Raw genomic sequence first — 113,432 nt, 5'->3', positions numbered from 1 at the left:
AGCTCAAGTATTGTACACAATAATTAATTCTTTCTTTATTTTTATGTATTAAGTGGTACTGCTTTTCCAGACCCTTTATATGTATTACACAATAACATGGTTTGTATAAACTAATACCAATATTAAAGATTTGCAACTTTCAGATAAAATACATAGGGTAGCAGATTAATATAAAAAAAAACCTGAATTCATATTTTACTTTACTTTAAGCCTGGCTATTTCCGCTTTAAACCTGTGAAACTGGCAGCAGTTTTACGATTTCAACCTCTAAAAGATACTGCTCGTTTTTTCCTTTTTCTTAGAAAATGGTTATATAAAAAACCCACAAATTAATGTTATGTAAGCGTCGTCTACGTTAGATAACCCGAAGCAGGTACTTGACCTAACGTAGTGATTTAATCTTTTTTCGTTGCGTAACCCGTAGTTTGCAGATTTGCATACACTTCTTTATAAATATTTTTGGGGCTGGTCTCGAATTCTATCACAACGCACATTATTTGGGTTATGGTTCGAGTAAGCGTATGAGTTTGGGTGGGTTACGTAATGTGAAAATAGTAATGCTTGGCCAACAAACCCAGACGCTAACCCACACCCTAACCCAAATATCGTGTGTTGATTTAATAATTGTTTTAGGAACGCTGTGGTACGCCAAATTTGTAAGTAAATTAAATAGGGTTAACGAAGTAATGTCCTTTACCACTTTACTTTATTAAAGTAACCTAAACTTTTGACTACGTGATAATATCGTTGTTGTGATTGTAAAGAATTAAACAAAGAATGTGGTGCGACTCTTAACGGATATAAAAGGAGAAACAATAAGCCGCTAAAATATTCCATTTTTTGTTTTAGTTTCAGGGACTGGCATAATAGCACGAATTGCATGTCAACCCGCTTGTCTATTGAATGCCACCCGTGTCAACTTCTTTCTAACTAGGTTTCTCATCCCTGGGTTTAGGGATTATAAACGTATAAATAAATAAACTCTGTTTAAGCCCTAATCAGCTTGCTTCGTCCGTACACCATTGTGCATACTAATTAAAACAAATGAATCGAGATTTTCATTCGTTTTAAGCTAAATAACATTTCAAGCTGAGAAAGCAGCACGTACCGTATATCCATATGGCTTGCGTGACATTTTATTGATTAGTTTGTAATATCAGTCGTTATTTGCATATTGAAAAATAGGTCATTGTGTACACGCCATGGATCAGGTTTGGATTGGCTTATACAATCATTACGTTAGCTGATTTTGCGTCAGATTTTAGAAACGTTGCTATTGTGAATGACTTCGTTCCAACCGTCGTTGTACGAAATGTACGTGACAAAAAAAGAAACGTACGAAAATCTTTGCGCTGCACAACACACAATTAAAACATATCGAGAGATAGTACAAGTGGTTTGTGTCAGCCTCGTAACTGTCAGTCGTGTCATCAAGTTGAAAAAAAAATCATGAATGGTTTCTTCCAAACTAAGAGGAATTTGTGGTCGTAAAACAAAAGCCACGACAAGAGACGATGTCCACTTACTCCGCCGAAGTAAAAAAATACCCTCGCAAGACAAGCAACTCATTATTAGTATGTAGAATTTTAATCAAAAAGGAATCCGAATCAGTCTTGAACCGTTCGTAGACGGCTTCGTGCAGTTGAGTTGAAGCCAGTTGACCAATAGAAGAACAACTTCTAAGTAATGGCGGCCAAACGGAAGAGCCTATAAGTTGGCAAATAAATACAAGAATTGTATGATAGAACAGTGGAGAAAAGTCATGTTCAGTGTCGAGAGTCATTTATTCGTCCAAAGACAGCGAAGGCTAAGCAACCCAGTAGCTGGGCTAGACTGATACATGTTTGTTGATATTACCAATGTCAAACAAAATGTCTAGTACCTACCAAGACCTAATTTCGGCCCCTTTTTTCATTTTATATTTTTCTTATTTTTCTTAACAATCACTCTGTTAAAAGGCAGTTTATTAGCAGATGCGTTATAAACAACTCTGGATTACGTTAGAATCATTAACACCCGAATAATGCCGGAGCCTTGAATAACGGAACGCATACAAATTTGTTTAAAGTTGTTCAACCATGAAACATTCCTAAGCAAATAGTACCGGTATGCCCAGTTTTTTCAGACAACATAACATCACACAACGAATCTTTATAGTCTAGGAGTTAGCCAATGCTATTCCAATAAAAAAGTTACTAAACAAATAAAAAGACCAAGTTTAACTATTTACGTCAAAGATTACGAAAGAGGTATACAATACCTAATACAACTATATTGCTGTTTAATAGCGGCTTCATTTAGTATTAAAAGTGGTTTCAATCAATGACGAACAATCAAACTTAAATCAGCCCTTCCCAAACTATATAGGTTCCATAGGTAGGCTATATACAATAAACATGTATAAGGATTATCGTGGTAATTAAAGGCCAAAGCAAAAATTCTGCACAAATTTTACACGATAAGAAATAGGCTACATACGGTATTTTACAATACATAGCAAAAGAATGAAGCAAGGCTTCATACAAATTTCGCCTTTCTGCCTGTACAACAACATAAGATATTAAAAAAAGTTAATATTGTTAATATGGAATGGATATTTGTGTTTTTAAAAAGAAGACCATACAACAGAGGTTGAAGTATTTAACATCCTAAACAGACTTGTGGTAGGACTCAGGCAAGGTATCGTTAATATCCGGCTGGCCGTAGGACTGCATTTTAATGGGCCCCGGACCATGAAGAGAGTCGTACGGAATACTACGGTCCTGTGGGCCCCATTTTGCAGAAGGAAGAATCAGCTGTACAAAAAAAACAGAGTTAGGTTTACCTGGCAGCATTTTAATCCATCTTAAGCAGGGGTCCTTAAACCGGGGTCCATGGACCTCTTGGGGCTACGTTGACTAGTTATAGGGGTCCATAAAGGCCTAATTAAACTATGTGTATCTTTAGGCAATCTAGGCTATTTTTCAAAGAAAAGAGTGGGAGGCTATAGTTAAAAATAAAACGTATTGCACTGAATATACTTAGACTTCATTTCACATTTTTTGACCGGAAAAAGCAAATTTCTGAAGTCTGTTTGCATTATGACGTACCGTAAAAAAAAATCTCTGAAAATTTGTTGCCTACACTGGTCCATGCGATGCCAAAATTTTTTTCAGGGGTCTCTTAGTCAAAACAAAGAAGTTGAGTAAAAACTCTTTGGTTGGAACGACTTGTATGGAATTTTAACAGTCTGAGAAGCGTATATGCTACGCTAAACAGCATAACAAATTAGCACACACATATTTGTCATTCACTTCTTTATTAGAATAATTTGCGTTTTAATTTAGTTTGGTTGTGAATAATTGAAATAAATTTGAGTTCAAATTCTAGTTCAATTTCGTTTTTTGAAAAATTGGGTAATTTTACTTCTAATCTAATTTGTGAATTGCTTGTGTGCTCTAATTCTAGTTGTAATCCAAATCGGATTTTACTAAAATTTCTACTTTGTCCAAATTAAAAAACTCTTTGGTTGGAACGATTTGTATGTAATTTTTCACAGTCTGAAAAACATGCTACGCTAAAGGCATAACAAATTTAGTTTGATTGAGAATAATTAAATGTAATTCTAGTTCAAAATCGATTTTTTAGAATTCGGTAATTCTAATTCTAATCTTATTTGACAAAACTAAATTGATATAACTCTAATTCTAATCTAATTTTAAAAATCCAAAATAAAACAAGTTTTACAAGGCTTGCTCCAACGTCCGACCGATTCTCTGCAAAACAAAGCAAGCTCTGGACTCTGGACTCGGCACTTTTAATAACCGCTGATCAGGCGCGGATCTTAGATTTTTGTTTGTGGTGTGGTTGGGCGTGAATTTGCATTTTCAGAGATAACATCACAACGTTATGCAACGCCGTTAAGTTACAAAGCGACGTCAAACTCAACGCCACAAGGAAGTAACCTTCGAACACCACACACTTCGTTTTTTCACGATAGAGAGGTATAGTTTTAAAGAAAAAGCTATATAAGAAGTTATCCATCTGCGAAAGGCAAAAAAAATACCACTTTATACAGTTTGATTTAAAAACTGATCATTTTGCAGGGTGCGATGAGACGTACAATGCCTTTTGGGCTTAAACGATTTTATAAAAATGCGCTTAGACATACTAGAAACACAACTAAGAAAAAAAATGAACTTACGTAGTCAAAATAGGCAAAATATACAGTTTAGGGGGTTGGGGGTGTGAATGCTTCCCTGACACTGATCGTGTTATTGGAGTCTGTCAAGTAAATCGACTTTAACTGGCAAATACTTACTTTTCGCAAATCCTCTCCGTTTCTCCAAGCAATTATGGCGCGGTAGATCATGTAAAAAGGCACCACAACGACTACTGTAACACTCATACAAATGCCCAGGTCGTCAGCCCACTTTGGATAGGCCACGCCATCCAAGGTTATCGGGGAGTAGTTCACGGCAGAGTAGATAGTGACAAACTGCGCGGAGAAGAAACGAGTCAAGCCTATACTGTAGACATTTTTCCATGGGGAAATTATTGCATTATCATCACGTACCATTTATGTAAGACAGTGTTCTTTTCAATTGTTTTTATTTTCAATTTGTTTTTGATTCGTTTGAACATATCTCATTGTAAGTCGCACAATAAAACTTGCATTAAAAGTGGGAAACTGAGAAGGCTGGGAAGCATTGCTGTAGACTATGCGTCGAGCGTTACAAATTTTGCTGTTCCAGTGCTTCTCAACCGACCCAAATATTAAGCGTAAGTATATGACAACTAAGCTTTGGCGACCCAATTGTTTTTCTTGTAAGCGAAATAAAAACTAACTTCTTGTATGCGAACAAAAAATAGACATTAGCATTAGCATAAATAATTTCAAATTTTACTAATTATTCTAAGACATTATTTGCATTGCTTCCTTAATTTCCTCTAAGTAAAAAAATTCAATTTGAACCAATCTCAATCAGTGTAAACATGTGGCTACTGACCAAATCAAACAGCGACCCAATTTTTGGTCGCGACCCATAGGTTGAGAAGCACAGGCGGCCGGTGTAAGCAATAAAAAACGCGACTTTGTCAAGTATGCAGAAAAACTTTTTGTAAATTTTGAGAATCAGTTATTTGCATTAAAAATAGGTATACACGCAAACATTTTAGACTTAAATACGCATTTATTAAAAATTTATAATATCGAGAAATTTACTAATAGTTTGTTGTGTGTTAGGGAGATTGTAAAATTGTTCTATTGTTGTTCTGTTAAAAGTGTGCCACGAAATATTTAAGCTTTTTTTAGTGTGCTACAGGCTAAAAAAAGTATGTAAATCACTCGTGTAACGTGTCCATTAACACATTAAACACCTGAATCGATCAATTGTTATAGCCAAATCTCTGAGTTAATGCACACGTTATAGTCGGTTTTCGTCTACTTGTAACAACTGTGCTTGACAGTCCGTAAAGAAAGCTTGTACGGACAGCTGCTTTGCGGCTTAAATAAGTTAGAATCATATTAAAACGTTTTCTGTTCCTACCAATTTTGAATATTTGAAATCTAATTAATTTAGAACAAACTTATACTTTCGTTTGTTAACAGTTTTCGAAAATCACTGAAATTAATCTTTTTCTTGAGTAAATTGAGGTTTTAGTTGGACGTAGTATTAGGAATATCAAAGCACACTTTGAAAATGTTAGCCATTTCTATAAGGGCGTTAATATATTTTATTAAACTTGTACTCAAATTAAAAAAAAAAATCATATTTTAAAATAAGTGGAAATAAGCAGATGTTGGTTACCGCCTACTCAAATAATACCTGAGGCCAATAAACGCTATACAGCTCAAATATACAAAATATAATAATTAGAAAAAGGAAAAGCTTACCAGCAACATCGCCGGTGTAATGAAGTACCAATTGGCAATGAAATACCAGTTTGGCTTAAATCCAATCATCAACTTGATGTCGCTAAGGAGTCGCCATTTGTAGGTAAAGAACATTCCTATAGAGATAAGGAAAAAACGAGAGATAATTTATTTGAGGCTAGGCCTAATAGAAGACGACACAGTAACACTTTGACAGTTTTCCGGGCCAGAAAGGCTTCTCTGTTTTGTTGTATGTATATAGATCTCTTTTTTAAGCAAATGAAGGGATTAATTCCAATCCGTATTTTGCATACCATGTCATTATTTTAAAGCAACGCTTTTTTTCGGTGGTTCCGTGCACTTTTCTAGAATACTTCAAAGTTTGGTTTGCCTCAGTTTTGTAAGATTTAGTTTTTTTTTTAATTTTTGTGTCATTTGTTGTTTGCAACACCCGAAATAAAATCCCCAGCTGAGGCAAAAACGTTTAGTAAAGTTAACCACCGTTGTTAAAAAGTTACCAAGCACTGCGCTATAATGCGTGTTATTTGAAAATGGAAACCCTTTAGTTGGATCGTGAAAAGCAAATTTTGTACGAAGAAACACCGCAGGGGTTGCAAAACTGCGATGTTCTGTTTTACGGCCTTACCGTATCCATGATTGACAGCAAGGCAGAGTATCAAAGAAAGTATGAGCAGTCCATAGTATGCCGAGTACCAGTTGTAGAGATGAAACCAGTAGAATCCACCCTTGGGTATAGTTAATGTTCGGTAAAATTAAACTGCTAAGAAAATTAAACAAACCTTCTGTTTCTTTAAATATCGCTAACCCAGCGCCTGAATTAGAATCTTGTGTTTTGAAGTCATTCAGAAGTATATTTTTGCTAACATTAAGTATTATGCAGTATAGTTCTAATAGTTATATATACCGACAGCCTTTCAGATTAGTATATAAAACACCAGATCATGTTATAAAACGATTTATAGTTTATCTTTGTAATTTCAGCCATATACACCAATATATTAATAATATTAGCAGCATTACACATTACAACTAACTAATGTCAATAATATACCGCGTACAATTGCTTAAACATACCGGTAAAATAGCATATAAAATAGGGTTTAAACATTTATTGTATATCTTTCGGCAACCTAACGTATAACAGCTTTTAATTTTGAGGAATATTGGCTATACTATAAACAATTAAAAATCAGCCTCGCCTCTGCAGGAATTTTCAAATTTTAATCTTATATCAATATTTTGCATTTTAACCACTATTTTTGGCATTTTATTCAGGTTTGCTTTTTGTACAGTAACTGAAGATGCCTATACATAAAGCGAAATATATATTTCTGTAAAATTTTAAGAAATTATTTTATGTTTTATACCTGTTTCATAAACAGTCTTAACATCATCTGATACGAAACCAAGTCTATATCTTTTACATTTTATTGTTTGTGGGAGATTCCTTACTTTCAAAAGTATCTCAGCTTATTAAAACGCTGTTAGATTGTCTCAAGATCCATACCTCGGTCACGATAATAAGACCCATCAGGAAGCAAATGATGCAGAAAGTAGCGGTGAAAATAAACTTGTGCTTTCGCAGGTATCTCGGGAACTCGTCACTTAAACCAGTGATAATGGTCTCCACCATGGCAAACTGCACAATAAAATAAATCGGCCTTGAAAGCTAGAACAAGAGTTTAAACACAAGGAGGCACCGGGGTGATGAACGGACTGATAGGGTCCCTCAATGCATAGGAAAATCATGTGCAAACCATCTCCAGCATAGGAAATAAATTTATAAATGCAAAAAGCCCAAAAATTACAAGCATGATTTTACAGTTGTTGTTTTTTTGGCAAAAGAGTAGACATAAAAAAAAAAAAAAATGTGATAAAAAAGCGCTAGCCTTACACCCGTAGCAACGAGTCCAGTTAATTCTGTTTTTATTCTCAGTAACAAAAAAGTGATAGAAAGTTAAACGAAAAAGTTGGCTTTTGTCATACTTTTTCACCACTTTTTACATTTTGCAAAAAAGGGTCAGTAAAAAGTAATTTGCATTTCAGTATCTTACTTATAAATCATAGTTCGTTCGACAAATTACAACTAAATTAGAAAGCGTTGCAAATAGTCTTACACAATTGGAAGCCTATAACAAAGTCAAAACCACAATTTATCACAATAAAACTCCACAAATTTCTTCTTTAAATAAAACAGTCTTAACAAAGAAACAAAGCAAGAAGATAATTTAAATATTTTCAAAACATTACTGCCCTAATAACAGCAGCGTATGGACATTGTTAGTCTGCGCATTCGCTGTTCACCTGTATTCAGTTGTAACACAGTTCGCTTAAAGCGTAAAATTTCTAACACAGGTACCAACACAGACGCTAAAAAGCCCAGAATTATCCTAACTTGAGCGCTACAAGCGTCAAAAACCAATCGAATCGGGTGGTTACTGAAGCTTGCTTCCCAAAAGCAAAATCAGTGTTTTATTTATACCTGACTGTCAAGTCCCAGGGTTATCAGCATGAAAAAGAACAGGATTGACCAGAGCTGGGGAACTGGCAGTAGTGCAACCGCTTCGGGGTAAACCACGAAGGCAAGACCGGGACCTTCAAAGAGAGAAAGGTGATAATATAATCGATGATAAAAGGCATGAACGCAATGAATGCGATATTTCAACTTAACAATATAACAAAGAATGCGTAGAAAAAGCGGCAACCAAGTGAATTAAATTCAAAGATGGAGACAAAATGATTTTGCGGATGAATTTTTACTGGATTTTGCTAGTGAATGTTTACTGTCTTGATTGTCAAATCGCTGCTGAAACGCAAGTCCGCTATATTTTGTAATCACGTTTTTATAAAAATAAAACTACTAAACATGCCCTGGAGGTATAAAAAGAGGGTCTACAGGGCAAGTTAATTTGGAACACAAACGGTTGAAATTTATATCGTTTTTTTGTCATAGCTTTCCAACATTTACAACGAAACTGGTTAAGTCACAAAAATGTGCCTTATTCAGTGTGCTAAGTTTGGCATAATATACAAGTCCACTGTACGACCAAGCCGAAACCAAAAAAATGACGCTCGACCAATAGTCATACGTATACATACATTTCCGCTAAAGGTTACTAATCATTTGAAATATCACACATAGTTTTCTTACGAAAAATAAATCACTATACTCTAAACCTATAATTCAGATATCTTAAACAACTCGGCGCGAAAAATCACCTGAAGTTGCCACATCTTTCACATCCAGCCCCAGTTTAAATGCCATATGCCCAATGACGGAGAAAACCACAAATCCAGCAAAGATGCTCGTCCCGCAATTTCCAAGCGCCACGATTATGGTGTCCCTTCAAAAAAATGCACCTTTCTGTTAAGGCAGCGTTTCTCAACCTGTGCGCTATGTAGGGCTGCTAGGTGCGCCGCGAACGGAAAGAACATGTCGAAAGAAGTCGAAAATTAATCGGAATAGGACTTTAATGTACAAAATAACGTTTGTAGTCTCAAAGGCTGGAAGTACCTTTAAAGATATGCAGCCATAAAACCCCTATAACAAACAAATACAGGCAATTTAAGAGAAATGTCGGTACAGCTAAAAATTGTCGCGTTCGCTTCGCTCGTAAGGTGCGCCGCCACGTTTTTATACGTCTCTAGCTGCGCCCCCAAATAAAAAAAGGTTAAGAAACACTGTGTTAAGGAGTGTTTCAACAAACTATTACGTTTCAGCTTTTATCGTCCCATTGAACAAAACCAGACAGTATATTTGAAAACAATATTGCCTCTTAACCTACAGAGCGTCTTAATTTAAAACTAAAAGAAAAGCGAGGTAATTTAGAGAAATAGGACATTTATATTTTTAGTGCAAAATGATCGCTTCTGTTTCAGAGTTAAGATTTCTAGGTATTTTCTCAGCAAGATTTCGCTGTCAACGTTCCACTGTGACCACGATGTAGGATATAGTCGTAGGTGTCTAATATTTTATGTCTTTTCCAAAGAAATAGCAACGTGAAATACGCACGCTGCAACTATGGTTCAAGAGAAACTTACTTGATTCGTTAGGTATAGACCTGTCTATGTCGGTAGAAAAACGAACAACCAACTATGCGAAATATATAAACAAGACACATCTAATTCATTAATTGTAAATGTTTTAGTTCGTTTAGTGTGCAAATGTTTCACACAGGCTTTAACGTTTTTGCAATTTAGGGTAATCCCCGAACAAAGTTTGTATACAACGCTAAACTTCGCTGACAATAAATCTGCAGAATTTCGCAAACTGATGGTTACTAAACCTTCTGGTAAAACATACGCTCATTTCTGGCTTAAAAAATGCAGATTACTCAACCTTCTGGTAACACATGAAAAACGGGAGCGTACCTGTGAATATTGTTGTCGAACTTGTTGTACGAGGCAAAGGTCAACAGGCCTCCGAAGGAAATTCCCAACGAGTAGAATATTTGGGTGGCGGCGGCAGACCAGACCTGTCAAAAACACGACACCTTGAAGCCTATACACGGAGACAAATATCAAGTAAACGAACATGACAATGTTTGAAACTAGATATTTGAAAATTACTAAGGTTCCATGCCGTCACGTTTTTGCAAAATAAGTTTAGTCCAAGTCTTTGACTTAAGACTTAAGTCGTTACAAGACTATAAGATCTATACGATTTGAAAACAAAAACTAAACAAAAAAAAAAAAAAAAGTATAAAGCCATGTGTACGGCCTTTAATTGGATTAGGCAAGTTAAAGCCATAACATACTAAAAAACATGATAATGGCCCTATGCTGAGTTAATCATGTATAAAGGAAATTGAGAGTGCCACTATAAAAGGCCAAATAAGCATAATGCGATGTTATCGACTAACCTACAGACAATCATCACTTAGCTTATTGTTTATCCAGCGCTTACTGAATTAACGTTCCTTTATAGTGTGTTTATTATCTTTAATAGTCCCATAAAAACGGGACTATTTAATGTCTTTACAATATAAAAACACAGCATTCAAGTAAGAACTTGAATCTCAACATATTTATTCATAGCTTTTGCCCAAGGCGGATATTCGTGCTGTTCAATATTTAGTTTGGCTGGTGGATCTGTCGACAATTCAGGAGAAGGAATTGTCATTCATCAAATTCAAATCACAACGTGAGGTTAATAAAAGGCGGAGTCAAGCACACACCCAATGCAACTGAATTGCGGTTTTGTAAATTCGTGACAACGGGGAAAAAAAGACAACGGGGAAATAACACGTGTCTGGAAATAGAACTCTATATAGCGTTGATGACACGTTCAATATTTGATCGATATCAACAAACGAAAATATTGCCTTTGGAGCAGATACCTAACTCTGTCAGGGACGCCGGAGCGATTTTAGGGGTGGGGGGGGGGGGGGGCTTTTTGGTAAGTGGAACAGACCGCAGGCGAGCGTAGCGATCCGAAATATTGTGGGGTCCGGGGGTTCTCCCCCGTAAAAATTTTTGCGGCCACGCCCTCTAGATTGGCTTAAAATGGTACCAAAAATGTTTTTGCTCCCCCCCCCTTGGCCCCTTAGCAAAGGGAAGGAGGAGCGCTTGCCCCCCCCTCTCTGGCGTCCCTGAACTCTGTTACATGTTTGGGACTTCATGTATACTTTGCGCAAACAAAACAATTTGATTGTTATACGTGTCGATTTTGACATATTTTAGTTAAAGTATTGGTCATAGTCGGACAAATTTTTCACTTAACGTTTTATTTGATGACAGGAACTTGACATGAAGTTGACGTTGTTACAATTTAGAGCACTGTTACGTCACACTCACGTCCGTAAAATGTGTGTTACGGTAAAACTTAAAGTTTTAAAAACCGGAGTAAAACCAGGATCAGACATATTTTTTAAAGGAATATATATTTCGCCTCTACTAGCATCTTCAGTTCCTTGTTCAAATATAATAGAATTTAAAATAAAATTCAAATAGAATAAGGAACTAACAGTGCCAATATAGGTGGAATATATATTTCTTTGAAAAAAAATTTTAACCGTGTTTACTCGTTGTTTGTAACTTTTATTTTTATTTTTAATAAACGCGTAAGCGGAACAGTAATCGACAAGCAGAAACCTGCTGCCAATCAATTGGACATAAAAGTCATAACAAATACCTTTGAGTCGGCCAGCTTGTCCCACTGGGGTCTGACGTAAAACAGAATGCCATCTCCAGCGCCCTCAAGTGTACAGCCGAGGATGAGCAGGATAATAAGGATAATGTACGGGAAGGTAGCGGTAAAGTAGACAACCTGCAAAGTAGAATGAAGAAAGATAACAGTTACATCTTTCAAGAGGTCTAAAAAAGACACGCTCAACCTTAGAAGTTATTAGTACTTTCAAAACAATATCGCCTTTAGGATTTTTTGCCGTCATTAAATAGGGCTATGTTCATTAAGACTATTTAATTCCTCGTAATTGTATCTGTTTGTCATCTATTATTTTTTACTGGCGTTTTATTGTTGTTTTGTGGGTAAATGGAAAACAGCTTTTTTTTATTTTTTTTAAATAATGCAAAAAACAAACAGATCAGGCATTTACGAATCAGTGGCCTAATATTTTTAAGCTAGAAACTGCGTTTTACCGGATTGATGATGTTAGGAAGTGCGTTATAACAGATTGAGGAAATATATATATAATATATTACTTTAACCAAAAAATTGTGCATAAGTATATGCCTGCCTACGAAAGACGCCCAATATAGCTCATCATTCAGGCAGGTAATGAACACCGGTTACTTTCAATTACGAAAACCAAAACGTCTCACTGCAATGCTCTATACGTTCGCTTACCTTTCCCGACGACTTGACACCCTTCATGAGGCAAAAGAAGACGACCAGCCAGGAGAGAAGCAAGCACAAGCACAGATCCCAAAGCACCGGGCCGGGATCGTCAATTCCTGAGCTCTTGTTAATACGCAGCACCCGGTTTCTAGAGGGGCGTGGTAAAGCAATTTTAGTGCCCTTAAGTCACTGTTTTCAACTGACTTGACTTGACTGAAGTCTTTTCAGACAAATGACTTCACTTGGACTTAAGTCATTGGGTCAAATGACTTGAGTTGAAATTAAGGGTTTTCCATTATCATTTTATTACAAAATTTAGCTATTTATCGCAAGTTTTGCAAATTAAATTTGCTACATGTTGTTTTTTTGTTTTTTTTAGTTAAAATTTTGCTTATAATCAGACGAGTTTTCTTACTGTAATGGTTTATCGTTTAATAATTATATTAGTGGTTTGACTTAGAGACGACTTGCTGTAAAAATGACATGACTGTGACTTGACTTGCTATTTTTTGAAACGACCTGACTTGGACTTAAGTTATTTCACAAATGACTTGACTGGAACTTAAGTAATTTCAAAATGACTTGTTTACAACACTGGTGCTTTATTTTTTTCGGGCAACGAAGCATTATTATCGTTAGCTAAAATGCTGATTTGTGTGTTGCAACTGTCTCGAAGAACAACTTCCAGTTTGAGATAGAGTTTTTCTATATTCGACCAGTTTGTTTGCCCGAAACATGTTTGTTTTACCATAAAACTGCAACTAAACTTTGTACGGTAAAGAAGGTTAAGTACCACTTGCGAAAGTTATAGAATGGCGTTTTTATATTATTATATTAAATTTTTCGCAAAATATTTGTAGCCTACACTACCTATGAATAAATAAAGCTGTTTGTTCCAATGTTGTCAAAAGTGGATTTGAATACATCTCTATAGGCAGTTTAAGAGCAGTATAAATGCCATGGTTATAGGACAAACTTTCTGTTGCGTTAAAATAAAAGATAAATTCACATTAAATATTGCTGAAAGATTAATACAGTAGCATTATGATTCAATAACGGTTTTCTGACCCAATGTTGCCCAAGTGGACTGGAATATATCTCTAGGCAATATAAGACCAGTTCAAATGCAATAGCTACAGGATACCATTTCCGTTTTTTTCAATTAAAAGATAAAGCCGTTGTCCTTACACTCTTTAAAATAAGTATTACAAGAGCAACCTACTTCCAATATTCCTCGCTAGGACTGACTCGTTTCGGTAATGCCACAGTGGTTTGATTGCTCGTCATCATCTGTTTGCAACAACAGCAAGTTAAAACGTTACCTCAGCCAAATATTAATATATATATCGAAGTATACTGTACACCAAATTTCAAATTAATTTCTTTAGTGCAAATGTTTTCTTTTTATTATTAATTCCACAATTGTTCAACTTGTCTTTCTTTTTTTATATATTTATGAAAGAAATATATTGGACCATAAAGGCCGTGAATTATAGTTTTCAAACAGAAACGTGTAGTTTACCGCAGAGTAAACATTAAAGTCAGCTTATTTTAAACTTTTCTCTCAAATAATAATTCGGTTTTAACACTAGCCTGCCTCTGTGGGTGGTCTTGATATTCATTCTCCGTATAAAAAATAATTATTGTCTTTTTAAACACTTATCCTCTCCCGAGTATAAACAAAAGTTTTTAGTAGCACTTATAGAATATTAATTTAAACATACGGTAGTTGTTTGTTGTGTAGTCACGTTGGCTGCCGCTGGAGTCTGCAAATATAAATTAAAACATACCACATTAAAAAAAATAAATAAAAAAATAAAAAATAAAAAATTAAATGTTAAACTATCTATCAAAATTGGTAAACTTGTTCGATTATGAACTATAACCCAACTAAGAAAAAAAAACGTTTGTTTAATGTGTAAAATTTAGATAAGTAACCCAATTTTTTAAAACAAGTTCTCAATGAAAACACTTTTTTTTAACACAAGTCATTTGTGCAAAAGACCTCATAGTCAAGTCGAGTAGTTTTGTACAAAAGACTTATAAGTCAAGTCAAGCCACTTGAAAACAGTGACTTGATTGTCCAACAGTCATTTCACTGACTTAAGTCACTACAAGACTGACTGACCACGTTCGGAATTGCATGTGGTGAATTTTTTCCAACCATGTGTTGTGGGTGAATGAACCATATGACACCCTTATAAGTCGATTGACGAATATCCAGCGTATTCAGTTACGTAAATTGGCGGAATACAAGCTGCAGAGCCGGAGCCGGACTAGGGACTCGACGAAATCGCATATTTGACCGAAGTCGAACTCGGGTTATTTTCAACTGACTCTACGGCCCTACTTTAAACATATCGGTGTCGGAATAAAGTGTAAATACATATTCACTCACAGTGAGGCTGCAATCGGCCGCCTCGTTCCAGTACTGATCGCAGAGTGTCCAGGGCAGGACGGATGTGAAGGAGGCGAACATGTAGAAGAAGGCGTAGGCGATGATCACGTTGTAGTAAATCACCACAAAGAAGGACACCAGCATCATGCCGTAGCCGATACCTGGAAAGAGGCAATTGCGCATAATGTTGTTTTTTACAGACGTACAGTAGTTTTCCTTTGTATGTTTTCCATTTATTGTACGAGCGTTCAGCGTCATTCACCCTGACGAAGGCAACTTGCATAGGTTTCCGAAAGAATTACAATTACCAGAGGGAAGCTGTTTTTAATTCATATTTGTATAGTTTGTTGGTTTAAAACTATAAAAGGGTGTTTATGGAGTTTATCTTTATGGAACCCTAAACCACTGGCAGCGGGTTTCTGCTTGTCGATCACTGTTCCGCTGACGCGTATATTAACAATAAAACCCGAAATTGAAAAACCCGAGTCAAACTAGAATCAAACATTTTTTAAGGAATATATATTTCGCCTATACTGGCTTTGTTAGTTCCTTATTGAAATAAAATTTATGCTTTACTCGTGCTTTTAAATTTTGAGTTTTATTTATTATTATTTTTTTTTTATTATTATTTTTACGCAAATAAATTACACAGCGGAAAAAATCAGACGATAATGGTACTCGTCCGATACTATAGGATCGGTACAAATCCGATACCGAATTGCTAAACATTTTGGCCCAATAAATGGGAAATATCGCTCTAAACGTTTTAATTTTGTTTAGATTCAGTATCGGAACAGATTGCGGTACTTCTTGTACAAAATATCGCGTATCGGTAACGTAAAAAAGTAAAAAAATGGGAAATCCCTAGTTATCGACCTAATTTTAACTAACAAAAATGATTAAATCTTTAAAATTACTACTAATGGCGTATGCAACCAGCATATACGAAAAACTCTTTCAGATATTTAAAAGACAAGACCTCCTTTGTGCGAAAATTGAGGTTGCAGCAACCAGCAGCGCATGACGTAACACAAATAGCCGGGTGCAATGAAGCGGTAAACAGCAGTAGGACGGGTGGTTATCGAGGTTTTTTCGTAGAGTTTAGTAAGCGTTAATCATTGTTACCGTGCACCCGATGTGGGACTAAATAATACACGTCGACCGGAAAGTTTAGACTGAATCCTTTTTGTCAAAACAAACGAAGCTTATTACAAATTTGGAAGATCGCCATTTGAGGGGAGCTAGACTATTTAAGGTGCAAATACACAGTGTACGGCCTCCTTAATAGTGTACACAAACTCATTTGTTATTACTTGCCGTTACAACTGCCAAGGTAAATCATATTATACATTGTCCCCTGGGGAGGGGGGGGTTAATGGTTTTTAATGGTTTCGTTTGGGTTGAGCACCACTTCTATAGCTTTAAAAACTCTGTTTTTGCCAACTTTAATTTTAAAACTGTAAAAAAATTTCGTGATCCGCGCGAATCTTTTATTTTCTACTTTTGTTGACTTTTTGGTAGCACAAAGTCTCTGTACAGCGCGCCCCTCCCAGACAACCCATTGCGAACCCCAGGTTCGAAACCACTGATTTAGGTAAAATATGTTTTATGTTCGAAAAACAAGCACCGTGATCAGGCTTAGCCACAAAAACGTAAACAGAAACGTTGAAAAATACACATAACTCATAGGAAAAGCTGCGCATACCTTTAAAGAGAGGGCTTGCACGCCATGCGGTCGCGGCTCCGTAACCCGAAAATTGACCCAACGCCAGTTCGACCATGAAGAGTGGAATGCCGCAGAAGGTGAGCATGATCAGGTATGGAATAAGGAAGGCGCCTGTGTGAAGAAATTGTACATGGTAAACCAAAAAATGTTGTAGGACTACTGTAGCACACGGCTATTTACCGACTAAGAGATTTTGTGTTTATTGTGCAATTTACGCTGTAACGGCTTATGCCCCAGGTTTATTGTCTACTCGCACCAAAGTGTAAATGCTAAATGTGCTGTTCCGCGATTATCTCGGCGGTCAGCAGTTCGATGGTCTGTGGCAAATCTTTCTAAAAGAGGACATATAGTAGGCCCATATTCAAGTCATTACCTAAATTAAACGACAGGTTATTGCCTTGGAAGTAAAAGTCTAAAATTTATCAAGAGATTTATCATTTCGAATTTAAAATAAAACGGTCGCCACATTTTACCAACTCATAGATTTTCTTGTGTACCACGAATATAGGTAATAGACACATTATCTTTTTTAGAAGGTCTGAATCGCAAACCAAGCAATCAAAGTTATTAGTTATGTATACAAGTATAATGAATCACAGGAGGTTTGGTACTTAAACCACTTAAATCGCCCTCTGTTTTTTAATTACTGTTGGTTAAGTTTCTTAAAAGTTAAAAAAAAAAACAGTAAAACCCAGCGCGGAATCAGAAGTGGAACAACGCGATAATTGTGCTGTTTCGCCAGGAGCACGATTCGTTTCTGTTTTTCGCGTTGCTTTGAATTTTGCTCTCCGGCTTGGTACGTGAGCCGTTTAATGTTTTGGTAACGTGAGAATGATCGACTGCGAAAAAACAAATAGGCTTGTGGCTTTGCCATTCCTGCTGAGTCATTAGATTGAGAGGGACCTTTAACCCTTCAAAAATTGTCCAATCATCCCGATTTCTTGAATGACTTTTAACTATATTTGTTTTATAAATGGGTGTTAATATCACATTACGTTTTAAAGTATTTTTCGTTTTGAAGAAAAGTGACCCCTTTTCGTTTATAATATATACCTATGGTTTTATGTGTTCCTGCTTATAAACTGCACCTATTCTTTGCCATTCTTACTTATATTGCAAAAAAATGCTCTCTTGAGTTTCTATACATCTAAATTTGTTGCATTTCAGAAGTTATTTTTTTTTAAGTTTTAGGCTTTCAGGGTCATAGAGTTTACCTAAAACATAACATTGCTTACTTTGTAGATAATTAGTTTTTCGTGCTTAACACAGAATAACTGGTGGATTTAAAATTTACAGGATCACAAGGAACGCAAGTTACACAAAGAACACAAGGAGCTTGCAATCCTCGTGTAACTTATGATCCTGTATATTTTAAATGCACCCGAAAGTACCTCCTCCGTTGCTGTAAGCCAGGTAGGGAAAGCGCCAGACGTTTCCCAAACCCACGCAGTAACCGATGCAGGATAGAAGGAACTCTGCCTTGCTTCCCCACATACCGCGACTACCGCGGTCATCCTCAACTTTTCGGTCGATGGCTTGCTGTTTGCTCTGCAATGCACAAAAACGGGTAACAGGGGAGTGTTAAGTTAGTTTTCACCAGAGTTGGATCAATTGTAATTTGTAATTGCAATTGATGTAATTAATTACAGGTTTTAATGTAATTGTAATTGTAATGTAGTTAAGGCCTTTTCATTCTGTGTAATTCTAATTGTAGTTGTAATTTTTTTTTGCTTAATGCATTGATATTGAGAGTATTGAAGTTTCTGCTGAAAATTGGAATTGATGTAATTAATTACAGTTTTCAATGATGGTGTGATTGTAATGTATTTGAAACATTTCAGGGAGTAATTGTAATTGCAATTGAACTGAACTAATTTAATTGATCCAACCCTGCTTTGCACTATAGTGTTTTCGGATAAAAACCGATACGTTGTGGTGAACCTGTATTGGTATTCATCCATTTGCATCGAAGCGTGCAGAATGCCTTTTTCATATTGTGCTGATGTATAGGCCTATTATTAATCGCGCGTGCTTATCGCGCTAACCCAGTGTTTCTCAACCTATTTTGGCTATAGCGGCCCGCCTCAGAAATAACAAATAAATTGCGGAACCCTACAAGATTTTTCCGTAGGTAATTAACTAGAATGTCACAATAAGCGGAACTGGAACAACACACATCAACTCTACACAACGTAGGAAGTTATATTAGATTTATTCCAATCTAATCTTTACAAAAAAAGTTGCGAGAGTTGAAAAATTCTAAAAGATTCTCAAATATCTCTCGGCACTCTTGAGCTTTAGAAATAGCACCCCAGGGAGGCGGGGCACCCCAGTGGGCAATCACTGCGTTAACCCTTTACTGTTTTTTTATTTATTTATTTATTTTTTCCTTTACTGTTTATTCCAGGTGCGCCGAATCGAAAAAAAAACGCACAACAAGTGGCGATCACAAGGCACAAAAAAATAAGTAAAAGGCAAACATAACGCTTTGATAAATCCGGCTCGGTGTAGTGTCGCTACATAATCAACACTAAATTAAGCAAAAAGCACCTCCGCTAAATTACAAATGATGACGCCGAAATGACGTCACAACGTGGTATAAGCGATTTGGTCTAACAAACGTTTTTGTTACTCTCGGTATAGTTTTTAATCTGACAAATTTTGAGTAGGAATTTTAAAGTTTAAAGCCCAACACTGATGACGCAATATGAATTGTTGGTTTTTCTGGGGATGTTTTCTTGGCATTTTTACAACTTTTCCGTATTGAATCAACAAACAACCGTCCGTTGTAATTTTTTTGACATTTTTTACTCTGTTTGCTGGCCAATTGGCGTTTTAAAAACGAACTGTTTTAATCCGCAAAACATGGGCAAATTTAATCTACATAAAAAAGCTACAATCAACGTGATTTGCACAACTGCAAAATAATTTATACCGTTGCTCTGTGACTCAAAATATGTTGCATCGGGTGATTTACCACACCGAAATTACGACGGAGCCAAGATTAAATCTGGACAAGTCAATGTTGACTTTCTATATTACTGTAAAAAAATACTTCGATGTTGTTGTGCTCCGTGACAACTTAAGGGTGCAAAATTGATTCCCCGTGGAAATTAACTGGAATTGGACCGCGCGAATTACCTGGAATTTGGACCGCGCGTGCAGGTCTCATGTAACCAATGCTGCAAATACAGGTGCTAAGTTTCGAGATACAAAATCTCTAAAGTCACGTCCTGGCTTTTGAAATAGCGGGAGAAATCGCACGAACGAGTCACGATTCTTTTAAGTTGAACAAAACCTTCCGTTGACAGACACGTAACTGAAGGCGAAGAAAGAAACGACCTCGTCGTGAACTGCCGACTATCAAAACACGCAAAGAAAAGCAGCCGCGCAGAACCAAATTGTTTATCCCAAAGTTCCATTGTCAAGTTTGGAGTTCGGAGCCATTGAAAAAGACTCGAAGCAATAAAAACAGAAGGCACAACGGCTTAAAATCGATTCGCTGTAGAGCAGGAATTCTTAAACTTTTATTACCGGGGACCCCTGAAAAATAGTTTTGCTTCGCGTGGACCAGTATGGCAAGGAACTTTATAGATGACGTCATAAATCGATGTCGCAAAACAAATAGACTTCAAATATCTGCTGTTTCCAGTCCAAAAATGTAAAGGTGCAATTGGTCTAAATACACATTCAGTGAAAAATCGTTTTATTTTTAATTCAACACTTTTCTTTGAAAAAATGATCACTTTGCCAATTCAAACTGACATTTCAATTAGCCCTTCATTGACCCCCTAAAATTAGTTCACGGACCCTAAAGGGTCCATGGACCCCAGTTTAAGAATCCCTGCTGTAGAGCGAGGAATTTTGATTTTATAATTTCGCCAGCTCCTGTTTCAAAACAAACAACTGATAGCGGTGGGGCGGAAAATTTGGGGTCTTCGTCGTCACAGTAGGAGTTGAACAAAGTTTAATCTCACAAAACAAGAAGCACACTAATAGTACAAGTGACATCATAAAAGGCATTCGTTATAAGCCTAGACCAGGCCTACTAAAAGGAGTATTTCGAGAAATAAATACTGTGAGAAATAGAAGAAGTGGACTTTTAATGGCCTTAAAGTCTGATAAGCCAAGGCAAAACCCTACAAATCCAAACTTAAATAAAAGCAATCTCCGCGGCGTTTCACTCCTGACTAAACCCCAAAAACTCCAACTGGTAATGAAGTAAGGGCTTCGACTCGATGAAAAGCAGACAATTCTTGTTGACGACCTTTCTGATTGTAGGCATTTAACCTAGTGGTTCTCAATCGTTTTGAGGTTGCGGCACAATTCAAAAATCACAAATAAGATTGCGGCACGCTTTTCCAATCCGGTACATTTGTAACTTAATAATCACCCATGATACACGGTCAAACTATAATTTATTATGATAATAGCACCAGTTATCTGATTTCGCGGCATTTTGCAGCAACCACACCTGTGCACCGCGACACACATTTTAAGAAGCTTGTTTAACTCAATATGTTTTGGATGTACGTTAAATCACCGTTCGTTCTAAAATGATCAAAGCGAAACATTCTATAAAGTACAATCCAAAGCAAGCGTGTGGCCGTAGTTGTTGCGTAGTAATTTAAACACAAAACATTAAACCACGCGTAAATTCTTGGCGGTAAAAAAAATAAAATCAATGTTGAACTTTAAAGGCACCCGACGTGGCAGCGACTAAATAGAACATTACGTCACGATTTTCGGCTTGAATTAGTGCAGCGTGTCGGCGTGGAGATCGAGCGGTGGTGCCCATAACAAGCTCTTGCACGAATAGGTGTGCATGGAAAGCTACAGGCAGCTTTCCGTTGAACATTCGGCTACAAACTGACCAGGAAATTCAGTGGAGCGTGGGGGAAAAATTTGCACCGGCCGGCGCAGTTAAAATTCTAAACTAAAGGGTTCACTGCGTGGGTCAAAAGGGCATGAATGCAGGAGGTTTGAATTGAAAACTGGCAACTCGCACGATTTTGGCCAGGGTTTCCCAAACTATATTTATAATAAAATAAATAAACAAATACAGTTGAAAGATAGTCGGATGCAATTCAAAACTAATTTTGATGAAATTTGAAACTGAACGATATTTCCATAAAACTATAACTACAGCATTTTTTAAAAAAATTATTCATATTTCCTACCTTTACTTTGCAATAAATGTAATGGAGTTCGGCGCAAAATTTTGCATCGGGCCCGCAAATGTACACTCCCGCAGGTATGCGGCCTTAAAAGCTATATATGGCAACATTTAGTTAGCCCTTATTTTGAGGGCCAAACTGTAAAAAATGGTAAACTCTAAAAAATTCGTGTTAAAAACGAAACAAAAAAAATATCAAACCGTTATTAACTCAGTAGGTGACTTTTTTATTGAATGCTGCATAATTTATTAGTTCGCGGCTTAAATCCTTCCCGAGTTTTTTTAAGAGCCACATAAAGGAAAAAAATGTAAAGCGAATATTAAAGGTAAAAGTTTCAGCGGCCACATCTAATTAGGGTTTTTTAAGGTTTGGTTTGGGTGACCGCTAAGTAGTTTTAAGAGACCGCAAGTGTTTCATTTAAATACCAAAAAGTTGCAAGTCCAAAATTTGGGAAACCGCTGGAGAAATTTGGGGGCCGTTTCGGTCCCCCAAAACACCTTTAAAAAAACACTGATTAGGTGTGGCCGCTGAAACTTTTACCTTTAATTTTCGCTTTACATTTTTTACAACAGCATAGCTTTTTATATTAAAATGCTAACCGAACATGCATATTTCTACAGTCAATAGCAATAAAATTTTGATGTGAAAGTTATTTGCTTTTCGCTAAAAACACATAGTCCTCCGTTGTTAGTTGAAGTATGTGAGCACAATGCAAATTTAAATAGGTCTGTGAAAAGTCCGCGGCTCATATGAGGGACTCAGGTCGAAGTCGTTTAAATCGTTTGTGATGCTAAATTTACTTGACTGCTGCTTACTCGACTGCTGCTGTTAAGCACATCACGGTTTTACAAACTGTTGCATATTGGAATCAACGTCCTTTACAGGCCGTCATTTGACATAACGCCTTATTCAGTAGCTGCATTAAATTGTTAGGTACGGCTCGTCATTTAAAATGTAGTTGCTTAATATGCATTAAATGCATATTTCTGTGTCCAGACGAAAATCAAGTCACCGTTGGAAAAAAGGAAATAACCAAGTATAATACCGATGCCCCAAAACCGTACGTATTGTGCACAAACAACATATTTCTTTAAAAAGGGACTTTTTAAAAGACAAGGGCGGCTTAGACAAGGGTTTAGCATTTAGCTAAAAGGTCAAACCGCAAGATGAAATCCCCGTTTAACCACACGGGGAAAAACACCAACTCAGAAATAATATAGCATTTTGAAAAGCTCACGAGCTCAATTACCTGCGCAAGACATCAAAATAAATCTCCTTGACAAGCCACTAATCACCAAGAATTGGCAAATCCAAACAAACGAACAAAAATTTATAATTTATAATCTATAGTACTTTTATTTTTATACTTTTTGGTATATAAAGCTGGCCAACGCACTCTCGTTTTAATTAGTAACCTTGATTAGGTCAACTGGTATCTGCATGCCGAAAAGTCGTTTATACTTCGTTTACACCGAAAGAGCAATTTCTGTTTATTGATATGAATATTTATAGCAGGCGGCACAACGTGCGAGATATACTTCCACCCGTTTTACGTATGTTCAGGTTATTAAACTATTGAAACAAATGTAGATTTAGCAATTTTTCGTTGATTCCGATTTTTTGATTTTTGTGCAAAAATAAAAATAAAGGCTTGGGTCATGTCAATCTATCCAAACGGGCCACTTTTTAAATCTGGACATTTCTTCTGGTTTTAAATAACAATATTACAATTGCCTAAATTTAAATGGATTAAACCTATAAATATGGACCTTTGCGAAGAAAATACAGTTGAATAGATAATAATCTTTCGCCATTCGTCTTCCCGAAATTCAAGCCGATTTATTTCCGCCTACTTGAGTTTAATCCCGATGACCGTCGCCAATACGCGTTTCTTGTTTTGACAACACGCCTTGGCAGCCGTCAGGTAACGCCTTGTCTTCGACGATAGAAGAGACCTTTCTGTGGGATGTTTACGGCAAATCTTTCAAGCAATGAAACGCGCAAATCTTTTTAAGCAATGATTATGCTTGCTACCACGGGTATACCGTGTATTGGCAGGAGCTCAAGTTTCCGTAACTCGGTCTTAAACGTGATGCTTTGTTTCACTGGCAAACTACAAAAGCGTTACTGAATTTGTCATGTTTTGTTTGATTTTTCTAGGGATGTCCGACACTGCGTTATATTCCACTACTGACAACCGACGTTTTGGGCAAAAATACGGTCATACAATTACAGCGTCATTATGGTCAAATAAGAAAAATTATTTCGGAACGATGTTTACGGCAAATGATTCAAGCAATGAACCCTTAAGTTTGCCACAGGTATGCCGTGTATTGGAATTGGATTTATATCCATAACTCGGCCTTCGGAGTTTGTCATGTTTTGTTTAGTTTTTCTACCGATACTTGACTCTGCGTTTTATTCCAGTACAGATATCCGATGTTTTGGGCAATATATCAAATAGCGTCATTATGGCCAAATAAGAAAAAATGATTAAAATTTGAAAGCACGGTCATAATGCTTTCCTGGTTAGATGGAGATTTGCTTTTGCTTTAGGGGGCTGATTTTTTGCTCTTATATATAATCTTTAGTGAACATTTTACCCTTTAGGTGAAAAACTATAGTTTAGGTCGCAAAGGGTAAAACGCAGAAATTACACGTAGAGATACCGATACTACCACTTTGCATCAAGTGTCGGCTCCGATCCGATATTATCGGATATATCTTAGTTTTAAATATCAAACTGTTTAAAAACTTTAAATCTCTCACAAATTTTTTGTACGATTTTTCAGCAAAAAAAAAGTTTAAGCAGAAGTTAAAAATCCCTGAAAGGGCGTACCATGTTCGATAAGTTATCTTTCTCTCAATCTCCAGTTAAGGTTAAAATTATTCAAACGAATTTGAATAATCTGATTTCAAAAACGTTTTTAAACATCGCCCAAATACATCACCTAACCGCATGGACGCATCGCGGCTCTCTTGATGTTTAAGTACGGCCCACCACTCATTCACTCTTTAAATAGTCTTTAGAAAAACTATAGGGCTTTGCAGCAATACGCACACTTGTGCTAATTTTGTTTTTGCTGAAACGAAGAGTGTTTTTCAAGAAACTTTTAAAATAGGATTCACAATTAACGGATGATTATTTTTCAGATTTTGTAGTTTTGCATGCTTATATTTTGCAGTTTTGCATGTTTAGATTTTGTAGTTTTTCATATGTAATTGCCATTTTGTTTATCACGGCGTCAAACAATTCAAAGCGAAGTAGAACAAAAAACCTCAAGAAAACCTAATAACCAGACTTTGGCCCCAATAAACTATAGGTTTTGCTAACTTTTTTATGTGAATAAAAAAAGTTCGTCTCACATGAAAAGTATGTTGTCTAAGATGCCTGTGGCGGTTTCAAGGAAACATTTCAGCCCGAATGTGCCAAATATTTTCGAGCTTCATGCGATTACCCTATGATTTTCTGTATAATTCATATACCCACAATACATGGTTGGAAAATATCCACCATATATGCTATCCCACCTTTACAGTTTGCGGTTGTATCACTTTCAAACTTCAATACTGCGCATGCGCACGTCGGACTCGGGACTCGCTGTAGTTTTGGGTTTACTCGAGTCCCGAGTTGGACTCCGTAGCACTGGTTTGTATGCAAACTTCAACTCACCAATAAAACAACTTTTCAAACGTATTTTTACATAAAATAATATTTCGTGACTTTCTAATAACTAAAAAAGCTAAATTTACATGAGGGATTTCTTGAAATTCATATTTGCTCGGCAGCCTCTATCCCTTAACCAAACATACAAAATTCATTATCCAATTATAAAAAATGCAAAAAGCTGTGAGATGTTTCGCTTGGCTGCAGAATTTCCCCATAAGCATGGTGTAATTTATTTGCAGTAAGGCCGACGGAGCGTTGAAAAGTTAATTTTTGGGGATCTTACAACAAACAAAGACTTGCCCTCAGCCGCTCCTGCGGTAAGACAGCACTCTTTACATAAGAGGATTTATCACTTGAAGGAAGCAGAATTCCTTGAGGCGTGGCCATGCGTTAAAAAATTTGCACGACTTTTCTGCTCTTGCGCCGCGTATTTAATATAGTATTTTAGAAACAGCGCCGTTCCATTTGGGGTAAACGTCATCACAGAGGTTAGAGTTGGTAATTCGCTGATTGGCCGAGCTTTTTTCATTTGACTATTTCGGTTGGCTTTTATTATGATTTGGTTGCGGAAGTATAATATACAAATAAATTAATTTAAGTCCACGGCGGTTTAGACCTCTGGTTTAAAAAACGCCTCACTAAAAATGTTGTTTATTAATTATTAAGTTTTGAAAATGAGTTCCCGTTTTGTAGATTCAGCTAAAGAAACCTGAATGAGACACGATACTTATCATGCAAACTGTGTAGCGGTGTTATTATTGTACATTTTCAGGGGCAGGACCAGGCGCAAATCTAGGAATTTTGTTTGGGGCATGATATTTTTTCAGAGATACAATTATAAATACAATTACATTCTACCATCACGATGTTTCGCTAAAAAAATGACGTTATGAAAAGTATCGTTATGAATACCACACAGTTCGTTTATTTGGGTAAAGTTTTTATATTAGACAGGTTTTACTTTCAATACAAAATCTATAACGATCTATAACGACGGTGTAAGCGCAAAACTCCTTCATATCGTTTAAGTTGCCCAAACCTTTATTTTCGATGCTGCGATATACGACGTTGGGGTAAAACAAATATATCGAAGTGAGCTGATACATTCTAGCAATATAGGCTAACTAGATTCGCGTGAAGCGGGGAAAAAGGCAGTTCCAATTCAAAATAGGCCGAAAATAAAGTTTATTGGGTGGGTGTGATTACGTGAATAAGATATTGTAGAAATATAAATAGATTTGCGAGCGCATTTTTTTTAATTTACTTAGTTTACATAGGCCAAAACTACAGTTTTTTCCCCAAAATTTAACAGTATTTGGAATTACCTGCATTCTGCTCTATTTAATTGAATTATGAAACTACAACTATATATCTGTATAAGTATGTACGAAACCTTTAAAGAAAGCGTCATTGTATAAGTGGAACTCAAGACGTGCAAAACGCATTCCAGCTAGGGTTAGAAGTGGTTGCCTACACTTTAAAGTTAACGGGCCAGTGCACTCCAAATTGTGTAAATGCCCTAATTATTGGGGATGTGGAAGTCTTGAAATTCCAGACAGCATCGATTTTGGTCGGGGTCTTGGCTTATCAGGGTTAATACATTCTTACCCGCCTCCCAAACCTAAACATATGCTGCAACTAAATGCTGCACAAAATTTGTCGCCGTACTTATTTATATTCAAATAAGTGGATTGTTACGTCACCACTAGGAGCGGTTTGCATTTTTAAAATCTGTTTTGTGAAGCTAAATACCCTGAGAATTTGAATTTGAAATGCCAAGCAGTAGACCTACGATATATAAGGTTTGAAGTTACTTTTAAACAATATAAATATGCTTTTGTAACCAGCCATAGTATACTAAAAGTAGGCTTTTATCTTTTTATTTTATCAACCTTTTGGCTATTTACTGTTGGTGAAAATAAATAAGAAATTTCCGAAAGAGTTTTCAGCAATATTCTGGCCGCACTTATGCTTTACACATCACGCTGATTTTTTCTGCTTTTATCGCTAATCGGCAGCGTCCGTGCTTGAAATTTAAACATATTCAAATTGTGATCATTTTACAGCATATCAAAGAAGCCCTTCCCATCTATTGTGATATATGTGGGTCACACATGACCAGTTACCTTGAAACCCATATACGTACCTCGAGCAGGCCACAAGAATACGCATTGTGTTGCACTTGGGACACGTTTGGCGAATTGAAGAAACAGCTTCGAAACAGAAAGCATTCACTACTTCACAATTGTCTAAATCTCCTCGAGTGACCTATTTGACTTTTTCACTCATTGTTGGCAAACTGCCCCGGTATTTCCCATGACACGACACTACCCCTGACCCTCGGATAAGTCCGAAGGCGTGATTCAGAGTCAAGAAGGCCACAGAAAAACGACCACAGCACTTGTTTTCGCCTGCCAGCTAAGCGCAGAAAAACAAAAATGTGTCGCAAAACATTTGACCGGCATTGAACGTAAAGTGTTAACCTTTCTTTAAAAAGGAAAAAAATTAATAATGCACAATAGCTAGCAAAACATCGGCAAATCCATTTTTACCTCACGAATAATAAACTAGACAATTCGTAAAGTAGTATATAGGGGAGTTTGTTCGGATGTAGTGCCCCTGAGTTTTGATTTTTTCAAACATTTAATTTTTAAATTTTAAAACAGCTACGACAAAAGTAAAGTATTTGTCACCATCGTCATTCAGTATTAATAAAGCAGTGTAACTGTCCGAGCTAAATAAATCTAAATCCCAAATAAAGTCGATAAAAATAATACATACAAAAATCCGTTATTTTTTGTTTAATTTAAAAAATTGTGCTGTTTTAAACTTCGAATATGTCATTTTACGGGCTATAATTATTCTTAGAAGACAATAAACATAACAATAGAAACTAACACAAGCCAAACAAATAAGAGCAAACTTACGTCGTTTTCCATAGCGCTCGCCGTCACAGTTTTTCACTGAAGTGTCCGGATTTGCGTTGTGAAATGCTTTAAAGCCACGAAGACTCCCGTTCGAGTTTGTATGCTTTTGTAAGGGCCTTTTACCTACGATTTTACTGCCAGACAATCGAACAACAACAGTGCTCCAATCTAAAAAAATGAGTTTGATGCTTTCCAGAACCTTTGTAAGTCCAGCAATTACGTTTTTACAAATCAAACTTCACCTTTAGGCTGTAAAATAATCCATAATCCTGCTGCCTTTTGTATAGTGATATTCGATTAGGCAGATACGACCTACATCACTTACGAAAAGCATTTTGTATAAATAAGAACGTTTTAGGAATTTTTTGCAAAAATAAGAACGTATTTTGCATAGATTAAAAAAAATATTTTTCTTTACAAGATTTGTTTTGAAGCTCGTGATTAGTCAATGCATGCGAAAAGTTTTAACAGCCATGGGCTTCAAAGATGGCAATTCAAAATCTTTATAGTGGCTTTATTCAGGATGATCAGACACTTTTGAAAAAAGGAACGTAATACTGGGACCACCGTACAGTTCTTACTAAAAATGCCAATATTTAATATTTGTAGTTTGACACATTGATACAAAACAGACACATTCACGGAAGATTCGAGATATTTCTATCCGTAATAAGCATGGATAGTGGAAACCGAGCAAAGGTAGCCTACATAATTCACAATAACAGTTAAATTGTAAATTCTGTAAAACCTAAAACGCAATTATAATTACTTGTTTCGTTAGAAGCCCAGTCGGTTTTGTTAGACTTTGACGGGGATGCCCAGCACAAAATTTGTAGACTACACAAATAAATTTGTCATTTTTTTGCAGAAAGCAGCCTACGTCTTCAAATGCTCTTTCTAATATGGTTTACAATATTTGCGAATCGATTTCCTGACATAATTTTTTACCATACAAATCCCTTAAATTAGCCTATATCTCAGAGGATTTCAAACCTTATTTAGTTGCGCACCCTAAAAGCACGTGTGAACTAAAATAATAAAATCAAAATACCAAACACCGGTTTTCAGGGTTTGAAGGCATTACTTTGGTCTATCTGCAATAAGTAGGCTATAAATGTTAGTTAAAAGACCTTTGAGGCCATTTTGGGGCGTGCGCTTGAGTAGATAAACTTAAATTCATCACAATTATTTGAGTTTCGTCCATTACCGTTGCAAGGCAATGTAAAAGTTTTTTTCATTTTTTTACGAAACAGACAATAATGATTTCCAGGACGAGACACAGTAGCAGTAAAATTAACTTGCTTGCCTTGCTTTGCCCTGATTTTTCTCTCCCAGGTTTAACAAACCCTGGTCTATATTTATAATTTGCATAATAAAGCATAACTAAAGACTAAGATTGGTGAAAAACAATGTTTACAACACAGACTAATACTAATGTTTAAAAACATTCGCTAAAGACTATGTTGAAAAACATAAAGACTAATTCAATTATTATTGCGGACCCTCTGAAACTGCTGTAAGGACCCCAGTTGGGGAACCGCTGATTTAAACACTTTGGATGCCACACAAAGAAGTATATTTTAGGCACGAAGCACATTTCATTTTTGACATCCTACAGCTTTAAATGAGCTTTGATACTCCTACCAAAACTATATATATTTTAAATATATAGGCTACAAACCTCGGCACGGAGGTATGATAAAAAACGATTGGACAATGACCTATTGTTGCATAATGACGCAAGTGAAATAGTGCAATCGTCGGGAAATGTGTCAATGAAGCAGATCCAGATCAAAACAGACTTTTTAAAGAGAGTATTCATTCGGCAATATTTTTTTGAGTGTTATCGGCAACACTGTGGAGTCGATTAAAAAACAACCCGAGTATGACTCCGACGAAAGTAAATGTGCCGAATAAGGCGCCTCCGGATTCGACTCTACAGCCTGTATTAGACACATAACCGTAAGTTAAATGGAGTGGATACTCAGCAATCCTCGCATAGGGGGGTAATATAGCCAAACTCATCCATCTACAATACGTACGTGAAAAATATTCTACCATATGGTGTTTCACCTTTACCACTTACAGTGTGTTGCTCAGCGGTTCTGAATTCCCGAATTTTGTTCTACGCATCCACTTTAGAGTCCTAGTAGTCAGACATTGACTTACTGGAGTCCCGATTCCGAGGTCAGTAAAATAATACGACTCCGTCGAGAACCGAGTCTCAATCTGACTACGCAGCTTTAGTATTCGTCACTTTAAATGTGTTCAACCAATCGCAGGGTAAGCGATACGTCTAACTACTTTTCCTACTAAAACGTTTTTTACTTAGTGAAGCTCCTGATTCTTCCAAAGGTGTGTTAAAAAAGGATTAACATTCAGCAAAATTAGTTGAACAGTAGTGTTTAAGCTTCAAAATAAACAATGTTTCCGCTTCGGGTACACACGAAAAAAAAATTGTAACAAATTTGTAAAACTTGTGAAGTTGGATTATTTTTCAAATGATGAAGAAACCAGGCTATAACTTAAAGCAACTTTTTAAGTAAACAATCTGTTATTTTTGCAATGCGAAATAATTGGTTACACCTTTAAAAAAATAAAGGCTAACCCCTTTAAAAACTTAATTACAGAGCATTCCTAAACGAAGGGTTCGATGACTTTAATGACCCTTTGTCTCCTCTAGCCGTTTTTCTTGAGGTTGACATGTAGAGCAGATTAAAAAATCTTGTATAGGACATTTGCTGCCCTAAATATGCATACAACACTATTGCAGGCATTTTTGTTGGTCATATTGCACAGCGTATTGTTGCATCCCATGGTTGAAACAAAATACTAACACAGACGTGTACATTAATCAACAAATGTATAATATTCGCGTTTTACAATAGGTACATGAAGCCATCTGCATATGAAACGCTTAAAAACCGCTATACAAGCAGTCTGTGTATTGTCCGCGTGTGATCAACTAAACTCAATGGACGTCTGCACCATACAGTGAAGAAGGTTTAAAAAAAGTTTCAGTGAAACTCGTTTCCTTAAAATTTTTTCAGGGCCAGTTTTATCCCATTGATTCCGTAGCCCGTCGACACTTAATCTGTATAACGCAGACCTGGGTAAAATACGTTCGCGAGATAAACCCGGAACGGCAAGCAATTTAATCCGGCCAACGCCCTAATTTCCATAAAACGATTTTGATTAAATATGGGTCACGTTTTTTAAAAGATTTTTGAATAAATTACACTTGCAAGGCTTATTAACCTCTCTTCACTTACCAGCTTGCCAAGACAAGGTTATTTATAGCTTTCTTTGAAATGCAATGTCACTTTGTTTTGAGTATATTTCAGATACCCATTTGACCAGGCCCGGCAAGAAATTTTCTGTTTCTTACGCGACCCCCAGTCAAAATCATTGTCCATCCTTATATAGAGGTACCATTCAAAATAAACTCATAAAATAACCCAATAAAAACTATACTCGTTTACCCCTTTTCATTTCACTTTTTAGCTAGCCATCCACAGCCTAATTCCCGAAAACCGAGCAACTACTGTCAGCTTTGTTGCGGGTAGTAACAAAAGACTTTGATAAAGGTCTGCCCGACCTCGGAGACCAGACAAGTGCCGTTGTAGGTTGCCACGATGTCGTGTGGTCTCCACAGCTTGTTGTCGCGCTTGTTAAGCGTGGCCGTCCTGAACGTGCCTTCGTTGGTAAACTGCAGCACCCGGTTATTGCCAACGTCACAAACGAGTATGTTGTCGTCACAATCGACCGCAACGCCGGCGGGATATTTGAATTCGTACCCTGAGTTGACCAGCGGCCTCAGGTGGTGTATGGGAGTGCCGTAAGGGTCGAACACCAGCACCGAATTGTTGAGGTGGTTTGGCACCACCAAGTGGCCGCTGCTGTTGGCGCAGATCCGCAAGAGGTCGCCCTTGACACCATGGTCGAAGCTGCCGATTTTGTTTCCGTCGACTGAGAAAGTTGAGATTATCATCTTGCGTCTGAGGGTTTAAAACAGGAGTTATTAAACTATAGGGTTTGCAAAAAGTGACTTGACTTGGGCAACCGGTCACTTGGACTTAAACTTTCATATTATTTGCAAAATACCTGACTGGGATTTAAGTTATTTCGCAAATGACTTGGCTACAACACTGCTATTAAATAAAAACTAGCAAGCAAATTTTTTTATCATGCCACAATAGACCAGCGAACTAGTTTTAGGGGTTCCATAAATGCCTAATTAAAATATTAGTGTAGGCTATATTTAAGAAGTAATCAATTTTTCAAAAAAAAGTTAAAAAAAAAACGTTTCATCACTGAACATATTTCGACTTCATTTTACTTTTTGAAAAGTCTGAAGATTTCTGAAGTTTATGGGCATTTTTACGTCAATTTATGACGTCATCTCTAAAAATGTATTAGCGTGGTACACGCAAAGCAAAAAAATAGGGGTCCGCGGTGAAAAAAACTGTAAGAACCCCTGGTTTAAAAAGATGGTTATCTCTTGGAACATGGTAATCTTCAAAAAAAAAACTGTTTTCATTCTTTTTCAAAGGGCTAGAGCGAGCTCCTCTAATTGGGTTTTCGAGGGTAATCGGTAAATGACCTAAAGGTGCATTGATTTTGCGAAATTACTTTATCTTTAAACTATAATAAGTTTTGATATGCAAATATAATTTATTATATAGACGTATTTTATGCAAATTTATTTTTAAAACTTACCTGTCAATTATGGTTATCCGGTCCATGTTGTCTACTGTCATTGCTGAGCTGTAGCCGATTAAGCCCGGGCCAAAACTGTGAATTCTTCGGCCTTCTTGGTCGAATATTCCGATGCGTGAGGTGCCATCAAAACCAACGCAGTTCACGCAAAGATTACCGTTCCTCAAAACCTGGATTCCTTGCGCTTGGTAATTGAACCCGGTCATTGTGGTAGGAAACGAATGCCTGTAAATGATGTAGAATTAAGAAATAGCGGTTTGTTAACGACCGTCTGTCTGATCAAGTTTTAGTAGTACGCTTATTCTCGTATTAGACTGCTTAGTTTAACTCAAGTGTTTTATAATTGCCTGCGATGAGGTTTCAAACTTACGCCACCCGGCCATACCGGGACCAACAACCCAACTACACACAGGCTTAAAGTGGGGTACGTCAAAAATCCATTGTCCGTGCATCCTGTTGGTACATACAACCACAATTGAAGGGGTCAACGGCTCGTATATTCAGCAACTAAAACGTTCATCTACAGCAACACAACGTGTATTCTTAAATCTAGCACTTCTGATGTCGTATTGGCCAACGATAGCGACGCCCATTCAGCCTTTTCCGAAGCATTGTGTAGTGTGTGATGAGTGCCGTTATCGTTTTGTGTATATCTCCTTCAGTTGAATATGCGGACCGTTGATCCCTTCAATTAAGGTTGTATTTACCAAAAGAATGCACAGACAATGGTGCAATGATTGTTTCTTGACGTGCTCCACTCTGAGCCTGTGTAGTTTAGTTGTTAGAGCGACGGTCCCGGTATAGTTGTTAAATGCACATATTTCATTTTGCTTGGACACTGATTCCTAAACTAACACCTCACATCGGTAGGGATTCGGATCCAAAATTATCAGACAGCCCTATATACGATTACAAACTAATCTTTAATCGTAAATGTAACGGCAGTGATTGAAGTAAAACGCTATAATTTTATTTGAAATGCCAATAAATGAGATAATGTTGTCAGCACCTGGCTGAATAATCGGTAAACCAAATATTTTTACATTCGTTAATATGATTTATGTTGCTAAACACGTAACAAAGGTAAACAGCTAACATCAACAGCTAACATCAACAGCTAAACGCAGTTGGATGTAAATAATAGGAAGCGCTTTGCCTACACGAAATCCAACACAGCGTACCGCACAGCACACCAACGCGGATATTCAACGTAATACGGGATCTTTACGTATACTAGAGCATTAACTCGAATGGCGCAGTTAGAAATGCATAAAAGAGCCCCGAATGATTTTCACGGGTTGGTTGCAAGACAAAAAAGGAAATATTCGACGTACAACGTAACATCAGACGTAAAGCTTTATTATCATAAAATTATCATAGAACAGTGGCGATATAATTAATTAAATTTCCCAAAAAAGAATGTTTTTTGTAAAGATGAATAAACTAGATTCGAAGATTTAAGGACGATAACATATGGGAATGGGATGGTTATAGCATTTTTACTTGTCATTAAAAATGGATAAACGTACGGTAAATGTTGTCGTTCAATAGTCCTACTTAACTAAGGCATCAAAATAATTCGATCAAAAACAATAGGACGTAGTAATATAACTTACAGAGGCTTCCTTTTCGGAAGGTCGAAGACTTGAATCCTCTTGTTAAAGCCGTCACAAACATAGAGGGTTTTATCGTCACGGCCTGTCGTAAAGTGTTGAACCCAGCCGCCGAATTGTCCAGGTGCCTTGCCCTTGCGTCCAATCTAAGATACAGGAATCACTGTTGTAATGACTTAAGTAAGTGACTTGACTTAAGTCACTGTTTTCAAATGGCTTGACTCGGCTTTCTGAACAAATAGTTCTAAACAATTAACTTGACTTAAGTCTTTTAGACAAATGACTAAGGTGAAAAAAAAATCGCTATACTATACTTATAAAAGTAAAGGTATATAGTTATGAAAAATTATATATTGTTGTAAGGGTCAGTCTTAATTTTTTTGACGGTTCGTAAACTAAATAATGTTTAAAAGGGGGTCTGTGACTATAAAAAGGTTGGCAACCACGTCTTAGTAGTAACTGCGTGGAAATTAATGAATGTTATCAACTTATATCCCTTTTTATTGGTAAAATATTATTTGGTACTTGTTTTAGATTCTGTTCTAAAAATGTAAACTGGTAATCTTCGTTAAACATAATATCCGCAAAAAAACACCATGTTTAACAATTTGCTAGTACATACGGAAGGTGATGAGGCGTAGCTGCAGTAATTTGTTTATCTATAAAGTTAATTTAAATCCTCTTAAACCTATTCGTTTTGGTTAGATCCTAAAATGGTATCTTGACGACATATTACAAAAATTTAACATTGATAGGCTATTATTCCTAATTTAGCTAAAATATGTGGTCGTCATATTTAGGCCTGCATTGAACTGAATATGCAACTAATAAAAAGCTTGCGTTATTACCTCATATTGGTAGTCTGGATACCCGAGAATCGACACAGGCTTGTTTACACCACCAACAACCGAATAAGGGTCGTCGTCTGTGACGTCACGAGGAACCCTTGAGTAATAAGGCGATCCTGACGTCATAGCCAGGTAATTTTATTTTTCAAATGCCTGTAAAAATTAGGTTATTCAGGGTTTTGAAGCAGAAATAAAGTTACAGATGATGGCTTATTCCCGTATTTTTCTTGTCAACAAATTAACTCAACAAAAATCATTAAAAGCGTAAAAAAATCTGGTGTTTTTTGTCAGCTTAGTGCAAACTTTAAGACAGTTGTTCCCAACTGTTTTGGCTCGCGGCATATTAAAAATCTTAACCATTTCGCAGCACACTTTTAACAGAACAACAATGGAGCAATTTTAACAATCGCCCTTACAAACTATAAGCCAGGGGTGGGCAAATGTACTCAATGGAAGAGCCATTTGCAGAAAATACAAGCACTAAAGAGCCTCAAAATTATTTCAATACAAAACGGTAAACAATGCAAGACCAGCCGTAATAATAACAGAATTGTAATATAACAAAACGGTATTAATCAACACAATAATAACGGTAATAGCAAAATAACACGCACAGTATTTATTAATGCCAGTCTTTTGTTAACTCTTCGGACTCGGACAAAGTCTAGTGTTACGTTATAAACTACTGGCCTATATAAAAAAATAAAAATACATGCCTTTATCAAAAAAAAGAAAAAGAGAGAAACTTTTATAAACGGTACTTTTGGTAACCTTTGCAATTTTTTTGAAATTTTACGATTCTACTAGAAGAGCCCCAAAAATATGCCGGAGAGCCGCAGTTTTCCCACCCCTGCTATATGCCAATGTCTCAACATCATTTATTCGTAGTGAATAGTGCGTATTTAAGTCTAAAATGCTTTCGTGTATGCCTCTTGGTAATACAAGTACTCTTTTTTCTGAAATTACAAAAAGTTTCGCGGCACACTTGACAATCTCTCGAGGCATACCAGTGTGCACACAGTTTGGGAATCACTGCTCTGAATCAACGCACCATGATTCAACGCAACGTTTATATGCAGCTCAATTTTTGAATCGGTAAACAAAACAATCAATAGTTTGGTTGTTGGGCAATAATGCCATCAATAGAGTGTCACAATCGACTGCAACTTAAATCACAACAAACTTCCAGCCATTCAGAGCAATTAATCAAACGCAGTTTACTATGCGCTTTAAACGTCCACATACCTGCTTCATTCAAACGCTGCCAAAAATCTAGCAATAACCTCCAACAATCAATATTAATACTAATTAATAGTTCTTTATCTCTAATTTAATTTTTTGTTTCAAAACACTCTACAGTGTATAATTCAAAACGCTTTCAAACCTTAGAGGTCAAATAAGTTTTCCTTTTGACGATTAAATTATTATGTTATTCCTGTAGCGACTGATCAACATAACGCAATGGTAACAACGGTTCTAACATGCGCTTAATACAGGCGTGCTTATATAAATGACTAACTGTGTTGTTGCTATCTCACCTATAGACCGGAAACAATTGTGCTCAGTGTGCAGTCTTTGCATCATGTGACCCCGCGTTTTTAGAACTGTGGTGAGTCAGCGTGGTTGCTTGAAAGAATTGGACCACACACAAAAAATAGGAGTTGCTTCGCCTGGCATCGACCAATCACAATGTGACACTAATTTTCCCTGTTTCAGCAGCATACGTAACAATAAAACAATGTTAATACATTTTAATATACGTTATGCAAATGTGAACTGCGAACGTAGATTTTTTACAAGTTTCTTTTATAAGCTCATACAACTGCCCCGCAAAAAACAGAGTCAAAGTCATTGCAAGCTTAATTCACAGTTCTTCGTATTACCAGTACTACGAGAACCGCTTTAGTAGGGGAACAGCACCAAAAACATAAAACAACAGGGCAAAATAAGTTTTTTAGGGAGTAAGGCAGTGTTTAAGCATGAAAACGTTTAGATAATGTTGCTTTGTAGGTCTAATTGTGTTTCTACTTGAAAGGCTTGTGGAATCAATGAGCTAAGCCAAATAGGAAAGTAAAAAATATATATTTTGTATAATAAGACCTACAATTTTTTCTTTTTGCTCGCGGCGCACCTGGCAGCCTTCCATGGCGCACCAGTGCACCGCGGCGCACCGGTTGAGAAACGCTGGGGTAATGGATGCCCGTTATTGATTTTATTTTGTTCTGATACGCAATATTTGCGGCAAAATGTTGCGCAGCCAATGCCCAATGACGTCATCAGCATGGTGAAATAAAAAAAAATTGATCACAATTATAAGTACAATGATAATTAAAGATTTAGAGTATTACGCTAAACTTTGCTTTTGTGTTAGGAAGCCCAAAATGTATTTTTTTCTCAGCATGGAAGAAATGCACAAAGTAATTTGGTATCGGATCGGCACCGATACCACCGGACTATCGGACAAATACCGATAACGGTAAATGGTGGACCAACGAGAGTTTAAGCATCGCGTTCAAAAACTGAACTCGTATAGGAAAGTAAGGGTTTGCCATGGGTATTTTTTGGTAAATATGTTATGTCGCTTTCTACAAAAGGTTAGCTTACGCTTATCAAAACATTAGTTTTGAAGTGGTTGTTAGTGGGCTGTATACTAAACACACCACAACAATCCATTGCAAAAATACTCAAACGCTGACAACGAAGTTAAACACGAACATAAATGCGAGTGTTTTTTCTTCTGTCGCAATTTTAATTGACATAATTGTTTTTTGTTTTGTTTTTTAACTGTATGATGAGTTACATGTTGTTGTGTACGCTTAATAGCAAGTGCGCATTACGCACGTGTTTTAAAAAATAGGTTGCCTTATAGCCTACATCAGGGTGGTCCAAACCCAGGCCCGCAGGCCACATGTGGCAAATCATTTTTCGTGGCCCGCGAGCACTGTTGAATTGTTGCAATGCGTATACCGTTGACTGTTTACTCAAAGAAACCTAAGTGACAAACGAACAGTAAGAATACTGCAATTGTTTGGTCATGATTACATTTTTCCAGTTATACCATGAAATAAAATTTCAGCTAAATTGATCTGGTTAAAACCTTTTTGCGCAAAACGAAAACGTCTTAGTATTTGGCGATTGTGTAATATTCAGCTAAATTGATCTGGTTAAAACCTTTTTGCGCAAAACGAAAACGTCTTCGTATTTGGCGATTGTGTAATATGCGACATCTCTCTTATTTTTTTTTGTTCCGTGAACATTGTACGCTTATAAAATGCTGTCTTCTAACTGAAAAGTATTGTCAAATACGCAAAAATTTTTGCAGTCTCATAACCTACGATTTTATTGCGCATTAGTTCGACTATAATAGCAAGTTTGTGAAGCTTATATGTCTTGGACGATTATTTGTGACGTGGATTTTAAAAAAATTGACGCCCTTGTACGGATGTAGCCTAATATATGTGGCCCGCAAAGAATATGCAAGAAATATTGTGGCCCACGATGCTGTCAACCTTGGACCACCCTGGCCTACATCATTACACCACATTGTGTTTTTAACCAACAAAAAATGCCCCTATTAGGCAATTTTGTCTTTTTACATTTTTTTAAGCAAAGATGTTTTCTTCTCGCCTTGATGTCCACCTGTTAGTAAGCGCTATTTACGACAGACGGATGTGACGGTTAGGCTCGCAACTGGTTAATCATTGATACATTTTACCACCTATTAATACGTAGAGTAGAACCGGCTAATACATTGTCAAAGCCCTATACGCTGTATTCAGCTATAGACTGTGAAGTAATATAGGCCTAGTAAATTAAGGAAAGCTGCTTTGTGGAGCTGTTGTTTTTTTATTTTTAAACCAAGGTTTTGTATATAAAATCCAATTTTTGTTTACCAATGCAACAGTGCAGCTGTGTATGAAGGTGGTGGTGGAAAAATTCTATTCTTGCGTTAATCCGCACGAGACTAATAACTAGAAAAATCATTTAAAAAGTAATAGAAAACAAGTCTCACTTTATTTAGATGAGTATACCTATAAAACTATAAAAAACAGATTAATTAGAGAAACCTTTGAAAACCGACGGCGAATTGGAAAAGGCGCAAACGCAAGTTTAAATTGGTATTTTTGAAGTAATTATTTTAAGAGAGCTGCTATGTGTAATCAAGAGACATTAGCAGCCGTAATAACTGTTGTGATGCCTTTTTTTTATTCCTAAATTTCGCAAGGATATCGACTTCACTTAAGCATACGCCTACTTTTTACCCATGTTATTGTTTTCTGATATATTGAAATGTGTCTCTCTATTTTTAGAAAAAACAAGTGGGCAGCTGAAAATCTATAATCGACCACTTTGTCAGTGGTTTAACATCCAAGGTTACACCATGCAGACTTTGCGCTAAGTCCTTGAATTTCTTAGTTATTGAATGGAATTTAGGACTCATTTGCATGTGAATTACTTGAAATAATTCTAAACCTTAAAAACAGAAAAATTTGATTAGGTAGACAGAAAGACGCGTACGGCAAGATGTCGTAAGCGTTAATCCCGTGTATGTAAAATAAATATAAAGGAGATAACCTTCGACACCCCACGATAAGGCAAGGAGGGACCTTGTCCCTTCTGGAATCTCAAAATACGATTATGATTATTGTTTATAAGTGTAATATGTATTTACTACTTCATATTTAGTAGGGAAGAAAGCGCGTCGACAAAACAGGTTTAATCTTATAAATTTTCCAAACCGACACACCTATTGCTTGAAAATTTGCAACACAGTCATTTTAAAGCAACCTTGTGTTCACCGCAAACTGCAAAAGCTTGTAAACCACAGGTAGATGCTGTGTCTAGAAAAGCGTAAGAATCAGGTATAGTGGTATGCGGAACCACTACGCGAAACTGTACTCTCGATATGCTAGAAAAGCGTAAGAATCAGGTATAGTGGTATGCGGAACCACTACGCGAAACTGTACTCTCGATATGGTATACGCCCTCGCTCACCAACCTATACGTTGGCGGGTAAAGTCACTCATTGACAACCGGCGTATTGACAGTGCAGCTTACGTTATGGTCGGCACTGTGTGAACGACTGTTAATTGAAAACTGGCTGTGACTCACTATTGCCTTGGCTATTAACAATCTGTCGTTTATTGCTGCTACGAACTTAGTGAAGATGTTTATTGTAGCTTTTATATGTCGAAAATTTGGAATCCCTATAGCAGCAATAATATAGATGTTAGCACACTTGGCGTAGAGACAGCTTTAGCAATAGACTTAGCACCGTTAAAATAATTTTTTAATGTAACAGCGTAGAAATTGCATTTTTAATGTTAACAGTCTAGAAATCACTTTTTAAACTTGCGAATGTCACTGATTTTTTACTGACATGCGCCAATGGATTCTCTTCAGGTGGTAAAGCCAGTGAGGGCTATTTAGGCAATTTGAATATAATATTGGTTTTAAAGTAAGCTAGTATTGATGAGTGTAAATGTAGTTTTGAAAAATAGTTTGTAATGGCCAGTCACGTAAAAATTCGGGGTACAGAGGTGCATTATTTTTTAATCTGTGAGTATGAAATGTTGCCAACCACTGTAGAAAAGGCTTAGGAGTTTAACAAAAACATAATATGTGCTAAAATAGTTTTGGGGTTCCTGTTTGTCAAATTTTAACTCACTGTTCAAAGCGGCAATGTGTTTTAATGTAAGTCAGTCAAGCGTCTTTAGCTAATGCCAAATACAATCGAACGTATAAAGCTGTTTTTCGTCTCTTGTTTGCACCTGGGTCGACCGTAGACGTAGGATATCTGTTTTGTCTTTCGCCTTTCCAAATTCGTTCAGGTTTATGCTTGGCAAGTGTAGCGTGCGACACGTCTGCAAATAGAATAGTTCATTCATTACACAGAAAGAATTTTACGGGGAGATGGGGGGGCAAGGGGGGAAAAAAGTGCCCTTTTCATGAAACGGGATATACCGGTATTGCTTTCACAACGTTAAATATTGTGCGACGAAATTCATAAAGCAGTGTTGTACACGCATTTTTTTATAAGAAACTTGGCTCAAGCCGCGTACTAAAAGTTTTTTGAATTTTCTATTGTTTAAAAGAACAATAGAACAAAATAATCTATTGTTCTTTTCGAGAAATCCGAGTACTCAGTTTCTTATAGAGGGTTTCTTATAAAAAATGCGTTTAGCCAAGTGGGGTCCTATACCCCTAATCCAAACGAAAAATGCAAAAAAATTCGTAAACTGACATGGTTGACATTTGTAAATTTTTGGTACCATTTTAAGCCAATCTAGAGGGCGTGTCCGCAAACATTTTTCCGGGGGAGTACAACCCCCCAATATTTCGGCTCGCTACGCTTGCCTGCGGTCTATGTTGCCCTTACCAAAAAAGTCGCCCCCCTTGTCCTGAAACTGCTCCGGCGTCCCTGAGTCCAGTGCGTGGAAGTTGGCAAACTGCGTTGCTGATAGTAGGTTTAGGAATGAACCAAAATTAAACAACACTAATTTCGCGGTCTTGGTTTAGGTTTTACCCAGAGATTCACTAAGCGGTTTCGCAGCTGATGGGGGCAGGGCAGGAGTATCGGCTATACGCACGTGTTTACTCCGCGAAGCACTAAAGCAGGGGGTACGACAAGCGTTGTGAAATTATGCGCTCTTTAGGCCTACTTGTGAAGAATGCGTAATTTACGAAACGCAACAACAAAAAGCCATTAGTAAAATGACTGAATGTTTGTGTTTTGTAAATATTGTTGAACTTGCAAGACTTTATTTAACGCATGCATTCAACGCTTAACGTATAAATACATTGAGTTTAATTTCTATGATTACAATTTTATTTACTTTTGTCGGCCATTGTAGACAGGGGATATGAGAAAATTTCAAGTGTACGAGGGCTAACAAGGTTAAGAAACACTGCCTTTGTTGAAAATTCAAGGTCCCCACCCTTTCGGATTTCGAAATACGGCCCTGAAACCATGTACTGCTTCAACATGTTTTCACAAGTTTACTTTTGTTTTAAACAGGTATAGTGTTTATACGCCGTGAAGTCGCTTGGTTTTAAAGCAAAATTATGCAAGGTAGGTTTATTTTTTATTTTGAGGCAATTTACTTGTCCGAGTGTTTCATCGATTTTTTTAGAATTCTCTTCGAATGGTAACTGGTTTTTAATTAATTATACTTTCGTAAAAATAAAAATATTTCAGATTTCAGCTAATTCCTTCACCATTTTAAAAAGAACTGATTTGGATTCTCAACGTCTTTACAAGATCGAAAAAAATCTCTTTATCGGCTGTGAACAACGTGGTTACAAAATTTAAAATTTTCTGTTGGGTGATTTAAAGTATTTGAGCGATCCGTTTTACCATTTCGCTCGATATTTTTTTGCACCCTGTCAAGACTTTTTTGTTTTAACTTATACGCGTGTCAAAACAAGTTATTTTCGAAAATGAATAAAGAGTTACTCGAAACGTTCAAAATGATACTTACTTCTGTATGACCATGTAGAAAATGAATAAAAAGTTACTAAAAACGTTTAAAATCATACTTACTTCTGTATGACTATGTTGAAAATGAATAAAGAGTTACTCAAAACGTTTAAAATGATACCTACTTCTGTAAGGGCTTTAATATTCTTATTACGCCTCACTATACAATCTCCAAGCATTATGCCCCAAATTTATTTTGATATTCTCAATCTGCGTTGGAAAAACAGTAGCCATCCGCTTCACATTTCGCTCGATATTTTTGCATTACGTCCAGACAGTTTTGTTGAACTTTCACGTCTCAAAACAAGTTATTTTCATGTTTTTAATCTGCGTTGATATAAACAGCGGCCGCCTCGAACAAGTTGTTGCGGCCGCCTCGAACAAGTTGTGTTTTTCAAATGAATAAAGAGTTATTCGAAACGTTCGAAAATATACTTACTTCTGTATAACTAGGTTGAAAATGAATAAAGAGTTATTCGAAACGTTAAGAATGCTATACTTCTGTATGGGCTCAAATATTCTTATTACGGTTTACTACAACCTCCAACCAATAGGCCTATTATCCAAAGTTATTCTCATATTTTTAATCTGCGTTGAAATAAACAGCGGCCGCCTCGACCTTCGATATGCTGCTCAACGGCGAGAACGGCGCCACCCTGCGGGAAACCACCCGCGGTGACATCACCACCGTTCAGCATGACGTCACGCGTCTGACCGGTGACGCGCTGCTCGAGCGTCTGATTGTTCTGCACGAGCTGGACTGGGGCGGTCGTCCCTGGCACAGGTTCAATTATTAAGCGAAGTTCGATAATATCGGATCGGAACCGATACTCGACGTCAAGTTCGATTCTGGACTTTGCAGGGACGGATCTCAACTTTTTAAAAGTTTCAAGCCTGTTTAAAAAACTAAAATATTTTTTTTTCTTTTTTTTCTTTTTCGTGTTCTACGCGTTTTGGGCACCTTTACAGACAAATAGCGTCCTGTGCACTGCGAAACTCTTTCCAACGAAAGTTTAACAAACTTAGCCTAATATTGATAATTTTTGCGCTTCGGTCGAAAGTATTCCGTCTTTAAAATATGAACGAAATACCGACCGTTTTCGAAACTGTGAAATATACCGATTCAGTGACGGTTCGATACCAATTTAATATTTGTACTTCAGCCATAATTTTCTTTCCAGGTTTATCAGTTTTAAAGGGTAGTTTTTGAGAAAAGACCAACTAAATTTTAACAATACGAAAAAAAAAAAAAAAACTAAGTTTTTTGCTTAACTGCCCGAAAAAAAAATTATTTGTACCATTCAATTTGACCAATTTTGTTATTTGACAAAAGTTTACTAGAGAGTATAATAGTATCGGATAGTAGTCGGTACTCTAATCAAGTACGATACGGTTATATCTGTGCCGATTCGATACCAATTAAATGTTTGCATTTCACCCATGATTTGGTATCTAAGTTCATTAGTTTAAAGCGGGGGTGGGCAATTATTTTTATCCGCGGGCCGCATGAGAAACCTAAAATATCGTGGCGGGCCGGGTCAAATATAGGATCTAAAATACATACAATATGACGTCATACTCTGACGGTGATAACAAATAATCAACCAATTTGTTAATACGTTTAAAGTTGTGCAAAAATGTGCAATTTAAGTCGGAATTAAAGAAGGCCACAAAACGCCGCGCGAAGCGCGAAAAATTTGCGACCATGTTTGTTTAAAAATGCAAACTTGAATTTAACTTTAGATGGTACGTGATGCATAGAGGACCGACTAAAAATGTACATTGCTTGATATATTAGCGTTTATTAAGTGGTGGGGCGCGTTGACCCCAAACTTAAGATTAAAATACGTGAAAATTTCGTACAAAAAACTTACCTATATGTTTTTTCTTCTTTTTTAAAACTTTAAGTTACCGATGTGTAACAAAGTTTAACAAACATTTTAAATATTAGGCTAAGTTTGTTAAACTAAAAAAAAAAAAAAAAAAAAAAAACGTTTTAGCATTTAGAACAGGCTAAAAATCGAATTTGGCGTGGTCTTGACAAGATCTGTCAAACTTGCCCTGGTTTTCGCTTAGCCTATGTATTTTATTGAAAATAAGCCGCGGGCCGGATTAAACTGCTTGGCGGGCCCGCGGGCCGTATGTTGCCCAGGTCTCGTTTAAAGGCTAGTTTTTAAGAAAACCGCATATTCCAATAACACCAACTAAAAGTTTTAGAATAAAGGAAACAAAGTTTTTTGCTTAACAGCCCGAAAAACATTATATTTGTACCATTCAATTTTACCAATTCTGTTTATTTGACAATAGCAAATACTGGGGCTGTCCGATAATATCGGATAGTAGTCGATACCCGATGTTAGTAGAAGTATCGGTACTCGTCCGATACTAGGATGTTATCAGTGCCGATTCGATACCAATTTAATACTTACATTTCAGCCATGATTTTGCTATCTAAGTTTACCAGTTTAAAGCAAGGGTGTCCAACTCAAACATGCCGATGTGCCAATTTTTACCTTATAACTTCTTCCCGTGCCAAAGTTCAGCAACTATTTTTTTTTCTAATATTAAAAGCGCTTTTATACAAAAAAAAAACAGTAGTGTTAATATATCAGAAGTAATTGTTGGTTGTCGTAATTGCTGGAATTGTTTTGTATTGTGAATAAACAATGACAAATGGCTGTATAACAATTTTAGCTTTTTTGACAATTCGCTGTACTATTTTTGGGGGGCTTGCGTGCCATTTTTTATTAGGTTGCGTGCCACATGACACCCCTGTTTTAAAGGATAATTTAAAAAAAAATATTCCATTAAAGCCAACTATAACTTTAACAATCCAAGAAACAAAGTTTTTTGCTTAACAGCCCGAAAAACATTATATTTGTACCATTCAATTTGACCAATGTTGTTTATTTGACAATAGTAAATACTAGGGATGCCGATAAATTTGGATATTAGTCGATACCCGATACCGGCCGAAGTATTAGTACTCGTCCGAACGTTTAGGGTTAAATATCTACTAAATAAGGAACAAATGCAAAAAACTGCAATTCTATTGTTAGATTCAAAAGCTTTTTATGTAAATATTAAAGAGAAAGTGATTTTAAAGATCGTAAAGTCCCTCTAAGACCATATTAAAACCTGTCGGTGACAATTTACGATATGATAAGACGTGTGTAAAAACGTCCTTAAATTAAAAAAAATCAATTTCAAACGTAAGCTTTTTTAACCCCAATGCTTACAGGCTTAAAACGTAGTACATTAAAAATCGACTATAAAAAGGGCTTAAAAACAACTACTGTACATTGCTGCAGGTTCAACGTGGGGGGAAGTCTTCTGTTCAAGGTGAGAGTGGGTTGTGACGCAAAGGACGGAAGTGACGTAGAACTGGTGGAAGTGTGCGGAAAGCGCGCGCGCAAATGGAGCAAGGACTTCCGGAGCTCGCTGCACGAGTTCGCGCCCCTGTTTGGTCAGTTCTTGGCGCAGGGGCTGGTCGATGCTTTGCGCTTCGAAGAGGTCGAACTTTTGGCGGCGGTGACGCTAACATTCGAGATCGCCAAGGTTTGGGCATTTTTTTTTATTATTTTTAGAAGCTGATCAACTTGCAACAAACAATTCGATTCAACCACGGCTGCGGATTCAGTTAATCTAAACCTTTTCTGGCCGTGCGGCTATAGACCGTAAAGTACGAATGAAGTAATTAAAGTTACCTACAATTTTTTTCCAAACATTATTCTAGATTAGTGGTCGGCAAACTGTGGGCCGGGGCCCAAATGTGGGCCCCAGAGCCATTTTTAGTGGGCCGCGAGTTACTTTTGAATAGTTTAGTGTTATCATGTAGTTGGGGGCCGCGTGATTGCCGTACAATCATTGCACTTGGTTTTAAAAGTTGGTGTGACATAGAATTTTTAATTGGCTCAGCTTGGAAAGGCCCACGTGCCCAATGTGGTCCTGACAGCCTGTCGAACTAACATATTTGCCAACTTTAACTAGATGTAATTGAAAAATTTTTCGCGCCTCGCGCGTATATTCTTCGTTTTATACTAGGTTTTACTACATTATATGGTATAGCAGTGTTTTGGGCATTGAGGCGCAGTGTAGCCTAATATTTCACCTTAAAATCAAATATCCTGAATCCACCACTGGTTGGGCCTTCCAGTGCTGTAATGACTTAAGTCATTGACTTTACTTAAGTGCACTTAAGTCACTGTTTTCAAATGACTTGACTTAAGTCCTTTGACCAAAATGACTTGACTTGACTTAAGTCTTTTGGACAAATGACTTGACTTGGACTTAAGTCATTTTGTCAAATAACTTGGGAGTAAATTAAGTGTTTTTCATTTAAATTTATCTCAAGTTTTGTACATTTAACACTCTTATTGCTGTATATTGCGTTTGTGTGTTTTTTTAGTTAAATTGTTGCTTGCTATCGGACGAGTTTACCAATTTTAATAGTTTAACAATTTACTTTTATGTCAATGACATGACTTGAAATTGACTTGCTCTCATAATGACTTGACTGGGACGTGACTTGGTTCGACCTTATTTTTGCTGAATATTCACCTTATTCAATGCAATTAGCGGAATACAGGCGGTATAGTGTCTGAGCCAGACTCGGGACTCGACAAAAAAAAAACATTTGGCCGGAGTGGGACTTTGGAGTCGGACTAGAGGGTTATTTTAAACGACTCCGCAACCCTGCCTACAACTGACCCGGTTTGTCACATTCGATATATTTACCTTAACCTTCAAGGTCAAAAAACGGCAGGATTTTTTAACGAGAAGTGAGGTGGCGAGGGCCGTCAAGGTGGCGCTAGAGGGCAACAGGCCGGAGGATTTCAAAGAACTCGCAAAAATTTTCGGCAGCGACGAAAAGGAAAAAGTTCAAGCCTTCTCTATAATTATGAGGTTAGACCGGCATATTAAGTCGTACATAATATAGGAGAATAGTGTTATACAAGCACAATGTGATGTGCTTATGCTGACAAAAGCTTTGAGCTACTTCGACGTTTATTTATGTTCTATTCACAATGGTTATCGCTTAAATAATTGCTAAAGGTTTGGTAATTTTGCATCAGTGAATTAAGCTAGAAACATAAATTTTCACTTCAAATTGGGAAGTTTTATATTTTTGGTATTTATTTTTTTGTTATTTCATTTCGGATTTGACGTGTAGCCTAATTCATTTTTATAAATACGACGAGGTTTTACATAAAGTTTGAAATAATGATAACTTTGAAATACACTTTAAAACAGTAAATTAGTAAAAAGAAAGGTTTATAGTAAGTACATTGGCCTGAAATGGCTTAACAGCGATTTCGATAATGTACTCGACTTTAGGAAGATTTTAATGTTATCCCACAGTGAATGTGATAATTTTAACGCAAATCTTTACCAGCATTTTGTTTTTTAAAGCAACAACAACAAAATAAACTACTTGGTGGAAATGTGCGAGATGAGAAAGAAAAAGAAAAAAACGACTAAAGAATCGACAACGAAGGTAACGCAGCATTTTTAGTTTCTCATGCGGCTTTTAAGTCAAACACAGCAATCTTCCCAGCCCAATTAAAATATACTGTTTTTAACGGACAAATCGTTGTACGTAAAATGCTTGGCTTCTGTAAAATTTAACAGTTTTTTTTTGAGAAATTGCGGAAAACTACCAAAGATTATTTTCAACTAAGACATGTGAATAAACTGTTTTCTATAGGCATGCTGAAGTGCAACAACCCAACGATTACGGCATAAAATATTTATATATACACTTTTTTTTCAATTCACAAATTTCGTAAATATCTGTGAAACACCCTATTATCTCCATCGCAAATCCGAGTTTAAATGTGTAACTGCAGATATCAAAGCAGTGTACATTCACCCATCCCAGGGGTCAGCAAACTTTAACTGAAAGGATTGTCCATCGTTAGACGGAAAGTTGTAAAGGGTAAACAACGCGGACTGGATATAAAATGTTGTATAGACCTTAATAGACTTAAATGAACAAAGGAAACATAACACAAATGTTTATCATAATACATGAAATTGTCATTCAGCTCAAAAACAATTTCATTCGAATTTGGCTTGGGTATGCAACGGACAAACATTCATGTTAACACTTTTAATAACCCTGTTTTATGAAATAACTAAGGGCGGAAGAATTTAACCGGCGGGTCGGATCTGGCCCCTAATCTACATCAGTAATTTAAAAAAATGGTGCCTAGAGGCACTCACAAGTGTTAATAAGTGGAAAACAACCTATTCGCATTAAAAATAGGCATGCAGAGAATCATACGACACTTGAATGTACAATATCGATTTGCTAGCTGATAATATTATAATTGAAATTTCCTAAGGACTTTTGTGTTATGTTATTATAATATTTTTTTGTAAAATGATACGACGATTTTTAAGAGTTGTTTAGTGTGGCGCAAATTTAAAACTTTGGGAACCATCGATCTTTCTATTTGCTAGGCTAAAATGGTGACAAGCCCAACACAATCAGGACCGGGAAACTCAACAACGCAGCAACCTCGCCCGGAAAAAAAGTCGCCGACAAGGAAGAAGCCTTTAAATCCGACGACTAGCGTGGACAGCGGCACTTCGACCATAAAGGATTGGTTGAATACCGGCCAGCCAGATACGTCGCCACTGACAAGCAACAACGAAGCGTTGGAAGCTTTCACGAAGCTCATGAAAGAGGCTCAAGACGTAAGCACGTCACAGATCGCGCAAAGCGATCATCAAGCTATGACGTCACAGATGGAAAGCGAGGTTACAAGTTTTTGGGACCGATTAGCGTTTAGCGTTGGCGGAGAGCAAGAAGCGAACGTGGCCAAACTCCCGCGGAAGCAAACTGCCAGATCCATTTCGGACCAAGACAATCGGCCTGTTCAGAAAACTCCACAGAAATGGATCAGTCCTTCCTTGAAAAAAGTAAGTGTTGGTAGCATTAAACGAAAAATCAGCGGGGATAACGCGCCAAACAAAAAACACAAAGGCCAGAGTGAGGTTTCTTCTGGCCAAGCGCAAGACAAATTGAACGAAGCTAAAATGCAAGAGTTTATAGCAATGGCGACAAGTCAGGCAATCGCGACACAAAGCCATAACTGGTCTAAAGAAAGTCACTCATCTTCGAGTGAAAGTTTCCATTTATCAAGTCAACTAACCTCTTCTGATCAAGGACTCGGTTCAGAAAAAACAAATTTGCCATCTGCTCAGCTGACAAAACCTGTTTATAGAGCAGCTAGCAAATCACCAAATATAAACCAAGAAGCGAACCAATTTTTCCCACCACAGGATACAAGCCTGAGTCCATTTGCAAGAAATGAAAAACAGCAGAGGCAGAAGCTGATTAACGCTGAAGAGGAAAAAAAGAGAAACAAGCTTTTTGGCAGCAATTCAAAGCCCAAAAAAACTTTAAAAAGCAACAAGGTGAGCATAATTCAATCGAGGCCAAATGTGACAAACACTAGGCCACAAGTACAACAAGATCTTTCCGCAAGTACATCATCTTCAAGCAACCGTGATGAACTAGCTGAGATTCAACAAGCACAGCAACCTTGGTTGGAACACTTATTTGCAGCCGTGCAAGATATGACCAAAAATTTTTACCAAAAAAAGGCATAACGACTATTTCTCTAGTTGGCTAACATTTATGTAACAGATTATGTTTTACAGGTTTTTTTATTGTTCTGTTGTAATGTTTGATTTGTGCAATCAACAGGTAAATTCTGATTGTGCCTAATGCAAATATAATTATTTCCTTACTTTGATTTACTTATGACAAAAAGGTTGTACAACGCAATTGAAAACATATAAAAACCAAAAACTTGTATAAAATCTGATATAGCCCACAGTAAATGTGCTGTTCCGCTATGATTGCTACATAAAAACATATGGTCGTAATAGTTAAAATATATTGGACAAACAGCATTGTGTATAAATAACAAGTGGCATTTAACTTACGAATTAGCAGGTCGCAATGTAGAATATTTTGAAACTGTCTAATCTTGACTTTTTTTTGTATGTAAATTTAGGATGCTTGGCTAGATAAATGTTAGATTTTATAAGCGTATTATTAATAATTTGTTTGTCTTTTGTTAATAAGAAAACAAGTAAATGAATACTGTCATCTTTTATATAAAAAGAAATATCTTTTAAGTTGATTATATAAAAATGTGTAAAAATGAAGACATTTTTTTTGTTAAAACATAAACAACTATTTTAGATTTTAGAAAAATCTGTCCGAATAACTTTTTGAATAAATTGAATAAAATTAAAAGCATAAATTCTTTATTAACTTTAAATTTAAGAACAACAATAACAATTGCATATTCTTTACTATTTTGGGTACTTATCAACTTTTAGTCTGCAGAGGGATTCTAATAAGTTTTCTAATTTCACTGGAAACTTTTTTAGGGCTATAATATATAAATAAACTTCAGCAAATATACACAAATAACATAAATATTCAACAAATCTAAAATCAGCCAATAAATTGATCGAAAAATAATGCAAAATAGATATAAATAATGTTATCAACTATAAAATTTTACCAAAACTAGTTAGTGAAGTAAAATTTAAGCATCACTGACAACTTACAAACATCTTAAAAAATAAATAAATATATAACATAATAGGCCTACATTGAGTGATTTTATTGCATTTTAATTTATAGTCTAAAATTTATTAAACCAAAATTAGGCCACTGCTAGACAAGCCTACTACTTTTTTTTAACAGTGACGAAATGAGTTGCAAAATTAAAATATGACTGTGGTAGAATTTTAGACCAGCGACTGTCCAGAAATAATGATAAACAACCTTAAAACTAACAAAATGCAGGTGTACCTCAGTTAATAGTCGTGATCATGTTGTTATAATTTTGAAACTTTTGAGTTAACCATTCTACAGATAAATGGTGGAATCCATTATAAAACAGCTGTAAGTGGCGCCTGGCGGCTTCCATTTATGAGTGCAATTTTCGATGCTTTTAATTCCGTTTAAGGATAAGTCTGTACTAGGGTTCCTCTTTTTCCCGGATTTTTTCACTCCCGGGAAACGGGATTACAAAATAAAAATTCCCGGGAATCCCGGGAATCTTGACGTAATTTTCGTGTCCTAATTACGTCTTATGATGTTTAAAATTACTTTATATTAGCTCCAAATATTTACTTAAGCTCATTTATGTTCTGTAGTATTGCTTCTGCAATCTTACAAGAGCTTTTCGTATTACAGGCTGGACCCTTACTTGCTTTTATTTAGAAAACGCGCATGCAGGGGCATTTTTATCGGTAAAATAAATTTAATTAGGATTTTTCCGCTGGTAAGCCACCCCATCCGTCAGAAATCAGTGCAGTTCTAAGCAAAAAGGTCTACGACAATCAGTGCATCCAAAGGATCAAAAAGTCCGACTTTTAGACTTTGAGGTCTTGGACAATGCACTAATTTGCATTAACAAATGTGCATAAGAAGATTAAGTTTAACAATACTTGACCCAACCAAACCCAAACGCTAACCAGCGCCCTAACCCAAATAATGTGCGATAATTTAATATTTATAACGCTTCAGGCCCCAATACCTCAATTTGTGACGTAATAATCTTAAAGGCAATGGACGAGAAACCATCTTATGCCCATCCGAGTTTGGGCTTTTTTCCCCAGCATTTAAAGAAATATTAAAATAACGCACATTATTTGGGTTAGGATTCGGGTTAGCGTTAGGGTTTAGGTGAGTCAAGTGTTATTAATCCTATCTCATATTTTTTGTTATCTTTTCTGAACTTTTAATGAATATTTTTAATTTATCTACGCCGGGAGTTTACCTAAAGGTCTAAATCAGTGCATTGCCAGGACCTCAAGGTCTAAAAGTCTAGACTTTTCTGCCATTGGATGCCCTGATTGTCGTAGACCTTTTTGCTTAGAAATGCACTGATTTCTAACGGATCGGGTGGGTAAGCGCAAATAAAGCAACTCAGGCAACAACTTTAATAGGTTTGGTAATATTATTTTTCTTTATATTAGTCAAAAATGACAATTTTTTTAAGTTTTGCTATGTTGCCGAATACCCGGGATTGTAAAAAAAATTTCCTTGGATTCGGGATCGTAATTTTGCGGGAAATCCCGGGAATTTCCCGTCGAAACATTCCCGGAGATGAACCCTAGTCTGTACGTCAATCTAGTACCATATTATTTCATTATTTGGCGCAGGTCTAGAATCCAACCAAAGAAACAGTCCTACATTTTTTCGCTGCATCTAAACTTAAAGGCTGGTTCACACTAGACGCGTCTAGAGTTAACGTCAAACGTTTTCAAAAAACGCTTTTGGTTGCGGAAAAGTTAAAATATTTTAACTTTGACGCTTTCGGTCGTTATGTGTGAACTGGACGACGTTAGCCGTTAGACGCCAGACGCGTCTAGTGTGACTGTGAACCAGCCTTAATAGAGTTACCCTTAATACAGAATTAAATGGGATCACATATAAACGCGAATAAGTTTTCATTTTCAGGTATTCCCGCCGTTTGTTTTGATTCAGGGTCATTCGCGCATAACTAAACAGTTTTTATTTTTATTTCACAATAATTATTTTAAATGATTTGCAAACAAGCACGATATAGAGCCTCAAAATTTATTTTTCAAATAAAGTTACATCGTTTTTTTTTTACGTAACAAGTAAAAAATATGTTTTAATTATGATACGTGCTGTTGCGCAATGTATACATTGAGAATCACTCAAGCATTAATGCGAATTTGGGCCTGGTAAGCTTCTTATTGGAAATATTTCACATAACTTAGTTAATCCTTTGCCCCGAATGACCTCGGTCTCACGTGCTTTTTATTTGTTTCTGTAGGTAAAAATGGGTGAAACCTAGTGTAATTTGGATGTGAAAATATTCTGACTTTCTTACTGCAAGGGCAACATGATTAGTCGTGTTAAGAATGCATTTAATGACTTGTTAGTGAGAAATCAAAACCTAACACAGGTAAATTAAAGTATGCTAGATTAACTTTTGCATTTTTACAGTAAATCTACAAATATTAGTTATTTTTATTTGTAACCTTAATTTGTTATGTATCTTTAACAAATAAATGTAAAAAGGATACTATTTATCAGCCTATATAAAACTAAATCCCGAAATTACATAAATTTACCCACACCTTTTATGACTAAGTATCAGCTAACCCATATGTAATCAAATATACAGACTATGTTCACCTATCCCATGAATAACATAGTTTAATACAATCTGATATTCAATTAATATGTGAATTTATGCCGTTGCTAGTTTGGTTGTTTAAGTAAGGTTTTACAAGAAAAAAAATATTGTAACAAAGTCACCTGGCGAGTTTTTAACCAGGAATAAACATTGTTTTATTCTCAGGGAAAGTCTGTCGGTTCAAATCATAATGGCGGCCAATATGGCAGATTAACATCGAAAATTGAGTACACACGCCCCCTGTTTTTGACTCTAAGTGATGAAGATATAGCCACAAATACATCTAGGAACAGAAAACCCATATCACCAAAGTGTGTTTCTTGCCTGCCATTTGCATCAGGATATTGCGAGTAAGAAAAGTCTTGACAATTATTTATGACAGATTTTACGAATTACTTTTTATTCAATAATACCATATCAGTGTTAATGATCCCTAAGACTATAATTGCTGTTAAATATCATTTTTTGTCATTTGAATCGTGGTATTACCTATTATGATTGTTTTTAGGATTATCAATGCAGGAAAATCCAGCTTAAATGAGGATTGCTCCATGGCACTTACCATTACACTAACATCCAGTGAAAATTCAATTGGTAATAGACTAATAGTAGAGTAGTTGTATGAATTTTTTCTGAGTGATTAAAATATGGTATTAAATTAAATTTGTAAGATAACATTATCCACAAATATATACAAAATTTTATATAATGTATATATATAACTTTATTAACCCTTATGAATTAGCCTGTATTTAATTCTTTTGCTTAGCTTAATTTAGAATTATATAAAACTTTTGCAGATGGTGTTTGTCAGGATGTAAGTAATGACCAACAAAAATCTGAGAACTCTTCAGATAAAAGTACACAACTTTTGATAGACAAAGAAAGTACTTCAATAGTTGGTACGGATGAAGCAATAAAAGATTTGGGTGTAGACTGTTCTGATGAAAATATTACTACTTCTAAAGAACCACATGAAAATGGGGTATCAGAAATAAAGAAGGTGAACCTAAATGTTATAGGCGTATCATCATTAGTTGTAAACTGTGTAATGTAGCTTTCGTACGATCATATCATTTATTTCATCAGACAATTGCTTTGCTTTATTCCATCTACCCATTATTTTTTTTGTTTTCCATAAAAACTTTTGATACGTGGGCCCCTTTAAACTTCTCCATAGATACCAGGTGTTCAGCTGGTTCAGACAATACAAGAAACTTGGTGGCGACGAAAAACTACTTATTAATCAATCCTCTCCTTTCTAGAAACAAGAAGGTATTTCTGAAAAAGACGAAGAAGGCAAAAACTTACGCTTTGACTACTTTGCCATTTTTGACGGTCATGCTGGCCCTGGAGCAGCATTGTATGCAGCTAATATGGTTCACCAACTGTTGACAGAACGTTTTAAAAGGGTGCTTCACCTACTTACAAACAAGAAGTCGGACATTCCTCCATACTTGTCAGGTATAAATATTACATTCATGATGATCGTCCTAATTTTTTTTTACTGTTGCATTTTGGTAGTTATGATGAATTTTTATTCGCAATTTATGTATTTTTTCATGTTTTCATCTACAAATGGTGAAATATATATATGTATTGTTTGTTTAATTATATTCCAAAGTACGCCCAAGCGTAATTTACACAACTTGATTGGTATTTAATGTTAAATGTATTTACAGTTTAAATTGTACCTAAAATCTGAGTGTGTAGGGCTTCAAATCAATGCAAGAAAGAAAAACACTTTTGCCTCCTTTTTCGGCCAATCAAGTTATTTTAAAGTGTTGTTCTAGAGCCGCACGTACCGCAGGGGGAATTTCAAGCCACAAAGTTACCTGTTGAATCCCTAGTGACCGGAATTATTCAGGAGGTCGTCGTTGAAATTGTAAGAATGTCAAAACACGTGTTTTAAAATGTGCTTTGCAATTAAACTTTTAGTGGGCTACATTGTACAGTTTAATTCCATTTTTCGCCTTACAATGGTGTAAATTGTGGATGGCTCTTGTTATTAAAAGTCGATCTACAGGTATCTTTTTAATGAGCAAACGAGTACCTGAGGTCCCAAAGGTTTTAGAAAAACAAAACCAAAAACTTTAGCCTTAGGCTCGCCAAAGTTTAAACACCATTAAATACGGATTATTTCATAAATTTTGTGTTATTCCGTTCCCCATTTGATTCTAATTTATATGTGTTGCTTTCTAAAAAATTATATATTTGGAACCCTTCTTCTCAAGAGGAATGGTACTAAAAAGTGTCAGTGGCATTCCTCTCAATTATAAATATATATATATATTTTTTCAATTGCAAATTGCAAGATGTTAAAAGCTTGTCTATCAAATTTAGAACTTCGCCAGTTCCGTAATTTGCAGCATTGTGACGTAACATAGAGTTAATGGTTTACTTTGGACTTCATCGTACGTTACAATGCTGCAAGTGTTTAAAACTAGGCTACACCTCGTTCAAGTCTTTAATTTTAAGACCAGTTGTATGTGAAAGCGAAGAAGACTTTTAGTTGCATACTTTTGTCGTAATTACATTTTGAGTTGATTTTGATTTTTGAAGTCATCCGATCCGCAAAATTTGTTTCGAAATTTTGCAGTCAGTAAGCTAAAAAGGTTAACCACTACTCAATAGTTTTGTTTTATGTTGTTTTAAGGACAAGCACCTGGCAGTGGACAGTAAGAACTGGGGTTTCAAGGGTGGTTGTACAGTTCTTATCGTCGTATTTGTCGTTGGCAAAATGTACGTGGCCAGCGCGGGCGACTGCCGGGCCGTTCTGTGTCGAACTGTTCCACAGACGGAGAAGCAAGACTGCCAGAAAACGTCTACCCTTTCCACGACTGCCATGTCGCAGGATTTCACGCCGCAAACTGAACGGAGAAGACTGCAGTACCTGGTAATGTGACTTCAATTGGTGGCCATATAACTACAGCGAAAGTGTAGCTCTTTGCAACAATCATTTATTTAAAATGCTTAAAAGTAAAGTGTTATGTTCATTGCCAATTTCCCAACGAAACAAAATCTAGGCTGTCAATTTTTATTGTAATTTTAAGACTTCCTGGTAAAATGACTTCAAGTGGTATATCATCACATAACTACAGCCAAAGTGTAACTCTTGGCAACAATCGTTCATTTAAAATGCTTAAAGTAAAGGCTTTTTTCCTTTGCAAATTTCCAAACGAAACGCTTTTATGCATTACCGCGACTGTCGATTTTTATTGTTTTTTTCAAGGCATCAATACCTGGTAATATGACTTCAAGTGGTCTATGGCCAAACAACTACAGCGAAAGTGTAGCTCTTGCAACCATCAGTGAACTGTGGCGTTTTCTTCTATAAAATCCTATACCAAAGACTTTTGCAAATTTCCCAAGAAAGAAGTTTAATACAATACCTAGGCTGTCGATTTTTACTATTTTTGAAGGCTCTAATACCTGGTAATACGACTTCAAGTGGTCTATTACCACATAAATTTGAAGTTTAGCTCCAGAATCCATTAGTGAACTGTAGCGTATTCTGTGAAAATCCCATTTAAAATGCTTAAAAGTAAAGTGTTATTTACTTTGCAAATTTTCCAACGAAACCGTACAAACCTAGGCTATCGATTTTTATTGCTTTTTCAAGGCAGCAAAACCTGGCAATATGACTTCAAGTAGTTTATGACGACATAACTGCACAGCGAAAATTAAGTGTAGCTCTTGCAACCATTAGTAAACTGTATCGAATTCTATGATCAAATCTCATTTAAAATGCCTTCGGCTTAAAGTAAAATGGTAATCCGTTAGTTTATCACTACATCAAAAATGTAATCCACCGTTACTTATTGTTTTACAAAGCTATTTCCCCAACGAACGAGTTTTATACAAAGGCTATGATTTTAAGTTACTTACTGTTGTCTTTCGTATGACACTATCAAATCATTAAGATTCAATCGTTGGTGTTTATAATGATCAAGTTTTTACTTAAGACTTAAATATTGTTAAATATTTTGTTTGGAGAACAATGGCTGGAGGTTGTCGTAAGACGTAATAAGAATATCAAAGCCCATATAGCAGTAGGTGTAATTTAAAACTTTTCGAGTAACTCTTTATTCATTTTCAAAATCAAAATGAAAACATCAAATAAAAATGATGTTATAAATGAATAAAAAGTTATTCGAAACTTCCAAATATACTTCATAAATTTGCTGATTCTGGTCCAAAAATGCGAAAGTGAAATGGAGTCTAAATACATACAGTGCAAAACCGCTTTATTTTTGATTAAATTGTTTTATTTAACGATCTGATTACTTCTTAAATATACCTATACACTAATATTTCAATTAGATCTTCATGGACCCCCTAAAACTAGTTCACGGACCCCCAAGGGGTCCATGGACCCCAGTTTATGAACCCCTGCTCTAAACTAATAAACTTAAATAGCAAATCATGGCTGAAATGCAATATTACAATTTTGGAGCATAATGGTTGGAGGTTGTAGTAAGACGTAATAAGAATATCAAAGCCCATACAGAAGTAGGTATCATTTTGGACGTTTCGAATAACTCTTTATTCATTTTCAACATCGTGTTGAAAAATGAATAAGGATGTTGAAAATGAATAAAGAGTTATTCGTAACGTCCAAAATGATACCTACTTCTGTATGGGCTTTGATATTCTTACTACGACATATATTTGTGTTGTGTAGAGTATAAATTTTTAATTGTCCGACCTTCCTCTGAAGGCCTACATCCAACCATCACTACTGAGCACCTTCTTTACGAGACTCGAGTTTGTGAAGCGGATTATTCCCAACGATGTCGGCAAACAAGTTTTGTATAGGGACTACCACATGACCGGCTGGTAAATATGTAACATGTTTAAGCTAACTTTCTTATGCTTTGTGTTTTTTGTTGGACTTAGGTTTAAGCTTCGGCATTGTAACAGTGTTCTGTGAATCATGCTTAAAGTGTGAACTGATTAGTAAAGCATGTGATTTGATAACCGGCTGATGGCTGTGTTTGTATTTGTGACATTCCGGTATAATAATATTATAGAACACGTGTGTGATGATTTAACGTACCCAAAGCCATAAGAACACGTGTGTGATGATTTAACGTACCCAAGCCATAGCACTGAAATTGGAATACAACCATGTTTTGAATAACACCTGCACGTCTTAAACCGCCAGAATAAGATTTAAAGAACCTCTTACATAGCCCATACCCCATCCCTAACTTTATCACCAATTCCACAAAAACTCAATTCTTACCATAACTTCTAGGTTCTAACCTCACCCATAACGCCAAACAGTGGCAAACAGTCCGGTGCCCCCATACGGCGATGTCAATAAGCTGAGAACAACCGTCTTAAACCCTACTTTTTGCGGTTTTAAATCTCATTTAGGCGATTTAGCACCTATCCATGTTTATGGGTTTAGGGCTTATTTCTATGCGTTTAGGAATCGCATGGTTAGGACGTATTGAGGCTCTATCGCAGGTTTTATTGCTCATTTAATTTTATTACATCCTTGCTTCAAAACCATGGTATTATAATTGACTCCGCTTTCGATATTGTCGCTTTTAGGTCTTATTGTGTGATATGTACAGCCTAATTAAACTGAGATTTAAATTGAGGCATGTGTTATGCTTATTAGAAGGTGTCCTTACTTGGTCGGAATCATATTGCATTACCAAGTGCACGAGCCTGGTGATTTACACGTCATCTTGTGATACTACGCAGTGTTTCTAAGTTCATTCCTTTTCCGGCTGTTTTCAACGAAATGCTCTAATGCTACAAAACAGTCAAATATCAGTTGCTTGTAGTTAATTGAATTCGGTCGGGCTTTTCAATTACCTCATCCGCTGTTGGCTTTGGAATCATATTTCACTATACAAATTTCTTAGTAAGAGCCAGAAAATGTTTGGAATTTGCAAACTGAATATGTAAAAAAGAAGATATCTCCTCGCCCTAAAGCACGTTAATGACGACATTCATTCGAATTAAGAGACTGATGATGCCGTGATTGGCGAAATATATTTCTCTTGTATAAACTAGAACCTATAGTGACTGATTTTGACTCAGACAAGAAAGTCTAAAGTATAATGTTTGGAATTTGTAACGTTTTGGTGTAAAAATACACAACTAACTTTCTGATGAATTGCACCTAATTCAATAACCGATGGTAGGTAGCTGTTTCCAATAGGAATCGCAACATAGCATATTTTAATGTGTAGTTAACAGAATAAAGCCTAGTTGGGCAAAAGGCCTTGTCCCCCAAAAATTGATGGACACCTGTAGCTTTTACCTTATTTTTTAAACCAACCAGTGGTTGTCAAACTTTGTAGCTTGCGGCACACCAATAAAATCCTAAATTTTTCGCGGCACACTTATAACAGAACAACAATTTAAAACTTTACAATTGCCCTTTACACGCGACGAGCTATATGTAAATGTCCTAACGCATGCCTATTTGTATTACAAAAACTTATTTTCAAAAATAACAAATCGTTTCACGGCACGCTTAACAATCTTTCATTGCATTTTAAGAATTACTGCCCTATGTCTTCAATAGATTTTCCTATATCTAACCACTGATCAACTTGTTGATATGGCGTAGACAGGTATTGCCTGTTCTGTTGTAGTAATGTCAAATTTTGCATTTCCTGTTGAGGCATTTCCTGGCACCAACACGGTTACATCGCGGCTATTTGTTGTCATGCATGTTTTTACAGTTGACTTGTTATACGCCTGTGTGTCACTTACAGGTATGTTTTTGGCGACGGACAGAACATTATGTTAAAGTGTCTCCCTTTTCAGGTAGCAATTTTGCAATTTTCCTGTCTAAAACACGTTTTCAAATCTTCATCAAAGTAATGCTTTTACTTTATCAAACCATATAAATTATGTATGTATTTTTAATTCCCATCATCTATCATAAACTCTTTAGGCTTCACTTGATCTGTATGCACTAAAAAGTATTTACACTAGTAGCACTACTTCCCAAGATTTCGTGCTTAAGTTCAGTTTAAACTAGGCCTAGGGCATCCAAGCTTCGATACCGAAACGGCCGATGCTAGACAGGTCAGGTGCACCTCAATCGCCCCATACCGTCTCTCTATGGGCGTTATTTTGTCAGTTTAAGCCTTATTACGATGAATTTAGGTCTTACTTCGCCATGTTTGATTTTACATTCTGTCGTGGATAATACTGAGTATTTTAATTTTGTCGTCGGTTTTAAATAAAATAGGTCATTCACCCTTCGATATTCTTCATTTATATAGGTCTTGTTGTGTATTTCTGTGTTCTTCAAGGGTAATTTGATTAGTGGGATATGCTGACGGTTGTATTTATATTTTCCTCTTAGTTCCGTCATTTTATAAGTTTCTACTACGACAATGTGGATTTTAGAGTACAATAATAAACGCATCTAAAAGGGCGCTAGCCCCATAGATTTATTGGTTGATTTGGGGGACAGAAAAGTCGTATAACTTACAGCAGCCTGTATAGTATTTTTTACTCTGCGTAATTTTCCTAAACTCCGAATAAAACCTGAAATATTCTTGCGAACCACCGGTAAACACCTACTGCCACACTCGGTGTTGCTTTCTATTCCAATGTATAACAACTATTACGGCCTTCAGGGCATACAAGACCATCACCGAAGCTGACCTGAAGGCGCCCATGATCCAAGGCAATGGAAAGGCGACCCGTTTGTTGGGCACCATAGGCGTTACAAGGGGATTGGGAGATTATACTGTGATTGCGTTAAACATGCTGGAGGACGTGCCTATCAAACCCTTCATGTCTTCGATTCCAGAGGTAACAAAGACATTACTGAAAAAGTACTATTTTAAAACAGTGTGTAGGCCACTAATTAAGAATAAGTATAAGAGTCTTTACAACTTCTGTATGATACCTAATGCTTGCTGAGTTTTTACTGAGTTACCTAATTACTATGATAAAACAAGCAAAATAGATGAAATTAAAACATCAAGTGTTATTGCGCAGGTTATTACGCTATGTGAAAAAGTTCGTGTGAAAAGAGTATAATTACCTCAAGTTGTAACCTTTTATCATTTTTTAATAAATTTACTTTGTTGACTGTAACAAGGGTTAAAATGTATATTACTAAAGAGAACAATGAGGATTGAAAGTAATTCGTAGTCATAACTACATCAAATCAAAGTTTCAAATCGAAGCAAAATACTAGTTTTACTTGGCAAAAACAAATTTCTGTAGTTGTTACCACTGATTAGAATTAGGTATACATACAAGGTAATTTGCTTTAGGTATAGATACAAGGTGATTATGCCGGTACCGCTACTACAACTTGGCATCATTTATAGTCTCTAATCCGATAATGTCGGACACCCCTATCCCCTGTTGTCGTATTGTTAACGTGGTATCGATATTAGTAAAGCTCGCCAAGTGCACCTGCCCCCATTTTTAACCTAATCCCTTCGCTGTCAAACAGGTTCGGGTTTACAACTTGACCTCTAGCGAGCAGCACCACCATAACGACGTGCTGATTATGGGCTCCGATGGTTTATGGGATGTGGTGAGCAACGAACGGGCGAGTCAAATTGTCACCGATTGCTTGCAAAATATCGACAAAAACGATCCGTCACGGTAAGTTTTGACAGTTTATTGCTTGACCCCCCTCGCCCTGCTCATACTTAGACAACTAGGTTGGCTCATACTTAGACAACTAGGTAGGCTAGGTTTGGCTTTCTAAAATTTGATTATGATTAAATTAGTGCGTATAGGCTTTTCCAATTTGATTTGGAAATTACCAAATTCCTAAATTAAAATACAAAACAAACTTGAATTATATTTAATTGCTTCAATTTAGTTTACATCGAAATTTATTCCTATAATAATCTGAATGGCAAATATAAGGAGGGCTTTCATTGAAATGCTCTGCCCAGTTTATTGCTTGACCCTCCTCCCCCGGTTCAATATAGTCAACTAAATTTCCTTTAGCTTTCCAAAATTAGATTATAGTTAAATTAGTGCATAATACGCTTTTCCGAATTTGATTTGGAAATTACCGAATTCTTCATTACACTATAATACAAACTTAAATTATATTTAATCGATTCACAGTCGTTTTGGCTTACATCGCATTTTATTCTTGTTATTTAAATGGCAAATATGGTTAGGGCTTTGATTGAAATACCCTGCCCTACCCTACATTGCTATAGGTGATTTAAATCAACATTGCTGATTTTTTAGACATTCATTGATTTAGTAAAGATAAAGCAAAAATATTTCGGAGCTCTTTTGGACAGCGCTGTTTATCCAGAGCACACATAGCAGAAATACCTAAAGCCTATTCCATTAGGACCGTCATTCTAATGAAGCACAGCGTAGGGAATAGCTTGTTACATTACAATAATCAAGTTTTCGTAAAATAGCTATATTGTGTATCAAACGATCAGGGCGCGTTTTCGTAAATTTGGAAGAATGAAGTCGCCCTTTTTCGTGGATTTAAAATATGTACGGTAAAAGTTCTGTACTCCCAAATTTCCACAATCCAGATAATGTGGTTCCGAGAAATATTAACAATTCAGTTTTGTATCTATTTTGCACCTAATAATAACACTATTCCAAGAGAAAATGCAATACAAATTTTGTTTTAAATAACCTGCGGGCAACGAACATATGCACAATAACACTATAACTAAAGACAAATTCGATTTTCCAAATGTTGACTTGGACATATCAAACAAAAGGAAACAGAAAATAAATTATTTCAACTTAAAAACAGCATCATCCATCTAAACTTGATGCTTACCCTACACAGTTTCGCTAGTTCGATTCCCACCTCAAAATCGAATTTTACTTTGTTTTTACCTATTGTCCAGGTTCACTCAGGCGGCCGTGAAGCTGGCCGAAACGGCCAGGGGCGAACCGGCCGAGGGCCACCTTTGGCGCATGGCCGACGGGCGGCCCGGCTCCATGGATGACATCACTGTTTTTGTCATTCCGATGCAGAAAGCCGCCATGGTGCATTGTGACGTCACTTGATTCGAGGCGAGGCCGCGCTGATTTTGGTTTTATGCGTAAATTGAACGTCGTTTGTTGCTGCCCGATTTGCTATTTACCCGTGCTAGGCGCAACATGTTTGTTCGCTTGTACGAAGCGATCCATTTCTTTGGCACAAAATATTGGGACCTTAGACGAATTTTCAAGGTCTATGAGTAAAACTTTAAAGCATATACCCATTAAAAGGTTTTGGTTTGTGCTTCAACTGTTCATTTCTAATGTCATTAGTTTGGATCTGATTTTAGGTTCCAGCATAGATACTCAAGCGATACTTGATTGAGTGTTATCCCTGCTGGTACCACAATTATTTGGGTATTTAAAAAAACATTTCTAATCAAAGTAAGTTTTTCGCCTTAAACGTATTTTGGCCTAAAATAACTAAAAAAGTCACTCAACAATTATGTTACTCTAAAATAAATCATGGCCTGATAGCAGGAGTAAAATAGTACTTATACGTTGTAGTCCCATGTATTCTGTGTATTTGACCCTGTTGAATTAATATTAGATGAAACGACAGTTTTTTGTTTTTTTTTCTTATCTGATATCATTAATTTGAACCTTGTCGTTGTGGATTTAAGCCACAGTTCAGCAATCACATGTACAATTAACATAATTACAAAGGGTATCCAACAACAACCCTTGCGACCATTGGACAATACCGCTGGGACATTCAATGATTTTATAGTTAAAGTGCCAACAAAAACGTCTGAAAAAATATTTACATTTTTATGAAAAATAACCCCGAGCATGTGGGTTTAGGTTTATTGTTTGTTTGGGAAGCAGGTTCCCGGGGAGCAGCAAAGACCGTTAGGTCATCAAAGTCAGCAATAAGTAATACCCTTCGTATATTAACTCGTATCGCATAAATGTCAAAAAAGTTTAAAGCAGTTTTTAGCGAAAACAAAAGTACTTTTACGCTGAAGGTTTTTTTGGCGCTTCGTCTGCAATTTTAGTGTGTTGTGTGACTAGCCTTGATCCAGCTGTTGCTTTCGTACCCCACACATGATTTATTTTTATTTTCCCACGCATAACTTAAAAGTGAAGCGTTCTGTTTGAATTTCTAAACGTTGAAGCATTTGTAAAATGCACTGCGCGTATTTGTGTAGTGCTGTAAATCTGTTGTAAAATTGCACCGGAATTCAGGTCGCAAAGAAGTAGTCCAAGGCTAAAGCTAAAACAAAACTTCGCATCTTCCCTTGATTTTAAAACTCCGAAAGACACAAAATTCAATTTCGTTTTATCTTGACAAACTTTTCTAAACGATTCGTTTAACGTCTTTTTGAGCAGTTATATCTTTTTTTTCGTTTTTACTCGTAATTCTGGATTTTAAGAACGTAAAAAATAACGTTTGTTGCTTTTATAAGACAAGTTATTTTCGTTTTTTACCTAAAGCAAAAGAGAGTCAAATATATTTTTATTATCATTTGCAGTAACAGTAATAATTTGAAAAAACGAGTTTCATTCTATTTGTTTGGTTTTTCGTACTAAAGCGCTGTTATTATATGATACGGGTCTAAGAGACAACAATTTTCGAGCGAAATTATTTATTTTTGCATTTACTCGACCTTGTGTGTATTTATTGTACCTCATTATTTTCGTCGCACACTGTTACGTTGATTTTATGCACTGAAGCAATGATATTAGGTTTGGCTTATTTTGGTGAAGTATCTCTAGGACAGTGGTTCTTAAACTGGGGTCCTTGAGTGGTTTTCAAGTTGTTCACACATCCCTGGGGCTCCTTGAGGGGTTCCAAGGGGTTCACGCACCCCCGGGGCATTAAAGAGGTTCCAAGAGGGTCTTTATTTGTTTAATAATAATTATTTGACAGTTTGTATGAAGCGTGATATACATTGTAGCGCATTTTTTTGAATTTTTATAGTTTTAGCGATTATTGGGACCTTCTATTATTAAAAAAAGACTGCGGGCTCCTCGTCCGCCTGACAAATAAGTTTGAGAACCACCACCCCTGGATTTTGTTTTAGCTCCCTGTAGCTTTAAAATTATCGTAAAAAATAGAAGAACGTAATTAGTCTTTTTGGGGGGCCTTGTTGTAAAATTACTCTAAAACCACATTTACCTGACATCTTAAATTTTAAACACGACTGCACGATGAACTTTTACTATATAGCGTCCTTTTATTTCACATTGTTTTGCTTGTTGAAGATTACAGTTGAGTGTAACTTGCATTACTTTTCTCGAAAAAGTTTTAAACTGTTTGCTTAAAACTTTTAAGGTTAAACAAGCCGCATCTTCAACTGCCTTACATGTATTGTATACGCTTATTATTACCGAGAATATATATATTTCTATCTGACTATTTATTCACCTACCGATGTATGTCGTGTGTGCCCGTTCAAGTTTAAACGAGTTGCTTTATCGTTGTGTGCGGCATTAGCTGTATCGTGCAATTATGTTATGAAACACACCGAATTGTGTTTGTCTGTTTATACTCATTATAGCGGTAAGGGTAAATGTGTCCTATAAGAAGATACAGTTAAGCGGGCGAGCTGTAGGCTGGTGTCAACTAGAATTCAGATTTGAGAAAATAGATTGGAATCTAAGTGAAAGTTTTACATTTCTAACGTTTGTAAAGAAATAAAAAGCGATCTAAAGTGCAGAATTATATAAAAAAAAATTACAGTTAGTATAAAATTTGCAATTTGCTTCGCACAAAAATGCCAACAGCAGAGATTCGTTAGTCAAAATTGGCTGTTTTTTAATTTACCTGCATGGTTAAAAGTGTTTCGACTGAGAAACTGAAAGAGTGGCATTTATTAAATTTGAAAATACACAAGCAATTCTATAATTGGGTTACAATTAGCAGCACGTCGCTCTGGATCAGTTGTTCTCATACAGGGTTCCACACATCCCATGGAATCTGTAAGTAGGTTTTAAAGGGGCCCTCACATCCTCACAGTATCTTTGAAATACATCAACTGATAGATTAGCTGTAGCAAGCCCTACTTAGGCTACTAAGATGTAGGAAAAAAGTGAAAAAGTTTCAGAATCACTGCTTTAGATTCTTTCTCGGATAGATAGCAGTTATTGTTTTGTTTGTTTCGCCTTGACTTTGTTGTGGAAATAAAGGTAATTTCCAGTAAAATAGTACCACTTGACAAAATGTTGCTACAGGGTAAAAATAAGTGCTTATGGTAAAAAAAAACTTGGTTTATTTGGGCTGCAACTTGCAAAGTTTGGTAAAAAGTTAACCATCACACGCCAAGAGTGTGTTTCTTTTCAGTGCTAATGGAATCTTTGTAAATTATAGTTTAACCAACAAGTTATTTTAAGATCATTAAAGTCTGTGTAAAGTCATTCGCAAGCAACTCAAGTCAAAGTTAAGTCATTTCTAACGAACAGCGAGTCTAAGTCATAAGTTACCTAAGTCGTAAGTAAGATCGCTTCAAGTTAAGTGCCGTAATTCAAACAATTTGAGTCAATTAAGTCATATTTGCAAAAATCGTCAGTTTAAATTCAAGTTAGTCATTCACTGAAGTCATTGCAACACTTATAGAGTTCCTAAACTATGGTCCATGAAAGCCAAAATGAAATATTAGTGTATATTTTAGAAGTTATCAATTTTTCAAAGGAAACAGTTTAACTAAAAACAAAACGGTTTTGCACTGACTGTATTCCGACTCCATTTCACTTTCACATTTTTTGGACCGAAATCAGCCAATTTATAAAGTTTATTTGTATTGTGACGTCATTTTATGGCAGGGCTGCGGAGTCGGTTAAAAATAACCCGAGTCTGACTCCCGAGCCGACTCCGGGCTACAGCCTGTATTTCGCCAATTTACGTAACCAAAGTAACGTAGATATTCAGCAATCCACTTATAGGGTTGTCATATAATTCATTCACCCACAATACATAGTTGAAAAATGTTCCCCCGTATGCTATTCCACTTTTACAATGTCCAGTTGGCGGCCATATTACTTTAAAAATTTGGTACTGCGCATGTCGGACTCGGGACTGGGTTAGTTTTACTTGGTTTTACTTGAGTCCCAATTCCGAGTCCGATTCTGCAGCCCTAATTTATGACGTCCATTTAAAAAAAAAATTGCCTACCGTGGTGCACACAGCCCCACAGTTCCACGGTAAACAAAAAGTTTAAGAAACCCTTGACTCGTAGAAACGCACGTTGACAAAACAAACAGCGTTCCCGCGTTTATTCAAGGAATTTAAGTCCAAGAAACAGAAAAAAACGAAATACATGTACGTTCGTGCACCGAGCGAGCCCTTGCTATCCAAAGGCAATTCTACGAGTGAAAGCAATGGCTATAGTGAATTCAAGGTGTATAGGCCTATATCCGCCGCACATATCATATCATCGCCGTTGTTTGCCCGGTTCCCCTATTGGCGGTCGCACTGGGCCGCCTTTTTCACGTCGTTTTGAAACCGGCCGCTGATGCTGGCCATTTCGGCCATGAATTCCTGGAAGTTGACCGCCCCGCTTCCGTCCTTGTCGAATTCGGCGAAAATCTTGGCAAAGTCCTCCTCTGAATTCTGCCAAGGGTTTAAAGCGGTGCGTTAATAGGCAAACCTTGACTTGGAAATACCAGATTTGTAAGAAGTTTAATTTGATTTGAATTTCGATTAAAATAATTAGACATGCAAGTGAACTGCAGTACCACATTATATGTTCTCATTTCCCTCCTAGCATCATTGGACTAAAATGTAAGTCAAACCTATCCTAAAAACAAGTCCAAAAATTGAAAATATTTTTTATGTTTTTTGATCTGCACTTGATTTATAAATGCTGTTTCTTTTTTTAGAGCCACAGTATTTTTTAGATACCCTGTATACTTTTTTTTTGACCTATGCGCTCCCCCCCTCTAAACTAGAATTTTTGACAACTTAACTTATCAAATGCCGCAAAAATGACGCTTTGCGGACTAAATTTTTATTGTATATTTTTCAACATTTTAGGAATTTTTTTAAGTCCAAAGGCGCCGTGCATAGTAAGGCATGTTGTGTGGCATGAACTCTTAAACTGTACAAAGTGTAAGTTCTATCCTAATCTATCTAGGTATTATCTAAAGATATGGAAATCTTATGTACAAAAAGCGTCAATTATCCTCTTAAATGAAAAAAAAGCAATTTAAATAAATAAAGGCATATTTTTCGCTCGAAAAACCGGGTGTTTTCAGGATTAATTATTTTATGACGTCACTTCACATCAAAAGGCACAGCGTAAATTCCTCTTGCTTTACATATACGAAAAGCATTGTCAAGCTATGAATTTGTTAATTTTCAAAAAGTTTTCCAATATTATTTAGAACCGCACTGATTTAATTTAACCTATGCTTTCCATCTTAATTTTGCTAAATGCCAACTTGAAGTTTCTACCAGGCGCCATTACCTGGGCTAGCAAGTTTTTGAGTTCTTTCCTTATGAGAGACTTCATTTCGTCGCGTTCTAGTTCATCGTCCTTTCCATCACTGTTGGCGCCAGCATACCTTAACATAGAAAATAAATATGAAGCTTACGGAAGACTTGATCAGGCTAGTGTCAGTTGCAATTGAATGATCATTTCGCAACCATTTAAAGATTTACTTAAACAGCAAGAAAATATATTACCTATTATGCACTAGTTCCACTGGCCTACGGTCACATAGAAAAGGGGCATGAAAATTTCAAGAAAGCGGTTTTATCGATTATTAGTTTAAGGAAGTTCGGGTTAGAAAAACAACTAGATTGCGGTGAGGTTTGAACCCACGACTCCCGGTAATACTGGGACCGTCGCTCTACCAACTGTGCCGCTCTGAGGGGAGCAGGTCGAGAAACGACAAATGCACTGTTGCATCCTGTTCGTACAAACAATCTCATTTAAAGGGGGTGACCACCCCGTATTATTAGCATAGAAAGGTTTAGATTAGCCTACTTGTGCTTAATGCTAATAATGTCAGACAATATCGAAAAAGAGTGGCGGGATCTAAGCCGACCAACGATGTAAGTAATCCAAAACGGCGGTAAGTTATTGTCGGTATAGGGAGAGAATCGGTAAAAAAAAATTTTCGTTACGAGGCCATGTCCCAAAACTAAAATTTTTACCTATACTTCAATCACGTCTTTATAACAATTTTTTTTGGTATTTCTATTTCTTGCGAATTTCATTATCTCTACACAAATTTTATAGCATGTTTTAGCCCTTTTGAAAGAATCTTGGCAGAAAAAGGACCATGTTGCGAATAGCACTAATATTGGGTACCCCAACCGTGATTAAGGTGCGATACAAGTGTTTGTATTAAGTCTGCAGTCTAGTTATGTTTGACTTCAGACATTAATGAAATGTAATTTACTAGTTTAATTTTATTGTTAACAAAATGCTTTTTTCGGAAAATAATTTTCCATAGGCAATTAACAGTAACGTTTAAAAAATGACAAATGACGCAATGTCCGGTAACAACAGAATCACAAAATTGTAGATCATAGTCATTCAGAAAAACGCTTTTCCTGTTTATTTTTAAGGAAACAACTGCGTTTTTTATTGGCGGTTCTTTTTGATCAAGATAAAAATAACCGTAAAATGGATTTATATTTTAACACGCTATTATATATGACTAACACTAACCTTTCATGTTGCTTTTTTTAGCGTTTCCCTAAAGCATTATTTGGAGAATTTTTTTTAATTTTTTTTTTTGTATGCAAAATATTTTTTTCTAATAAACTAAAGATATAATAAACTAAATAGCTGTAAAATGCCCAATCAAAGATTCGCAAACATATGTTAACTTGCTAAACAATAAAGCTAAAATAACTCAAAAATGCCCTAAAAATACTAAAAGTAATAAACACACCCGAAAGCGTTGCAACGTTTTATTGTTGAATACCCCAAAACAAGTCACGCTTTCTATTTTTTTTATCGCCGCAATAGGAATTTTTACGTTCTTTCTGAGAAGTATTATTTTTTTACAGACGTTAACCTTGTCTCGGTTGACCCTAGTAATGACAAAGCAACGGGCCTATAGCGAATTTAATGAAATGGTCGTTCGAAAATAAAACCATATAACCGTATTTAATACGCTTAAATTTGTTCTAGGAAACAAATGATAAGATATGTCTGCAAACCGAAGATTATAAGAACGGAATGCGCATATTCTGCATTGTTATTTCCTAGGTTCGGTAAATATAAACACAATGTTTACCAGATTTTCTCAAAAAAAATGCTATACAGGTATATGAGTATTCGACCTATTAAGGGTTTTAATATGTTTGTTTTAAATTTGTTGGAAACATACATTTGACAAACGTTTTTTTTAAATTAAAAATAAATCTCGTGGTTATTGGTTTATATAGCAGGATCACTTAAGTATCATTAAAACGAGAAACAATGTGATCATATTGACCGCATAAGAACTGCCTAAGTAACCATTAACCGAGCAGTTTTGGAAAAAGCAAGTAAAAACGGCAAGATTCGACTATTTGTTTTAGCAAGCCGGGTACGACGTACTGGTATATTTATAAATATTAAACGAAATTAAATGCTAGTTTAATAACAGCTATAAAAATCCTAATTTTTTACTTACTTGTAAAAGATTTTGGCAAGGAGGATAAGAGCCTTTTCTGTTTCGGTGTAACTTGCCATTTTGGATAAAATTTAACTTTCTGTACCTCGTTTGAATTGATAAAACCTATAATGCTATGACATACAAATACAGGTTATCTTCACAGGCAAGAATGTGCTATATTTTTGCACACAAATTGAACCTTGTTGTTTTTCTGACGGCATACCATTTAAAACGACTGACACACAATTTTCCAAACCTTACTTTTCGCTTTAAAGAAACAGAAACATCGCTGAGCACATTCAGGTATAACGTGGTAACGAAAAATAAGGAAAAATATTTCCGTCGTGCGCATTCCTGCACAGCACTTAGTAGGTAACGACGTTGGCCGTCCCGAAAAAATAAAAAAAAATCTATTTTCCTTGAAAAATAAATTTTCCGCCACTCACGAAATCAATTGGTTTCTGGCGCTATTGATCGCCGACCGCCAACCCCGGCATACTTTGCGGCAAAGAACCTGTCGCAATTCGGAAATGGTGGCTATTTCAGCCTTCCCTTGCCGTATATATATAGAGACTGGCTGGGACGCGGCGCCTCAATTTAATCACCCAATCCTTTCTCTCTTTTTCGTTTCGCCTCTCCCGCTAAAGAGCTAATAACACTTAAGGCCGCCGACCCCCGGCCCCGTAAATGTATTCGTTATTAGTTGAAAGCCGTCTTTTGTTAGTTACCTCGCGTGAAATCAATATTAAAGCTCTCCATACCGACTAAGTGTGGATTCAGCAACTTTTCTGGGCCGGAGTTATATACCATCAGAATAAGACGCCGCTTACGTTGCTGAATACACAATTTACACATATTGTCATCTAACCATCCCAAAATTTGAATCAAAAACTTTGATAACTTTCTCCGTTTCGCATATTTTAGTGGAATATTCGACAAAAAATATTAAAATGTGAATGAAATAAATCACGCGAACATGCGTATTTTAAATAAAAACTTTTAAACTCATTCCCAAAAACATTTTTTTAATCTGTAAAATTGTATAAAAACTAACGGTTCAAACCAAAGAGCGTTGAACACAAAGTTTAAGTATATCTTTTTTAAAGGGTTTTAAATCGGCGCTTTGCCCACTTACCACATAGCGATACGTTATGAGGGAAATATGTTTCACTTTTGGAATCCTGGATTGATTATTTATTATATTATAAAAACGCTTTTTACGAGCATTGACGACAACATGGAGATTTAACGCTACATATGTGTTGGTTGGGTAAATTAACTGCAGGGTAAGCATACAAGCAAATATTTTTCTTACTATGATTTGCACAGGCTACATCAAAAGGGCTTTAGGCCTAATTACACTTACAAAAATTTCCAGAACTCTTCTTAAAAGACTGTTTTGTAGAATGACTTATACAATCGGCATACAGATTTTAATAGATTTTATTTGTAAGCTCTGCAAACCATTCAAAGTGGCATTTTAGCCTTAAAAATGCCATGTATAGTTAAATTATGCAGGCTATAATTGCGCGACAGTCAACACTTCTGTCGCGACGTGTCATTTCAGGATCAAAACGTGAAACCCCACTACGCTTAAATTGACTGCGAACAGAAATTACAGACATATATTCACAATGGCTTGAGTTTGCGAAATGGCTCCCTGGGATTCTTTCTGGCGATTAATTGCCTAGGATAAGTGTTTACGTTTTTATCTTGACTGGTGTAGTCGAGCGGTTGATTAATAATGTCCAGTAATCAAGTATCATTTACTATTGAAGAATCAAGATGCCCAACATTCCGCTTTGATTTGGGAAAATTTGTTTTGCTAGATTCTGTTTAACGGTAAAAACGTAACAGGTAGCTCAGTACTCGAGGTGCAAAGTACACTTGATCTATTTTTCATATTCACCCCCAAGAATAGTTGTTGTAATTGAAAATTCTGATTGATGGGCTAAAGAAATATAAAACGAAAGGTTCGCCTAGTATTTGCGACACCTCCCCCTGGCTTGTTTTTTTTGCTAAAACAAAATGATCAAGGCCCACTTTTTGCAAGATATCTATTTAAACATCACGGTGTCCTAATTTTCTGTTACAGAGTACCCTTTATGATTGAAAATTCACCTTATTTCATATAAACTTTTTTTTTTGCTCTTCGATAAGCTTCTTGATACATTTTGGTGTACGATAATACAACAAATCAGGAATGTTTTCTGCATTATTGTGTGTTGTTTAATTTAGTCTGTTATGGCATCACAGTGAACCATTTTGCGAAGGGGTGCCTCGAAACTATTTATATTTTATTACTGGTGCTGTGATCTCAAAAAGGTTGTGAACCACTGGCGTATGGACAGAACGAGCTATAGTTCGCAAGCGTACATAGCAAACCATATTGAAAGGAGGCTTAGTTATGAGCATACTTGCGGTTGTACGTTCAACGCTAAGCGAGGCAAAGGTCTCGGGTTTACCTGGATACCCTAAGCAAGGCGTATAACGAGCCCTTTCACTCTAAAGCCCGCTTGTTACGCGCACAAAAGGCGCGCAACGTGGTAACGAGGCGACAATTGTTTAGTATCGAACAATGGCACACCTGGTCGTGGCGTTCGGGACAAAATAATCGAATTAATTATTCAGGGGACCGGTGCTACGTCGCATTCAGTCGCCCAGTTACAAACATCTCAGCGTGGCCAGAGCGTGAAATGAAGAGCCATTAATATTTGATTCTGTCCAGCGACTGAATGCGACTGATTACAGTCTGTCACTGGCCGAACAAATCTCCTCAAGGCGTGTATCCAAGTGCAACAATAACGCGCAACGGCAACGAACGACGCCGTATTAGCCTAAATAGAATCATGTATAAGGTCGACAACTTGGGCGGTTACTGACTTTCACTTATGGCAACCGACCGTGTGGTTTAGCTGTATGGGTGGAACTTATTTTTAAACCCAGCCAAACGCTGGAGGGTTATATGTAACCCCAAGAAACCGAATAGTTTAGAAAACATATGTCCTGTGTTTCTTTCTATGGTTTTGTTCTCACGCTTATGTCGCCAAATAATTAAACAGACCTGTTTGGTCATTTTGTCCAAAAACTGAATGATTGATTATTGTACAGAATTAGTTCTTCATGCAACCATATTTATGCTAGATTTTTTTATGAAGCCCTATAAGGAATCTAAAATGCCCCATTTTCGATTTTTTGACGGAATATTAGGACGCATTTCACAAATGTATATCTATGATGTCATACCGGTGGGGCCTTCTATATATTCCCTGCCACGCGTCGAAGTTTTGCCAAATTAACATTAAGCGTTCGACGTCAGTTAAATGCGAAGAAGGCTACTTAAGTAGGTCGCCAAAACCTTGGAGGATTAATGTTGCACTGGATATATGACAATGGAAATCACCTTGACCACTGCAAGATACATTCAAATTAAGATATACTATAACGATACCTTTGCTGGCAAAATATACATACCTATTTTAAGATATTTAAATAGTGTCTGACCTTAATTGCTAGCTTTGCTATAGAGTATTCAGCCGTTAGAGAAGCAATATATACCAGGAGAGTTGTTTTATTACATAATGCCCGGTAGCAATAGTTTACATAAACCGTTATGGGTTATAGTGAACTGCCTAATTAAAGATTATAGTGAACTGCCTAATAAAACATTTTTGCGTATTTGTACCCGGAATTTACAGTGGCACTGTGGCCAACGAGAACAGATCCGTGTCAAAACAACGCCCAGCAATTACCTTTTTTAGCTTGCGGCACACCAAATAAAATATTCGCGTTAAACTTTGTATAAAAACAAACAAAGCAATACTATGGCAATCACCCCTTTACACGGCCAAAGCAAATTAGGTAATTACGTAAAATGTTATTATCGGTTTTCTAACAGACAGTGGGCATGTAAGTCTTCTCTGTGCTTACTTGCATGCCTATTTGTGATGCAAACCATAGGTTATTCTCGAAAGGTTGTGCATCTTATTATAACTAAAGAATCTCTTGAGAGACGCAGTTGTGCTGAGAACATGGTCAAGCTCATGTGTCACCATAGGGGATTTCTGTTTTAAATGGATAACCAGAAAGGGATTTTTTCCCTTTAATTTACTTTATTCCCTGGTCCACAAAACATTACGATACAGTTCGTGTAGGCATCGTGGCTAAAATATGAAAAAAGGGTTACTTAAAAGTAGGTTTTCACATTTAACTATTCAGTTTACACTTCGTACAATTTTTTTTTAATTTTTCAACCCAACGTATGTATAAAATTATCCGACTTTGGTAGTACTCGGTAAACTAAATTGATAAATGTAAAGTAAAAACGTAATGTTTAGATTTTTACCCACTAATGAAATGCCCACTTATTGTTTTTAAAGAAATTGCGCATTAACTGTTAGACCTTGAATGGTTTCGGTGGGATTTGTAATCGGTAACATGTAAACATACTATTTACATTATGCCAGCACCCAGTGATGAAGGGCCCACTTATTGTTTTTAAAGAAATTGCGTATTGATTGTTAGACCTTGAGGGTTCTTGGGGATTTGTAATCGCTACTCGAACTCCCCGTTATAAGATGGTTCAATTACTTAGGAAACAGCTATCGATTTAATTATTGTACCCCGTCTCCAAGGATACCACACAGCCCACAATGGAGTACCACAATCCTACTTAAGTGCCGCATTCATTCCTTTCTACCACTCATTTAGTTATATACTCCAGGAAACGTATTTAATTAACTGTCTTAATTTCGGGGTTACAGTTTTAAGATTTTAAATACACCAATACTATATTATTCCTACTTCTAATGGTTTGTCTGTATTACCAAGATTCTATGTATTACCAATAAATATTAGAAAAAACACGTTTTGTTTCCAGCGCCGTACCGACAGGTGCTAAAAGATAACCACTGAACTGGGCGTTATATTGCTTTGTATTTTGAACGTTGTTTTATCGCTTTGTAGTTTGAACGTGTCTCGCACATTTTATCTTCTTTTTTCTTTGTGTCATTTTACTTTGCTTCCTGTTGGCTATGTGTGTCAGTCCCTGACGAAGGCTTACCGTATAGTAAGCCGAAACGTTGGTTGAAGAAATATATGCCAGACGAACCTATTTTGAATATACTATGCCTGGTAGCAACAGCATATTTATAGTTTGTTCCCTTGTTTACACACATGTTTGAATTTCAATAAAAAGAAGTTACAAGAATAAAACAAAAAAAGCTTCGACTAATCAATCAGGTCACACAAAAGCACTGATCAATGTTGAAAAAGTTGCATTTCTATCCTTATTACACAAAAATTACAGTAAGAATACGCAAGTATAGATATAAGGTCAGAGCACATATTTTTGACTATAATGTCACTATTTTCTTACTTTGAATTATTCCTTGCTAAATGTAAACCTGGCCGTAAACAGTGGTAATTATGTTTGCTGTGATATTAAGGTTAACAAAATTGTTTTAAATATCAGCAAATTTAATGGTGAAAATAACGGCCCAAATAGACGTTAAAAGCGACATGCTTTATTTTCAAACGTTTCGGCAATTTCTAATGCCATCATCAGTGATATGAAGGCCACATCGGTTGCACCCGTTTCGGTTGCAATTGCCGAAACGTTTGAAAATAAAGCATGTCGCTTTTAACGTCTATTTGGGCCGTTATTTTCACCATTAAACTTATGAACAGATCCGTATATAGTGTCCCAAAGTATATCAGCAAATGCACCTTAAAATCGTGAAATACCATGGCACCTCTGTTTGTGTATTAACCAGTGTCGGGAGATTTATGAAGATATCGACTCGGTGAAGAACCGAGTATCGCGTAATTACTCCACAGTTATTGCTATATATATATAGCGATTATGTATTTTAAACAAGCATGGATTTGTTCCGACAATATTTTCATATTTAAAGAAAACTTTATTTTTTTTGACAAATCTATGAATTTGATCTATAGTTAACGTTATTTTTAAGGAAAATAACATTTTTAACTGTATAGGCCTATATAGTTTGGTTTCAACTGGGCCTAACTACAAATAAACTGGGCCTAACTACAAAGTCATTTTTCCTAAATGCCTTTGACCAAGTTCAGTTATTTGTAAACAGTGAAACCGTCAGTTTTAATCCAACTGAGGAGTCTATCCACGGCTTAGGTAATAAAGTCATATCCCGCGTAAGGCTCAAATCTGTATTTTACCCATCCACGTAATTAAAATAGGGCCGATATATAGCAATTAACTCATCGATATACCATATAAATCACCAAACCAACAATATCAGGGTAAAATTTATTACACCCTTTGCTACCCCACAATATGATTTACAATGTGTTGCATCATCGTTACCAAACTTGGTACCGGTAATGCGTATTGCGCAAGTGCACGTCGGACTACGGACAGGGGTGTTACTCGAGTCCCGAGGTTCGAGTCGGACTCCACAGCCCTGCATTGAAATGAACTATCGCTTTAAATGCAAATGCAAGGTTCGACAGGAAGTGCAATGGTTGTCGTTACCGTCAAACAATGACCTTCTCAAAGTCGAGCCCTCAAATCCTGAATGTGACCAAGACAAACAATGGCAACTAAAAGTTCATTTTTATTTATGGTGACAGCTAGGAAGAATGCATTTGTTACGAAAATATCTTCATACTATTTCTAGCCTATCAGAGACGGTGTGACTTAAAACAAAGTTTCAGTTTTAAGTGCTGCTATTTTATGCCTAAGGCACGATATACCACAGATAACAGTAAAAGTTTAAACAGAATGGTCATAGAATGCGGATAGGTGTGAAATAATAACCAAGATCATAAACCTGAAAGTTTTTAAAGTTACATTCAAACGAAGAATATATAGTTTATTTTATTGAATATTATTTAGTGCCTGGAGATTTAATTGCGGTTCTATCGTTTTCATCTCAAGCTTTTATTTGTTTATTGTTCTTTGTACCTTATACCTCCTTAAATAAACAGTTATAAGTTATTGTACAGCAAGTCGACCTGTAATGAGGCATATCCTTTAAATTTCTCTTGGCAAGGCGGAATGCTGTTTTCAGCATATATAATTGTTTTGCTGAAGTTGGTTTTATATTTAAAGACGAGTTCTTGCTGTCATTATAAACCACCTTCGGTAAAAAGTTTTGCGACAGAGAAAAAGGAAAACGGTGAGTGTTAAAAAAAACGGCCTTATTTTTGCCTGAAAACGCTTTATCGAAAATGGGCCGCGGGATTATATTGCTTTGCGGGCCCTCGGGCGGTAGAACAGGGCTGCGGAGTCGGTTTAAATAACCCAAGTCCGACTCTCGAGTCCTACTCCGGAGTGCCGAGTCCGACTCCGGTGAAATGTGCTATTTTGTCGAGTCCTGACTCCGGCCCGGACTCTACAGCCTATATTTCACCAATTTACGTAACTAAAATAACGTGGATATTCAGCAATCCACTTATAGGGGTGTCGTATAATCCATTCACTCACAATACATGGTTGGAAAATATTCCGCCATATAACATTCCACCTTATAATATTCCATTGGGTACTGCGCATGCGCATGTCTGACTCGGGACTCGGGGAGTTTTACAAGGTCTTACTCGAGTCCCGAGTCTCAAGGTCTTACTCGAGTCCCGAGTGACTCCAGCAAAAACAAACCGTCTCCTCGAGTCCCGAGTCCGACTCCGCAGCCCTACCGTAGAATAATCGCGCATTAACGAGTTAATATCCAAAACAAAATGTTGTCTTAGCAGAGTCTGCAAATGGGACAGCGCCCATTCATTTCTGCAAGCAAAACTGTTCCATTGTCAATCGCCAGGTAAGAAATGAATTCAGAGACAGCGTATTACAAAATGACTTTATCGACTGGAAAATAGGCTATGTTCAATTGTCATGAAACTAAAAATGCTTCCCGCTTTGAAAAAAACTCCTGCTATTCGCCCGGAATAATTGCTAATTACAAATTACAGGGGAAATTAAAATTAAATTTAAAATCAGAACACTTGACTAGATAACTGTTTTTCTAATGGCGAATTTTTTTGTGATTATAAAAACTTTAAAATAAAGTTTTCTTTGATTTCACACGCAAAGTAAACAGTATTGATCAAATGGCGTTTAGGAAGAAGCATATTACAAATAAGCTACAACAGATGGTTTACACATAGTTTGAATTCAAATAACGGCCAAACCGACACAAATAATTGTGAAAAACCCGGGTTTAGAATTTTATTAAGCTATTTTGCTTCTATGTCTTCAAGCTGGCCGAAGTGATCAGAAAAATAAAATTCAACCAAACTATGTCGGAAACTATTATGTAAGTACAGGCCTTATGTTTGCCCATAAGTTTTCCCGTAGTTAAAATTTTAGAAATTTTTTTTATTTAACTTGTAATAATCGCAAGTTATGGTTATATTGGATAAGTTAAACAATGTCATATATATATATATGTATATATATATATATATATATATGTGTGTGTGTGTGTGTGTGTGTGTGTGAGTTAAAACTTTACATCTAACAATTTTATAACTACTTTTTTTCGATTTTTTTAAGGGATGAAATTGTCAAAGTTGCAACTAATGAGGGCAACTTTTCTATAATTACAAATTTCGATAATTCCGCTCAAGTCAAGGTAGGTATTTCATATCATAATAAAATAATTATCCTATCATAAAATTACAAATAAATGTTTACCAAAATAACTAAGTACATAAATATACTGTTGCTACCAGGCATTGTATCAAAAATATTGTTCTTTTTTATTAATAAATGTAGGCCTACCCATGTTTCGATAACCTTTATAGGAAATCATTTTTAGAACAAAGTTTGCCCTGATTCATATATTTGCAGGAAGAAGAGATTTTAATTGAACTTAGTACATAAGTCAATTTTTAATAATAGAGCCGTAATCTTGTGATACTGATTGGGCTCTGATAGCTTATAATACATATGCTTATATGTGCTTAAAGATTATAAATCATCGTTTTGAAAAAGACTTCCCAAATCATGAGGACAAGGTTTGTGCGAAACATGTTTCAGCTACAGTACATCTCAATGTGTCTGAACGCCATTCAATGTCAGAAGTCCAAGTTGCGTTTGTAATGGTTGAGGAAAAATATACACCTCCTAACATGACAGCGGTAAAATGATAACAGAAGAATTACCTTATATTTTTGTTAGAAAAACAGTTTACGAGAAAAACTTGCTATTCGTAAAGTTTCGCTATTTGCAAAAAAGTTTGTCGTGTTAGTGTTTTTAAGACTTAATTTCTTCAAAATTCAAACAGGTTCCTTTTCAATTGGGCCTGCCGTGAGTGTTTACATAAAATAAAGTTTCGTTAGGAATTTTCAGTAGTGTTTTTCTATCATTGCTTGTTTTGCGATTTTAACAATCAACTTTGGTAAATGTTTTGTTTTAGGTATTCTTCATTAGAACCAGCACATTGCAAGAGGAAAGTGTGGTCGATCTTAAGCTTACAACGAACAACAATGTCTCGAAGACCTTTGCATCATCTCAGGGCAAATCTTTAAAGGTAAAAATTGAGATCCCAATTAACATTGCATGACTAATTCAACTTAAGCAAATGCAACGTTTTTTAAGGAATGGGCCATAGGGTGTTCAGTGCAGCGGCAGCAATTGTTGTGCAAAGCAATTCTTAAACATATGTCTTTTAACCTCCTAGAACAGTGGTTCTCAACCTTTTTGTTCCCGCGACCCCTTTTGAGTTTTCGATAACTTTCGCCACCCCCCAATTATAGTGTGTGATACATAAACCTGAGTAAATAAAAAAACACATTTAAAAATTGGTAAAATTCGAATAGGAAAAAAATCTAGACTAGGATTGCATCAAAATTTGGCTAAAATGTGCTATGCACATTGCACAACAAGCTAAATTAACGGTTTGAGCCAGCAGGGTTGTCAGATGATGGGTTAAATATTAGGACACTGTTGGTGTGAAATTCAGATATTTTAGGTCAAATAATATTAAGCATGTTCCTAGTGCGAGACTAAAAAGAATCAATGGAGGTAACTGTTCTTGGTAAGCAGCCAAAATTCCTTACAAATTTACAAAAGAACGGTTAGTCATTAACGGTAGTCCAATAATAAAGCTTTTTGTAAATTCTATTTCCTTTTGCTAAAACGACAACACCAAAATGTTATTACCGGAATTCTGTTGATGTTTTAGAAAAGGCTATGTAAAAGTTCACCGCTGACAAGTAGAAATACTTTGCCGGTCACCTACTGTAAACCTAGCACAAATTTTATTGTAAGTTGGCCTAAATTTATATTTGGTACTAAAGTGCCCACTTGACATCAGGTATCGTCTCCAATACAAAATTATCGGACTGCCCTGGCAATGGGCATTGTGCAGCGGGTTATGAGTGTGGAGATAAAAATAAAAGTGTTACGACAAATGAGAAAATTTTGAGGAAATGCATCATTACGTCGACGTCTTCGCAAATTCAGAAAACAAACTTATGTAAAGATATCACCTGACGCTTTTATGCTGCACAGAAAAATTGTCGAAATACGCCACATAATCGCGCGAAGCGAAATTTTTTTTGATTTTTCGTTGGTAAAGTTGGTATAAACAATTTTGAAGGCCTCTTGAGCCCGTGGATTTACTTCATCCCACAAAGTTTCAAATAAATTCGGCCAAATAGAACAGAAAGCTTACTGTCCTAATAATTTAAAAACCGCCGGACACAGCAGTTAAAATTAAAACAATTTATCGTTTTTGGCCCGAATTTTGTAATTGTGACGTCATAAACGCTACAGGTTCACCGCAGCAAAAGTCACACAAAAACAAATGTTAGACTGGCGTTGCTTTTCTGCATTCTATACTGCTAAACTTTTGGTTCATATTGCTTGTTTCTTTCATATTGCTTGAAGTTTTTCTTTTATCAAACACTACACCCGACCCCCCCCCAGACAACCTCTTGCGACCCCCAGGTTGAGAACCACTGTCCTAGAATGTAGTGGTCGCCAACCTTTGATTGCTGGTTGTCCCCATTACTACAAACTTGCAGCAATATGTGCACCGCTGCTTACATTTCAGAAACACACGTCAATGCCGCAAGAAATGTCTACGAAGTCAAGTGAATTCACAAATGTCAAAATAATTCCACCCTTTACATGACTGCACTGTTGTTCATGAGGATCGAGGGCCGTGGTTTAGATACTTTAATAAAAAAGATTTGTGTTTTTGTTTGAACAAAAAAGGAAAAGATTTGTGTTTTTACGTACATATAATACACAATTATAATCAGTTCCTTCTGACTATGTTGAAAATGAGTAAAGAGTTGTTCGAAACGTTAAAAATTCTCCCTACTTTTGTATGGGCCTTGTTATTCCTACTATTTGTGTATTTGTTGGGCTAAACTTGAGTGAATGTAATTGTCTACCTTTCTCCAGGAAAATTTCACGCGGATTCAATGCGTAACTTCGGAAGGAAAAGATAGATTTCATGGCGGAAATTGTCGATACGTCAAGGTTCTAGGCCAGGAAATATGCAGATGCAAATTGTCGAAGTTTGCCGGGTATTCCATGATTGTGGTACGGTTATTAAATATTAACAAAACATATGTAAAGGTACTTATAGCATTGTTTCCTTGTCGCGCAGAGCTACCAATTGCTTCCCACTGCAGTTGAACTGGGCATCGCGTCGCTGGCGGGATGCATTTTATCCATTATTGGGCTCTTTTTTACTATTCTTATCTACAATTATTTTGGGTAAGCTTGTATGCAGAATCTGAGCCGGTTTTGATGCTTTAAAGGTGTCGGTAGCCTACTGGGTATATTTTGTTTAAGTCCGACGAGCGCTTGCAATGACTTGACTTAAGTGCACTTAATTAAGTTACTGTTTTCAAATTGCTTAACTTGACGAAAGTCATTTGGGAAAAATGACTTGACTTAAGTCTTTCGGACAAATGACTTGACATAACTTAAGTTTTTTGGACAAATGACTTGACTTGGACTTAAGTCGTTTAAAAATGACTTGTTTACAACATTGGGAATATCATAGATAGGCTTTCTGGATTTTCATAGGCATGTCCAAGATTTTAATGATACGCTTTGTGTCCCTTGAAGATATTTTTTCCTTAAGTAATCCGGTTTAGTTGAAAATAGTGATTAAAACGTTCGATTGTTAATAACGCAAATCTAAATATGCATAAATAGTACATTACCAGTTTCAACGTGGGTATTATCTTAAAGATAGTTTGTCTGTTGTGTTAAAATACACAGTTGTAACGGGGTTCAGCTTTTAAATCTACGCAAAAACGCGGCAAACTTAGTTGAAAGTTAAACAATTTAACACCCGTATTATGCCCTTTTCTGTTTACAGTTGGGCATTTTGTGTTATAGACCACAAATGCGTTCAATTTTTGGTACTCCGTTCAAGTTTTAGTGTTCAATTTAGTACAGTTTAATGTGGCAATCAAAATTACATCTATAATATATTTGAAAAAAAGTTTTTTTCGTTCCGAGCCAAAAAATCCAAACCTTTTTGTTCCACGAATCGTAAAAATGTATTTTCCAGGGAACTTCGGTCACGTCAGGGAACAGTTTATGTAACGAACATTAGTCTCTGTGTTCTTGTGGTCGACATCATTTTCATTGCCGGGATTGGCCAAGTCGAAACAATTTACGTGTGTTACGTAATAACGGCATTGCTGCACTACTTCTTATTGGTCACGTGGTTTTGGATGACTGCAAACGCCTACAACATGTACCAGGCGTTTGTGAAGGTAATTGCTCACAACTTTTAGTTTGATTAAAAAACACTGCTTAACAGATAATTGTGTTCGTCAATTTTTCACGTAAAAGTGTAAATAACTTGCTGTTTTACATCGATAATATCGACAGGTCATTCTCAGTAAAATTTCAGTTTTCTAATTACGACCAACCTAACAATATGCAAAATGCTTTGAGAAGTTTAACGGCACATCTATAAGCATCTTCACTTTATTTAAATACAGTTCATATATTTCGCATGTAGGCTACAAAATAATGGTTTACGTGTACGGCACGCTTTGGCTAATAGGTCATGTATCGGGCCCTTTTGGCTTCGGTAAAAACTGCACGCCAGTCAAACGTTCAGTTCTGTGGCATTGACCTATACAAATAGTGTATTTTAAAACATGACTATATTTTATTTAGATGATGATTCCTTCCACCACGATTTGGCGGGTGTCAGCTGCAACTGCTTACACTGTACCCTTGCTGATCGTCACCACTAACGTTATCCTTGCTTTTCAAACCGATCTTAAGTTTAACACACCAGGTGAACAGCTTTCTCTCATACCGCCATAAGTGTGTAATTACTTGGTGAAATGCTCTGTAAAGATAGCAATTAACATGTGTGATTTCAGCTATTTTTTGTTTGTTCTTTCCAGTCTGGTTTTACGATTGAACACAGATTTTTTAAGGCAATTTTCATGACAATTAAGACATGAAAATCAAAGATAAATTCAATTCAAAGTATTTTATTTTGCCATACGCATTTTTTCGTATATAATATTGATCAAACTATGCGAGAAATATATACATTCAAAAAATATACAATAAATATAGGCCTACATTGCACTGCGATTTTTAGGCTAAATAAATAGACTTTCACTAACGAAAGCGATTTTCGGCCTAATTTTCTGGAAAACATTACGATTGAACTTTTTGATTAGATCAATTTTGTCTGTTTAAGAATAGCACCGATTTTCACTTAATTTTGAAGACGCTGATTGCCTTTATAAATGTTCTCAAAGCAAGCGTATCAAAACTTGGCAAAGACAATAAAAATCTCGAGAATATAAAAAAGTTACATTTCCTTCCAGACACCAACTTGTTCGAATCGGTCTACAAAGCGCATAACATGTGTTGGTTGCACGGTTATTCCCTGTACTTCGGATTTTTGACCCCAGTTGGAATTTTGTTAATCGCAAATTTGTACATGTTTGCTGTTGTTATAACCCGCATTACTTGCGGGAGAAACCACCAGGTACTTTGCAATTCATTTGACTGGATTTCTATCATTTAGGTTACTTTTTATTGTAAAATAATATAAAAAAATAAGGGCATATAAGGGCTAAGTTTCACGTGATTTGTATTTTTCGTTACAGGTGTTAACCAGAAACCAAGCTCCAGCTATCCTCAGGGATGTGAGGATAGCTTTTATGTTGATAACTAATACAGGTTTAACATGGTTATTTGGTTTTGCCATGTTAATATCGGACGACCAACTTTGGCAAACTATTCTGGGGTGGATATTCTCTTTGTCAGTAACACTGCAGGTATGATTTCGAAATGATTACACAGTTTAGCTTATAGATTCGGGCACCAGTGGATTATTAGTTGATAAATATAATGTATTAACAAATTAAGTCGTTACAATAGCGTAACAATATTGAACTCATGCTTAAGACATAGCTGCGTTGTGTTTCCATCGTTAAAACAGAGAAATAATTTTAGTTAAACAGAACGTAAATTTCCAGGACTATTTAAAAGAGTTTTTTTATAAAAGACACAAAAATGGCAATTTCGCGTAACTTTATTATTTTACCAGAACATACATTTTATTTGTTATATACAAAGGTGCCTGTTGAACGATAAAAAAACGTTTATATAAGCGTTTTAGAATGCTCTAAAAATCGGGTTTGCGGAGGACTAGAAAATAGAGTCTAGCCCCGAATCATATACTCCAGCCAAACAGATTTCACAATCATGTATTCATTTGTCCAAAAGACTTCGGTCAAGTCAGGTCGTTTTGGTTAGCAGACTTAGTCAATTCAAGTCATTTAAAACAGTTACTTGAGTCATTACAACACTGCGACAATCTACTCATAGGGGTAGAACATAACTCATTCACCCACAAGACAATGTTCACTTGTCTGAGAAAAATCTTGTGTAACCCGACTTTGTTTATTAGGGACAAAAGTTATTCCTTATGTTATATATGTATATCCTATCAATTTTTGTGCAGTAGCGGCCATTAGAAGGCTGCAGCCGGTTATCGCGTTTTCACGTTATCCACGCCTTATTTCCTTTTTCACCTCGTTTTTGCCACCTTGTGTTTTTTCGTCGTTTTCTTCACTGTATACCTTTCTGCAAGGGTACAAGGTAATACGCCTTGAAGAAGATAGAACCTGAATAGCTTATCGAAACGTCGGCACAGAATAAATAATTGTCGGAAGAACCTTCTTTATAATTTTTCTATACATATAGTTTATTTATTCAAACCTGTTGTTTATTACTCAGGGCTTCGCTATGTTTTTATTTCATTGCGTCACCCATCCAACCGCAAGAAACCTGTGGATCGGAAAGATAAGGAGTCTGTTGAGATGTCAAGGTGTTGGAAGAAGGTTAAGAAAGAAAAGCTGCTACCGTGTAAATAACTCGTCTGTGGCTGTCGACAACAGAAAAGAACAGATTGTGTCGCTGTCCATAAAGTGAAAAGCTTCTCGTTTCGTTTCTCTTGTGTGCAACCTTTTGTGATTGTATAGCATTTGCTCAAATGACTCAATCCGAACGTTACATTTTTAGTATAGGCGTACATTATGCAGGGGAAAAGGTAGAATAATTTTCTTAACGGAACAATGAAAATTTTTTTACCATGGCGCATGACTTTTAGAGATGACGTCACAAAGTTAGGTCATAACGCGACGTCTCAACGAAGTAACCTTGGGAAACCTTAGGTCAGTGGTTCTCAACCGGGGGTGCCATTTCCAATGCCCAAGGGTGCCGAGAGATATTTGAGAATCTTTAAAAACCTCATTTTTGCTCAATTGTTTTTTATGTAAGATGGAGTGAATCCAATTTAAACTTTCTACGTTGTGCAGAGTTGATGTGTGTGTTCCAGCTCCGTTTATTGTGACATTCTAGTGTTTAACCTACGGAAATATCTTATCGGGGTGTCGCAATCTATTTATTATTTCTGAGGGGTGCCACTTGCCATAAAAGGTTGAGAACCACTGCCCTAGGTTATCGTTCGACGTAGTGCACACGGATCTGCAACTGAAATATTATTTCGGTACCGCTTACTTAAAATTTATTTTTTAGGACGCCGTTCCGGACTGTTCAGGTTTACTTTTCAAATAGCCCATAGCACCCATTTTTAAAACGCAATTTTGCCCCGGCGAAGAAGAAAGGCAAAATAATTTAGAAATATTAAAAACGATTGCAGGCCTTTAAATTACTTTATTTTTTAATCATATTCACATGTCGTTTTAAATGTTGAAATGGTTCCTCGCAATATCTTTCTGTAAAGTTTTTGTGCAAAAAGTTAAAAAGTGTAATAATTTTTCGCTATAGCCTACCGGTACCTTATTGTTCCGCTATGTCTATGTTCTCATGGAATAAACTTTTTTCGCCAGTTTATATATTTTTCTCATGCGTAACGTATAACGTTGTATTTGGGCAACACATTGTGTAGGCTACTGTATATTAGTTTATAGTTGATTGCATTGTTCAGTTATGTGATGGTAATAAAACACAAATTGAAATATTAAACCCTAAACGCAAACAAACTATAGGTGTGGTTAGCAGTACTAAATCGTTGGAGTCGAACGCTTGTCCAAAACGTAGGCTACTCCATCAGTTACATCATATTGCATGTAATATCGCCGGCCAAGTAAATTTATAATAAAAGCAGGCCTATCTAGCGAATATATCGCAAAATTTTGGCGTATATATTTCGTAATAAAATTATTGATGCGAATCTTTGGCGGCCACATAATATATGGAATGCACTCGGGGAACTCACTTCAGTCGCCACATGCAGAAAAGCGTAACCTGCACCGAACGTAAAGTAAATCTTCCTTCAACGTAAAGTCATGCGCGACACATCGCTACTATGGCGCCATTGATCCTTAAAGCTTAGTTTGTTTAAAGAAGATGCTGGTTTAATCTAAGATCGGATCGAATCCGACTTCATTTGTCAAGGTTGAGTGTTTCAAAAACTTAGCCACGGCAATATATTAAACGTAGCCTATCTGTGTTTATTGAATGACATCAGAACGGCAATCAACTTACTGCAGTGGTTCTCAAAACTTTTGTTTTTGCGACGCCTTACAAAAAATGCATTTGACTTGCGATATGCACCCTTATTTTTTTTCAAAGAAATGAATGATCCATTAGTGTTATACAAGAAACTTAATCACTATGCGATGCCGTTTGGAAAATTGAAACGACGCACTGGGGCGCCGCGACGCGCAGTTTGAGAACTGACTTAGGGTCCATGGTACAGTACTAACTGTCCAGCATAATAATTTATGTCTGTTACATTATTTTAGTTGAGTGGGCCGTCCAGTTTTTGTTGGTTATTTGGCTTACCAATCCTTTTGTACACATCGCCTGGCCATAGAATCATTTAGCAGATGCGTGTTAACGGTTAACATATCCGTGTTACTTTTTTTATAGACACGGTTAAAGTTAAATGTGTTATGGTCATTGGGTTACCTCCAGTGGTGGGATTCAAATTTTTTGTCAGCCGGTTCTATCACAAAAGTCATGTATTTCAGCCGGTTCTGTTACAAAAATTATAATTTGCGGGAAATAATTAAAGTAGTTGCAAGAACAGAATGCAACCCCAGGTTCCAGCGAATGTTGCGAACTGAGAACCGACTGAATCCCATGCATCACTGCTATCAGTTGCACTAATAAAATTAACACAATGTAGGCCTATAACTGTTACGTGTGACCTTGGCCTTACACGTGAGCTACCTGGATCTCAAAAATCAATCTATGGAATAAGATGCAAAAATCCATTGACAGTAACCAGTAATGCTAACCGGTTCGCTGATCTTATAAAATTCTGCGAGACGGTTCTATAGAACCGGTGCGAACCGGCTGAATCCCACCACTGGTTACGTCATAAAATTTGGTTTTAAAATTAAAACTGAATTTCAATAATTGCAACAAATAATAAAATCTCCACTACACTAGCTTCGTTGGTCAGACGAAATGCTTATTTTTCAATATTGGTTTATTTTTCAAATATTGTGTGGCTTACTAGCCAGATAAACATCGAGCAAAGATCCTTTATTATCAATTTTGGTATTTCGCGAAATTTCTAATCATAAAGTGCTAATTATAATGCAGCCATTCGTCAGCGTTCTGTTGATAACAACAACAAGCCAAGCGTAATAAAAAAGTGAAAAACAATAAGTTATACCTGAAGACAAAAAAGACTTTTCTCCCAAAGAAACGGACGTTTACCCTTGCGTTTAAAATGTGTTAAACTTTCTAAATGATCGTACCTGTAATTAAAGTTGTGTACCGTTAGAGCACAGCCAGTGAGAGTCAGGTTTAAAATTTTAACTTTTTAGCCAGTTGAGTTTCTGTTTAAGACTTGGTTCGAGAAAATACTTTTCGTTAAAATGTGGTTAGTTACCCTAATCTTGGCTTGTAAAACAGTTGACTTGCTACATATTCGTTTTGTTATTTAGAAACAAATTAGTACTCAGAATTTGAAGAGTTCAACAATTTCAGAATTTAACATTTCATTTGAAGGCAAATGATTTGGCTTAGAGTTGCTATTTTCAAAAATTACTTAATGTGGATTTTATTTATTATACAAACGACTTAATGGAAATCCTTTGAAAAGTAATTTAGCCTTGTATCTGTAGATTTCTTAACCCTGTACAACACCCATACAAATTGTGTCCCTTAATTGCAGATAAAATTATACTTTTTTAACTTGCCATAATGTCTACGATTCGTTACAAGCGCACTAAAAATGAACGGGAAGATGAACAGACACTTGCGATGCACGAGGAATTAGCAGAAGAAGCAGAAGTTGAAATGAAAGAAATGGTAAATGATTTTAAAAATTATATTTTGCCGGATAAAAAAGTCTGATTGCTGGCTAACTTAGGCTGCTTTGAGTAATGTGTAAAAATTTGTGATCGATATCTTGTTTACTTCTGGAGATATTACGCAAAGAATGTCGAGCTGCGTACTTCCCTTTGGTTAAACATAGAGGGTTGTCTGATTTTTTTACCCTTTAAAAAATATAAATGTTATTTAGAAACACATAATTGTCATAAGAATATTTTTAATGTGTAACTTTTGTGCTGAATATCTCCCGTCGCTAAATTGCTAGATTTATTTGGCTTTATTTAATTACCTCCAGTTTGTTTTCTTTTAAAGATGTCCCTAAATTTGGTATGCTGTGTATTTCATGTTTATAAATAAAAACAAAAATAGAATTTGTAAACCACAACAGAATGATTGGCAAAAAAGTTTTTCCTTCAGTTTTTTTTACAAGCAGAATTTTGATTCTTTAGGCATTTCGCATCTAATTAACCACATCATTTGATCCTAAATTTCTCAAAGAAACTTGTCCATTATTGGACTTAACTTACACTAAACATAATGTTTATATGAAGGGAACTGTTGAATCCGGGCCATCTACCGACATACCCACATCATTTCCTTCAGGGCCTGAAATCATTTACAAATCGGACAGAAAAAGCAACTGCTATCTGGGATGGGCAGTTTTGACAACTGTTTTATTTCTTTCTATGATTGTAATTGCCATTTTGGCTCATCAGGGTCCAAGAAGTAAGATAGTGTAAAACAAATGTTTATAACAATGTATATACATTTGCTTACAGGTTATGTCATTTCAAATTGTTTAAATGTTATTTTAAAAGGTTAAAAAAAATCCTCTTATTTGTTGAAAGTTTTTGCTTGAGCTCCATTTACAAATGCAAAATAATGCTGTGTACATCGAGTATATATTGACTTTGCTTATTGTCCCAAAGTGGTTTGCGTATATACATAAAAGTGAATTTAAATTTAAGTGCTACTTTGTTTTTAGGCATTGTTTGGTGTTGCATTGGAGATGAAGAGGTACAAAAGTGTCGGAACATGTCAAATCACTTTCTTTATTGGGATTTTGAGCCCAAAGTTGACTGTAAATTGTCTGCGTCGGCAGAAGAGTGTGTAAAAATGATTGACACCGACGCAGCTGATGTTTTTACAATTGACAATGAGTTGCTTTTCGCAAACAGAGATAAGCTGAAGCCCCTTATGGCAGAGGCAACACTAGGTAATTTAAATTAAATCTAAAGAAATAAACTTCAGGGTTTGGAGCTGCACCTCAATGTACATAACTTTTTTGAGTGATGGTATCTTTACCATAACATAGTTAAACCGCTCTACTATGCCTATAACTGTGAATTAGGATTCTGGACCCTTTATTTTTTATTGGTGGAATCCACAGTTGATATTAAAAGTATACTCTTGGTATCAATGCCAGCTTTTAGTTCATCCAATATTTTACAGTGGATTTAGTAAAGGGGTTGTTTTCAATAAAATTTCAAAAAATAAACTTAATTTTGCTACAATTTTATATATGTGAGCCACCCTTTTATATCTTGTATGTGTTGCAGAATATGGCCTTGGAGAATATCTAATAGCCATTGCTGACAATAAAGACAACACATCTATCTTGAGCAAAGCGAGTTTTAAAAACAAAAAAGCCTGTGTTGGAAACTGGAACCTCTTTAAAGGCCTGCTTGGAAACTTTAGTGAGCTCAAGAGTGTTAAATTTAATAGAGTAGCGTATCTTGATTTGGGTAACACAATTTTTAAATGTGGATAATTTCGATAATAGTATGACTTATAAGTGGCTATTTTCAAAATAATTGGTAATTAAAGGTGTTTTTACACTTTCTATAATTGTTTTCATTATAATATTCATTTTGGTGGTTTAAATTTAGACCAAATTTAAATTTTTTTTTTTATTTTTAGCCGATAGAGTATACACAGCAAAAACATGCGATGCCACCCAGAAGATTGCCAACATGTTTCAAAATGCCTGTGTGCCAGATTCTCAAGCCTACATTCTTTGTGGGGGATGCAAAGGCTCAACTTGTGCTAAGGAGTGTACAACTGATAACTTTTGTGGATATATGGGAGCTTTAAGGTAAGTAAAACTTGTCATACATGTTGCACATTCAATGTTAAGGCCGTGAAAACAATGTATCTCACACCTCATATGCAAATGTGCGTTTTACAGCAACCTATCATATTAAATATCTTTAGAAACATGTTAGTTAGTAATAAATTTCCAAACTACCTAGCCATAATGACTATCAGAAATTTTACCAAAACAGCAATAATTAAATTTCAGAAAATTGTGTGTATATTTATGTTTTTAAATGACTTGACTTGACATAGGTTATTTGAGAAAAAAGGACTTAAATTGGACTAAAATCATTTAATCAGTACACTTGGGTTTATTAAATGTTTTCATTAAACTGTTTTTTCATAATTGAGTAATTTATTTCAATTTTTGCCCATAAAACAATTTGCTTAAAATGTATGTTGGTTTTGCTATCTTTTAGTTTAATGCTCGCCATCAGATAATTTTATTAGTTTAATGGTTTATTATTTTATCAATAACATGACTTGGATTAAAGTTGCAAATTGACTTGTTATATATTTTTAAGACAAGGGACTACATGGCTGGTACTTAGTATATCTGCCATTAGTTGACACGCTATCAACTTGTTTTTTTAGAAATGACAAAGATATAAATAGTAAACTAATTTCAGGTGTTTAGTTGAATCAGGTGATGAAGCTATTGCCTTTACAAGCCACGGATCCCTAAAAGAAATTAAAGACAACCCTCCATCCTGGGATAATGTGTTTAATCAAAGTGTAAGTAACTTCACTGGTAAAACAACTTTGCCATAACAAACTGTATCAAGAGCTTATGCAATAAGTTTAATATTAACCCAGTATATTGCATTTATGCCTTTCAATGACTGAACTCTCAAATCTTAAAATGCAAACTGAAAAATGATTCTGTTTTGCACTAACGTTCCTTTTTATATTGTTTTCTAAAATTTTAATTTAAAAAAGGTTACTTTTTGTTAAAATAGATACTTCGTAATTCTAAACCAGTTTCAGTCAAACCTGAATGATTTGACATTGGAAATTTTTAATTTAATACACATGGGGATTTCTAAGCGTAAAACCATTTGCGTAAACCTAATATCCTAAACAAGCAATTAAATCTAATCAATTTTTTTGCGCACAGGATTATGTTCTTCTTTGTCCTGATGGATCAAGGGCCGGTCTGGATGAGTACAAGACTTGTAACCTTGGCTGGATGCCAACAAGGTCACTGGTCGTGTCAAAAAAGATTCGCTCTGGGAATGACGTTGACATACCAACCGATGTCATCGAGTTGTTGTATGTTACACAGGTCAGACACTACGTTCTGAAACTGAATGAAAAAAACAAATGTAGGATTAAGTGGTTCTCAACCAGTTATGCATGTTACACTGGGGTACACCTTTAAACCTTCACGCAGAGTTTAGGAAAAATAATGCAGGTGGAATATTATTGCAGCTTGCGTAATTTTTATGCTCATTTTACCTCCTATGATTTAAATTCATGCGGTTACATGTTTTTAATTTACTTAGGTATACATAACTCAGTTTGAGCAAAAAGGTTTGTAGTGAAACCAGGTGGTGCTACATAGTGACAGCGAAAAGCCACTTAGGTTGAGAACCACTGGTTTAAAGACTGTGTTGTACTGATATAGAAGTGACATAAGAATTTTCGCCTACCCAAAATATTGGACTCGAAAATTTAAAATATACAAAAATATTGAAAGATTGGGTTAGCATAGTTTTAGAGTCAACTTATTGACTTATTTCACCATGGAAGTGGTGTCAATCTCTGGAATAAAATATAAAGTACCCATAGTCCCACATCACTAGTTTACCGTCAAAATACATTTTTTTGTTACTATGTAGTCGTACTTTGAGGCATTGAAATGTGATTAATTGGTCATAGTATTTCCAAGCTTATTGATATAAATATAAAATCATTAAGTGGAAGTAGAATTTACATAACAGGGAATAAAAATATTTTAATCTTAAAAATTTGATTTTTATGTTTTTATCACTATTATAAATGCAAGTGAACATATCAGTCTTATAAACATCTCAACGGTTTGACTGTATATATATTAGCACATTTTGTAAAACGCGTTTGTTTTGTTTATTTAGCTGTACTTTGGTTCCCACTCAAAGACAACCAAAGACTCCTTTAACATGTTTGAAAGCCTCAAAAAGCCAAATCAGCTCTTTCAGGATTCCACCTCACAACTCATTCCCTTGTGGGGAAACTGTTCTGCAGAGGTAGATAATATTTTTTTCATGCTATGTTCGATTTAGTTTTCAAACCAAACTCCATATACTGTATGATTTTAAGAAACGCCCTTAGACTTTCCCTATTGCCATTTTAAATATGTCATTATATTAAAATTAGTTTTCATCTTACCTATTTAATAAATGGTAAACAATTCCAACTACTGAAACATGTATATGCACAATGTATATGTTCTGTGATCAAGCCCTTCTGGCCGACGATAAAGGCACCCCTATACACAGGATGAACTCACAACCTCCGGTCATACCAGGCCTGGCACTCTTCCAAGTAAACTGCAAAGGCTTAGAAGGAAGCAAGTCGCAACCAACAACTTGCTCCCTTCTGAGCCTGCGTCGGGCCTGGAGGTCGTGAGTTCAAGCCACATCGCAGGCTAGTTGTTTTTCTTGCGTTGCTTGCACTACGATCCTGATCAATTTGAACTACATTGTTTTCCTCATTTCATATATAATAATACCAAACCTTTTTATATTATAGGCCTACCTGGGGGACAGCTACACAAACTTACTACATTCTGTTAACTGCACCAAAGTATACCACATACCAGGGACTTGTCATTTGCCACAGTTTGCCAGCACTGTGCCATAAAACTTGAAAAACGCCAAAAATAAGACTTTTATTTACTAGCTTAATTGGTAAAACAACCTTGCTGATATTTTAGTTTTAATATGAGCAGGGAAAACCCAAAGACAGCAGAACACTCACAACTTTATTTGTTGAAATTATAGCCCATAAACCATTGTAAATATGTGTTTTATTTGCACAAATAATTCTCCACCAATATTGTGTTTTTTGTTTTTACTTGAAAAATGCATGGACCAGCTGTAACTGGCACAAGTTTTTGTACTTCAATGTTTGCACATTTTCTCTGTTAAAATCGACCTATTTTTCAGAACCCATGTACACTTGCCTATTTTCCATAATTTAATAAAGTCAATATGTTTAGGTTTTAAATGCAAAGAAATTGTGTATGTTATTTTATAAAACAACTAGTATTTTCTTATTCTTTCATATATTTCATGCCATGTCTTTCTGTGTGCTTTTCATATTGCAGCATTTATTGCAAATATTGATGTATATTGCAACATCTACACAAAAACTGAAAAAAAACTTTGTTGCATGTGTTTGGACTTTTAAACACAAATAAGATTTATATTTTTATACTTGTTTTTCGATTTATGCAAGTTTATGCGCTGTCTTACACATTGTGGTGCTTACATCGTATTGTGAAATGTATTTTTTGAAATTCCTGTTGTTCAGTTAAAGTCACAAAATAAATGGATGAATTAATACAGTAATTCAGGATGCAATTCAAACCACAGAATATAATAACATTGATATTTTAGCAGCTAAATTTATTATTTAAACTGTGACAACCCGGTCTAACTCTGCATTTATGCAAAAATTCCAAAAGTTGAAACATATGTGTTTGTTTAATATTGGCAATAATAAAACAACATATCTACACTCAGTAACATAACACAAAAACAAATCTAAATCGTTAGCACAAAACTAAAAATTAAACTACTTAAACCAATGAGCACACGCTGTAAAACAAGATGGAAGACTTAGATGCAGTCTGGAAAAAGTTAAGCCAATTTTTTTGTTTTGGTCAAACACAAATTGTAAGATCTTCGTTTAAAAAGAGAGTTCTTTAGAGTCATTTCAACATGTTTGTTAAAAAATAGACACAACATGTTGAGAGTTAGTATACTTAAATCACGAACCAAAATCAGTAAGTTAAACTCAAGTACCTAATAGTGACGATTAATATATACAGTTATGTATGCACCAGTTGCACCACAGTTCAAATAACTAAGAAAGTGCCTTGTTAGGGTTTTTGTAGCATTCTTAAGCACTGGGATTATTTGAGGGTCTAAATAATTTGTAGATTAATTGTCTACTTTTAAATGGCATCTCCAAGTGAGTTCCAAACAATAGCATTTGTTACATATGTAAAGAGTGAAAGGTAGGTAGTTATTTTCAAAAACGTAACTTATATGTTTGAAAACCACCACCATATTTCAACACGTTGCATTTGAAACATTTTAATACTGTTACAATACTAATACAACGAGATAGAAGTTAAACTTCAATTTAAAAGAGCTATTTTTATTGTTTTCTTATGATAGCCATAAGTTTTGGCCAATGCTTAAAAGAACTAAAACTAAAAAAGGCACTATCCAAATCTATGTTGAATGTTAAGTTTTAAACAAGAAAGCTGAATTTAACAAAGTTTGCAACATAATAAAAGTTGGAATGCAAAACTATTAAGCAATACAACATAAAAAAAATATTTTTTTTTAATACAAACTAAAATCAATAAAAGCATCACTTTTTAATTGGCCGCAATAGGATTTTTTAACTTAAAATATAATTAGGAAACATCACTGACTGTTTGTTTAATTAATAGCATATTTTATTGGTTGGCATAAGAATGGCAGTTAAATGATTATCAACACCACTGTGTCATGGAATTAACCAACTTCACTTTTTTCAATTTATTATTTAAAGCACATGTTATAACAGGCCTACAGCAGATTTGATGACCATGTTGAAATAAATTCGGTTAATGAGTCAACATACCAATTAAAAAAAATAAAATATTTATTTTATTGTGTCAATTGCTTAGCCTGAGACAAATTAAGATTCAAAAACCCATTCCTCTATTAAATAAATTTACAAATCTAATGTAACATATAATAGGTAATATTATGAAGATCCAATTCAACTCGATGAACAAAAATTGAAGCTGTTCCTGGTTAATATTAGGCAGAAGGTAATCAACTACATCACACATGGTTTGCATTGTGGCAATAAAAGTCTCAGAAACATTCCGAAAAGTGAATTTTCTGTGGTGGATTTTCGGTTAGCATGCATGCAGGTAAAAAAATACAGTGGCGTCATTATTTGGCTACGGTTTGTTTACGAAGAGAAACTCCATTGGTAGGGGCATCGCCGTGGCCCTCGATTTTACGAGTATTCTTTCTTTCATCATCAGAATCAGAAAGTTCACTTTCACTTCTAGCATCATCAACCTATTAAAAAAGCTTGTCAAAAATCAGAAAACTGGGGGGTATTGCTGAAACTGCAAAATTTAGATTTTATTGAATATCATGGCTCTAATATTTTTATTGAAATTACTAAAAAAAAACAGATATTGTGTTCCTAAATATGTAACAATAGCTTGTGCACAAAGTACTGTGGTTTTTATTTGCATGTCTTACAAATCTCGTTGTACATTTAAAGCATACTCCATATTAGGGATGTTGACTTTTTATTCCCATGCCTGATATTTTAGACAATCTTGTAATTTTATCATATATCAAATGAGGTCAAGACTATGGAATATGTGAAATTGAAAAAAGGTGTTTTTTCTGGGTTACGGGTATTTGCGGGGGAGTTAGCTCCAGTTAAGTTAAATCTATTTTTGATAAATTTACTTTCAAAAGGTAAATTTACTGTGTTGCATGGCAAATTATGACTGAAAATTTAATATTAATTTGATATCAGATAGGTACTATTACCACCCTATTTTGTAGTATAGATACTTCTACAGCATCGCATATCGGTTTCCATTAGATATCATCAGACATTCCTACTTCCTACGAGCAATTGCGGATAGATTAAATAAAAAGCGATTGAAAAAAATACTAATACCGACCTGTCCGCCCGACTTAAACAGCCTTATGAAGCCTTTGACAATAAAAGAAAACCAGTATATATGAAGCATTTGTAGAACAGTGAGACACATGCTGAAAAAGTACCATGAGGGAAACGGACCAACAATTTTCCAACATTCAAACCAAACGGAATAGAGAACCCTGAAACGTGAAGAAACACAAGGATTCAGTATAAAGTTTAACATGAAAAATAGACCATTTATGACATATAACAATAGTTCTCAAACTTTATTCAGCCTGCCACAGCCGTAAAAAAATATTTTTTCCACCATGTTTAGAAACTTTTAAAACAAACTGTTGTGTGGGGACCCCAGTTTGTGAATTGCTGATATGAAAACATTGTTTTAATAGCACTTGTGTAGGATTTTAAATTAAATTAAATATATAAATTAAAATGAAAGAAATTAGGTTATCATAGAAAAAAGAAATGGATTCTATATAAGAACCAGGTTGCCACAATCAAACCCCCAACTTGTGATATACCACAGTGAACTTAAAAAAACAAAATTTCCAATACTAAACAGGCCAAGTTGAATTTACAGACATGCCTGATTTATTGGTAGCACCATTGATAAGCACAGGACTGGATTATATGTAAATTTGTGACCAACCTTAGAGGCATTACCAAAGGAAGCTGTTACAAGTTCTAAAATACAAAAACACCTCTCATTTCCGTTATATATATGAAGGACCGGTGTGTAGTCTGTATAATTGCCTATTGGCATACAGAATTGACTTTTAGCAAATCTGTTAGAACAAGGAAATAACACTAGAGCTTCGTCGAAGCCTTGTAGACTTCCTCCTACTACTTTACATAGAAAACTTAGCATTATAATTTTAATCGATTTTCATTGGTGGACAATATAATTACACCTGGCGATAATTTACTACATTAGCATAGTCATCACCAACTTTACATATAATTATTAGGAAGTGATTATTTGACTAACTACTTAGGCTTGGACATTTATAAAGCATCAGAAAAAACGGTTTTAGGGGACCTGTTGTTTCCATTTTTGGTTTATCTGTTTTAATGGAAACATAAGGGAGTAACAAAAATAAGTCAAAAATACATATATTTGCCTATGTCAAAAAAACCTACCAGAACGGAAAATAAATGAGCCGCACAATTGAAAAGGACAAGCCAAACAAGGCCAATCCCAGCGACCCTAGTGCCTCATACTTGCTGTATTTCATCAACTTCGAACCCTAAAAAAAGAAATGCGTTTTGGTTAAACACTGTATACAATAGCAGTTTTATTTAAGTGACTTTACAAAATGACAAGGCATAAAAAACAACAGTTAATTTTTGGAGCATAATGGTGGGAGGTTGTAGAAAGATGTAATAAGAATATCAAAGCCCATACAGAAGTAGGTATCATTTTGAACATTTCAAATAACTTTTCAATCATTTTTAACATAGCACAAGAAAATAACACTTGTTATTTTCACAGATATATACTATATGTGTAATATATACTATATGTGTATGTAATATATATATATATATATATATAAGTAATAACTATCCTCATAAAGAGTTGATGCTATATCTCACTCAGTTGGTTTATAGGCTAATAAATAATGTATTTTATCTTCCATCTTGTTTCTCTACAACCTAAAGGATTCTGTTTCAAATGGGTTTCCAATTTCGGCATTAAAAGAGCTTAGCGGCTTATAGCCTAATGGAGCTATTATATATTTCAGAGAAACTGTATTTCCCATGCTGTGTGTGTGGTTGTTGTATTAGGGTTGAGAAACATAGACAAAATTACAATAATAGTCTGTTTTCTTTACTAAGAAAGACATACAATTAACATATATGGCGATATTTAAAAGGATATCTATGAGCTAAACCGAAATATTTTAATTAAACAGCCAAACCTGGAAATTTTATTCAGTGAACCAAATCAACCGATGTATAATTGATAGTACTTACCTCTAAAAATACATCGGAAAGGTCATGAAGGGCCATGATAAGCATTCCTATATTAAGCATGTTTATTACATAAGATCCGGATATTAGGCAGATGGTGGCAAAATGATGGAGACACATTGGCCAAAAGTCCTAAAAATAGACAGCATTCTATAGTTAGTGTGGTCAGACAGTCTTGGTCAATAATCAGATAATATGTGATGATTTGGAAACTATATAAATAAATCTAATAATAATGTATAAAGTTTACTAAAACACAGACTGAAAGTTTCTATAAATTTTTTTTTATTAAACTAAATTGAAAAATTAAAAACTGGCTTGTATTAAAAATAAACACACATATGTTAATGTGTCCTCATATTTTCCAGACTAACACATAGGTATATATACCAGTAAAACACTACATGAATTCATGTGCCTAATACAATGAGCAGACTGCTTTAGGAATTTCCGTGTAAACGAGGCAGGGCTACTAGAAACTAACCTGTGGAGAGTTCAACCCATGACCGGATGAATTCGAAAACATTGCTATCGATTATTAATTAGCTTTACAAGTGAACATGCATAGGCCCGTTCATAGGTCAACGGTGTTAGACTGTTTAAGGATTGAATCTCAACACAGCATGTCTTTATAGATTTGCCTTGCTAACATTGGATTACAACACTGTATAACTAAATTGTAGGGATGGCGAACCACTAACCGTCACTTTGTGGCCCATAACATAAAAAACTACAGTTTTTAAAAAACCCATCTGGCTTTTCAAAAATAATGATATCTATATTCAAAATATTTAAGTTATAACCAAATGTTAACACCAATGGTTAAATTAAATTAAATTAATGAAATCCTTAAAAAACTTTATAAATTTTATAGACTACCAGTCAAGGATATTTTAGTAGAAAAGATGTAGATGCAAGTTAGGCATAAATAATACCATGTCTTTTAATTTTTGACCAACATGAGTGTTTTTTTTTATTGTTAAATGACTGATTCATGACCCACGGTATAAAAAAAGTTTCTTCACCCATGAACAAATAAAAGATAAAAATTCGAACTTTGTTAATCTGACCTTTCTTTTGACGTCGGAAAACTGTGACACGATGCAGGATGTGTAAAAGGACAGTTCCAGTTGAAAGTACCAATATTTGAGTGGAGTCAAATGTTGCTTGTCAGGATAACCGTACCAGCAATGTTCAGTTAGCCACGGACATTTGGTGTCGGACATTGTGATGCACCCACAGGTAAATACAAATATGTAAAACACAAACCGCCATCTGCAAAATAGAAAAAAATATTTATCAATTAATCATTGCCTAAAAAGCCAAAACTTGCCTAAAAATAGTACCTATAGGTTTCAAATATTTTTTAACCCACAATTGTCTATTTAAATCTGATAAAAAAACATATTTTAGAAAAGTAATAAAAAGTAACAGTAATTGCTTTGGAAAAATACTGAAAAAACATAAAATGTCATTTATAACTGTCCAGTGTCCTTATTCTTTTATGAAAAATGGTGGTGCACAAGCACATCTCTTCTATATTCGGGGTGAGAAATTATTTTTGATAGGAGGTTTTTGAGAATTTAAAAAGGTCCTTGGAGGAGGGGGGTCAAAAAAGGGTTTTGAAACGCACATTATACAAAGCGTGATTCCTCAAAAAGGTTGTAAATATTATTTTTTACGACAAGCTTGTAAGAGTAGGAATAGGTAAGAATGCCTTATTACAAGTGTAATTTATTCAGAAAAACATCCAAAAACCAAGAAAAATGTAAATGCCCATTTTTCCAAAAAAAGTTTCATGGAAAATGAGTGCACGGGCCGTAGTTTACCTAGGTCTGTGCTAGTATACCATACAATTAATAAATAATTGAGGTATCATATCACTTTGTGTGCCAGTTGTAAAGTATAAGTGGTTAATTTAAAGACAAGTACACACTGATTTAAAAACAATCAGGTTCCTGGTAATATCTTCAAGGTTTCAATCTCCAAATAATTGTTTCTAGATAACACTGTTTGTTTAGCTAGTTAAAATATTTTTTTAAATTGCCTAATTCATACATTTATACACAAATTGGGTATGGGTAACTATGCACGGATCTGTAATGTAGCTTAATAATAAACTTTGCTTTTCAGTCACACTAACTGAAGATGATACAAGTTCGTATTGAAACGTCTTAATCAAGATGCTGTCGATTTACTCAACCTTTTTGGCTTTGAAATTTATACACAAATTGTTATATTGATTAACCTAAACATTAGTTGGTCTATCTTACCGACTGAAGCCCTTATAATAAGTATTGTATTAATAATTAAGAGGCTTCATCCAAATATCAATACAAACAAAATAATGACGATTGACAACAATATATTTTTTAAAAGAGGGTCATGTTACACAAAATGCAGCCAAGTCAATTAGCCCCATGTGCTTCCTTCCTTTGTTGGAATTAATTAGGACAATTGTATGAACAATTGATCACTAATGATAAATAACAGAAATGTGACAAATAAATGAAACTGGACGAAAGCTTAATTATTGCAACAAAAAATTTGCGAGTCCATCACATCTTAAATACAAACAATACACTAGATAGAATATAGTCAAGTGAGGTAAAAAACGATTTTATAGCTAACTTTTGTTTTTTTGCAATAGAAGTGTAATTTTTCATTCTAATTAAGCTGATGGGTCTACCTTTCAAATCACATAGAGGAATTTTAATTCTAATATAAAATAAAATAAACATTTTGCAAAATCTGTTGTTTTTTTAACACAAATTTAGCAAAATATATTTTTTTTAAAGAGTATTTTTATCCTAATTTTATTCTTTTTTTGCAAACTGATTGTTAACCAACCACCAATGACTATTTTAGTCTGCCATAGAGCAGGTTGTAAAAAACTATGTTAAACTCGATGCATATGCACTTCTGCAATGCACTAACAGGATTGGCCTACTTTTATTAAATCATGTTATTCGTAAATAAAGAGTTAAATTTTAAATTCACATGGGGATTAGTTGAGGTTTTGCATGGGCTAAAGCATGGAAAGGTGTGTGTCAATCAAACCCAATCAACAGTGGTACTACTACTTGGCAGCATATTATTCATTGCATAACTACTATCTACAGCATATTATTCATTGCATAACTACTATCTACAACCTAATAACGATACAATACACCTTTAGCTGAAAAAATCTTCTATTTTTTACATTTTTACAAAAAACGGATATTCAGTGAGTTTTGTTTGATAAAAATGTTTAAATAAAATTGTGATAGTCTGCAACTTACACAGTTTCCGAGAACTTGACGAGTTTTGATGGTCTGTTGATTTCGCGCTTTCTGCGAAACCATCTTTGTACCTGCCTTTCACTCCAGTCTAGTTGTTTGCACAAACCTGCAAAAACAGTGTAAACAGTACTGGTCTACAGATTTACCAATGTGAATAGTTAGAGCAGGGGTTCTTAAACTGGGGTCCATGGACCCCTTTGGGGGTCTGTGAACTAGTTTTAGGGGGTCCATAAAAGCCTTAATTCAAATATTAGTATATATTTAAGAAGTATATAATCAAATTTTTAAGAAAACAGTTTAACTAAAAATAAAACGGTTTTGCACTGAATGCTTTTTTACTTTTACATTTTTTGGCCGGAATCAGCAAATTTACGAACTCAATTTGTATTGTGACGATATTTTAGAGCGTATCTTTTGAAACGTCTTGCCCACTGTGGACTGTGGTGCACAAGAACCAAAACAAAATTTTAGGCGTCCGCGGTAAAAAAGTTTAAGAACCCCTGAGTTAGAAGAAGCATGTGCTATATGTATATTGAAAAAAATGCCTAGTATAATTTATTGTCATTTTTGTAATTATATATCCACATATTGCAGGGATAACTAAATTAAAATTTGGACAATTGTCTAATAATTCCCCAGACAAAATAACACTCGCCAAAACTGTTGGCACTGACCTGTCTTACAATTTCGGTTTAAATAGTTCTCCTATAGTCAACTTAGACTACTTAACAGGCTATTAAACACATAGGACTTTGTACCACGTGTGATAGGATTTTTTTTAAATTCTGTAGTTTTGGAAATGCGTATTGCGATCACACAATATTTTGCTTTTATTCGGCGGCATTTAGCATAATTTTTCGCAAATTGAGGCCAGTATATATGTCTACAAACAACAAGTAAGCTATAGATGCTTGTCAGACGGGCGAGTAAGTGCTAAAAACTTGCTCAGGGCAAAATGCACTTGCATTGGTGAAGTGGCAGTGCAAAATCGCAACTCTGTATGGTAGGTATATGAGAATTTTAAAGAATATGATTTTTGCATGATTGGTAGATTCTTGATACAACTATTTGTGTACGATTAGAGACCATTATAATAAATTACATTTTCCTACATGTTTTAAGTTGATTGTGTTGTTCCAGTTCCATTTATAGTGACATTTTAGTAAAATACTCGCAAATTTCAGTTGGGGTGCCAAAAATATATATTTTTGAGGGGTGCCGTAAGCCATTGAAGCTTAAGAACCATTGACTTGCAGTCAATAAAGAGAACTTGAGTAGTTGAAGTTGGTTAGGGTATCAAAGCATGCCATGCGATTGGCGAAGGAACAACTTTTTAAAATTGTTTATAAAAATATATTATACAGGGATGATGTACAGATTAAAACATCAGGTGTAAGTTTAAAAACAATGTACCTTGTAGTCGGACACCCTCAGGTTTTTTCGTAATGGTTTGAAAGACCTTTTCCAACACAATATTAGGTGAAGGAGCCCGATTGGGAGTATCGGATATGTTCAACTTTCTTCCGATTGGTTTTGCAATTAGTCTAGAAAAGATGGAAAAAAAGTTATTAACATAGAATAGCAAACAAAATAGAAGGGTAGAAAACTTGTATTGAAGTATTAAAAAAGCTACACCCCCTTACCCCTAAATTATTATTGGTATAAATGCTATTTACATGATAATAAATGACATGAAGAGTATATATAATTGTGAAGGTTAGGATAACTTAAAAGAAAGTCTTAGGTCTATCAATGCATTTAGGTTGCCAAGCTATGAGGCCATGAAAAATAGTTTGAAGAGAAGAAATCAATTGAAACATTTATTCCATATTTTAACTGACAGCCCCAGTTAAAAGTGGCTAGTCCCAGTTAGTTTGTGCAAGTTTATGAGTGGTAAATTGAGGATTGTTAAACCGACATGTAGTATAGGAATTACTTTACTTAATTTGAGACTAAGAGTCTAGGCAGTGTATTCCAATCATACCTCATTTCCTGTATTTCCAATCATATTTAGCTAATGTATGTTCTAAATGCCCATAACTAGTAGATAGTTTTGGGCAGTCTTCCAAGCAGTATAAAGAATATTATATTATAGCTTAAAGAAAAATGAATATCTTCTAAATATGTAATACCACAGCGTTGGTATATATTTATTTATTGTGATAAAAAATAATTTTAATTACCTTTCAATTACAATTCTGACCACATACAAAACAAGGGAATATGGAATGACATAGAGCATGTCCGTGGCTTGGGGGAAGGTCACATCTTCTGTATTGCGTAGGTCAGCCCAGGTCGTATTATGTGGCAGCCAAAATCTCTCATTCCAAAACCACTGTGAAAAACCTGTGCCAGACATAGCACTACAAATGCTATCAACTCCTAAAAAAATTCAAAAGGTTACTGTTTATTTCCTTAGTCGGTGTCAAAAGTTTAAAGCATCACCAAACAAATAAATAAAGAGTATTTTGTGGGTGCTTGTCGCAGACTAGATCAGGAGGCAATACCCAAAGTAGCTGCAAAGGATAAGGAAGGACTTTACGTTCTAGGGCAATACGTTTATTGAACAGTACGAAAATCAATCAGTACAAGGCAAACCCATGCACACCAAGTGCTCGCATAAGACTATAGCTTGTCTTTACCCATGAGATTGCAAACTGTGCTAAAAATGCATTCAATTATCTTGGTATCCACCCGACGAATGCTGTGTGCCAAGACCTTTTGTGTGCAGGGCTAATTTAAAGGTATGTCTGTTGGCAATCGGGTTTTATGCACAAGTGTAAAATACGAACAGAACATGAGTTGCACTTTTGTTGCACTCGTTCATCCCAATTTTTTAGCCATACACTAGCGAGATCTTTAAAGACTAATATATTACAAAGTTTACATACTCCACTATGGAAAGTATCGAAAGCTTACACGCGATTTTTTGTCAACAGATTAAACCTCCTAATTTCTGTTACATTAGCGGGGTACACTTTTGACCTTAGCTGCACCCGGTCACCCCAATTTTTTCGGTGCTGCAGCCAGCAACCCACAAGATCTGCCATTCTTTTCAGGCGGGTAACATCTGGGTGACTAAAATACAATTTTCAGAAAATCAATTTTAATGATACTTCTATCAAACCATTTCAGCCGACGCTGGCTTGAAGGGCAAATACTATATAAGACTATAACCCCAACCTAAGTAGTTTCCAGCTAAATTTTAAATCTTGCAAAGTTTTATATTATATATTACAGTTTTTAGATTTATAGTCCTTACAACGTAATATGCAGGATGTTTAACAGTGTGTGCTTATTTTAACATGATACCAAAAGTTACATCATAATAACTGTGCAGCAAGCAACACACAACTATCACGCCACGTTATGACGACACTGATTGGCCGGCAAACATCTTGCGATTTTAACTGCACTCGCAAATCGCGCACGCAACCCGAACAAACAGCATTACGTAATCTGGACAAAGTACAGAATGCGCCGACTAAACAAATACAGTAAACGAGGCAAGGCCCGATTTTACAACGTCGCTGACACTAAGCCATCGTCAGCTTTCAATTCTGCCATTTGTTTACAACTAGTGTGCTATCTTGTCTGCCTGTCTGGAAAAAAGCCGAGTCGTCACGGGCCGCTGAATAACGAGGGCTGATCTTTTCATTCCGGACATTTTTCTCCCCCTAAATTCTCTTGACCGAATCGCCGCTTAGCGAAAATGAGGAAAATTGCACCATGACATGGCGTTTGGCGGCTTTGCAGTTCCGGATTTACCAAATGGGGTTAACTTTAACGTTACTTGGTTAATTAAAAAAAATTAGATCAACAATAACATCCCCCACGCAAACGCCTTGGTTAATTAATGGAGGAAATTAAACCAACAACAGATGACACATGCCTTGCCTTGCGTTTTCACAAACTGAGCACATTTGTTTTTGTCTAGCCGACCAAAACAACTTTCAGGAGAACACTTTTGTTTTGTAGATTTCGCTGACGGAACACTACTTGCTTGGTCAAAGTTCACCGACTGCAAGCTTTACTTTCAACGTTGCACAACTGTCGTCAATTGGGCATGACTTTTCTTGTGTCGATCGTTCTATCTTCGATATGTAGCCTTGAAGAAAACGCTGTTTTTACAGTCACAAAAACAGAAATGCATTATATTCCGTCAAGAAAGCCCCCATTACTTGCCATAATCAGACATTTTAAACAACGCGAAATGCCAGGTAAATCAATCTTGAATTTTTAACGGTTGATGGCAGCCGCAAGCTATAGCTTCTTAGTTTTCGCTTACACTTTATTAGGAATAGTATTGCGTTATTATAAGACAACTTAACTTAAAGTTAGAAAAACAATGAGGCAAAAATACTTAAACCAGAAGGCCAATCATTAGCTAACATGTTTAGGGAAAATAAGACAAAAGTTTTTATCACTAAACAACATAATCGAGAACTTTTGCGCAATACGGTGCTCACGCCTGACAGACATGCAACAATCTTAAAGTTAGCAAGATTTTTTTTATATTTCACCAACTTTTTAACGAACAAAACTCCTAATATTTATTTGTTAAAGCCCTCTATAGAATATCTATTACATGCCTTTACTTCTTTGTGAAAACCACTAAACAACAGGCTAAATTCCTAAACAAGACCAAAAATTTACTGCGTTATTTGGCGAAACGACTTTGCAAAATTCATCAACAAACTAGGCTAAATCAGTACTTCCCATCCTTTTCAGTATCGCGTACACTTTTAAAGGTAAAAGCTATGGCCCCAAACAAATGTTAAACTGCAGGGAAAGCGAGTCTGCAATTTTTAAAGGTGAAACAACAAAACGAGGTTTTAAAGTGACGCATTTAAAACAAAAATTTGCACATTGTTCGATCACATGTCATTTATTAAAATCGTAAGAGTTATAGGCAGTATTTTAATGCACAAATGACCTAACAGCTATATGACTAAAAATTGCATTTTGAAAGACTCAACGCGCCAAACGTAGCAATGTAGGCTAAATACAGCCGAACAAATGTTGAAAGAAAACCATTCAATTTTAAATAGATAATGTAAAAGGTTAAGAGGATAATCTCACAGTCAAATAAAATCCTCACAACGAGTTTATAGACACTACAAAGCGAAATAAAATTAAGTATAAGTAGAAACGTTCGATCTGATTATTTTTAATAACCGGTTCGCTGTTCTCATTAAATTTCGCGAGACGGTTCTTCATAGAACCGGTGCGAACCGGCTGAATCCCACGACTACCTGTAGCTCAAATGGTCTTGGAATTGCACTAAATTTATCGTGTCTTGCAAACTATGCAACGCTTGAAACAACACCACACAAAAAAAGAAATAAAAACGCGATAACCAACGAACAAAATTAAAAGTGATAAGGCCGACGATATAAGCATAGTTTGTTTCGTATACTATGCGTGGTAGCAACAGCATTATAAAGCAATGCTTGTGGGTAATAATTTATATTTACAATCAATCACCATTGATTTTGCGGGTGCAAAGCACATGGAACACCCAAAATACCTCTATGAATCCCCAATTGGGAACCACTGGGCTCAAAAAACTATACCGACTAATCATTACGTAGGCCGAGATTATTTTGTAGCCTAAATTTAAAGGCAATTTATTTAGTGCGTTTATACAAAAGCAGGCTTTAGCGCAGCGTTTTGTGTTGTTCATTGAAATAGCTAAAAATAAGTTCTTCTGGTATATATTTGTTTATCCAACGTTTCGGCTAACTATTCAGAAAGCCTTCATCAGGGAATGAGTCATTTTTAGTATAGCCTACTATGTCTTGTAGAAACAGCATATTTATTGAAATAGCTGCATGTCAAAAAACATTAAACTACCAGTGACCTGCAAAACCTACCTGCGACAAAGGTTACACTTCTCACGCAAACCTATGCGAACAAATAGGAAAACACAGCGAACTTTGCTCCCTATAAGTAGTAGTTCTTGGTGGCAGGTCCACCTTTGTACTACAGTTCAGCGCCCCGCCCTTGCTCGACCTTAATTTTAATTTGACGAGACAGACAGATTTTTAATTCGCTTTAAATGCCACCTGTAAACAATTTGACTGGCGCCTTATTTTCAAAGTTAACGAGCGCGTTAAACAAACAACAATACGAATCGATTTTCGCCGCCTATTACCTCGGGTATAGCATTGCGCGTTTTGTTTTTTTCATGTAAAGCTGCTACCCTACAAAGGGCAGTGTTGTAAGCAGGTCATTTTGAATGACTTGAGCCCTTTTTTCAAGTTCAACGCAAGTCATTTGTCCAAAAGACTTAAGTCAAGTCAGGTCATTATGGTCAAACTACTTAAGTCAGTTCAATGACTTGAGTCATTACAACACTGTAAAAGGGCTTCAGCAATAATAACGAAAGCACCATGAAGTGGATAGCACCATAAAGAAACACATTCGGCATTAGAGCAAAATAGGACTATCCCAGTCGGAATACGGTTTCGATCGAACTAAGACCTTAAATGCCTACGAAACCTTTAGAATAAGACTTAAAACGAAACAAAAACACACGCGTATCTTCTTCAACGTCAAACACACTCTTCCTACTGTGACAAATGTTATTTAGGGATTTAAATTCTATTTAGACAAGTTTAGAACCTATTCCAAAGGTTTAATTCTTCCGACGGTTTTAGGTCTTATTTAGCGATAGATTACTACATATTCGGTTTTATTATGTCGCTGCCTTTAAATTTATACATAATTCCGCTATTTTTGGTTAAAGGGATTGTTGTGTGCTATTCCTGAAAAGGCAAAATTTCCCTGAGAAAGCAAAATTAATTATATCGTTCAAGTTTGCGTAATAACCCAAATTTTACTTATTGTTTTTTTTTAATTAAACTATATAGTTTGCTTCTTTTATTAGTTTTAAATATCATGGTAAAATGTTTCTGTGAAGCTCTGGTTGTCGCTATTGACGCACACACGGACATTTTATGAAAACACTCGATAGAATTTAATTCCCTCACGATTTGACCAAAGTAAATAAATGGGTTGGATCTCAACAATAAGACAATATGCTTCAAAAATCGAGATGTTATCTATAGTGTTCGCCATCGTCAGCCGTAAGTTTTATCATACGAGTGCCCCATACACACTTCGGTATGTTTGCTTGGTAAAGGACGAGGACTTTTTGAATAAGGTCGCGATTCCAGATACAATAAAACCACAATAATAGCCCGCTCACAAAACATACGCGCAGGTGCTTGTTTAGTTATGACGTGACAATTGATATATCGACTGGTGATAATGGCGTCTATTGTAACCAAGGATCAGCCAGTTCGTTGCTAACGTTGTGCTGTTTTTGTTCGAGGCCGACGTTACGTTTTAGGCTGGATTTTTCGCAGCTTAAACTTGGAGCTTTCGGCCAGGATTTAAAGCGGAAGTATTTGTCGATTTAGGACTATTGTTGGTTTCTTGATGCAAAAGTCCGCAACTAAAACTGGCAACGTTTTGATGAGTTGGTTGTCAAAGCCCTTCAAGAGGACTGGTACAATATTAAGAAAAGTGTATCTTCGGATACAATTTAAAACCGATTAATTTTGCAGCCTAAATGTAACCCACGGAAATATATTTTCAAACGTTCAAAATTTTGTTAAAAATTAATTTATAAATTTAAAAAGGCTGCTGTGTGTATGGTAATAAAGAAAAAAGGCTGAATTGCAACTTTAATAGCCATGCGCTGCGTTTTATACAAAATCGGGGAAGTAATTTTTGAAAAGCATAAAGCTAACTTTTTGGAAAGGCAAACTATTGGCTTAAAACTCAACTTTGGCTTATTAACCAGAAAAACAATCATTTTTTGTCATGGTTTAATATTTATATCATAAATTATAATTCGTTTATCCACATTAAATTGATTATTTTTGCATAAAAACCTACTTTTAAAAGATCGGTATCGGCAGTAGTATCGAAATAAAATACCGAGTAAGGGGGCTATTCCCTATGCTTCAAATGTCTTTCAAATCACGGAGAACAGATAATATTGATGCGTGGATTTTGGCATAGAAAAAAACAGAGACATATGTCGTGTCAGCTATATAGCAACTGTGTAAAGCGATTGGTCGTCGGGCGTGGTATACAGAGCAGTTGGCAAAACAAACCAACTAGTGTTTTAATTATTTAGAACGTAATGGCGAGCTGGTTTAGGAATACATTTGGTTGACTGGTACCTGGCCGCCACACTTTCGAAAGCGGGCACTATACGCTACATAGCGTGGCGTTTGCGATAAGATCTTTTAATCAAAAGGAGTATTTTGTCAGGTTAGATTTACGCACAGATTAGGGAGATTCTTCTGTGGCGATTTGAGTCAGCTCAACAGACGGATATGCCTGACAAGGATTTGTTTTAAAGTGTTGAGATGTTTTCAAAGCTTGAGGGTTTTGATTATTATGTGCGCATTAGACCAAGTGTATAGTTATAGAGGAGATAGTCTGTTGATAAATATTTTAATATGGTGTGCGTCGAGTTTACGAAAATTATATGCCATACCATAAAAAGGTTTCTATTTTATACTGCTATTTTAAACTATATAGAGCACTACAGTTTTAATCTATTTTTGTAAACCAACTTACCCCTTTAGATTTTTAAGTAAATTTGTATTAAAACTCGACAGAGTATACATAATCGTACAACTGTACAAAGCGGCTGAGCGTATTTTATTAACGCTTTTGTACAATTAACTTTATAAGTAACGATAAACATGTTAGTTAGGGAGAATTTACAAGGATATGAAGTCATAATCAGTGCTTTGGCGACCTTATTGTGATGGATTACGAAAACAATAAATTATTAAAGACGTGCGTATGGGAATAAGCTGCGAACATTCAATGAAAATGACAGGAAAGGGGGATTGCCTCGTTAATACGTTCAAAATAGCCAAATCTTTGTCTAATGCCAATTTAATTAGGTTTTTTCACATTTTCTGTTTAAGATGGTAGGAATCTACTGAGTATAGAAAGTGTAAAATAGTCATACGGTTAACATCATTTAAATTTAAAATATATTTTTTTAGTTTAATTTGCTTTCTTTAATGTTAAAGCCCTGTATAAGGGGTTTATTACTTTTTAATTGAATATTGTTGTTTTAAAGTTCTTGTGTGAATTGAGATACTTCCACAGTTTTAAATGAACAGCCTGTTTGCAGCAATGGGCCAATATTTTCATAACTTTTGTATTTTCTTTGCAGATAGCGATGAAATCTTTAAGATGTAAAGTGGAATTTATTGCTGTGATAAGCTAAATAACGATGTGTATACAACCCTACCGAATGCGATGTTGACAATCGATCAAATGGTAAAATGGGTAAACGACGTTTTGGATTACGCTGAAACCTAAAGATTGCATCCAAATATGAACGGCG

The 113,432-nt window shown here is 35.7% G+C and overlaps 8 protein-coding genes across 8 annotated transcripts; 4 read left to right on the top strand and 4 right to left on the bottom strand.

The window, feature by feature from the left end:
* Positions 1–1,947: 1,947 nt before the first annotated feature.
* On the bottom strand, positions 1,948–28,661 carry LOC146145660 (sodium-dependent proline transporter-like). Its single transcript, XM_083390348.1, has 16 exons — positions 28,573–28,661; positions 18,190–18,346; positions 16,778–16,909; positions 15,073–15,233; positions 14,399–14,440; positions 13,897–13,964; positions 12,684–12,822; positions 12,009–12,143; positions 10,247–10,350; positions 9,095–9,219; positions 8,358–8,470; positions 7,383–7,514; positions 6,501–6,600; positions 5,876–5,991; positions 4,301–4,477; positions 1,948–2,795 (listed from the first exon to the last, which is right to left on the bottom strand). Exons 1-16 carry the CDS (start codon positions 28,582–28,584, stop codon positions 2,649–2,651), a joined length of 1,860 nt encoding a protein of 619 aa, XP_083246474.1. The 5' UTR covers positions 28,585–28,661; the 3' UTR covers positions 1,948–2,648.
* Positions 28,662–31,001: 2,340 nt separating this feature from the next.
* On the bottom strand, positions 31,002–37,049 carry LOC146145659 (uncharacterized). The gene is made up of 4 exons (XM_083389851.1): positions 35,753–37,049; positions 34,908–35,050; positions 33,292–33,516; positions 31,002–32,570 (listed from the first exon to the last, which is right to left on the bottom strand). The coding sequence occupies exons 1-4, from the start codon at positions 35,876–35,878 to the stop codon at positions 32,120–32,122; spliced, it is 945 nt and encodes a 314-aa protein (XP_083245977.1). The 5' UTR covers positions 35,879–37,049; the 3' UTR covers positions 31,002–32,119.
* A 4,704-nt stretch (positions 37,050–41,753) lies between these two features.
* On the top strand, positions 41,754–51,342 carry LOC146145658 (uncharacterized). The gene is made up of 6 exons (XM_083389595.1): positions 41,754–42,824; positions 43,839–44,016; positions 46,544–46,790; positions 47,983–48,137; positions 48,645–48,729; positions 49,698–51,342. The coding sequence occupies exons 1-6, from the start codon at positions 42,818–42,820 to the stop codon at positions 50,850–50,852; spliced, it is 1,827 nt and encodes a 608-aa protein (XP_083245721.1). The 5' UTR covers positions 41,754–42,817; the 3' UTR covers positions 50,853–51,342.
* Positions 51,343–54,073: 2,731 nt separating this feature from the next.
* On the top strand, positions 54,074–66,864 carry LOC146145657 (protein phosphatase 1H-like). Its single transcript, XM_083389817.1, has 11 exons — positions 54,074–54,205; positions 54,605–54,789; positions 54,948–55,033; positions 55,240–55,442; positions 55,705–55,903; positions 56,233–56,324; positions 57,096–57,335; positions 59,160–59,278; positions 62,059–62,236; positions 62,892–63,046; positions 64,285–66,864. Exons 1-11 carry the CDS (start codon positions 54,143–54,145, stop codon positions 64,445–64,447), a joined length of 1,683 nt encoding a protein of 560 aa, XP_083245943.1. The 5' UTR covers positions 54,074–54,142; the 3' UTR covers positions 64,448–66,864.
* A 1,756-nt stretch (positions 66,865–68,620) lies between these two features.
* LOC146145656 (protein S100-G-like) lies at positions 68,621–72,129 on the bottom strand. The gene is made up of 3 exons (XM_083390328.1): positions 71,996–72,129; positions 69,829–69,925; positions 68,621–68,972 (listed from the first exon to the last, which is right to left on the bottom strand). The coding sequence occupies exons 1-3, from the start codon at positions 72,052–72,054 to the stop codon at positions 68,820–68,822; spliced, it is 309 nt and encodes a 102-aa protein (XP_083246454.1). The 5' UTR covers positions 72,055–72,129; the 3' UTR covers positions 68,621–68,819.
* Positions 72,130–79,054: 6,925 nt separating this feature from the next.
* On the top strand, positions 79,055–88,362 carry LOC146145655 (adhesion G-protein coupled receptor G7-like). The gene is made up of 13 exons (XM_083390643.1): positions 79,055–79,137; positions 79,712–79,776; positions 80,216–80,271; positions 80,511–80,589; positions 80,927–81,097; positions 81,376–81,489; positions 83,373–83,513; positions 83,581–83,690; positions 84,499–84,706; positions 85,119–85,242; positions 85,790–85,953; positions 86,075–86,245; positions 87,210–88,362. Exons 3-13 carry the CDS (start codon positions 80,255–80,257, stop codon positions 87,402–87,404), a joined length of 1,494 nt encoding a protein of 497 aa, XP_083246769.1. The 5' UTR covers positions 79,055–79,137; positions 79,712–79,776; positions 80,216–80,254; the 3' UTR covers positions 87,405–88,362.
* A 2,246-nt stretch (positions 88,363–90,608) lies between these two features.
* On the top strand, positions 90,609–96,465 carry LOC146145654 (melanotransferrin-like). Its single transcript, XM_083389649.1, has 9 exons — positions 90,609–90,764; positions 91,340–91,514; positions 91,774–92,004; positions 92,348–92,485; positions 92,709–92,883; positions 93,515–93,620; positions 94,003–94,170; positions 94,982–95,113; positions 95,619–96,465. The coding sequence occupies exons 1-9, from the start codon at positions 90,657–90,659 to the stop codon at positions 95,727–95,729; spliced, it is 1,344 nt and encodes a 447-aa protein (XP_083245775.1). The 5' UTR covers positions 90,609–90,656; the 3' UTR covers positions 95,730–96,465.
* A 90-nt stretch (positions 96,466–96,555) lies between these two features.
* LOC146145653 (ceramide synthase 6-like) lies at positions 96,556–106,422 on the bottom strand. The gene is made up of 8 exons (XM_083389650.1): positions 106,228–106,422; positions 105,458–105,588; positions 104,045–104,150; positions 101,831–102,035; positions 100,764–100,892; positions 99,927–100,033; positions 98,806–98,965; positions 96,556–98,179 (listed from the first exon to the last, which is right to left on the bottom strand). Exons 1-8 carry the CDS (start codon positions 106,401–106,403, stop codon positions 98,048–98,050), a joined length of 1,146 nt encoding a protein of 381 aa, XP_083245776.1. The 5' UTR covers positions 106,404–106,422; the 3' UTR covers positions 96,556–98,047.
* Between the last annotated feature and the right edge of the window lie 7,010 nt (positions 106,423–113,432).

Source organism: Ascidiella aspersa, chromosome 5 (genome assembly GCF_963924565.1).
Source record: "Ascidiella aspersa chromosome 5, kaAscAspe10.2, whole genome shotgun sequence".
Taxonomy (NCBI): Eukaryota; Metazoa; Chordata; class Ascidiacea; order Phlebobranchia; family Ascidiidae; genus Ascidiella; species Ascidiella aspersa.
This window is presented reverse-complemented; position numbering and strand designations above follow the sequence as displayed.

Excerpts from the sequence above, each read along its gene's own strand:
- LOC146145660 (XM_083390348.1), bottom strand. Across the intron at positions 16,910-18,189 it reads GGCTTACAGCAACGGAGGAG|GCGCCTTCCTTATTCCATAC; the intron begins GTACTTTCGGGT and ends TTCTTCACACAG. Across the intron at positions 14,441-15,072 it reads CGGCCGATTGCAGCCTCACT|ACTCCAGCGGCAGCCAACGT; the intron begins GTGAGTGAATAT and ends TTATATTTGCAG.
- LOC146145659 (XM_083389851.1), bottom strand. The coding sequence starts at position 35,878 with ATGACGTCAGGATCGCCTTATTACTCAAGGGTTCCTCGTGACGTCACA. Across the intron at positions 35,051-35,752 it reads ATCCAGACTACCAATATGAG|ATTGGACGCAAGGGCAAGGC; the intron begins GTAATAACGCAA and ends CCTGTATCTTAG. Across the intron at positions 33,517-34,907 it reads CTTCCGAAAAGGAAGCCTCT|GCATTCGTTTCCTACCACAA; the intron begins GTAAGTTATATT and ends CATCATTTACAG.
- LOC146145658 (XM_083389595.1), top strand. Across the intron at positions 46,791-47,982 it reads TAACATTCGAGATCGCCAAG|GTCAAAAAACGGCAGGATTT; the intron begins GTTTGGGCATTT and ends TTAACCTTCAAG. Across the intron at positions 48,730-49,697 it reads CTAAAGAATCGACAACGAAG|GCTAAAATGGTGACAAGCCC; the intron begins GTAACGCAGCAT and ends TCTATTTGCTAG.
- LOC146145657 (XM_083389817.1), top strand. The coding sequence starts at position 54,143 with ATGATTAGTCGTGTTAAGAATGCATTTAATGACTTGTTAGTGAGAAAT. Across the intron at positions 54,206-54,604 it reads GAAATCAAAACCTAACACAG|GGAAAGTCTGTCGGTTCAAA; the intron begins GTAAATTAAAGT and ends TTTTATTCTCAG. Across the intron at positions 57,336-59,159 it reads GGAGAAGACTGCAGTACCTG|GCCTACATCCAACCATCACT; the intron begins GTAATGTGACTT and ends CTTCCTCTGAAG.
- LOC146145656 (XM_083390328.1), bottom strand. The coding sequence starts at position 72,054 with ATGGCAAGTTACACCGAAACAGAAAAGGCTCTTATCCTCCTTGCCAAA. Across the intron at positions 69,926-71,995 it reads CTTGCCAAAATCTTTTACAA|GTATGCTGGCGCCAACAGTG; the intron begins GTAAGTAAAAAA and ends TTCTATGTTAAG. Across the intron at positions 68,973-69,828 it reads TCAAAAACTTGCTAGCCCAG|AATTCAGAGGAGGACTTTGC; the intron begins GTAATGGCGCCT and ends AACCCTTGGCAG.
- LOC146145655 (XM_083390643.1), top strand. Across the intron at positions 80,590-80,926 it reads ATAATTCCGCTCAAGTCAAG|ATTATAAATCATCGTTTTGA; the intron begins GTAGGTATTTCA and ends ATGTGCTTAAAG. Across the intron at positions 83,514-83,580 it reads CCGGGTATTCCATGATTGTG|AGCTACCAATTGCTTCCCAC; the intron begins GTACGGTTATTA and ends CTTGTCGCGCAG.
- LOC146145654 (XM_083389649.1), top strand. The coding sequence starts at position 90,657 with ATGTCTACGATTCGTTACAAGCGCACTAAAAATGAACGGGAAGATGAA. Across the intron at positions 91,515-91,773 it reads GGCTCATCAGGGTCCAAGAA|GCATTGTTTGGTGTTGCATT; the intron begins GTAAGATAGTGT and ends CTTTGTTTTTAG. Across the intron at positions 94,171-94,981 it reads AGTTGTTGTATGTTACACAG|CTGTACTTTGGTTCCCACTC; the intron begins GTCAGACACTAC and ends TTGTTTATTTAG.
- LOC146145653 (XM_083389650.1), bottom strand. The coding sequence starts at position 106,403 with ATGTCTGGCACAGGTTTTTCACAGTGGTTTTGGAATGAGAGATTTTGG. Across the intron at positions 105,589-106,227 it reads GTCAGAATTGTAATTGAAAG|ACTAATTGCAAAACCAATCG; the intron begins GTAATTAAAATT and ends CATCTTTTCTAG. Across the intron at positions 100,034-100,763 it reads TTTCCGATGTATTTTTAGAG|GGTTCGAAGTTGATGAAATA; the intron begins GTAAGTACTATC and ends TTCTTTTTTTAG.